Source organism: Heterodontus francisci, chromosome 31 (assembly GCF_036365525.1).
Source record: "Heterodontus francisci isolate sHetFra1 chromosome 31, sHetFra1.hap1, whole genome shotgun sequence".
NCBI classification, from domain to species: Eukaryota; Metazoa; Chordata; class Chondrichthyes; order Heterodontiformes; family Heterodontidae; genus Heterodontus; species Heterodontus francisci.
The window spans coordinates 31,135,373-31,278,019 of record NC_090401.1 but is presented as its reverse complement, the minus strand read 5'-3'; the positions used below and the strand labels follow the sequence as shown (position 1 = coordinate 31,278,019).

At 44.1% G+C, this 142,647-nt stretch overlaps 7 protein-coding genes and 1 pseudogene across 10 annotated transcripts; all 8 read left to right on the top strand.

Annotated features, from left to right (window-relative positions):
• The first annotated feature begins 9,134 nt into the window (after window positions 1-9,134).
• On the top strand, window positions 9,135-30,915 carry LOC137346956 (interferon alpha-inducible protein 6-like). The gene is made up of 5 exons (XM_068010911.1): window positions 9,135-9,238; window positions 17,011-17,142; window positions 19,159-19,227; window positions 26,465-26,626; window positions 29,254-30,915. Exons 2-5 carry the CDS (start codon window positions 17,076-17,078, stop codon window positions 29,361-29,363), a joined length of 408 nt encoding a protein of 135 aa, XP_067867012.1. The 5' UTR covers window positions 9,135-9,238; window positions 17,011-17,075; the 3' UTR covers window positions 29,364-30,915.
• Window positions 30,916-40,234: 9,319 nt separating this feature from the next.
• Window positions 40,235-40,628, top strand: LOC137346955 (protein transport protein Sec61 subunit gamma pseudogene; annotated as a pseudogene).
• Window positions 40,629-49,981: 9,353 nt separating this feature from the next.
• On the top strand, window positions 49,982-58,292 carry LOC137346954 (interferon alpha-inducible protein 27-like protein 2). The gene is made up of 3 exons (XM_068010910.1): window positions 49,982-50,056; window positions 57,539-57,700; window positions 58,109-58,292. Exons 1-3 carry the CDS (start codon window positions 50,020-50,022, stop codon window positions 58,192-58,194), a joined length of 285 nt encoding a protein of 94 aa, XP_067867011.1. The 5' UTR covers window positions 49,982-50,019; the 3' UTR covers window positions 58,195-58,292.
• Window positions 58,293-64,357: 6,065 nt separating this feature from the next.
• LOC137347120 (interferon alpha-inducible protein 27-like protein 2A) lies at window positions 64,358-74,021 on the top strand. Its single transcript, XM_068011231.1, has 6 exons — window positions 64,358-64,457; window positions 67,668-67,794; window positions 68,781-68,807; window positions 69,719-69,754; window positions 70,864-71,025; window positions 71,933-74,021. Exons 2-6 carry the CDS (start codon window positions 67,743-67,745, stop codon window positions 72,037-72,039), a joined length of 384 nt encoding a protein of 127 aa, XP_067867332.1. The 5' UTR covers window positions 64,358-64,457; window positions 67,668-67,742; the 3' UTR covers window positions 72,040-74,021.
• Window positions 74,022-81,017: 6,996 nt separating this feature from the next.
• Window positions 81,018-92,460, top strand: LOC137346953 (interferon alpha-inducible protein 27-like protein 2). Of its 2 annotated transcripts, none has more exons than XM_068010909.1 (4): window positions 81,018-81,364; window positions 84,173-84,237; window positions 91,707-91,868; window positions 92,277-92,460. In XM_068010909.1, exons 2-4 carry the CDS (start codon window positions 84,201-84,203, stop codon window positions 92,360-92,362), a joined length of 285 nt encoding a protein of 94 aa, XP_067867010.1. In that variant the 5' UTR covers window positions 81,018-81,364; window positions 84,173-84,200; the 3' UTR covers window positions 92,363-92,460. The 2 variants fall into 2 exon arrangements, with proteins under 2 accessions (XP_067867010.1, XP_067867008.1); XM_068010907.1 differs by having other exon boundaries at window positions 81,019-81,364; window positions 84,180-84,237.
• A 6,055-nt stretch (window positions 92,461-98,515) lies between these two features.
• Window positions 98,516-108,199, top strand: LOC137347119 (interferon alpha-inducible protein 27-like protein 2A). The gene is made up of 6 exons (XM_068011230.1): window positions 98,516-98,621; window positions 101,833-101,959; window positions 102,944-102,970; window positions 103,884-103,919; window positions 105,029-105,190; window positions 106,100-108,199. Exons 2-6 carry the CDS (start codon window positions 101,908-101,910, stop codon window positions 106,204-106,206), a joined length of 384 nt encoding a protein of 127 aa, XP_067867331.1. The 5' UTR covers window positions 98,516-98,621; window positions 101,833-101,907; the 3' UTR covers window positions 106,207-108,199.
• A 6,972-nt stretch (window positions 108,200-115,171) lies between these two features.
• On the top strand, window positions 115,172-126,646 carry LOC137346952 (interferon alpha-inducible protein 27-like protein 2). 2 transcript variants are annotated; one of them, XM_068010906.1, is made up of 4 exons: window positions 115,172-115,516; window positions 118,345-118,409; window positions 125,893-126,054; window positions 126,463-126,646. In XM_068010906.1, exons 2-4 carry the CDS (start codon window positions 118,373-118,375, stop codon window positions 126,546-126,548), a joined length of 285 nt encoding a protein of 94 aa, XP_067867007.1. In that variant the 5' UTR covers window positions 115,172-115,516; window positions 118,345-118,372; the 3' UTR covers window positions 126,549-126,646. The 2 variants fall into 2 exon arrangements, with proteins under 2 accessions (XP_067867007.1, XP_067867006.1); XM_068010905.1 differs by having other exon boundaries at window positions 115,173-115,516; window positions 118,352-118,409.
• A 5,850-nt stretch (window positions 126,647-132,496) lies between these two features.
• LOC137347118 (interferon alpha-inducible protein 27-like protein 2A) lies at window positions 132,497-142,378 on the top strand. Of its 2 annotated transcripts, none has more exons than XM_068011229.1 (6): window positions 132,497-132,576; window positions 136,020-136,146; window positions 137,131-137,157; window positions 138,071-138,106; window positions 139,216-139,377; window positions 140,287-142,378. In XM_068011229.1, the coding sequence occupies exons 2-6, from the start codon at window positions 136,095-136,097 to the stop codon at window positions 140,391-140,393; spliced, it is 384 nt and encodes a 127-aa protein (XP_067867330.1). In that variant the 5' UTR covers window positions 132,497-132,576; window positions 136,020-136,094; the 3' UTR covers window positions 140,394-142,378. The 2 variants fall into 2 exon arrangements, with proteins under 2 accessions (XP_067867330.1, XP_067867328.1); XM_068011227.1 differs by lacking the exon at window positions 132,497-132,576 and adding an exon at window positions 132,690-132,808.
• The last annotated feature ends 269 nt before the right edge of the window (window positions 142,379-142,647 follow it).

The window sequence follows — 142,647 nt, the reverse complement described above, 5'->3', positions numbered from 1 at the left end:
TTTGATATCCTGGCAGCAGTCATGAATCACAGAATTATAGAATGGTTACAGCATAGTAGAAGGCCATTCAGCCCATTGTGTCCATGCCAGCTTTCTGCAAGAGCAACTCAACTAGTCCCACTCCCCTACCCTTTCCCCATAGCCCTGCATTTTTTTCTCTTTGGGTGCTTATCCAATTCCCTTTTGAAAGCCATGATTGTGTCTGCCTCCACCATACTCTCAGGCAGTGTATTCCAGATCCAAACCATTAACTGTGTAAAAACATTTTCCACATGTCGCCATTGGTTCTGTTGCCAATCACCTTAAATCAGTGTCCTCTGGTTCTTGACCCTACACCAATGGGAACAGTTTCTCTCTATCTAGATTTTGAACACTTCTTCCAAATCTCCTCTCAACCTTCTCTTCTCTAAGGAGAACAACCCCAGCTTCTCCAATCTATCCTCATAATTGAAGTTCCTCATCCCTGGAAGCATTCTTGTAAATCTTTTCTGCACACTCTCTAAACCCTTCACATCCTTCCGAAAGTGTGGTGCCCTGCATGAGGCATAATACTCGAGTTGAGGCCAAACTAGTGTTTTATAAGGTTTAATCATAACTTCCTTCCTTTTGCCCTCCATGCCTCTATTTACAAAACCCAGGATCCTGTATGCCTTATTAACTGCTTTCTCTGCCTGCCCTGCCACCTTCAACGATTTGTACACATTTACCCCCAGGTCTCTCTGTTCCAGCACATCTTTACAATTGCATCTTTGTTTTATATTGCCTCTCCTCATTCTTCTTACCAAAATCTACCACTTCACACTTCTCTGCATTAAATTCCATCTGCCATGTGTCCACCCATTCCACCAGTCTGTCTCTGTCCTCTTGAAGTCTATCACTAGCATCCTCACAGTTCACAATAGTTCCATATTTTGTATCATCTGCAAATTTCGAAATTGTATGCTGCCCACCCAAACCTAGGTCATTTATATATATCAAGAAAAGCAGTGGTCCTAATACTGACCCCTGGGGAACCCCACTGTAAACCTTTCTCCAGTTTGAAAAACAACAGTTCACTGCTACTCTCTGCTTTCTGTCATTCAGCTGACTTCGTATCCATGCTGCCACTTTCCTTTTTATTCCGTGGGCTTCAACTTAGCTGGCAAGTCTATGATGTGGCACTTCATCAAATGCTTTTTGGAAATCCACGCACACCACATCAACTGCATTACTCTCATCAACCCTCTCTGTTACCTCATCAAAAACCTCAATCAAGTTAGTTGAACATGATTTGCCTTTAACAAATCCCTGCTAGCTTTCCCTAAGTAATCTGCACTTGTCTAAGTGACTGTTAATTTTGTTGCAGGTTATCATCTCTAAAAGCTTTTCCACCGCTGAGGTTAAACTGACTAGGTTTAGCTGCTGGGTTTATCTGTACATCCTTTTTTGAATCAGGGTGTAACATTTGCAATTCTCCAGTCCTCTGGCACCACCCCCTGTATCTAAGGAGGACTGGAAGATTATGGCCAGTATCTCTGCAATTTCCATCCTTACTTCCCTCAGTATCCTCAGATGCATCTTATCTGGTTCTGGTGACTTATCAACTTTAAATATAGTCAGCCTTTCTCTTTATCTATTTTAGCCCATCCAGTACCTCAACTATCTCCTCCTTCACTATGATTCAAGCAGCATCTTCTTCCTTGCTAAAGATCAAATGTGAAATACTAATTTGGTACCTGATCCAAGCACTCTCTCCAAGATCTTCTTTTTGGCCCCTAATTGGTCCCTTCCCTCCTCTCACTACCCTTTTAGGATTTATAAGTCTATAGAAGACTTCTGGATTCCCTTTTATGTTAGCTGCCAGTCTCTTCTCATACTCTCTCTTTGGCTCTCATTTCCTTTTCCACTTCCCCTCTGAATTTTCTATATTTAGCCTGGTTCTCACATGTATTATCAACCTGACATCTGTCATATACACCCTTTTTCAGCTTTATTTTACTCTCTATCTCTCTCACCATCCAGGGAGCTCTGGCTTTGTTTGACGTGCCTTTTCCCTTCATGGAATGTACCTTGACTGTACCCAAACCATTTTGTTTTTAAAAGCAGCCAATTGTTGCATTACAGTTTTGTCTGCCAATCTTTGATTCAAATTTACCTGGGCAGATCCGTTCTCAGCCCGCTGAAATTGGCCCTCCTCCAACCTGATATTTTTACTCTAGATTGCTGCTTGTCCTTCTCAGTAACTAACCTAACCCTTATGATATAATGATTATTGTTCCCTAAATGTCCCCCTACTGACACTTGATCCACTTGCCCCACATCATTCCCCAAAATCAGATCCTGCAATATCACCTTCCACATTGATCATAAAAGTACTGATCTAGAAAATTCTCCTGAACACACTTCAGAAGCTCTTCCTCCTCTCTACCCTTTAGGCTATTACTATTCCAGTCTATATGAGGATAATTACAGTCCACTATTATCATTACCCTATAGTTTTTGCACCTTTCTGTAATTTACCTGCAAATGCGTCCATCATTATTTTCCCCACTAGTTGGAACCCTATAGAATACAACCAGTAGTGAAGTGGTACCTTTATTGTTTCTTATCTCTAACAAAATAGCTTTAGTCCTTTCTCTCCAGGGCTGTAATATTCGCTTTAATGAATTCCGCCACCACTCCTCTTTTCTTTCTTTCCCTATCTTCCCTGAATACGTTGTATCCAGGAATATTTATTACCCAGTCATGCCCTTTTCTGAACCAGGTCTCCTTTTTCATCATAACATCACATTTCCATGAGGCTATTTGCACCTGCAGCTCACCAACCTTATTTACCACACTTCATGCATTTACATACTGTTATATATACATATTTACGACACGACTGCTCAAGACAAAGCCCTTAATCAAAATATATGATTCTGATTGCGGTGGGAGCAATGCTCTGTCAATTCAGTCCCATCACTCCACAGATCGCATAACATATTACTTAAACTTTCCAAATTAAAAGCCACAGCCGAGTTGGACAATCTATTAACTCCCCCAAATGAGGTGAACCAAACCAGGTGTCTTTAGATATCAACAAATTAACTGTTTATTAGAGATAACTAAAAATCTTAACCATTACTAAGATAAAACAATATTTAAAAATCTTATAACAATAATGTTCTTGCAGATTTATGCTTCTTGACGAACAGTCCTCTGATTCAAAGTCCACTTTGCAATCTTCCAGCTTCCGATGAGATAAAGAAAATAGTTCTTCATCGATAGGCCATCCAGTTCAATATTTGAAGCTTTAAACTCTTCTTCTTTCCAGCGATGACCACAGAAGATCAACAATTCGCAACCACTTTCAAAAGAATCAATTTGGCTTAACTTTTAGAATTTTGAGGGGCAAAAATAATCAGTTTAAATTCACTTCCTTCCATTCAAATTGATTGAAAGATCTCTCCTATTTCCTTCTGTACAGGCTGGCCCAGCTGTGTCTGTGTCTGTCTCTCAACTGTCTCTGCAAAAGCCAATTTTTCAATTAGTTTCAAAGTGAAACAGCAACATTGTATATCCTGTCCTTGTTCTCTGAATGGCTGTATCCGGGGCAATCAAGATGCACTTTCCTTGGTAACTTCTGAGGCTGGATATCTTAAAGCAGTACTGATCCTTTGCTGTCATAAAGACACTGCATATTTCCTTAAAATAAAACAGGATCATGACAATACATAGACTGTAAATCTAATTTAGACCTCATTGCATTGTCTCTTAGTCTAACCCCACCTAATAACTTAATGTTTCTTAATCTAATGCCATCTGTTTCCCCCAATCCTTTGTCATTGACCTGAAACATTAACTCTGTTTTTCTCTCCACAGATGCTGTCTGACCTGCTGAGTATTTCCAGCAATTACTGTTTTTGTTTCAGATTTCCAATATCCGCAGTATTTTACTTTTGGCAATGCTGCCAGCAGTCTGGGCTGCCTGGCTGACAGGAAACAGCAAGGGCACTAGTGGAGTGGCAGGGGTGGGAGGCCAAATGCTGTCATCTTGAGAGAGGGCTACAGATTCATACTCCACGAAGCCACTGCCTCTTTCTCAGGGTGACACCACAGCAATCCTCATAATCTGTTGGAGGATACATTGCTAAACAGCTGTGAGAGCCTGGAGGCCCCTTTGAACACTGGTATCCACACCCATGATGGATTGCTGTATGGCAGCGAGGCCTGGACAACGTATGTCAGCCAAGAGCGACGTCTCAATTCATTCCATCTTCGCTGCCTCCGGAGAATACTTGGCATCAGGTGGCAGGACCGTATCTCCAACACAGAAGTCCTCGAGGCGGCCAACATCCCCAGCTTGTACACACTACTGAGTCAGCGGCGCTTGAGATGGCTTGGCCATGTGAGCCGCATGGAAGATGGCAGGATCCCCAAAGACACATTGTACAGCGAGCTCGCCACTGGTATCAGACCCACCGGCCGTCCATGTCTCCGCTTTAAAGACGTCTGCAAAGGCAACATGAAATCCAGTGACATTGATCACAAGTCGTGGGAGTCAGTTGCCAGCGTTCGCCAGAGCTGGCGGGCAGCCATAAAGACGGGGCTAAAATGTGGCGAGTCGAAGAGACTTAGTAGTTGGCAGGAAAAAAGACAGAGGCGCAAGGGGAGAGCCAACTGTGCAACATCCCCGACAAACAAATTTCTCTGCAGCACCTGTGGAAGAGCCTGTCACTCTAGAATTGGCCTTTATAGCCACTCCAGGCACTGCTTCACAAACCACTGACCACCTCCAGGCACGTATCCATTGTCTCTCGAGATAAGGAGGCCAAAGAAGATGGCAGCATCTGAGTTTGCATGGTAGCAAGCTGAACTTACATGAATTCAGTCTAAGCTTCCACTGCAGCACCCAGTCATTGAGTGGCTTTAATTTGTGCTGCAGTGGAAGCTGAGACATTGGCATTCAGATGCTGCATCATGGTTGGGTCCACAAGTGTGCTAATAGAGTTGGCCACTACGTCCATTCTGGAAAGGATGGCCTCCAAGCTCTGCCCAATTTCCTGTGCCAATTTGGTGCGAGATTTATCCATGCTCCTGGACATTGACCACAGGCTTTCTGGCAAGCCTGCCAATGCACCAAGCATTTTGTTGTGCATATCCATCAGCCTTCTTCTGTAGCCCGCCCCATTGATGTGTTCATCTGAGTTCTCTGCAACAGAACGTGAGTGAACTTGCCCTCCAGGGAGCAGGCGCCTCTCCTACTCTTGTCCCCTGCCCTGACTGCAGGCCACTTGTGCATAGTGACTCTCCACGTGCATATCCTGCCTCTAAGCTGTGCTCTAATTTCTGCATTATGACAGTATCTGAGCTGGTGGTTGCGAGAGTGAGATCGAGTGATGGTGTTTCTTCATCATCACTGTCTGCTTGCTCTTCCACCTGTTTCTCTCCACCACTGCCTGGCTCGGTGACAGTTCTTAGATATCTGAAAGGGGAAAGGAAGAAAGGAGGGTTGAGGTGAGGGAAGGTGGGGTGGAGAAGTGAGAAGTCCATTCTTACACCATCTGCAGCTTCTAAATCAGAAGAAAGTGTGGGATGAGTGGTAAATGAGATGTGAGATGGAGGATAATGTACCAGGATGCAGTCAGTTTCTATGATTTCAGCCCTGGTGCTGACCATGGGCTCAGCAATGGGCACTCCACTGATGGCCAGCATGGACTCCTCCATGGGTCGAGGATCTGCAGTAGTGCCTGCTTCCACTGGTTAGAGCTTCTGCTTTCGGTTGTGCACCACCTTGTCCTGCTAGAGAGCGAAAAGTGCGTGTGAGTGTGGTGCAATGTGTTTGGGTGATGTGGCTGACATGGTTGAATAGCTGGCAGTGTTTGCAAGCTGTGAGACGTGCCTGTGTGACTTGCAGCAGTGTTAAGTTTGAGTGTGAGGGTGAGGCACAGCTATGAATATTAGGTATGAATCTTGATTGATAAGAGTATGATGGTAGGTGAGTGATGGGGATGTGGCGCGTGGAGCAGTGCGTGAGGCTAGTGGTGGAGTTGGTGGGATGTGGCATTTGAATAGGCATTCACTGATGTTGACCAGTTGTGAGGTCATTTGCATCACTGCATGCAGGTCCTTGGGGCTTGGCTCCTGGCATTGACCCCCACGGCTATCTGATCCCACTGCCTTCTGAGAGCTTTCCGAGAGGGCCGCCTGGCCCCATGTGGATAGACCACATCTCTCCTCCAATGATCCTCCTCAATTGAGGCTTCCAGTGGATTGTCTGAAGATTTTGAAGCCTGCTGTATCCCATGTTGTACTAGGTCAGAATCAGTTGCAGAATGACTTCCACACCTGCTCCAGCCACAATGCACCTCTCCTTTAAGTGGTGCAGGCTGGTTTGAAGTACTGCAAGCTAGCTATCACTGCTGCTAGTATGTCACTACTTTGGGCCACCTGCTGAGGTGTGCAGCCACTCAACAGCGTGTTTTGGCCGCATGCTGCAATCATGTTAATTAGCAGGCAGCACAAAGCTGGCTTACTATCTGCATCAGAAGTGACAGGTGGGGGTTACTTCCACACCGCGATCCCTATGCCCATTTGCGGGGCTATTGAATTTTGCCCACAAGTGCCCATATAGAAGGTAATGTAAGGTGCTGCTGAGCCTAATCAGCTGTTTCCAGAGAACGTGATGCTGAAAGATCTCTGCACTGAACTGATACTTTAACTACCTGACTAATCCTTGTCTCCAAAGAAACTGTCATCTAAACAGATACAGCAAAAGGATTCCTCCTTTGTTTGGAATGACTAAGAGAAAATCTCTATATGTTTGTAATGCTGCTGCTTCTTCAGTATAAACGTCAGGACAGGGCTGAAGAATGATTATGGCCTTATAATAGGGGTGATTCTGCACTTGTAGTAGAAGGCTATGCTCCACATTAGTGTGAGATCCCCACTGGGAGTGCAGGATCACCGAAACCCTCCCATTATTCCCATTTATCTTTATTGCTTTAGATGAAAAAAACCCCGACAAATTCTTGCTTACAAATTCAACTGAGGTTTTTTCTCACATTGTAAATGGCAATGATGTTTGCTAACCCATTTTATACGACAGATCTACTAATTGGGTTAACAGGTATTCCTATTTCTATCCCTCTCAATTTATACTATTTAGAGGAAGCTGAGGAATAATAGAGGCGCCTGAGATTTTTAAATTACACAAGAGGAGAACTGTAACTGCCCATTACTTTACCAACCTTCATATTTAGGCAAAGGTGAACATATCTTGACTCAGCTGAGAAACAGCATGTGTGTGGGCTGAGATTCACCATGGAGGCTGTGAACAAAGTTATACCACCTGCTGCGAGCTGATTTCCAGCCAAAATCCAGGGCAGGCCATTACTGTCAAAGACTATTTGAGTCACTTTTATTTTTTTTTATTTAGAGATATAGCACTGAAACAGGCCCGTCAGCCCACTGAGTCTATGCTGACCATCAACCACCCATTTATACTAATCCTACATTAATCCCAACTACATCCCCACAATTCCCCTACCACCTACCTATACTAGGAGCAATTTATAATCGCCAATTTACCTTTCAACCTGCAAGTCTTTGGCTATGGGAGGAAACCAGAGCACCCAGCGAAAACCCTCACAGTCACAGGGCGAACTTGCAAACTCCGCACAGGCAGTACCCAGAATTGAACCCGGGTCGCTGGAGCTGTGAGGCTGTGGTGCTAACCATTGCGCCACTACTTCAACCCTGAACTTCCATGCCACTCCAGGCTGCCATTAGTCAATTTGCAGAGGACAAATTAATGAGCAAACGTTGATAGCACAATAAAGTTAAAGTACCACAGTGAGTTAACCCCTGCTCTTTCACCCATGACCTGGATTTGAATCCCATCAAGACTGATGGGAAGGAAATCTCACCGCTGCTGTGACTGCCAGAGTCCAACATGAACTGAATTTAGATACCCTCAAACGAGATTCTAATAGGCTTGAATCTGTAGCATAAACTGCCCATATTTTCTCACTCAGACAAGTCCTAGGAAGCAAAGTTTTGTTGTGCACTTGGCTGTTATACCTGGCCTGATAGTAAATGGAACATTCCTATTGCCCAACCTCAACATCTCTCATGTTATTGAGCACAAGTATTTAGTAAATATGTCCTAAATATAGCAGCATTATCATCAAAACTTGACACCGAGACACTTAAGGTGATATTAGTAAAAATGAACCAAAGCTTAGTCAAAGATGCAGGTTTTAAGAAGTGTCTTAATGAGGAAAGAGAAGTAAAGAGATGGAGAGGTTTAGGGAGGGAATTCCAAAGCTGAGTGTCCTGGCAGCTGAAAGGATTGCCACCAATGGTAGAACAATTAAAATCGGGGATGCTGAAAGGGCCAGAACTGTAGGAGTGTAGATATCTCAGAGGGTTGTTGGGCTGGAAGAGATTACAGAAATAGAGAGGGGCGAGAAGTGATTTTAAAACAAAGGTGACAATTTTAAAATCGAGGCATTGCTTCTCCGGGAGCCAGTGATGGCTGAACGGAACTTGGTGCCAGGTAGGACAGGCAGCAGAGCTTTAGATTACCTCAAGTTCATGGAGGGTAGTAAATGTGAGTCTTGCCAGGAGTATGTTGGAACACTGAAGTCTGGAGGTAATAAAGGTATGGATGAGGGTTTCAGCAGCAGATGAATTGAGGCAAGAACAGAGTTGGGTGATGTTATGGAGGTGGAAATTGGAGATCTTAGTGATGGTTGGAAGCTTATCTTGGGGTCAAGTGTGACACCAAGGTTGCAAACAGTCAGTTTCAGCCTCAGAATTTGATCAATTGCTTAGATACTGATGGGAGCAATAATGGAGCTTTCTATACCTGTACAGTTCTTTGTTCCTACAATTGCAGGGACATACAGTATCTAAATGGAGGGATTTCCCCTGAAGCAAAACAAAAGGTGATTGATTTGGAAAACAAGCAGAAGATTTTATTGCATCACAATGGTTTCCAAATATCTGCCGGGCATCACTGTCAACAATTTAACATATTTTTCAGTTCAGCAGAAAAAAAAGCCTTTGGCATAGCCGGAATTTCAATTTTGGATTCGCTATCTCAAACACTAAAATCGAAACTGCAATTTGTTCTCCAGAATAGAAACTGGCGTGTCTCTCCTGGAATGTGGCCAGGTCTGCTGTTTATAAAAAGCCACAGTGCTGCCAGTTTAACATTTACTGTTCGTTTGTTTCTTTACTCGGATCCCAAACAGATCTTCAACAAACTGCGGTAAGGTATTCTAATACTTTTGATGAAGGATTTGCGATAATCTATGAATAATCAGTGATTCATAGTGCCACAGATCAATTTTTATATTTACTTCTAACTTTCTCACTTCAATCAGTGTCGGTAGGGGTGTCTGATGTTTGTGTCGTGGCGCTACGTGTTTTAATACTTACTTAAATATCTCTGCTTTTTCCTCTTTTCTCTGCCAATTTTTCTCCCCTTTTCTCTCTCGTGTACTGAAGCCTTTGCTAGAGTATGATCCGACAAGTATCAGCAGCGTTCCACTACGTGGACGTTTGTCATTTGTTAACTCAGATAGTGAATGTCACTATTTAAGCAAAGGGGACATCTAGCCCGATGTTACCCTTATCCAAGGTAAGATTTTCACTTTGTACTATTTGTAACAAAACCTTCAAATTTGCTGTACACATCAAGTTCATAGTTTTTCTGCCCAGAGGCAGTCTTCCCCATTTCCAGCTCCCCACCCCGCACCTGTTCCCTGACATCCAGGTATGTGTACTTCTGGGAGGAGTCACTGGATAGAAGTCTGGATTTGGAACCCTGCCTATTTTTGACCTCCCTAACTATGAAATACTAAGGCAAATTGTAGTACTCCTGCCATGCCTCAGCTGAGATAGTCTAACCAGGGATTAAACCCAGTAAGACCAGACACTGAATCCAGAACCTTCCTCATCTGTTTGAATTTGCTTGATGTATCTTTGACATGTCTCAATAAATGTTATTTTTAAAAATTATGCTAACTAACAAGGTCTTCACAATGAGTAATCTAGGCTGACTCTACAGTGCAGTACTTCAGAGGGAATTCTGCACTGTCGGAGGTGCCATTTTTCTGATAAGACCTTAAACCATCTTGAATGGATGCAAAAGGTTCAGTTCTGAAGAAGGGTCACTGACCTGAAATGTTAACTCTGCTTCTCTCTCCACTGGTGCTGCCAAACCTGCTGAGTATTTCCAGTGTTTCTTGTTTTTATTTCAGATCTCCAGCATCTGCAGTATTTTGCTTTTATAGTAATCTAGAGGCTTGGGCTAATGCCCTGGGGACATGGGTTCAAATCCCACCATGGCAGCTGGTGGAATTTTAAATTCAATAAATACAATTAATTAATAAAAAGTCTGGAATTGAATGCTAGTCTCAGTACTGGTGCCATAAAGCTATCATTGATTGTCATTTAAAAAAAATCACTAATGTCCTTTAGGGAAAGAAATCAACTGTCCTTACCTGGTCTGGCCTAGATGTGACTCCAGACCCACAACAATGTGGTTGACTCTTAATTGCCCATTGGAAGGGCCTAGCAAGTCACTCAGTTGTCAAGGGCAATTAGAGATGGGCAACAAATGCTGGCCTAGCCAGTGTCACCCACAACCTATGAAAGAATGAAAAAAAACTTGGTTCTCTCCAGCCATCTACATGTGTATTTTCCAGCAGTTGTTGCTGGATCTCAAAGAGGACTTTCCTGGTAAGTTAGCATCAAATGTCTTTGCCAATTGTCAAGTTCACATGATGTACAGCGATTGAAATACGGAATCCAAACTGAAGAGTTATAAAAAATTGACTTTTCCTTTAAAAAATGGACAGTGTGCTGAAAAATGGCCACCAAAGGTCAAATGACCAGGCCTGTATATTCAAACTGTCGTACTTTCTGATAAGGACTAAAGGATACATTCCAAGCTAAGAGGTGTCAATTCCACTCATCCTGAATCCATCTAAAGACATTTTTGAATTGAATGGGTTCTTCTGAAACAAAGAAGGGGTAAAGTAGCCACATCCTGGGCCATTATTGGTCATCACAGGGCAGGGACTCTGTGTCTCCCAACAGAGACAACATTTTGACCTTAAAAGGTAGCTCTCTGGAGAGAGAGAGAAAGAGAGAGAGAGAGAATCAGAGCAACATCCCCAAAAGCCTGTCCAGCCAAGAGCTGAGAGATCCAGCAAAAGCCAAAGAAGGTACCCTGTTGTAAATTCTACACTTCAACTTGTGCAGCAGAGAACTGAAAGTGATTCCCATCTCCAGATTGAAGTCTCAACTACCAGAGAAATCTACAAACAACCCAGGCCTACAACATTAGAGAAATTGACCTCTGAGAAGATTCAACAGGTTTACCCTGAACCCCCAAACCCTACCTCACTTCAAAACCCTATCTCTTTTCCTCTCTATCTATCGCTTCCTGTGTATATGTGTGCAAGTAACTGCGTGCGCAGGTATGGTTGCAACCATTTTGGGAATGAATATTGCTCAATAAACAGTTAATCTTCTGTTTTAAACGTACAATAAAAACTATTGCTGTCTGTTTATTTGACAAATAAAACAAAAGGGGTTAAAACCCTAGTAAGAAAAACACTTGCTGTGGTCAGCTGAGAGTTGAACAGTGGGAACCACCCACATCCCTTATCAGCTGGCTGTAACATAATTCTTCTGGCACCTGAGAGGCTGAGAACAACTAACTCTACACAATCTAGTAATCAAAACTGAGCCTTCTGGTATGTTTGGGCCAGTTAACCCTGTCTTTCTCAGCTGAGCCTTTGGGACAGCCAGCATTTCAATGTTGTATTTTTTAATTCAAGCTAAAAGAATATGCTTTCACCAAAATTCAAATCCTAGTTTGTTTTCTTGAAATAAAGGCCAGTAGGGCCCACCTTTAAAACTTAACTCTTTGACCACGCCTTCAGTTAACACCTATAACCTTCTTCCTGCAACTTCTGATTGGTGTCCTCTTTGCCCACCCAACCCTCAGTGATGCACATGGATACATTCCACTACATTAAGAATGCTACATAAGTCTAAGTTGTTGGCAGAATTTTTCATTGGGTGGGAGGCCCCGTCCACCAGCTGAAAAGTCAGTGGTGAGCCCGCCTCCACCAGGCCTAGGGAGCCAGATCGGGATTTTTCACTCCCTAAGCCTTTAATTGGTCTTGGGCAGGACATCCACCTCCTTGAGGCCTAATGGAGCTGCCGGCCAGCAGCTCTTAGTCCCAGCAGTGCCACCGGGAGTGGTGGCCACTGCTGGGACTACACCCAGCCATCGGAACCAACAGGAAGGACAGCCCCGGAAATAAGGCAGGTTTTACGGCCTCACCGGGGACAATCGGTCAGGCCCCGGTGAGGCAAGGGGGGTCGGTTATGAGGGCAGGCTAGTGTTGTGCTTTGGGGGCGGTTGGGGCTTCATGGGGGGGGCCCTGCATGGGGCACAAGGTGCCCGATCAGGAGGGCCCGCCACCAGCCCGCAAGAAGGCCACCTGGCCTCCCAAGGGGGGCTTTTTGAGGCCTCCGGCACCCACCAGCCAATGGTAAAATACCTGCGGTGGCAGGCAGTGGCCCTTAAATGCCAGTTAATTGGCACTTAAGGACCTTCATTGGCCTGGGGCGGACAGACCGTTTCTCACCGCTGCTGCCCCGCATAAAATTACAGTGGAGCTGGACGGGGTTGGGAAGGGCCCTCCCCCACCCCCCGCCCCCAGCCTCCCACTCAATTTTATGACCACCACCACCCCTGCCACCGGCCCGCTCGTTTGGGGGCCGTAAAATTCTGGCCATTGTATCACAACATTTTCATAGTTTTTGCTCCATTAGTCCATAAAGTTAATGAGTATTATTTTCTGCCCCCCAGCCCCCAACCAGGTGTGAATAGAGGTTGAGACTTAAGCAAAAATGCTTTTACAGACTAAAGGAAAATAACTCTCAAAAGAACAAAGATGGGTATCAAGCTCAGCTAAGGGCAACAAAAGCTGCGATCCGCAGGAGAAAGTCAATGGAGAAGTAGATAGCAGATAACTGGTAGCAATAATAAAATTGTTCTTAGCTATTTTAGGTGCAATAAATGACTGATGAAGGACAGCCATTACAGGATTGCTCAGAACAGATTCAGGTGAACTCACATCTAGGACATAGCAGAGTTTTCAAATGATGTGGGCCCACATCAGAGACGCCATCTATGAGTCAGCCATGACCACCTATGGCAAACGTGTGAAGCGAAATGCAGACTGGTTTCAACCTCATTTTGAACAGCTGGAACCTGTCATAGCCGCTAAGCGCACTGCACTGCTGAACTACAAAAAAGCTCCCAGCGAGTTAACATCCGTACCACTTAAAGCAGCCAGAAGCGCTGCACAAAAGACAGCCAGGCACTGCGCAAATGACTACTGGCAACACCTATGCAGTCATATTCAGCTGGCCTCAGACATCGGAAACATCAGAGGAATGTATGATGGCATTAAGAGAGCTTTTGGGCCAACCATCAAGAAGATCGCCCCCCTCAAATCTAAATCAGGGGACACAATCACTGACCAACGCAAGCAAATGGACCGCTGGGTTGAGCACTACCTCGAACTGTACTCCAGGGAGAATGTTGTCACTGAGACCGCCCTCATTGCAGCCCAGTCTCTGCCAGTCATGGATGAGCTGGACGTACAGCCAACAAAATCGGAACTCAGTGATGCCATTGATTCTCTAGCCAGCGGAAAAGCCCCTGGGAAGGACGGCATTACCCCTGAAATAATCAAGAGTGCTAAGCCTGCCATACTCTCAGCACTTCATGAACTGCTTTGCCTGTGCTGGGACAAGGGAGCAGTACCACAGGACATGCACGATGCCAATATCATCACCTTCTATAAAAACGAAGGTGACCGCGGTGACTGCAATAACTACCGTGGAATCTCCCTGCTCAGCATAGTGGGGAAAGTCTTCGCTCGAGTCACTTTAAACAGGCTCCAGAAGCTGGCCGAGCATGTCTACCCTGAGGCACAGTGTGGCATTCGAGCAAAGAGATCGACCATTGACATGCTGTTCTCCCTTCGTCAGCTACAGGAGAAATGCCACGAACAACAGATGCCCCTCTACGTTGCTTTCATTGATCTCACCAAAGCCTTTGACCTCATCAGCAGACGTGGTCTCTTCAGACTACTAAAAAAGATTGGATGTCCACCAAAGCTACTAAGTATCATTACTCATTCCATGACAATATGAAAGGCACAATTCAGCATAGCGGCACCTCATCAGACCACTTTCCTATCCTGAGTGGCGTGAAACAGGGCTGTGTTCTCGCACCGACACTGTTTGTGATTTTCTTCTCCCTGCTGCTCTCACATGCGTTCAAATCTTCAGAAGAAGGAATTTTCCTCCACACAAGATCAGGTGGCAGGTTGTTCAACCTTGCCCGCCTAAGAGCGAAGATCAAAGTAAGGAAAGTCCTCATCAGGGAACTCCTCTTTGCTGACGATGCTGCATCAACATCTCACACTGAAGAGTGTCTGCAGAGTCTCATCGACAGATTTGCGGCTGCCTGCAATGAATTTGGCCTAACCATCAGCCTCAAGAAAACGAACATCATGGGACAGGACGTCAGAAATGCTCCATCCATCAATATCGGCGACCACGCTCTGGAAGTGGTTCAAGAGCTCACCTACCTAGGCTCAACTATCACCAGTAACCCGTCTCTCGATGCAGAAATCAACAAGCGCATGGGAAAGGCTTCCACTGCTGTGTTCAGACTGGCCAAGAGAGTGTGGGAAAATGGCGCACTGACACGGAACACAAAAGTCCGAGTGTATCAAGCCTGTGTCCTTAGTACCTTGCTCTATGGCAGCGAGGCCTGGACAACGTATGTCAGCCAAGAGCAACGTCTCAATTCATTCCATCTTCGCTGCCTCCGGAGTATACTTGGCATCAGGTGGCAGGACCGCATCTCCAACACAGAAGTCCTCGAGGCGGCCAACACCCCCAGCTTATACACCCTACTGAGTCAGCGGCGCTTGAAATGGCTTGGCCATGTGAGCTGCATGGAAGATGGCAGGATCCCCAAGGACACATTGTACAGCGAGCTCGCCACTGGTATCAGACCCACCGGCCGTCCATGTCTCTGCTTTAAAGACGTCTGCAAATGTGACATGAAGTCCTGTAACATTGATCACAAGTCGTGGGAGTCAGTTGCCAGCGATCGCCCGAGCTGGCGGGCAGCCATAAAGGTGGGGCTAAAGCATGCCGAGTCGAAGAGACTTAGCAGTTGGCAGGAAAAAAGACAGAAGCACAAGGGGAGAGCCAACTGTGTAACATCCCCGACAACCAATTTTTTCTGCAGCACCATTGGAAGAGTCTGTCACTCTAGTATTGGCCATTATAGCCACTCCAGGTGCTGCTCCACAAACCACTGACCACCTCCAGGCGCTTACCCATTGTCTCCCGAGACAAGGAGGCCAAAGAAGAGAAGAAGACTTTCCAGCAGTCTTCACTCCTGTAGACTGTGCTCAGTTGCCATTAATACAATATTCAGTTAACACGAAAGTTACAAATGTCAATATGAATATAGATGTAAACTGAGGAAAAATAAGGGACCTTAAATAAGATCGGGTGGCTAGTCCTAACAGCCTTCACCCAAGAATGCTTAAAGTGATGGGAGCCATGCTAAATAAGTCCCTTGCTAACATATTTAATAATTCACTAGAGTCAAGAATTGTTCTCAAGCATTAGAGGGAGACTAATGTAGGAATATTCAAAAAGGGCAGCAAGTCAATACAGTGATTCGGAAATTGGGCACAATCCCAGTGCTGCACAGAATGCACACACCTGATAAGGCCGACACAGGACCAGGGCAAATTAGTCCACCAACCCCATTTGGATAGTACCAGCGACATACATGTGCTAGTTGGAACCCTAAAGACAGCTCACCGGGCACAGTGGGGATTATGATCAACCAGCTAGGTTGCCAGCCAAGGTTGGGAGGGTGAGGCAATTGGGCAGGTGGTGGCTGGGGAAAGTAGCGGACTTCAGTAGCCCAAAGTTTAAATGTGGTATTCAGAGTGCACTGATTTCTGGTTTGGGCTCTAAAACAAGAGCCTTTATTCGCAGGTTAGCCTGTTTTAGGTGGCTACAATGGATGACTCTACGGTACCTGAACCAATATAACAGAATCACAGAATTGTTACGGCACAGAAGCAGGCCATACAGCCCATCAAGTCTGTGCTGGCAAATGCCAGAGATGCATTGGCTGCTGGTCGGTGAGACCATTGAGTGTCATGATTAATGTGTTATACTGTGTCGATGAATCAGCTGGTCTTTTCCTGGACATCATTTTTGTTTGTGTGTAAGCCATTCACATTTGTAATATAATTTCTCTCATAAAAATGCAGAACTGCAGCAACTTTTCTCAGAGAGCATTATTTCTTAACAAAGCCTTTTGTAGCTGTTGACTGATCTCATTGCACACTTATTTTGTACCATGCCATCTGCTCCCTGACAATTGGTGTGACGTTATATGAGAAAATCTTGTATTACACAGAATGCATGTTAACAGAAAGATAAAACTCTTGACAAAGTAAAGGAAAAAGTGGATGAAATATTTTATTAAAAAATCTATTTACGTATACATCACATTAAAATGCTAACTGGAGGTTTTCCTAATGGCTCAGTGGTTAAATGCCACACAAATTATGAAGGTCCCAGATTTGAACTGTCCCAAATTGTCAGATCGCAGTCCAGACAATTTCTATAGTTGGGCTCAGTATCCATGGGCTAGGAGGGCCAATCAGCCAGAGCTCCTGCTCACTACCTCGTGGCTCTTGCTGGCAAGTGTGTGGGGTAAAAAACTACCCTTGTGCATCGGGACCACAGGGCAGGCTGCCTTGGCCCTTAACGTTCAATAGCCTTCCAACTTCAAATATTTTGACTAACACATGAAAAATAGACTATGGAACTGTGATTTAACTTGGGAGGAGGGAGAAACTTCAATGGGAAAAATATAATGCAGTTTACTGTGTTTTACAGATCGAAATTTGCTCTGTGAAGCTGGAACTATATTTGCTGTGATAATCTGTCACCTGATTTCAGTTATGTTTTGTGGGACACTCAGTTTCTTCATTACCTACCTGCTATTTTCAAGCACATTTGCAACCACAGGTGAGTAGACATATTGCCATGAAATGATATATTATTACAGTACAATTAACCAATGGAGACATTTATTTATCTGCCTATTAATATCATAAAAGGTTTATGATTGGACACACTGCCTGCCTATCACGCTTCCTCACAATTCCTATGTCAAACAACACAGGTGTTACATTGCTGCTATGCAAATTCTGTGTCACACTTGCATCTGATATTGGGTGATGTTACAACCAGGTGAAAGGGGGTCTACGGTTCCCTCTCAGCCTTCACCTGGTCTTAACCGTGACAGGGTTTTATTTTAAACACACCATTTTCTTTGCTCCCCCTTAGTGAATCCTTGTTCATTGCTTTCCAATTGTAAGGCAAAGAAACCAATCAAACAGGTTTTCTTAGGTTTAAAGCAGAAAGGTTGAACTTTATTAAACTTAGACTCTAATTCGGTTAATGCTTACGGATACGCGATGCACCCACACTAGTATGCATACACAATACACACAGGCAGATAGAGACAGAAAAAAGCAGAAGAAATAAAGTGGAAAAGTTTGAGGCAATATCTGAAGATAGTTTTGGTTGCTGTTCTTAGAGCTTGCTGTAGAGTCGTTGATTGTAGGTAGGTCTCGCTTTTCATTGGGGTCCAGTATTCTTCTTAAACCTTGTTTGATGTGGGAGACTTTTCTCTTTCAAGGTTCACGTGTCTTCGGTGGGTTTGGAGCTCCGTGAGAAATAGATGGGAGCAGACAGGAGAGGTCTTCTCAGTCCAGGAGCAAACAGTCTTTCTTTTTCTCTCAAGCTGTTTGTACAATTCAGAAAAGCCCAGGTTGCCCAGCAGGTTAGTCATGTGACTAGCTGGTTTGACCACTTTGGTGTTTGTGGATTCTCTTGTCTTAGCTGACCCTGGGATGTCTCTTCTTACACACAATACTTGGTGATCAATGTCCATTTTAGGATAAGTGGATAAGGGAAGTAACCTCTCTTGTCCCCATTGGTATGCAAATGTCTTTCAGCCAAGTGTCTGGCAGCCCTTGGAATAGACCTTCTTTTCTTCCCAGCAACAATTTGAAATTTAATGTCCATATGGCAAAATTAATATGCCTCATTCTTGGCAGGTGGGGGTCTGCATGACCGTGATGTACCTTGTACTTAAGTGACTGTTATGTCCTGAAGCTTCTTTTTGATTGCCCTTGGAAAGGAATTTCCCAGAATTTTATTTTCCCTGAATTGGCCAAGGTTTTTTTAAATCTATTTCTTTTTGACACTCCCAGGGGATGCCATGCCTGTTGGAGGGTATGGAGCACTGGGGGTCATGTTGCCTAATTGCAACACAGCTGAATGGAACAGAGGTGATAGCCTTCTTCTATCCATCTTTTTTGTATGTTCATAAGTAATTCCTTAATCCCACAATTCCAGTAGTGCTGCCATAAGAAATGTGCTAGCATGTACCCTCTATGCAAGAAAATAGCACTAATCACATTTACCTGACCTGTTCCCATATCCCTTTAACCCCTTTTACTTTATTCACCCATCCAGTCAAATTTTGAGTATTGGCACAGTTTCTGTCACAATCCACGAACCCTGGAACTGAATTCCACAAGCTTCATTGATCTGTACAACTAAGTTTCTCTTGCTCTCTCTTCTTAATCTCTTACATTTAGATAGTAGATAATGATAACCTTCTATCTATGGTCCCTTGTTATTGGTAGCACAGGGGTAGGAAAGGATTCGGCTCAGCTATGATGGCTCAATAATCAACTTTTCTGCTGACACTCACTGCCTGGGCTCAGGCACAAGATTAAGCAAATTGGGTAACATATGGAATCAGAGGGCAAATTATGTACTTCTATGCTGCTGGCACACATCAGGAATGCATATCATGAAATTGCGCAACGGTGACTTTCCACAGCAACAAGAATTTACCATCATATTCAATCATGGGTCAGCATCAACAGAAGAGAGGTAGGAAAGAGAATGGAGGACTAAGGGTAATATAGCCATTTATACTTTTTTTTAATCTTTCCTCTTCCTCAGATCATCTTTCAGATGAGGATGACTCCTGTGGATTAATGGACGCACTCCCATACATTGCTGTTGGTGGAGGTATGAACATCAGTTAATATTCCCAACTTAGAGCAGCTTTGTCTCAATAATATTGAGAAAACATATTGAGAATGCTTTGAATATATAAATCATCCAACAACGGGATTGGATAGAATAATGAACAGATATTGCAGCTACAGTGTGTTATGAACTAATGACAAGAAATCATGCTATGCAACTTCAGTACTTTACTCCTTCATATGCAATTCTAATGGACATATCTGTAATGCCTGTAAAAAAGGAACAATTGTGGTTGATGTATGCTTTTTTTTTAAGGGAGGAGTACATATCTTTTTGTGTATGCACACACCCTCTTACTTCATCAGTCACCCTATCTCAGAGAATACACCCACTATGCTCAAGTGGATGAGTAGCCTAGTTTCAGACAGCTGCCTATCATGTTCTTAGTTGACCATCAAGAGCCACATGAGAATGGTTTGGTATAGGCTTCCCACTCATTTTTTCTTGCTCTGTTCCCTATGGGAAATGCTTGGCTTTGTTAGTCTTTCTGTACAGAGCAAGGCTGTTGTCAAGAGCTCTGTGGAGTCGAGGATTGAACTGGCATCCTTTCCCACCCCTGGCTAATTTAAGTGAAAAACTGATTGGATCCATGCTTGCTCATTTTCAGGCTTGACTAGTGCAGGTGTTGTAGTAGATACCATGCAAGTCCACGTGGCTCACTACAATTGAGAGGATGGTTGCTCACATTTTTTGCGCATGTGTCCATTCCTTGTACGGAAAATGATAATCAAATACAAGCACACATGCATATTCCATACTAATATTAGTGTCTTACACTGGCCCAGACAGCTGTTTGCCAATAGGTGAAATTTGTCAGTAATGCAGCAGTTCTCAATTATTCCCCAGGATTTTCCCCAGACTTTTCTTCCTTTCCCTCCTGAAGGGTGTAGTTCTTACTGAGGTAGGTTTCACAGCTGCTGCCTGTCCTTCAATACCTCACCCAATGAAGCATTCTTCCTATACTCGTCCAGTGGGTCTTGGCATCTTATTCTATATTGTTGAGCACCACAGCTGAGACAGATTCTGGACTCTTACACATGTGTGCACTTTCCAGTGGCATCAATCAGGAACGAAGCCATCTCCATCCCGCGCCCCGCCCCCACTCCCGCCAGATGATTCTTTCCTCCACAGTTTGGAGCGCTCAATTATGATGCCCCAATAACTGCCCCATGTAACTGAGGACAAGATACAGCATTGAATCGGAGCACTGGGGTAATATTTTAACCCTCTAGTTGGCACAGACATTAAGAAGCTTGTGCATAGGTTTGTGGAGCAGATGGACTGGCTATCAATGAGACAGTTAGTGAATACAAGTAGCTTGCAGAATAGGTCAGGTGCTACTATCCCAATGTTCTGATAAAAGGTCACTGACCTGAAACATTAACTCTGCCTCTCTCTCCACAGATGCTGCCAGACCTGCTGAGTTTTTCCAGCACTTTCTGTTTTTATTTCAGATTTCCAGCATCTGCAGTATTTTGCTTTTATTATCCCAATGTGCTGCCTGGGAAGTAGGATAAGGCCAGTGGTGGGCAGAAATGTACAGCTGCAATTTGCTTAATTCATCTCTATTATAAATTCATATCTTGGCAAGACAGCAGAACTATTCATTTCAAATTATGTTTGGAAATGCATGTGTCCTATATTTGGGGCTCGGCAGTCGTGATTAGTGACCTGCCTGTGCCCATTCAGATCAAGATGAGCAACGCCCACCTCATCTGTGTGATTGTTGCGTCTGGCTGAGCAGGTTCCCCCCACTACTGTCTTCATCTTAATGCTGCTGGCGGCCTCTGCACTCAGCGAGGAGGGTGCAAACAGCATTGTTCGCAAAACATGTGGTGCAGCCAGCCTGCTGTTCTTAAAGGCAGGCTGTCCCTCTTAAATGGAAGCTGCACTGAAGAATATTGCTGCAATTCAAATGATGGCAAAGCGAACAGCAGGTCAGACAGAGGGTTCCAGGGCGACAGATGTGACACTGAAGGCATCAGTGCTGCAGGTGAGCAGGAGGAGAGACACCATGGTCCCATAGGGGGCCAGGTTACTCTCACAGACCGCCCTCAGAAGGGAGAGGGAGCAGGTGGCTGGACCCAAGGACCTGACAGCAGTGCCAAAATAGTCTAATAGCCTCACATGGGGGGCCAACATCAGCAAATGCATTTTCACATGACATCTCCTACTCACCACACCACCAACCTCTCATTCTACCAATGCACCACACCCCTATCACTCACCCAGCAGCACTCCCTACCACTCAAGACCCATGCCTAACATGCAGATATTCCAGCTCACCCTCACACACTTCGCAATGCTGCCAGCCACACACACACCTCTCACTGCCTCCACATACCTCCAGCTAGTCAGCTACAGCAGGCACATCACCCAAACACAGCACAACATAATCACCTACATTCTGCCCTCTCCCTTGCAGGACAAGGTTACACACAATAGAATGGAACAGAGCAGAACTGGTGATAGACAATGAAGTCCACTCCTCCCAAGCCCTACAGAGGAGATAGTTGTCCACATCACGGGGACTGGCTGTGAGAGGGCCCGTGGCATCTGGCATTGCTGTGTACATTGAGGGTGATGGCTTATGCCCCTTCTCAACTTCCAGCACACCCTTATCCTGCTATCTGGCATGATGAGCAAGCTGCTAATGGTGGGTGTTGTTACAACCCATCCCTTCCCTCCCACCAATCTTCCCTGCTTCCCATGAACTGCTGCCTGGCCTTGGAGGCTAAAAGACTTGGGATGAGCATGTGGTAAGTCATCCAGACACAAGTGGACTGCTGCTTAGCACTCAGACGAGGATCTCAGTGGGGTGGCATACAGCAGAGTGCTGATGGGCGATCACTCCAAGATGCTGGTGCATTGGCTGGCCTGCCAGACCGCCTCCTTTCACTGTCAAGGAGCATGGAGGAGTCTGGCTCCCAGAGGCCAGAGATGGCGCAGCATTTGCCCTATCCACAACCTCTGCTCAATATCCCTGTTGTGCTACAGACCCAGAAGCACTGCCATTGCTGACCCCCTACCTGTTGTAGTCTTTGTGTGCACAGGTCGCCTACTCCTCTGGCCACCTTGTGAGAATGCAGCAACACTCTCCAGCAAATCCAGGAACACAACACAAAAGCCTGCCAGAAACACTCCAGAGTACTTCCAGATATTTTGCAATGGAAAAAGATGCCAAAAATTACCTTACCTACAATTTGGGTGCCTGGCCCTTTAAGGAGCACTAATGCAGGGCCCAACTTGCAGGTGACTGCTGGACAAATGGTGCACCCCAAATTTAGGATCCTGGCATCGCATCAGCTGGTTAGACTGTGTCACGTTAGGATAATGCTGCTTCATTTGCTTCTGAGGCACACTGAGGACATCCATACAGGCGCTGTTTTGAGCATGCCTCATTGCACAGGTTGTGCCTAAAACCACTGGTGCCATGTCTGTCCCTGGAAAGCGGTGCTAGGCCTCTTTAGCACCACCTCGAGCTATGCTACGCTACTGAATTGCGCGTTCCTTGTGTTTTAAATATGGGCATTTCCATCTGGTACAGTTATCATTTAGCTAATCCACCACTAATAATAACAATAATAGTTAGTGCTTGCTGCTTCAAAAATGTTGTCTTCTGTTTAGGTAAAATATTTGACAGAAACTTGAGAATCATAGAATGATAAAATGGTTGCATCGGTTCTCTGCATGAGCAACTCACCTAGTTCCACTCCTCTGCCTTTTTCCTGTAGCCCTGCAAATTCTTTCTCTTCAGATAATTGTCCAATTCTCTTTTGAAAGCCACAATTGAATCTGCCTCCACCACACTCTCAGGCAGTGCATTCCAGATCCCAACCACACACTGCATAAAAACGTTTTTCCTCATGTCGCCCGTTGCTTCTTTTGTCAATCACCTTAAATCGGTGTCCTGTGGTTCTAGACCCTTCTGCCAATGGGAACAGTTTTTCCCTTTCAACTCTGTACATACCCTCATGATTTTGAAAACCTTCAGCAAATCTCTGCTTAATTGTCTCTTCTCTGAAGAGAGCAGCCCCAGTTTCTCCAATCTGAAGTTCCTCATCCCTGGAACCATTCTGTATCTAAGGAGGATTGGAAGATTATGGCCAGTGCCTTTGCAATTTCCACTCTTACTTCCCTCAGTATCCTTGGATGTATCTCGTCTGGTCCTGGTGACTGATCAACATTAATGACAACCAGCCTATCTAATACATCTTCTTTATCAATTTTTTAGCCTATCCAGTGTCTCAACTACCTCCTCTTTCACTATGACTTGGGCAGCATCTGCTTTCTTAGTAGAGACAGTTACAAAGCACTTATTTAGTACCTCAGCCACGCCCCTTGCTTCCATGGGTAAATTCCATTTTAGGTCCCTAATCGGCTGTACTTCTCCTTTTACCACAGTTTTACTATTTATATGCCTATAGAAGACTTTTGGATTCCCTTTAATGTTAGCTACCAGTCTCTTCTTATACTTTGTCTTTGCTTCTCTTATTTGTTTCTTCACTTCCCCTCTGACCCTCCTATACTTAGCCTGGTTCTCAGTTGTATTGCCCACCAGACATCTGTGAAATGCACCCTTTTTCTGCTTCATCTTACTCTCTATCTCTTTAATCACTCAGGGAGCTCTGGATTTGTTTGTCCTACTTTTCCCTCTTACGGAAATATACTTGGACTGTACCCGAACCATCTCCTCTTTAAAGGCAGCCATTGTTCCATTACAGTTTTCCCTGCCAATCTTTGATTCCAATTTACCTGGACTAGAGCCGTTCTCACCCCATTGAAGTTCGCCCTCCCCCAATTAATTATTTTTACCCTGGATTTCTCCTTGTCTTTTTCCATAGCCAACCTAAACCTTATGATACTATGATCACTGGCCCCAAATGTTGATTCACTTGACCCACCTCATTCCCCAGAACCAGATACAGCAATGTCTCCTTCCTCGTTGGACTGGAAACATACTGGGCTGAATATTTATAGCTCGCCGCCAACCTTGGCAGTGAGCTTCCAAGATGGTGCGGTGCATGCATGAGACGTGAGCCGTGGAGCTGCCGAAATATTTTGCATGGCGGCTCATTATCATGGAGGGGGCGGACTGCCCTCCCCCGATGATGTAAAGGGTGTGGACGCTCCATCCCTGGCAACAGTGTCTGGTCCCAACGCGTAGGCACCAGCACCATTTCACGCCCTTCTGTTACATTTTACTGTTTAAAGGGACAGGTTGGTAAAAAACTTAAAATAAAAAGTTATTCACACTTCCAGTCCCCTCTCCCACCCCCTCCAATGAATAATCAGTTTACTATTTGCCCTCTCCCCCCGAAAGGAAGTAAATTTTCGATCACGACCTTTCCCCCGAACTTTCTTTATTTTAACCTTCAACCCCTTGCCATCATTTCCTCAACCAATCACGTTCGTTTTTGCCATTTCCACCCCCCCCCCCCTCGCCCTGAAATCTTTACACCACCCCCTCCCCACCAGTGTTCCATTTTGAGATCCGAAGGCGCGGGAGCTCTGGCAGCCAACCGGAATATCGGCGTAGGGCGGCCATCGCAATGAGGTAAGTAATTATTCATTTATTAGCGTGGAGTTAAATATGTAAACAAAGTTTTTTGCCGAGTGGTCGGGGGTGGCGGTGGGGGGGGGGTGGTGGGGGTGGGGGGGGGTGCCGGCCCAAGGTTTCACCGCTGCCGGTAAAATGGGACGGGGCCTTCCCAGCATTGGGGCCCATGGCGGGCCTCTCCCAAAGGTATTTTCAGCCCCCCTTGCCGTCGGGGGGCTGGTAAAATTCAGCCCAATCATTAGAAAATTCTCCTGAACACTCTAGAAATGCTTGCCCCTTGCTGCCATTTTACACTATTACTTTCCCAGTCTATGTGAAGATAATTAAAGTTCCCCATTATAAGTACATTATATTTCTTGCATCACTTTATAATCTCCTTACAAATTTGTTCCTCTACATCTTTCCTGCCAGTTGGTGGCCTATGGACTACACCCAGAAATGTTATGGCACCTCTATTTAGCTCTAATCAAGTAGATTCTATGATAACTATAGTCACGCTCACGCAGTACGAACTTATGAACTATAAATATGAACTTATCAAGCATAAACCCGAAATGGACACTTACCTATAATACAAAATGGAGTTGAGAGGCCAGGTGACCTTTTCTTTCCTGCCAATACACATGGAACTGCAAGAACCCTGAGCTAATTTTCATGTCTGAACAAGGCTTGGTGAAGTCATTAAATGCAAATGACCTTTCTGGACATATCTTTGAGAAATCATTAAAATACAAATGACCCTTCCTGTGGTAACGGTGGCATTTCCCCATCTAATTAAAAAAAAACAGGGTTCTCAATACTGCTTCAGACTTTTCAACTCCAAACCTGAAATGCCGAGAATGGGTGTGAAAAGCGTTATTTTATCAAGATGGTATGTAGATGACTGGTACCCAAACTCCATTGTCTGACAATGGCCTAACCATCAGAAACTATTTATGAGGACAATGGAAAGAGATGCATTGCTCTCATGACAGAAACTAGGTTTCTGTTAAGTGTTTTAATAACACTGGGCAAACAATGGAAAGAAACATCTATGCCAACAAAGAGAAAGAACCCTGCCTAAAAAACCATCAACTACAAACCACATGTAGGCAGAGACTCGAGTTGGGCTTGAACTCTCCACCTGAGGAATTGTACCAGGGCTTCACCAGTGAACCTTGACTGGAGTATAACAAGAGAAATCTGCTACTGCAAATCCGTCCTCCTAAACCTCTAGAGTTTTTCTTCAGTAGACAAAAAAGGATTACAGCCCTTCAAGTCTTCACCCCAGGGAAAAGCAAGTCTAACAGAGAACTCTTGAAATCATAAGACCTAAACGCATGCTACTTTTATAATCACAATCTTTTCTTGAGTGTGTGTGTATCTGTATGAGTGTGAGAGTGGGTGTATTTGCGTATATTCGGGTGTTGAGTAATAAACATTTATCTTTTATTTAAAACTTACGAGAAAACCTGTTCATTTGTCTGTTGCTGACAATTAAAGCACTCAGGAGATAAAACACTTTTTGAAAAATCACGCTGTCTAGGGTCAGTCGAGAGGTGAAAATTTTTATCATCTCTCCCCTGTCCATAACATCATGCATAAAACTTACATATAGTTGAGGAATGGTTAAACACAATTTTATTGAATGCCATGTCACCTTTCTATTGGATATAGGAGCAGCTATTTTAGGAGGTCCTGCAGTGCTTGGAGTTCTTGGATTTACCACAAAGGGGATAGCAGCAAAATCCATTGCAGCTTTAATGATGAAAACCACTGCCTTCATAAACGGTGGAGGGGTGGCTTCAGGAAGTGTAGTTTCAATGTTTCAAAGTCTTGGTAAGTTATATAATTGTTTTACCTAATTAGTATTATACATTCTTTATGTTAATCTAGCAATTCTCAATTGTGTTACACATTGCAGATCTGTTTGCATTTCACATCTCAGCATCACATTACATTACTCCTGTGGCTGGGAGATTGGGAGAACTCCTACAGAAATGAGTGTCTTTTATATTTTGTAGATTTAGTAACATAGTAGTTATGTTACTGGACTAGTAATTTTAGAGGCCTGGATTATTGATCCAGAGATATCAGTTCAAATCCCACCATTGCAGCTAAGTCCAGTTAACAGTACAAAATGCTCCTGGAAGTGTAATCATTTTCCTCATTACAGACAAAAGTATATGATAATTAAAATGACCACAGCGCTTGCATTTAAGAGCTCTGAAATTATGAAACTTTATACTAAGACATTTACAAAACTAAAACTAATGGAAACAGACATTCCCTAATGTGACTATCAATGCTTTCCAGCAGTTTTCACATCTCAGCAATGGAATTTAAATTCAGTTAATTAAATAAATCTGGAATGAAAGGCTATTATCAATAAACGGTGACCATAAAATTACCAGATTGTTGTAAAAACCTGTTTGGTTCACTAGGTCCTTTAGGGAAGGAAATCGGCCATCCTTACCTGGTCTGGCCTCTATGTGACTCCAGATCTACAGTGAATGAGGTTGACTCTTAACTGCCCTCTTAAATGGCTTAGCAAGCCATTCAGTTATACCAAACCGCTAATCAGTGGTTCAAGAAAGTGGCTGAATGCCATCTTCTCAAGGGCAAATAGGGATGGGAAATAAATGCTGGCCATGTCAGCGACATCCATATCCCATAATGAATGAAAAGAAATCCTGCCTTAAGTTTATTTCAGAACTCAATAACAACTAGGAAAACAAAATGATTCCTATATAAACTATGACAAGTTTTGGAAAGACTGTACTATTGTCTAAGTTTGAAGTTTAAAGTCTGAATAAAAGTTTTCATTTAGCTATGTTTCTACAAACAGAATTTTTTGATAACACACTAGATTTTCCACCCATTGACTATAAATGAATGGAAATTGAGCACATAGAGTACTGCTGCAGGGATATTTGGTAAATTAGAAATGAAAGTTGGTTTAATCTTCTTTAGTTTTATACCTTTCATTAATGTAGTAAAACATCCCAACGTGCTTCTCAGGAGAATTAACGAACAAAATTTCACTACGTTAAAAGAAAACAGCCTAAACAAATGGACACTGGATATTTTTCTGAGTTGGTGCTATTGGCAGGGAGCCATGCTCCTGTCTGCTCGTATCAGGAAGTCATGATTTTCCACCCATTCATTTTAATTAGTATGAACTCAGAAATCAGCCATTAAAGCACTACTCTCCAATATTACATACAAAGATTGACTTATTTATATAAGTGCAATATGTGAGGGGACCGAGTTTATTTATACAGCAGCAACTACTCAATCTCTTGTGACCTTATGCACAAGGAGACAGACCAAGTGAAATCTTCAAGAGAAGTTGGGTTAAAAGGCAAGGAGTAATTAGACCAGAGCATACACACATACTTACATACTATTCTTATTTTTATATTGCTGCTATGAGTTACTACATCCACATTTATAATGGTAGCTACCTATTAAAACTTGACACAATATAAATATACCCTCCCACAGGTGGTGGCACTGTAACCTGGTGGAATGGTGCAATTACAGCATGACAAATTTTCATAGCCATTATAAATATGGATATAGGAATTTCCAACAGAAAAAGTTGACAGGAATTGCGTAAGGTCCCATTGCATTACATGTGCTGGAATTTCATCCCATAAAGAACTTGTCGATTTCAAACAGTTTGTTAACTCATTGTATAGATGGTGAGAAAGTAGGAGCTTAATTGTGTGCATACAGTCTGCCACTGCTGCTAATGGCTGTCTAATTTTACACAACATTTTTCATATATTATAAGAAGAATACTCTTTATTTAATTGCCAGAAACTGATCAAAAATCACTTACTTTACTGGCTGAAAACAGGTCTTACAAACTTCTTCCTAAATTCTTTCAGTGAGCCCAGCACTACTCCCCCTTCTAATTCCATTGCCCCTGATATATTATGAATGATACTCGGGAGGTCTTTTATAAATAAGGTGCAATGGAGCACATTTCAGACACTCACTGTATTATTTCTTAGTGGCTGGCTGCTTATTAGCATTCCTTAAAGATTGAAATAAGTAGATTATAACCACCAATCCCTTCAGAATGGGCGTTAGCACCATAATGAGACATCAACATTTCTGATGTTCACCACATCAGCAACAGAAAGAAAACAAATCAGCAGGATGAAACTTCATAGTGCATATTTTATATAACAGTGAAAAAATGATTGCATCTTACGATAATATCATGTGATTCCCTGCATTATAGTAACAATTTGAACAATTTATATTTCAACTAAACCTCTCTTTAGATCGAGTCCCTTATAATATCTATCAGGGACCCATAATTACTTTATACAATTGCACACAAAAAATGCCACAGCATAATAACCATCCCCTTTAATTATTGTTCCTAATTATTAATTAATTCTTTAAGGAAAATCCTAGTAGCAACTAAATGACTGTGTTTCTCTCAACAGCGGCAAAGGCTGGGATTTATTCTTGGGGTTTGTTTGGAGCTAAGGGTGGATATAATTTCCATCAATACTTTGTGTGTGGAAAAAATAAAAAATCAACGAAAAAGGATTAATGTCACTGAGCACTGAAAGCGGCATTGCATTATGTGTACATGATTTTATTACAATTAAAATAAATTGTAGATTTCAAACAGTTTATGTAGCTAAGAAAGTAAGAGTATAACTGTAACTGCATGTATGCGATCTTCTCCTGATCAATGGCTCTCCAATTTTACAGATTGTATTTGCTTAGCAAGAGATTACAATGAAATGTTAGCAACCATTTTCAGTTGCATCATTTCTTACTTTTGTCAACTGTATTCTAGGATTACATTGCAGGTGACTTGTTTTTGCTGATTTTACTTGGTGAGCAGTAACACAGTTAGTCAAACATGTGCCTGTGTACTGTGCAGACTGTAAATTTCAGCCCAAGCTCAAAAATAAATAATTGAATGTGAGTAAACAATAAAATGATTAAGAAAATGTAGGTTCAATAAGTGGAACAGACTGCACTTCCTGTCATATACAACCTGCAAAATCAATATTCTGTATTTCAAAGGTGGAACATTATAAAGACAACTATAGAGGGGAATTTTAACCCCAAAAAACAGCTAGGTTGGGGTTGGATATGGCGTAAACATTTTTAAAAATCTCAAACCCAACGCAACCCGCTGGGAACCTGCCTACCTCCGCTGTTAACAGAGACGGTACAGGGGGCAGGCAACCAACCCATTCCCACGAGTCAGGTTCCTCATTTAAATATTTTAATGAGGCTGTGTGCCTCAGATTTTATCTTTCTTCCAGGTTTAACACTGTTTAGGTGCACATTTACAGCACTGCTTCTGGGCTAGGAGCAGGAGTGCTTCCTCACAGCCCCCCAAGCTAGCGTGCTTCCCTATTCATGATCAAACCTCCCTGCATGATTAGACCCTTCCCCCAATTGGAACCCTCCCTCACAATCATCGACTACCCTGCCTCTGTCACTGAATCCTGACTACAATTGGAACCCCGCATGATCACTGACACCCCGACCCTCCATCTCTGCCCCCAATCTGTCTCAGAACCCCCGAAATCACCCCCCCCCCCCCACCCCCCAATTCTGCAAACCACGTTGTATCCACCCACCCACACCTCAGGATCTCTACCTCAGTTGCACAAGCTTACCTGGTCCTGGCCTATGCCTCTTCTGGAGCTTTCCCCATCTGACAGGGATCTAAGTCTGTTAATCAGGCTGGTTTCCTGACAGGGGTCCTGTTGATTCTGCCTGGAACCCCCACCCCAGTAAATATCAGGACCATATTAACCATATGAATTCAGGTTTAGATTTACATACTTTCATGACTTCTATTATGAATTTGTTTACTGTAAAAATACTGTTACCTGGTATTTTGTTCTGGGTCAAAAAGCTCAAATCTTTATAGGGTGCATGAGAACAAATACTTCGCTAGTCACCAAAGTGAATGTTGAAATTTAGTAAACTTGTTATGTTTTATTTCTGTTACTGATGTGTCATGACAGTTCTGAAAGCACTAATGCCATTTACTGTACCTGCAAGCAAAGATGGATTATGGAAAATATTCCACAATATTCCAAGTTATCAGAAATAAAGTTCTTCTTTTCTCTTAATGCTGTGAAAGTGTTGTAGATTTTGTTTTATTTGCCATTTGTTTTGGTGAAAGCTAAATGGCATCTAGGGATAGATGATGGAAGCAAGAACTGCCACATTGACAACTGCCAATCCAACCCACACAGTGCTCTTTCACATGTCACTAGATCTCAAGTACATCTCCTGACATCATGTTCTTGGATGCTGTTCTTCAATTTGTACCACTTACATGGTTTAAGAGGTGTTACACAGTCAATTTTCATTCCTGGTGTTTGGCGGGAACAGGGTGGTAACGCAAGGAAAATGGAGGCATGCAAGTTACTCTCTGTTACCGCTGCCATTCCATCTGCCACAATTTGATCTCTGGCTGGGCATAGGTGACCAAACTCCTGCCTGAAACAGGACGCCTCATAAAAGTATGGAAATAATTATTGTATGACGCTTATAGGACCCCAATGCCATTTGCATTCACTTCTTGTGGTGCACACTCAGTGCTGGGCCAGGGTGTAAACAACAACATCAACTTGCATTTATATGGTACTTTTAACATAGTAAACGTCCCAAGGTGCAGTGCAGGAGCATTATGGAACAATATTTGACACTGAGCCACACTGAAGATATAAGGCCAGATAACCAAAAGCTTTGTCAAAAAGGTAGATTTTAAAGAGCGTCTTAAAAGAGGAAAGAGAGGAAGAGAGGTGGAGAGATGGAGGGAATTCCAGAGCTTAGGACCTAGGCAGCTGACGGCATGGCCATCATTGGTGGAGTGATTAAAATCAGGAATGCTCAAGAGGTTAGAATTGGAGGAGGACAGAGATGTAGGACTGAATTTTATTAGTCCACTGCACATCACGGTGGTGCGCTTTGAAGTCAGCGGCCTTCAGAAACAAAAGTCCCCGTGATATTTTGCGCAGCGACTTATTTAAATGGAGGGGGCAGAAAGGCCGCCCCCGATAACACAGAGGGGGCGGCAGCTCCATCCCCAGCAATGCGCCGGCGACAATTTTTAAGCGCTTCAAGCCCTTAGCAAAAATTTGAATTTTTAAAGAAAAACTACTGTTCATTTATTTTAAAAAATAATTAAAAGCTGGAGGCCCTTTCCCAACCCCCCAATGGTTTTTTATAGGCCAATATGACAAATATTAACTTTATCCCCACCCCGAACTTTCCCCCCCAACCTTGTCACATTTGCCCTTCAACCCCTTCCCACCATCCCCACAGCCAATGAAAAAGGTTTTCCCCACTCCCCCACCCCGCCATGATAATTTCAGCTCCCCCCCACCCCCCTCCCCACCAGTGTCTCGCCTCGGAGTGGAGTTCCGAAGGCATGCGAGGTTGTCGCTGGCGGCCGTATAATCAGCGTTGGGCAGCTGCCGGGACAAGGTAAGTTGATTTGCATCTTTTCTTAATTAATTTTAATATTTAAATGAAGGCCCCGCCTCTTGGCATGGAGGGGGCCGCACCAAGGCCTCACCGCCGCTGGTAAAATGTGACAGGGCCTTCTCGGTGTTGGGGGTCATGGCGGGCCGCTCCCGCAGGTATTTCATGGGCCCCCCCTCCATGACCCCTGACGTCGAGGTGTTGGCAAAATTCAGCCTCTAGCTGGGTTGTAGGGCTGATGGAGATTATAGAGATAGTAAGGGGTGAGGCCAAGGAGGAACTTGAAAGTAAGGATGAGAATTTTAAAATTGAGTTGTTGCTTGATCTTTCCAATGCTATTTCAAGGGGCACTCATGGACAAATAGTCAGAACATTGCCATTTGTCTACACAGTTTAAGGAGCTTCACTGAGAAGATTTTTCTTTTTGCTGAAAATATGAGGCTACATGCCTTCATTTAACAGTAATTCTATTTTTAACCACAGGCGGCTGTGTTTCCCAGGCCTCGGAAGGCAAGTGCCTTTACAGCACTGCTTGTGGTCCAGGAGCAGCAGGAGTGCTTCCTCCAGGACCAACAAGCTACATAGTCAGCATCCCCACCATGATCTGCCCCCTGACCACCATCGGATGGAGTTGGTACTCAATTTGCCACTTGACGTATATCTAATGTTAAGGATTGGTGTGTTAAAGGCCAGCTCAGGTCTGCAAATGAAACCTGACCTGAGCTCGACAGAACCACATCCGACCCCAAGCCCCACCCAGCCCGACCCGACCATCAGTTAACCAACCTTCCGTTTTTCACTTTGTTGCTTATCTGAACATACTTAAAATAACTGTAACAGAACTAACTTTCAAGTCCAAAAGGTACATTAATATTGGAGTCATTTACCTGAGGTGGTGACAGAGCATGTCTGACCCAGCCCGACCCGACCCGACCCGACCCGAGCCCGAATGCCGGACCCGGAAGTGCGACCTGACCTCACCCGAACCCGACACATGTCGTCGGGTCCCGTAGGGTTCGGCCGGGTAACCGGCTTTACGGTGTGTATTGTAGAAACTGGCTGATGCTCATTTCTATTGAAGTGATTGATTCACAATTCCAGTTCCACATTAGTGCAGCAAATTAAAAACTGACCCCAATGCATTTTAAAGTTCAATAATATCTCCCAATTGTACTTGTAAAAATATTGCTTAATAAATTTGTAAGAGCTCTGAAATCTCACTCTTAGAACTAGAAAGGAAACTGATCTTTAGTGTATGTAATCCAAACTTTACAACAGAGTTGGAGGCTTGCTGTTAGCTGGATTTCTGAGGAAACAAAAAGGAAATTAATAATGCAACTGCAGCAGGGGTATCAAACTCATTTTCAATGGTGAACCTAATTCAATATCCTTGCTTGGGCCTCATACAACATAAATTATTAAAGTAGAAATAGATGAAAGTAAACCACATGGATACTTATATACATTTAAATTCAATTTACTGCATTTTTTATTCCTCAATATTTGACTTGGAACATTCCTCGACATTTGGAGCAAATCATAGGCCTGGGTGTTAATAGGGGCTGGTTCCATGAAGGTGATGTGGGGTTTCGGATGTGAAACCTGGAAGAGTGGGTGGGGAGATAAAAAGTCATCCATGCCATTTTTTTTGTGTGCGGGGTCAGGATTGGCGACCTTCTCGCGCCCATTGAGGTGGAGGTAAGCAGTGCACAAATTTTGTGCTGCCACCGCTTTTATCCGATTGTGGCAAAGGGCCGAGCACCTGGCATACTGTTAGCTGCCTCTGTGCTCAGCAGGAGGCCATGCAGCATGTACTTATATATGGTGCAGCCAGCCTTCTGTATCTCTTAAATGGAAGCTGTGCTGAATTACAGGAGCCTGCTGCTCAAAACACTTGCTGCAATTCTGAACATAGAAAACGGAGCAACAGGACAGAGACAGGGATCCAGGGCCACGGATGCAGAAGAGAAAAGCCATGGTTCTGCAGGGGGCTGTCAAGGATCATCCTCAGAAGGGATTGGGAGCAGGTGGCCAGAGAGGTCAATTCCCTGCATTTGGCATGGAGGACCTGGCAGCAGTGCCACAATAAGTTTAATGACCTCATGCAGGTCAACGTCAGAGAACGCATCTTCACATGACATTTTTTTACCTATTGCTCCACCAGCCTCTCATGCTGCTCAGTGCACTACACCCCCATCACTCACCCATCAGTAGCCCCTGGCACTCAGGACTCAAGCCCAGCAACCAGATACTCCAACTCACACACCTACCAATGCTGCCTGCCTCACACCCATCTTTCACTACTGTTACAAGCTCACAGAACACCCAGTCTGGTGTGTACTGAGTCATTAATGAAACTGACTGTAATGGCTGCCCACAGTCAGAGTACCACATGGTAGATGTCCCATGACTATGGCAAGCCAGGAGGCACATTGGTACAGTATTGCATTTCTATCCCCAAAAACCCCCTTTTCATACAAAAAAAGAAAAAAGAATTGTATGCATTATCGTTGACACTGTGAGTTGCCCAAGTTACCCACTTTGCACACAAATATTCTCATGCATCAGTAGTTCGTCCTTCCTGTCAGTCTCTGCACATGCATTGCAGACATGGTCATTAAATCATACCAGTCTCTTCATGGTGCATGTGCGCGTTGTCCTTGGTTGCTCATCTGGTTGATTTTCCTTCTCCGGCGAGTGTCACTTGTTACCGCGGTAACCGTTGTTCCATTTCCATTGTTGGGGTGCTGTGGACCTCTGGGGCTGATGGTTGTTCTGTGGTCTGTGCAGTTGGTGAGTTCACATCTTCCTAATTGGCTGCCTGCTGTAAAGGAACAGCTTCTCCAGTTGTGCGTGTGTGCCGGTGGTTGTGACGGTATCTCTGGTCCTTCACTGCCACTGCATACGATTGAGCTGACAACAGCTCTATGCAGGTCCCAAGTTGCCACTTGGTCTGACTCTTGTTGAACACGTTGAAGGTTTGTACCCTGACTGGCTCTCCAATGTTCAATTCTGGCAACAGTTCACCAATTTTATCAAAATGAAATTTGGCTTTCTGCCATTTCACCTTGATTTCACCTGCCTGCGCTGCGGAATCTGAGCACTCCTTCCCCACAGCCTCCACCTTGGGCGCCTGAGCAGACGACTGCCAGATCTTCCTGGGCATCTGAGCAGATGACTGCCAGATCTTCCTGGGCATCTGAGCAGACGACTGCCAGATCTTCCTGGGCATCTGAGCAGATGACTGCCAGATCTTCCTGGGCATCTGAGCAGATGACTGCCAGATCTTCCCCTTCCTCGCCAGCTCTATGACTCGCGTCACCTTGCGATTGGCAAAGGCATTCTCATTCCAGCGCCGGCACCCGCTCCTGAAGGCCATCTCCTGGGTTTTCTCATTTTGCATGTTGAGGGTTATCAGTCCAAGCTTTAGACCTGCTTTTGCTGAGATGAGAGGTCTTTGTTTTCCATCTCTGATTTGGAACTCCAGATCTACGTTCTTGTCATTGCAATGGGCTCTCAGAGTAACTTGTCTTAGCACGAATATGGTGCCATCATATAGTCTCAACCTTACTTTTGAAGTCTTCATTTTTGGATCGCCATGTTGAGCCACTTTGCACAGGTCTGTGAAGGTCATGATGTTGCATGACGCACCGGTGTCTATCTGGCACTTTATGTTGACTTGATAGTCTCCTTCTGCAGTCATCGTTCCAACCGTCACAAACCATTTATCACTGATTGACCTGCCTGAACCAACCTGTTGTATGGTGTATAGCGATTCGTCAGAATCTTCAGCTGATATCTGTCCAGTGGCCATCTCTACCTGCTTGTTGTGCTTCCTTCTGGCCAAACACTTGTGTGCAAACTAATTCAGCTTCTTGCAGTGAGAATACTGCTTTCCCCACACTGGACATGCTTTCTTCTCCTGTGTATGATGTCCTCCAGAGTATTTGCATCCTGCCCTTTGTCCATGATCTTTCTGCCCTTTCGGCCTGGAATATCTATCAGCATAATGCAAGGTCCAGTCTGTTCTGCCATGAATATGCTCTAGCTGCTGATTTACAACCTTAGCACTTCTGCACACATCGATTGCTTTCCTGAGAGTCAGTTTCTCCTCTCTCAGTAGATGTGCACTCACTGCAAGATCTCTTATGCCTAATACAATCTTGTCTTTAATTAGATCATCTTTTAGTTGTGCAAATTCACAGGATTCTGCAAGCTGTTCTAATGCAGTCACATATTGATCAATGGACTCTTTTTTACCTTGGGCCCTAATATTGAACACATACCTTTGATAGGTTATGTTCACTTGGGGTTCAACGTGTGACTTCAAGGCTTTCAAAATTTCGGCTGTCTGTTTTTTTTTGTTCTTCAAAGAGATTTAGGATGGAATACACTTTGTAACAGTCTCTCCCCAACAGTGATAAAAGTGTAGCTACTCACGGCTGCACTGGTTTGTTAATTAAATCTGTTGCATTGTTGCAATTTTGCCATTGCGAGTGGATAAACTGCCAGTTCTGTTTCATATCACCTTTCATTTCGACTGGCGCAGGCAGAGGCAAATTTGCAGCCTTGTCTTACCCTGTGCTTTCAGCTGTTTCTTTATTCATTTTCTGTGGCTTCCAGTGGCTTTCAGCAGCTTTTAGCAGTTGTGACCAGTCCTGTGGCCTTTGTTCCATAGCTGTGCTTCTCCACTGCTTTTCATCACTCAGTCTCAGCTCCACTCTGACACCATGTTACGAGCTCACAGGACACCAGTCTGGTGTGTACTGACTCTTTAATGAAACTGGCTGTAATGGCTGCCCCCAGTCAGAGTACCACATGGTAGAGGTCCCATGATTACAGCAAGCCAGGAAGCACATTGGTACAGTATTGCATTTCTATTCCCAAAGAGCTACCTTCACATATCTTCAGCTATTCAGCTATGTCAGGTACATCATCCAAACACAGAATCACTGTCATTCTTCCCTCTTTCATGCAAGATAAGGTGGCATACAAAAGGAGGGAGCAGAACAGAACTGACGGGTGACAAGGACCCCCGCATCTCCTGAGCCCTATCGAGGACTTGGTTCTCCACATTATGGGGCCAGCTGACCAGAGGCCGTGGCATCCAGCATTGCTGATAGCATTGATAATAATGGTTTGTTCCTGCCTTATGCCCTTCTCAACTTCCAGCTCACCCTAATAGTTGTAGTAAAGAGCACTCCCTTTGCCTTTTGTTCTGTGGCATCTCTGTTGTTATCTCTCCTGACCTCTGCCCTATCACACAACTTCCCTTTTATTCTTCCCCCCACCGCCCTTTCACTTGCTCAAAGTCTAATACATTTCTAACTTTTGCCAGTTCTGATGAAAGGTCACAGACCTGAAACGTTAACTCTGCTTCTCTCTCCATAGACGCTGCCAGACCTGCTGAGTATTTCCAGCACTTTCTGTTTTTATTACCCTGCAATATTAAGTGTGGAATATGAGAAGGGTAAGTCTTAACAGTAAGGGCACAATGTTAGAATTTGCCTGAGACTGAGTCACCTACTATTCTGATCAGAATGCAACTGTCCCATTTGACTTCCTGTACTAATCTGTTCTGCAACCACAAATGGCTGTCCTGGTGATTATTAACTATAAAATACAAGCACATGATGCTTGCTTCTGCACATACGATGTAACTATTACTTCTGAGCACTCAACAGCAGGGAGGAAATCTGCAAGAAGAGGGGAAAAGAAGAGCCCTTCTTCCCCAAGGCAATCTGCCTGCTTTTGTCTCGAATCTTTCCTGTTCAAATAAAGTAACTCACTTCGGGCTATTTTATTAAAAAGTTCTCTGGATGACCATCTCCCCCTTGCCTCCCCCTGGCCTCGGACTGACTATTGACAACATGGCCGACCTGCATCATCAGTGATATCAGTGACAGCACTGCCCAGCATTGCACTACTCATGGGCATGGTGCAGGGCTAGTGGTTATTAAGGGTGAGTGGTTAGGATTGGTGTTTGTGGATTGAGCTAGCGGTTGAGGTGTTACGCACTTAGGTTGTTAGGCTTAGTGATTAGGGAAGGAAATAATTATTGACAATGCCATTGTCACTCGATACATCCTTTCTCATTTCATTTTTTGTTTTCCCTCAAGCAGATGAGTCAGATAACAGCTTCATGAATTGTCCACCCAAGGAACCTTCTTTCTGGCTCAAGCTCGATTCCTTCCCTTCGTTCACATTTCTCGACATTTCTCCTGGAAAAAGATGCAGGGATGTTAGATTTTGGGATTCGACACACAAACAGGCGGATCAAGATGTTGGGCTAGTGACATTTAGTCATCAGCTTTCCTGAAAAGGGCTTCTGGCAACAGCATATGATCAGCATCATCGGCTTCCACAGCAAAATCTTTACAAATTAGCCCCTTTCGCCTTTACTGGAGTTGATATAATCAACATCACCATTCACCAGAATGAAGCACTCAGATTTCCATTTATAGTCACAGTGTAAGCAATCCCTAGATTTGGTCGTTTTTTAAAAAAAACAATAAATGGGACATTGGGTTCCCCCATTGTCATCATCCCTAAATCAAAGGGCCCCCTTAAAGCTGCACAACTAATAAGGAATATAAACATAAGAAGAAAGGAAAATTGTAAACTAAATAATAACCTTATACCTAGTGTTGACTATGTGCTCCAGTCCTTGCAGTGTCAACTGGTTGCAAAAGGCCTCACACATACCATATGCATGTTCCTTCGCCAGGGCCAGTTGGAGGATGAGCGGCAGGCAGCCAGAGTGAACTCCCCCTGTCACCGCCCCCCACCCCTCGGCGGCAACGTCCAACCTGGACCGATAAATGGTCACCTAGGCCAGGGCCAGAGGGAGACCCATGAGGAGGTCCTCCAACTTACCTGCCCTCTGTACACTGGGTGGCCACAGATCAGGAGCATGGAACTGGCATGCACCAAAATTTGAGAAACAGCCCCTTTAAATAATGGAAGAGTAGCAGCAACCTCTCAAACTCAACATATACACAAAACATGGACGCATCCAAGTCACTAAAATCACATGCAGCCTGGGAGTCGGTAAAATTGCTTAAAAGGTCTCACAGTGCCAGTGTCTCTGGATTTGATCTCATGGTACAAATGGTCCCTGCATTTGGTATCTCAGGGTAAATGGTCCCTGCATTTGGTCTCAGAGAGGAAACTTGATTGTCAACACTTCCTCACTGCAGTCTGCTGCTTTGTTCCTTTTAACGAGAGGCACAGCAGGACCTTTCCTTGTCAAACGCCTTCTTTTTTCCCATTCCATTCTCCACCTTTTTATTACCTGATACATTTAATTGAAAACAGTATTTAACAGCAGAGTGCAGGGCCCCACTGCAAAGTGTGTGAAAGTCGGGTGCAAACTGAGCACTCAAACCCCAATGAAAACGACAAGTGGCTGGAGAGAGCCGGAAGAAGTGGTTGGGAGATCAGTGAGCACGCAGCAAGAAGCACAGGAGGAGGCCAGAAAACTCCTCAGAGCCCTGGGAAAGAGTGGCATTAGAAAGTTAGAGTGCTGCAAATTCAGCTGTCAGCGTTTCGAGGGACACTTGGGAAAATTTCCTGGTAGGCAGTCTGTCTCTGAGTGGAAGTTCGGATCCCGATTCTTGCAACAAAACAACTGTCTGTGCCAGGTATTGCCTTCATAAACCTCTGCCTCTCGGGCTCTCTTTCCTCCTTTAAAACACTCCTTAAAACCCACCTGCCACCTGTCCTAATATCTCCTTATGTGGCTGGGTGTCAAATTTTGGTTGGTAATGTTCCTATGGAGCACCTTGTGAAGTTTAACACCATTAAAGGTGCTACATAAATGCACGTTGTCATTGTTGTTGGAAATTGCATTGGAACTTGAATGAATTGAACCCATTGAGCATTAGGGCCCAGCGGACTTCTTTCAGTTTACATATAATCTGCACAGCCGCTTCTGTTGCCATTCGAGAACAGCTGCTGATCAGCATTGGATAAAGTGTAAATTATAACAGGTATATACTGTGCAACGTCAGCGGCTAAAGAGTTTTGTCTTCCCAGTAGGAGAGATAGAGAAAACAGGACGCAATGGATCAAGTAATGCAGTTTGTGGAGCCCAGCCGCCAGTTTGTGAAGGATTCGATCAGACTTGTGAAAAGATGTACAAAGCCAGGAAAGAATTTCAAAAGATTGCCATGGCAACAGCTATTGGATTTGCTATTATGGGATTCATCGGTTTCTTTGTGAAGCTCATCCACATTAATAACATTATTGTTGGTGGTTAAGACGTTTAACATGATGAAATGAAGATGGGAGGATACCAAGGAACGTTTATTCTATACTTTATGCTGTAATGAATCAATAAATCATTTTGAATTGTGGAAAAAAAATTATAATAGGTATATTTCATATGTAAGATAAGATTTAATATTTAAAATTGAAGGTAGATATAAATATTTAAGATAAATTTGATATAGTGATTCAATAGTTCGGCAGATTGATTTTTTAAAAAGTGATTATTATGAAAATGATAGTGTAAGTACACACCAGTTTATTATAAAACACCAGTGTATTTCCATTTGTATTTTTGTTAATTGGGTCGTGACTTGTGCGACGTTGGAGGCGATGGCTGGCGCTGTCCTCTCTGGGACCAGGGAGTGAGGGCCCGACTGTGTTCCTTTTCAGCGATGAGGCCGCACCCAAGGTTTACTGCAACTTCTTCTTCTTCGTCTTTGGCCTCCTTGTCTCGGGTGACAATGGGTAAGCACCCGGAGGTGGTTTGTGGAGCAGTGCCTAGAGTGGCTATAAAGGCCAAAAAAAAACCCGTAACTGCTGCCTTCCGTGTTGTGGTCGCTGTGAGGCGACTATGGAGTGACCTCTCCATGGCGCATGCTTGGGCGAATGTATGGAGGTTGTCAGTTGCCCAAGTGTCAAAAACTCCCCCCTCTCGGCCTTTCTGGTGGGGTCCAAAGGAGTGCAGAGCATGACGTTTGGCACCGGTATGGCTGCAGGAACTGCCGGAAACGTGCCAAAGGTGACACATGACTGCCTACGGGGTTCCGCTCCGGATTTTCTGTTAGGGTTTACTCCCTTAGCCTTGGACTCTCCCGAGACGCCTACAAGGCAGTGGGGATGTTACGGCCACTGCTCAGGGATAGGTGGATGCCGGTGGGAGGAGGGGGTGCAAGGGGGAGGGGTGGAGGGAAGGGGGTGCGAGGGGGAGCTGGGAAGGGGGCTGTAGAGGGGTGGGGGGGTGCAGGGGAAGGGGGTGCAGGGGGAAGATGGTGCGAGGGGGGAGCTGGGAAGGGATTGCGAGGGGGGGAGTGGGTGGGGGAGAGGGTGCGGGGGGGTTGAGCTGGGAGGGGGGAGCTGGGAAGGGGAAGTGGGGGGGGGGGGGGGAAGAAGGGGATGCAGATAATAAAACATTTCATCAGTTCCCTTAGGTTCCTGGAATTTATCAAGATGGCTCCTGGAAGATGGCTCCCTCGGAAGCTCCCTTGCTGTGCAACTCTATCCATGGCCATCTGCTCCCATTCTTAGTGCTCTCTCCCCCAATCTACCCTCTTAAACTGTTTAAATTCTCCTGGCTCTTTAATCAGTACATTTTAGCCCTAACTACAAGTTAACAGCTAGTTTAATGTTACCTGGGCCCGCTGCCCTCTCCCAGCCATACCTGCTCTTTGCTTTCTTCATTGAGCACTGAATTTTGCTGAAATTGACATCCAGTTTCCTGGACGCCTGGGCTACCCTTCTCTACCGGATAACATTGCAAAGTACAGCCGGTGATACTCTGATCTTCTATCCTGTTGTCTTCATCGTCCAGAGCGGCCACGGTGTGCGGTAAGTCCAGTGCAGAGAGGAAGGAGCAGCGGAACCCTAGAGTAATAAGACCAAGTACAGAGGGGAAGCAACTACAACAACATTTATAAGCAAAGAAAGGCTCCAAGACCATTACTGGAGATACTAGAGGATGAAACCCCCCTCTCCGCAATTTTAACAGAAGCGATAACCCATTAAATTCAAAGTCAGAATTTTATGTGGTGGCGGAGGCCTAAATGTTGGGGGCTGGAGTTTTACATCACCCCACAGGAGCAGGCTGTGGGGTGAGGGTGTAAAATTGAGTGGGGGTGCGGGTGTGCTACTGTTTCCGTTGCCTACTCGCTCACATTTTTCGAGTGCTGGCGGGAAACAGCCCGCCCCAGGCCAATTAACTGCTATTTAAGGGCCTCCTCCCTCCGCCGCTCATAGATTACAAGCAGTGGGACCTCAAGTGGCTGCTCAGTAAAGCCTGGTAGCCTCTTGCAGGCTGCGCAGGGGGGGTGGGAGGGGTCCTCCTGATCGGACAACCTTGTGCCCCGCTATTTCGTCTTTACGTTGTTTCTGGTTCCCAAATGTTGGAAAGAATCACACTTTAAAACTTGGAAAAGGCTGGAGTCAGTCTTGTTTATTGCACCACCATGCCTTCCGCTGTAGAGCCTGATTCTTGTGTTACATATAACATGATTCCCCAGTGCAGCCATGAATGAGGCCCCCCACTGGAACACTTACACATATCAACTAGTTCCTAGCTAATTAGTTCCGAACCCTTTACAGATAGTATAACAGTATATACATATATAACATTCCTCTTTCTTTAAAACATAATGCCCCTATATCGATATAACTGTCAATATAAACAAAGGTTATCATCCGACTTGTGGAAATAATCTGAACCCCGTTTTAGAGTCTTTTATAGCATGTATTTTTTAAAATATTATTCACGGTATTGCAGATGTTGTGCCTCCAACTTGTAGGTTTGGCATCAGTGGTGAGTTGGCACGCTGTACAGGCGATGTTGTGTCACTTGCTGGTGATGTTGTTAATATTGTCTCACCGGATAGTGATGTTTCCGGTGTTGTTGATGGTCTATTTTGTTGTTCCAGCTCAGGTGTAGGTCAAATATGGATTCTGTTCCTTCGCATTTGGTTACTGGTTTCGGTTTCAATGATATATGACCTTGGAGTCTCAGCTTCACTAACAACTTTTGCTGGGCTCCAGGTTTTCATGATTGGATCCTGTACGTGTACAGTTTGCCCTTTCAACAGCTCGGGTAGGGATTTAGCGTACTTGTTGAAGTGTTGCTCTCCTCTTACCTGTGCTACAGTGAGTTGTTGTCTGACTTCCTCCTGATCACTTGAAGGATGTATTTTGCTCGGCAGAGTTGTCTTATATTTTGTTCCATTTAACAGCTCTGCAGGTGATTTCATCTCAGCCTTGAGAGGTGTGGATCGGAGTGACAATAAGGCCAGGTTTGGGTCTTCCTTCGTCTCTTGGCATTTCACAAGTGTTCTTTTGACCATCTGGACGTGTCTTTCTATAAATCCGTGTCCCCGTGGGTAGTGTGGTGATGAGGTGATGGTGTTGAACCCATACTGGTCATCAAATTCCTTAAATTCTCTGGATGTAAATTGGGTGCCATTGTCATATATTAACCTTTCAGGAATCCCTTGCTCAGCGAACAGAACTCCTACTGCTGAGATTATTGTTGTGGCTCTCCAGTCTTTCATCTTCTGGATAAAAGGGAATTTTGAGTAGTAGTCTGTGACTGAGATACCAGTCTTGATCATGTGTGAATAAATCGACTCCTACAGTATGCCATGGTCTGGGTGGTACTTCGGTAGCTATCATCTCCTCTTTCTGTTGTGAGTTTCTGTACTTCTGGCATATATTGCATGTAGACACCATATTTTTGATATTTTTGTATATGCCTATCCAGTACACAGCTGATTTGGCTCTGAGCTTACACTTCTCCATTCCCATATGGCCTTCATGTATCTTCTGGAGAAGTTCTTCCTGCATTGTTTTAGTTATGATTATTCTGGATCCGGCCAGCAGAACACCATCTTCTAGTGAGATGTCATCTCTGGTAGACCAGTACTGTTGTATTGCTGGCTGTGCGTGCAGTATCCTATCAGACCATCCCTGGATCACTTGCTGAGATACCATCTGTAAGTCCTTGTCTTTTTCTCTAATTTGACTCAGTTTCGGTGGTGTTACGTTCACAAGGTGATGAATCTTTATGCCTAGATCTTCTATCTCATGTTTCTCTTGTGGTGACAAACGAGATAGGGTGTCTGCCAGCACCATTTCTCTTCCTGGATGATATTTCAGACTGAAATTATAACTCTGAAGCCTCAAGAGTAACCTCTGCAGTCTTGCTGGTGCTTTACATAGATTTTTCTTGTAGATCTGCTCCAGTGGACGATGATCACTCTCCACTGTGATCTTCCTCCCATAGAGATATGTGTGGAACTTCTCTCATCCATACACGACTGCCAAAAGCTCTCTTTCTATGTGAGCATATCTTGTCTCAGCTGAGGTTAGAGCTTTGGACGCAAATGCTATTGGCTTTTCCTCTTGTACCAGGGCTGCTCCCAATCCTTTTGTGGAAGCATCTACTTATAGAGTGTCAGGTTTGTTTCTGTCATACTACGATTGTCTCCTTCCATACTACCTTTTTGAGTTTGTTGAAACTCCTGTCATGTGACTCTGACCACTGTTACATCTTTCATCAGCTCCCGCAGGTTTGCTATGTGTTCCGACGTGTGCGGAATAAAGGAGCTCATGTATTGTATGAAACCAAGGAAACTTCTCAACTCTTTTTTTTTTTTTCTTGAGGCTTCCATCCACGAGATGGCTGAGATTCTTTCAGGGCTCAGCTTAACTCCGTCAGGTGTGTACATCATTCTGAAAAACTGGTATTCTGTCACTTTCACAATGCATTTGTCTGCATTTAACTTAATCCCAGCTTTCCTGATTCTCTCCATGGCTTCATGTAGATAGTTGTCATGATCTTTTCCATGTACACCATATATCTGAATATCATCAGCTAAGCCGACTGCTCCTTTGCATCCCCTGTATGGCTTGTCTACTTTCTGTTGGAACACATCCTGGCTCACTTTGAGGCCAAAGGGTAGACGCAGGAATTTGTACCGTCCAAAGAGTGTGTTGAATGTTGTCTACAGTGAAGATTCTGCATCTAGCTTCACATTCCAGAAGCCATTTCTGGCATCAAGCTTGCTGAAAACTTTTCTCCTGCCAGTGCTGGTGTGGTTTCCTCCAATGTTGGAATAGGGTAGTGATCCCTCTTTATTGCTTGGTTAGGATCTTTGGGATCTAGACAAATTCTTAGCCATCCATTTGGCTTCTCTCTCATCATGATGGAATTTACCCAATCTGTAAGCTCTGTGACTCTGGCGGTCACCTTCTTTTCTTCCATTTCTTGGAGCTCTCTTTCGAGCTTTCCTTTTAGTTCTACTGGTACTTTACGTGAGGGATGAATCACTGGTTTCATCGCTGGGTCAATACTGATGTAATACTCAAAATCTTCAAAGCATCCGACCGGCTCATCAAAACACTCTGGGTACATTTGTAGCAGATCTTCCTTGCTTCTGATCAGAGGGCGGTTTTCAACAGGTGTACTGTCTTCAACCCTCAATGTCACCTCCTTCACCTCATGGTTTACTGAGATAATCTGCAGCTCTTCACAACTGCTCAACCCCAGGACAGCTGGACCATCTGTTTCTGTGACGTAGAACATATAGTTAACATCTTTTCCTTTGTGTATCCTTCTGATTTTGGGTTGTTCCTAGCTGTCGAATCTCATTTCCCCTGTATGCTGTTAGCATGACGTTGTTTGGTTTCAGAGCAACTTCCCTTGGATAACAATTTTTCTCCCAAATTTTCGGGAAAGATCTGCTGGTATAGTCTGAGTGGGATGATGTTACTCTGCGCTCCAGTATCAATGTTCACCTTCAGATTTATGGTTGTGGGCTTATTTCTCAGCCTCTTCCTGATCTGAATGGTTGTGTGAATTTCTTTTCTCTGGGAACTGTCATATCCAGACATTTCGTGCAATTCTGTGGTTCCTATGTCTATCATGTTCTCAAACCCATCGACATCTTCCAGGGTATGGATGTTTTGGGGTTTTTTTTCACTATTCCTTTGCCCTATTACTCTGGCTCTGATGTCTCATCTACCACCTTCTTGCTTTGTTCTGCACATCTTTTCCCAGTGATTGGTCTTTCTGCAAGCTGTGCAGATTGATCCATATGCAGGACATTTCCTTCTATCTATGTGTCGTCCACAGCTCCGGCACGTCTTTCTCTCTGTTTGGTGTACATTCTTCAGTTGTTTCACTGCATCGACCCTGCTGCCTGTCTCTTGGCTTAACTGAAGGCTAGCCGTTTGGGAGGTCAGAGTCTTCATCTGTCTGCTTGTGGCTTCATGTGCTCTGGCAGTGTCTACAGCCTGCGATATTGTGAGCTTGACCTGTTCGAATAGAGCTTTCTGTACTTCAGGATGTGCCGAACCCCAAGTGAGCTGATCTATCAGCCTTTCATCTGTCCTTAAATTTACATTTTCTGGCTGCATTTTTCAATCTTGCTACAAAATTGTCAATAGGCTCACCTAATTCTTGTCTGAGGCCTTGAAATTCATATCGGTATATCCAATGATTTGATTGGATATTTGGCTGAATCTTTCAAAAATTTTGTCTGGGTTTCTTCTGTCCTCTTTGCTTGGGTCCTAGCTGTTAAATGTAATCCTTTTATCTCCAGCCCACAGAAGGATATAGCTGACCCTCCCCTCTGCACTAGTGCCTTTTAGGAAACTACCAAATGCCAAATTGCACTTTTGTTTTAACTTCTCAATGCCTCTACGATACCATCAGCTTCCCAATTCATGATGGGCTGGAGCAGTGCATTCTTTCCTGTCCCGGCTGACATTTTGTGTTTTTTTTTAAAAGAGTTTTCACAGGTGTCACTCAGTTTTTCTTTCTCTCTCTCTCTGGTACTAATTTGAGTCACTTTTCTCAATCTGATGTTTTTAAAAATGTTCTAGCTTTACTCACAGACACTCACTGCCACCATGTTTCGTCTTTATGTTGTTTCTGGTTCCCGGATGTTGGTAAGTATCACACTTTGATCTTGGAAAAGGCTGGAGTCAGTCTTGTTTAATTCAGCACAATGCTGTGTGCTGTAGAGCCTGATTGTTGTGTTACATATAACATGACTCCACAGTGCAGCTGTGAATGAGACCACCCACTGGAACACTTACACATAGGAACTAATTCGCTAGGAACTAGTTGTTAACACTTTACAGATAGTATAACAATATATAATATATAACACCCTTGTATTCCCCCCCCCCCCATGGCACAAACCACCCCCACTGCACTACATTTCCACCCCCACCCCCACAACTGACTCTCACTTTGCCTCGTTGGGGCCCAGACAAATGTCCCCGGCAAGGCCCCACACACTTGCCTTCAATCTGGGTTTGGCGCGCACTTCTGGCTGGGTGTAATCCTAGCAGTGGCCACTTCTCTTGGTGGCGCTACTGGGACTGAGAGCTGCCAGCTTGCTGATTGGTTGGCAGCTTCTGGAGGAGGGACTTACTGCCTCAGAGGGACAGAAGTCCCGCCCAAGGCCAATTAAGGGCCTGGGCCACGTAAAATCATAACGAGGCTTCCAGGCTCGGCGGAGGTAGGCTCTCCCTTGAAATTATGGCCAGTGGGCGGGGCTTCCAGCCCAATGTAAAATTCCGGCAGGTGGGGGGGGGGGAGAGGGGTGTGAGACCAGCTCCGCCGGGTCTGGAAACCACACAACGATTTTTGGGTGGCTCATGCCCTTAATTGGCATTGGCTTGGTCTTCCACCCTTTTGAGGCAGGAAGTCCCACCTCCAGGAGCTGCTGGCCAATCACCAATCAGCAGGCTGGCAGCTCCTCAGTCCCAGCAACTTTAATCTTAAAAAATTACTAACTTACAACCTTGTGTCATATTAGGATTTAGGATTAGGTGTCGGCTGCATTTGGTTGGTAACATTCTCTCCTCTGAGTCAGAAGGTTGTGGGTTGAAGTTCCACTCCAAGCACAAAACTCAAAGCTGACACTCCAGTGGAGTGTTGAACTGTCTTGAGGTGCTGGCTGGAATTTTATGGTGGGCATGGGGAAGCCGTCCGCCAACCCAAGAGTTGGTGGTGATCCCGCCTCCACCAGGCATGGGATCCAGACCGGACTTTCAGGTCCCCAGGCCTTTAATTGGTCTTGGGCGAAACTTCCACCTCATTGAGGCAGGAAGTGCTGCCTAATGGAGCTGCCGGCCAATCAGTGGGAGCGATGGCCACTGTTGGCACTGCAACCCAGCTGAAGATTGCGGGGGCAATCGGTCGGGCCCTGGTGAGGCAAGGGAGGACGGATAGGCGACAAGGGGTGGAGGGTGGGGGTGGTGCGTGTTGGGCGATGGGGGTAGTTGGGGCTTCAGGGGTGGCCCTCCATCGGGCTCAGGTTGACCGATCAGGAGGACCCCCCAGCTGTCAGAAGGCTGCCTCCTTTTATCAGACCCACCAAAGGTTTCTATTCGGTTCGCCAATCTGAACTAATATTGGAGTTGCAGTGCCTAAGTAGTGGCTGATGGACTAATAATGGCAGACACGCAATGCTTTGCTGGACATGTTAAAGTCTGAAGAGAGCTGGGGAGAGGAGTGGAGCAGCGCCAGGCTGTTGAAGTTTCTAGCCACCAGGGAAGGTTGAAGACGCTCACTACCTCCTTTTTGCCCGCCCCTGCCGTCTGGCAGAGTGAAATTGCCAGGGCCCCAGGCGATAACCCAACAAGCTGGCAGTGCCCATTTAACCAAGAGAGAGAGCCGAGCCCATTTAACCGGGAGCCCCTTCAACCAGGAGCGAGAGCAGGAGCCCTGATATCTATCTCAAACAGTGTTTACCCAAAATACTTATCGAAAGAAAGATGGCGGCTCATGAATACAGCAAGGAAAGGAAAATTGATCCTGAATGTCGAGCATTCAAACACTCTTGGACAACGAGGGCCATATTGTGTCTGATGTGACAAGAAGGTAGCTGTTTTCAAGGAATACAATATCAAGCGACATTATTCTTGTAAGATACGTTTCTAATGCCTTTAACTTTCCGAAATTTGTTCACCCCTACGTAGGACAAAAATTGTAATGTGGCCCCTCATGCAAAAAGTTTGGACACCGATGCTCTATCCTCTGTCCATGTGTAATATATTAGTGCCAATATTGGGCTGGATTTTATAGTTCACCACCCGCCTGTCACTAGGCCCTTAAGTGGCCTATTAATGGGGTCAGGGGGTGTTGCCTTGTAAAACGAGGAACCTACCTGTGGCTTGGGGGTGGGGCCCTCCTCTATGGGCAATCTGTGGTTCATGGAGGGCCCTGGCTGGAAAACAATGCACCTCCCAGGGCTCCACTCCTCCTGGGCTTTATGACCACCACCGCACCCACCCCCACCCCCCCCCCCCCCCTGCAACCCCACTCGCTGCGGCCTTCCGGACTGGCCTCAGCAACCCCTCCTCTCTTACCTGAGGTCTGGGGTTCCAGCGCTGGGCCTGGGTCCCAGGCTTCTGCAATACCGGCAGTGGCCACTGCTCCCAGTGATTGGCCGGCAGCTCTTGGAGGCAGGATCCTCCAAGGGACAGGGATGCTGGCGCGGGACACTCGGACAGGAAAACAACAGAGGGTGGGGGGGGCGGGGTGGGACATGAAAAGGCTGAGGCAGGAAGCCCCGCCTCCTCCACAAAATCCAGCCCATCATGAGCTCTTATCTTGTGTAATAACCTTTTTATGTGGCACCTTATCAATTCCCTTTTGGAAATTCAAATACATCTACTGGTTTTTATTATTTATTTATTTATTCCCCTCTAATGAAAGACTTTTTTTAAGTTTACAGTGTGCAAATTAGCAGATTATCATGTTGTGGATAGCTGGAGCTGCAGCTATAGGTGCAGGTAAGCACTATTTGACTGCAAAATATATATATTTTTAAATAATAGACAAAAACATCCTAGGAAGGGGACTACTGAAGTGGATCTAACAGCAGTATTGCACATTACACAAAGTGTGACAATGCTCTCAAAAATTTACAAAAGAAATTAGTAGATCTCCCATTGCATTGCTCATTGTTAGTCGGAGGATATCGACTCGGAGTCAGAAGGTCGTATGTTCAATTTCCACTCCAGAGACTTGAGCAAATAACCTCGGCTGATACATCTTTGCAGTACTGAGGGAGTGCGGAATTGTCGGAGGTGTCATCTTTCAGATGAGCTGTTAAACCGAGTTTGATCACCAATAACCTGCTCACTGATACTGAATTGAGGTTTCACCAGGACCCTCAGCTCCAGAACTCATTACAGCCTTGATTCAAATACGGACAAAAAAGCTGAATTTTAGACATGAAATGAGAGTGACTGCCCTTGACATCGGGGCAACATTTGATCGAGTGCAGTATCAAGGAGCCCTAGTAAAATTGAAATCATTGGGAATTCAGAGAGAAATCTCCACTGGCTTCAGTGTTACCTAGTACAAATTAAGATGTTTGTGGCTGTTCGAGACAAATCATCTGAGCCTCCAGACATCACTCAGGGTAGTGGCTTAGGCCCAACCGTCTTCAGCTGCTCCATCAATGATCTTCACTCCATTGTAAGGTCAGAAGTCGGGATGTTTGTTAGTGATTGCATAATGTTAATTGCATTCTCAATCTCTCAGATATTGAAGCAAATTATAACCAAATGCAGCAAGACCTGGACAACATCCAGACTTGTGCTGATAATTGGCAAGTAACTTTCATGCCACACAAGTGCCAAACAATGACCATTTCCAACAAGAGACAGTCTAACCAACTCCCCTTGTTATTCAATGTTATTACCATCAATGAATCCCCTACCATCAATATTCTGTGGTTATCATTGACAAGGAACTTAACAGAACCAGCCATACAAATACTGTGACTGCAAGAGCAGGTCGGAGGCTGGAAATTCTGTGGTGAGTAACTCTCCCCTCGTGACTCCCCAAAGCCTGTCCACCATCTAAAAGGCACAAGTCAGGAGTGTGTTGGAGTACTCTCCACTTGCCTGGATGAGTGCAGCTCTAACAACACTCATACAGCTCAACAACGTTTATGACAAAGCAGCCCATTTGATCTGTACCCCATCCACCACCTTAAACATTTACTCCCTCCACCACCAGAACAACTTGGTCGCCGTGTGTACCATCTACAAGATGCACTGCAGCAACTCACCAAGGCTCCTTAGACAGCACCTTCCAAACACCCAGCCTCTACCACCTTGTAGTGCAAGGGCAGCAGGCTCATGGGAACACCAACAGCTCCAAGTTCCCCTCCCAAATCACACACCATCCTAACTTGGAACTGTATCACTTTTCCTTCATGGTCACTGGGTCAAAATCTTGGAACTTCCTGTCTAATTGCACTGTGGGAGTACCTTCAGCACATGGACTGCAGTGGTTCAAGAGGACAGCTCACCACCACCTTCTCAGGAACAGTTAAGGATGGCCAATAAATGCTGGCCATTCCAGCCATGTCCACATCCTTGAATTAATAAATTTCAAAAAATGTATAAAATCCCATGGTTCAATTAAAAGAAGTACAGGGCAGTTCTCCCAGTGTCCTGGACAACATTTATCCTTTAGCATCACTAAAACAGATTGTCTGGTCATTACCTCATTGATATTAGTGGGACCTTGCTGTGTGAAAATTAACTGCTGCATTTTTTACATTATGACACTGACTGCATCTCAGAAAAGTACCTCATTTGTTGTTAACCACTTTTGGAAGTACTGCGGTCATGCAAGGTGTTATATAAATGCAAGTTCTTTTTATATTACAGTCCTCCAAACAGCCAGGGAGAGATAGAGGAGCAGATATATGGGCAAATTTCTGAGAGGTGTAAAAATAATAGGGTAATAATAGGGGATTTCAACTTCCCCGATATCAACTGGGATAGTCTTAGTGCAAAAGGCTAAAAGGGGGTGGAATTTTTAAAATGCATACGGGCGAACTTTTTGAGCCAGCACGTAGAAAGTCCTACAAGAGAAGGGGCAGTACTGGACCTAGTCCTAGGGAATGAAGCCGGACAAGTGGTAGAAGTATCAGTGGGGGAGCATTTCGGGGATAGTGACCGTAACGCTAAGATTTAAGGCAGTTATGGAAAAGGACAAAAAGGGACTGGTAATAAAGGTACTGTATTGGGGGAAGGCCAATTTCAATATGATAAAACTGGCCAAAGTGGGCTGGGAGCAGCTACTTGTAGGAAAGTCTACATCAGACCAGTGGGAGTCATTCAAAGAAGAAATAGTGAGAGTTCAGAGCCAACATGTAACCATTAAGGTGAAGGATAGGACCAACAAGTCCAGGGAACCCTGGATGTCAAGGGATATAGAGGATTGGATAAGGAAGAAAAAAAGGAGGCTTATGGCAGATTCAGAGTGCTAGAAACAGTGGAGGTCTTAGAGGAGTATAGAAAGTGTAGGGGGGTACTTAAAAAAAGTAATTAGGAGAGCGAAGAGGGGACATGAAAAAACCAATGGCGAGCAAGATAAAGGAAAATCCCAAGGCGTTTTATAACTATATTCAGGGCAAGAGGATAATCAGGGAAAGCGTAGAGCCCATTAGGGACCAAAGTGGCAATCTGTGTGCGGAGCCGGAGGACATTGGTGAGGCTTTAAATGATTACTTTTCATCTGTGTTCATTATGGAGAAGGACAATGTAGGTGCAGAGATCAGGGAGGGGGATTGTGATATACTTGAACATATTAGCATTGAAAGTCATAGAGTCGTACAGCATAGAAACAGGCCCTTCGGCCCACCACGTCCATGCCGACCATAATGCCTATCTATACTAATCCCACCTGCCTGCATTAATTCCATATCCCTCTATGCCTTGCTCATTCAAGTACCTGTCCAGATGCCTCTTAAATGTTGCTACTGTTCTTGCCTCCTCCACCTCCTCAGGCAGCTCATTCCAAATACCCACTATTCTTTGTGTGAAAAATGTACCCCTTTGATCCCTTTTAAACCTCCTCCCTTTCACCTTAAATCTATGCCCTCTAGTTTTAGTCACCCCTACCATGGGAAACAGACTCTGGCTGTCTACCCTATTTATGCCTCTCATAATTTTATATACCTCTAGCATGACCCTTCTCAGCCTTCTTTGCTCCAGGGAAAACAGACACAGCCTATCCAATTTCTCTTTATAACTCAAGCCCTCCAAACCAGGCAACATCCTTGTGAATCTTTTCTGCAGTTTTAGCAGGCTTAACAGTGGATAAATCCCCAGGCCCAAATGAGATGTATCCCAGGCTGTTATGTGAGGCAAGGGAGGAGATGGCAGGGGCTCTGACACAAATTTTCAAATCCTCTCAGTAGGTTCGCAGATGACATGAAAATTGGTGGTGTCGTAAATAGTGAGGAGGAAAGCCTTAGATTACAGGACGATATAGATGGGCGGAGCAGTGGTAAATGGAATTTAATCCTGAGGAGTGTGAGGTGATGCATTTTGGGAGGACTAACAAGGCAAGGGCATATACAATGGATGGTAGGATCCTAGGAAGTACAGAGGGTCAGAGGGACCTGGGTGTACTTGTCCATATATCACTGAAGGCAGCAACACAGGTAGATAAGGTGGTTAGGAAGGCATATGGGATACTTGCCTTTATTAGCTAAGGCATAGAATATAAGAGCAGGGAGGTTATCTGTATAAAACACTAGTTAGGCCACAGCTGAAGTACTGTATACAGTTCTGGGCACCACACTATGGAAGGATGTGATTGCACTGGAGAGGGTGCAGAGGAGATTCACCAGGATGTTGTCTGGGCTGGAGCATTTCAGCTATGAAGAGAGACTGAAAAGGCTCGGGTTGTTTTCCTTAGAGCAGAGAAGGCTGAGGGCGCAGCTGATTGAGGTATATAAAATTGAGGGGCATTGATAGGTTAGATAGGAAGAAACTTTGTCCGTTAGCAGAGGGGTCGATAACCAGGGGGTGTTGATTTAGGGTAAGGGGCAGGTGGTTTAGAGGGGATTTGAGGAAAAACTTTTCACCCAGAGGGTGGTTGGAATCTGGAACGCACTGCCTGAAGAGGTGGTAGAGGCAGGAACCCTTACAACATTTAAGAAGTATTTAGATGAGCACTTGAAACGCCATAGCATACAAGGCTACGGGCCAAGTGCAGGAAAATGGGATTAGAATAGTTAGGTGCTTGATGGCCGGGAGAGACACGGTGGACTGAAGGGCCTGTTTCTGTGCTGTATAACTCTATGACTCTATATAGTCTTGCATCTATCCATGTCATATTTGTGTTGCTATTTCACTCTCTATCGCTCTCACATTCTACTTTTTTACTCCATCTCTTGCCAGAACTTGATTTTCTTTTTTTGCTTGTTTCTCTATGTTCTTCTGCTCCCATATGTTTTTATTTTCAGATGCGGTGGGTAGTGGAAGCCATAGCCATTTATTTCTTATCCCTTTCGCCAGCTACTTCTGTTCCTATTCCCCAGCTCCCGACCCTCACACCACCAAAGCATGATCCAGAACCCAATTTCTTAGAAGGAAACTGGAAAACTAGCAGTCCATAGCTCGATTGGCGGTTTAGAGACCACCCAACAGACAACTAGACAGGATCAACTTCGAGGGCAGTCTCCCAGGGGTCTCGTTTTGGGGAAAGAATTTTGGTAGGAGTCTGCGGCAACTGAGGCCCAAAATATTTCCTTGCGGTGTCTGGAAAAGCACTCCTGCACCTCTAGGCCTCACAAGAAAAGCAAAAACGCTTTATTTCTATGGGCCTCTTCTGCCTGGAGCTCCTTCTTCAAATCGCAGAAAATCTACAACGGTATCGCTGCTCATGACAGCAGTTAAAGTTGCAGTTGGATCCTGATGTCATCAGGACCTGACACGCATATGTAAAGAAGGCCTGAGCTGGCTTTGGACTTGTGTTCTTGACACCTATTCAGTAGAGCAGGTTAAAATTCAAATCAGTGAATCCCTGATGGATTTCTGTTGGGTAAGTTACCTGGTCAATTTTAACTCCCACCCACCTAGTTTCTGCTGGGTGGGCCGGTTTAGATCACCCCTGATATGTTTAAAGTAGACAACAGTGATGTAATATATTATTTTCAAGTAATTCAGCAGCTGTATCAACTAAAGAAGGAAGGACACGGTAGGAAGTTATGGTGTACAATGGGACTATCACAGTTTAGGAACATAGGAGCAGGAGTAGGCCATTCAGCCCATCGAGCCTGCCCCGCCATTCAGTATGATCATGGCTGATCATCCACTTTAATGCCTTTTTCCCACAATATCCTCATATCCCCTTATGTCATTTGTATTTACAAATTTGTCAATCTCTGCTTTAAACATACTCAATGACTGAGTTTTCACAGCCCTCTGGGGTTGTGAATTCCAAAGATTCACAACCCTCTGAGTAAAGAAATTTTTCCTCATCTCTGACCTAAGCTTCCCCCTTATTTTGAAATTGTGTCCCCTGGTACGAGACTCCCCAACCAGGGGAAACATCTTAGCTGCATCTACCCTGTCTATCCCTTTAAGTATTTTGTAGGTTTCAATGAGATTACTCTCATTCTTCGAAACTCAAGAGAATACAGGCCCAGTTTCCCCAATCTCTCTTCATAGGACAGTCCTGCCATCCCGGGAACAAGTCTGGTGTTGCACTCCCTCTATGGCAATAATACCCTTCCTAAGGTAAGGGGACCAAAACTGCACGCAGTACTCCAAGTGCAGTCTAACCAATGTTCTATACAATTGAAGCAAGATTTTACTACTCCTGTACTCAAATCCTCTTGCGATAAAGGCTAACATACCATTAGCCTTCCTAATTGCTTGCTGCACCTGCGTGTTAGCTTTCAGTGACTTATTGACAAGGACACCGAGGTCCCTTTGTACGTCTACACCTTCTAATCTCTTAGCATTTAAGAAATACTCTGCACATCTATTCCTCCTACCCAAGTGGATAACCTCACATTTTTCCACATTATATTCCATCTGCCATGTTCTTGCCCACTCATTAAGTCTGTCCAAATCCCCTTGAAGCTACTTGGCATCTTCCTCACAACACACATTCCCACCTAGTTTTGTGTTATCCGTGAACTTGGAAATATTACATTTGGTTCCCACATCCAAATCAATGTTAGATATTGTGCAGAGCTGGGGCTCAAACACTGATCCCCGCGTATCCCACTAGTCACAGCCTGCCAACGTGAGAATGAGCCAGTTATTCCCACTCTCTGCTTTCTGCCTGTTAACCAATCCTTAATCAATGCCAGTATAGTACCTCCTATCCCATGTGCTTTAATTTTGCAAACCAATCTCCTGTGGGGGACTTTATCAAAAGCCTTCTGAAAATCCAGGTATACCACATCCACCGACTCCCCTTTATCAATTCTGTTCGTAACATCCTCAATAAAAATCCCAACGGGTTCATCAAACATGATTTCCCAATCAGATCATTATTATCCAAGTGTCCATTTATCACATCCTTTAGAATGGATTCGAGCATTTTCCCAATGACTAATGTAAGGCTAACAGGTTTGTTATTCCCTGTTTTCTCTCTCCTTTCCTTCTTAAATAGTCAGGTGACATTTGCAACCTTCCAATCTGCAGGAACTGCTCCAGAATCTATAGAATTTTGGAAGATGATCACCAATGCATCCACTATTTCCATAGCTTCCTCTTTTAACACTCTGGGATATAGAATATCAGGTCCTGGGGACTTATCAACCTTCAGCCCCATTAATTTCTCCTATACAACTTTCTTACGTATACTAATTTCTAATAAGTAATATTAGTTCAGTCACAGTGCACGTAATGTGACAACTTACAGCACTACCTTTACATACAGTATGATTAGATTGCTGCAAGCAGTCAATATTTTACTATTTGATAGATGTTCCTCTATAATTTTCAGTCCAAGCATCACAAAATGAATCATGAGATACATTTGTTGGTAGCTGTTATTCTTGAACTGCTGTTTAATTCTGCTACCTCTATTCGGCTTCAGTGCTGTTCAAGGTTGAGCGATAGAATTTTGATGGGAGTTCTCCAGATTATCTGCAATAACTTTTGAATATAAGCAAAAACCTTGAAGAAAAGGCACAAGTGGCCATTTGTATCATTTCTGTAGGTTTTCTGCTAAAATTACAGCAAATAATCTGGAGCACCCCTGTGGAAATTCCAGATAGGGGATCTTGAGGAAAATTGTGAAGCATATCTTGGATCTGGATTATTATAAATATAATTGATATTGCAAAATACTGGATTGAAATGTTGTAAAGGAAATAAACCATCATTGCAGACAGGAAGAATTCTGATATGCTACAATTGTATGTATCAGGCTTTAGGCAATATTGTTAAGCTCCTGTGTGTATATGTGTTGTGTTTAAATGTGGATGTTTCATCCTTCAGTTACAACCATTGTTGCTGCTCCAGTGGTTCTGGGAGCAGTGGGATTTACCAGCGCTGGAATAGCAGGCAGTTCTATTGCATCAAGTATGATGTCTACAGCAGCTGTCGCCAATGGAGGAGGTGTAGCAGCTGGAAGTCTGGTGGCTGTCCTTCAGTCTGCTGGTAAGCTTCAGTGATAAGTAATGAACATTTCTCAATCTTTCTTGTTTAAAGCCTCCCTGATAGTATTTGAATTCCTGGGCATCTATGATAGTGCTGAATAAATTTTTATATTACCCAATTGTCTCGGAAACTTATCAGTACAGTTTTAATAGAAGCGAGAAGGCACTTTTGCAATAAATGTTAATACTATTATGTTTTAACCTCAACAACATGCTAATGATAAATGAGTTGGCTTTATTGTAAATACAAATAAAGAAATTAACGGTAAAATCAGTTATAATAGGGTTTTGATCTTTCCTCTGGATACTGTTTAGATCTGGATTATAAGAATTGTTGATTATTAACAAATTGTTGACATGTCATATTGTGTGCAATTAATTCACATTTATATTTTTCTTTTCTTTAAAGGGGCCGCTGGACTCTCTGCAGGTGCCAACATTGCGTTGGGAACTGCAGGTGCTTTCCTAGGTTCGATCCTACGCTACGTAAAGTAAAAGTGCCTTAAGACAACTGAAAATAATGAACATCTTTCCTTTACATGCTGTATATGAAGAAGAATCTGACTGAAAATAAATAAAGGCTCTGAATATTATGTCTTTTCTCTGTGACTGTTTTGCCTTTCAGAATATAGCAGTGTGAAAGATATTATGCAGCAGTTAAGCTCTGGCAGTAGGTTTTAATCTCCCATCATCGTCAACTACACCCCGTTTCAAGCCAAAATTCTAGCCATGAAACATTCACTATCTCTATTCTGGATTAATGAGCAATTGTATCAGTTTTTCTTTTACATTTACTTCTGACTTTTTTTTTTGCCTTTAACTAAATTGTGTGTTACAGGAGTACACCCTGTTATGTACAATTTTGAAAATCTCATGGTTGCTTTAATGGCCAGGTAAACTTCTTTCAAACCGATGGATTGTTTTAAGATCCTAGTTGAAGAGGTTTCATGTTTGAGATGTATTTGTACTTGTGTTTATTTTTTTAAGACACAGAAGTTCCTTTGCTTGTTTCTAAAGACTGGAATCCTCTTCACATTATATTTGGGTTACTGCCAATCAGTAAGTTTTTTTTTTAACATCCAAGCTTTTAAAAAAAAACTTCCATTTTATTATCTCCTTATCTCATGTAGAATGGGCAGATAACTGAATGATGGAATGTCAAGACTTGGGAAGCGAGTAGATTAATCATTTCAGCACTTGCATGCCTCAAACACCCATTCTATTGGCTCCGTGCCTGTGTTAACTTTTCCAATCAATTCTCTTCTTCTCTCTCATACTTACGGGGGAAGTCAGAGTGACTGGGAGAGCAATTTGTGCTAATGAGATGCTGGTTTAAGCCAAATGTTTGGCAAGAAAGAGGTTCTAGATCCATACTGTTAGACCAAGGCGAATTTCACCCCATCAAATGTCATTTGCTGAGGTCATCAAAATGCATTCTTAGGTTTACAGGCAGACGTTAGCACAACTTTGAACACATCTCCGGAACCTATCCTTTAGTCTTGAATGTGTGCCCTGCTGACGTATGGGTATGGTATGGAGATGGTGGCAGACAGGTTCAACACTGCACAATATCTTAAACACCCCAGAATAACATAGAGAAGGCTCAATAGTTGAAGGAATCTTCAAGGTAAAACCACAGTACCATGAACCAAGTTGATGGCAAAATACTGCATGTAACAAGGTGCTGCAAGCTGACCTATTCCACCTTCACTATGCATCCGTGCCACACCTTCAGGCAAGCTTGCAACTCTCATTGCCTCACATCACTATATTCCAATGGGGCATACATTCAAGCCACGGCTTGCAATAATGCACTGACATGGAATCATTGAAACACAACACAGCTGCAATGACTGTCACCATGGGCAGAATTTAATGCGGCCCTTTAAAGTGGGAGTGGTGGCATGGGGGAACAGAGAATCGCATCAGAACCATCCATCCGGAAATCCAGTGTTGTGACAACGGTCCCAGATTTTGCCAGCGGCAGGAAAGGACCAAGGCAGCATTACTGCCCTGATATGACAGGAATCTATTTTAAATTGCTGAGCAGTTGTTTGTAATGCATTTACATCTAATTAACCTCGATTTTAAAGATTGGCTCTTGATTTAGTGGACAGCGGGCGGCTTCGGTTTCACGACAGTTAAAACACCGGCCACAACGATGCGAGAGGCCTCAGTGCCATGACAGGGAGGCAGCTATGAACAATGCTGCAGCGGGAAAGAGGGGGGTTCGGAGGACATTGTCAGTCTATGTTGCTGTATGCTCAGCAAGGGGGGCGGAGTTGGGGTCTCGGGGGCTCTGCAAGAGGGATGCGCTTGGGCTTGGGTTTGCGGGGGCTGTATTGGGTAACCAAACTGCTGTGAGAGATGTTTGGTCGCCCTTGCTGCTTGATGAGAGGGTCGACTATCAGCAGGGTGGGTACTGAGGACTATCACGGAGTCCACCAGGAGAATTGTCAAAAGCTCAGTTGCCAAGGCAGGGTTGTCTCTGCATCAACAGTGCTCTGGTGGCCCACAGGTTACCTGGCATGAGTCTCATACACCCTGTCAATTTTGGACCACCATGGCATGACACAGCACCTCGGATGGAGGGAGGGCCAAGAGTCAGCTGTGCCTGCCCGTGAAGCTCCTCGATGGGAGCATCAGAAGCTGGCCATGCCAAGAAGGGCCCACCTGCACAAGAGAGTGTACCAGTCTCGAATCAGCCACCTCCAAATTTCCGTGCGGTATTCTCAGTGAAGACTACGGCTCTTCAGGGAGTCCATCACAGACTAATGCACAGCTGTAGGTTGAGTTGTGATCTATGGGATTTGCGGGGGGGTCACCCTATGCCAATGGCCCTGATGATCACTATGGCACTAAAACTTTCTGCAGCTGGATCTTTCCAGGTTCCATCGGGAACATGTGTGGGGTCTCCCAGGCAGAAGCCCATTGGCTTAATCAAGGAGGTGACAAATGCCCTGTTCAAGAGAGCCGGTGACTATATGAACTACCAGACCAACACTGACAGTCAGGACAAGAGGGCCATCAGGTTCGGGGCCAACACTGGATTTATGTCGGTGTAAGTTGTGATAGACGGCTCGCGTATGGGCATCAATGTTCCCACGGACCATCCAGCTGCCTTAATCAACAGGAAAGCATTTCCTGCTGGTGTGTGCCCACTTCCTGGGAAGCAGCCATGATGCTTACACACGTCTACAGTCCCGGTGCCACAGCTTTTCAGGACACCGCTTGCCTCAGGGATGGATTATCGGTGACAAGGGCTACCCATCAAAGACATGGCTACTGATGCCTTTGAACAGCCTCCGCACTGCAGCAGAGGAGAGGTACAACACTTGCCATAGCTCCACCTGAGTGATCATTGAGTAGGCCATTGGGCTGCTGAAGATGAGATTCTGGTACCTGGATCGATGCAGTGGAGCCTTGCAGTATGTCCCAGTGAGAGTATCGCGTATCATGGTGGTCTGCTGTGCTCGGCACAATCTGGCACTGCAGAGGCGGGAGGCCATATATGATGATGAGATGCAAAGGAGGGAAAGGAGCAAGCAGTGCTGGATGTTGAAGCCCTTGCACCAGAGGCCAGGCAGATTGAGCTGTGTGCCAAGGAGGCAAGAGACAACCTCACAATCAGCCGCTTCCAGCATTCCTGATGCCCAGTCACAGAGAAACCAAGAAAGACTCACCTCGATGCACGTAGTCTGTCACCTCCTTTCCATTTGTGTTCCCTGATTTGCGCCCAGCTGCAAACCACAATTGTGCCCATGGGAGAACATATGTTAATGAGGACTGTAGTTAAATAGGCATTTCAGTAATGGGGAAGGGGAATGTCAGCAGATCACAATTAAGGCCTAATGGAAAATGGCTTTCACATAATAATCATTAATGATTTGAGCAAATGAACTTTTAATTAATCAATACGTAAAATTTCTGACAGACATGAATCCTCAAGTGTAGCTATGTGGTTTTATTAACGTGTTTGTGGGTGCTCCAATGAGGTGTGAACCCTGCGCTAGCTGCTGGGCTGGAGGCAGGCTGCTGATCAAGCTGCCCCATGGCCTGTGATGACTTTGGTGGCTGTCCTCTGGCTGCCTGAGGCCTGGAGGGCCCCTGCTGCCAGGAGGTTTCCTGCACTGGTGCAGAACCCTCCTCACGCCTCAAGGCTGCTGGAGCTGGTCTCACTGGCAGAGGGGCTGAGGAGCCGGTGTCCACAATCAGAGCGCCCTGAGGGGAGCCCCCAGCTGCGGATGTCAGCCTCTCCTTCTCCCTTTCAAGGTTAACTTGAACCTCCCTGCTCACTAGAGAAGGAGCAGGAGATGGAGAAGACTCCAGGCGCCTTGTCCTTCTCTTGCCTTGCCCCTGCTGCATCAAGTTCATGGCCAACGCGGTGGTGTGAAAGTCTGCACGCATCTGTAGGATCTGGCCCTCCATGAGGGTCGCCAACCTCTCGATGGAGAAGCCATGTGCTCATACGCCTGAGACATGGCAGCAGTCATAGCACGGATGGACTCCTCCATCGTCCACTCATAGCCTCTGGCATCGCCGCCAGATGTTGCCTTACTCTCTCTGGAACTCAAGTATGCCCTGTGCTGACAATACCATAGGCTCATCATCAGACTGGGGCTCAGCATGGGCCTGGCCAGATCCGACTATCAGTGTCCTCGGTTGTCTCAGCCTCAGCTAGCTGCTCAGGTACGTATGCTGTGCTCTCACCAATTAGTGACCCTGATTCTACAGCCAAGCAGAAACCCACTGAGGTGTTGGTTTCTGCTCTGGTGGAAGGTGCAGGAAAGTCATGGGACAGTTCATCCTCGGAGTGCTCCTCCTCCTCAGAGGTGGATGGCTGTCCCCCTTCTGGTTGAATCTCCTGCGACCGCCGACTTGCCTGAGAGAACATAAACATGTGGATTATTCTATGCAGATCTCGTCATGTCCACCATAAGTGATGTGTGTCTCCAGAAGTGATCCGTATGTTGATGGAAGCCAAGCCTCACTCTCTTGTGTAGAGACTGTAGTCTCTCGATCTGATATGGTGTGTCTGCCCTTGGTCCCTAACAATTCCAAGGCCTCTTCCTCGGCTGGGGTGAGAGGCCGTAGATCTGGAAGGTCTCTGCCAGACTGAGCCATCTCTCTCCTGTTGTGGGACCTCTTGTCCTGCAAGTGGAAAGAGAGAGATAGTAAGAATTCGCAGAGTGATCAACATGACAGTTCTGCTAGTGTCAGCCCCTTGTCTCCTATTGGGGCATCACATATAGCTCATGCTCCCATCCGCTCTCAGGGGAGTTAATGGGGGGTGAGCTGTGAAAGAAGGTGGCCTGTGGCCAACATGCAGCCATGCATCTGTCAGGATGTAGTGATGCCTTACCCCCTCTGCCATCACTGTGGTTGTGCCACCCTCATCATGCCCCACATCCTCCTGCATAGCCACTTACACTCAGTAATAGAGAGTTATGGAGCAGACACCTTGGCCAAACGCAGGAGGTCATTGACCCTCTTTCGGCACTGCACCCAGTTGTGTTGGGTGACCCCACAGCTGCTGACCTCCTCTGTGATTTCGGTCCAGGCTTGCTTGGTCAGGGGAGAGGACCTCTTCTTGCCATCGCTGGGGAAGAGGACCTCCCTCCTTTCCCGTGCAGCCTGGAGGAGAATCTGCAGGGAGGCACCACTAAACCCTGGGTCCATCCTGTGTCTTGGCTCAGCCATCTTGTGTGTCCTCCTCGGGAGTTTGGGGGGTGGTGGTCATCCAGGAGTCAATCCAACACCATTTTCAGCAGCACACTGAAAGCTGCAAACAACTCCAAAACAGGTGTGAATGCAGGGCTGGCAGGCCTTTAAATATGGCAACAGTACCTGCTCCAGAGTCATCTGATGGTGTAACTGACTGCTCGCATCCCGCCCCGCCATGTGATTTGGAGGGGGGGTGGTGGGGGGCTCTGCCTCTACTATGTAAAATGGTCGCCCGCCACACGTGATCCGCAGTGGGGTTGCCAACCATGTGGCAGAAGGGAACGGCACCCATTTCCGGGCCACTGCCACTGGGCAGCCCTCCATCCCCATTGCGACAATCTACTGGGATTAACTTGCTGCAGGCCCAGCGGTCTCCAGTGGCCAACGTTGGGCCAGCCTGAATCCAGTGAGCTGTCGGCCTCCTTGCTGTCAGAACAACTGGTTTCCAACATCCCGTTCACACACAATGGGGTTGATTCTCAATTTGCCACTTGGGTGTAAATCTAACACTGCCGATCTGCCAGTGTTATTGAAACTGCCTGGTTTTCATTTCTATTGACATCATTGATCCACAACTTTAGTTTCAGATCAGTGCGGCAAATTAAAAACTGTCTCCAACATACATACACCTTCTAAAGTTTTAAATCTCTAAACGTTGTTGCATTTATAAAAGCTTCTGCTGAAGAGCTGTCAGTGACATCATGTGGATTTCCGAGGAAACGAAACTGATAATGGAGTTTCCATTTCTTGAATCTACAGACTCTTCAGCGCCTTGGTTAAAAATTAATAGTGAAAAAAAAAGGTGACGTCCCTCGGCTTTCTGTTCTAAACTACAGTTATAAAATACTGGGGGAGACTGTTCTTGCTGCAAAAAAAATAGATCGAGGTGGATTGAAAATTGAACATGTTGAACTTATTGAGCATTAGGACCCAGGAGACTCCTCTCAGTTTGCTATATATTCTGCAATGCGCTGTGTGTCAGGTTGTTCCGAGTGAAGTTCTGTTTGGTTTTAGGCAACTCCAACATATATCAGGTAATATAGAGGATAGTTCAAAGAAATTTGATGCAGTGTAGCTATTCTACAGTTTGCATTTTTAGCGATATTACTTTTCTATAATAAGCATTTAAAATTATTGCACATATACACCAATATATTCATAAATTACCATTGTATTTCTGTTACTTGTGTGATATTGATGGCTGGTGCAGTAACACTCTTCCAGGTGCATTTCTTTTTCAGCTATGAGACAAGCCACTGTCCCTTTCCTGAAATGAGTCTCTCCGCACTTTTTGCAGAAGTGTTAACCCATTCATTTCATGTTCTGCGGATACTGTGCAGGTCAGACATTGGCTTAAATCGGATAACAAAATATGTTGATGGATAGTAACAAGTTTCAGAATAAGATGAAAACCGTCTACAGATTAAATTGGTTGAAACTAGTTAATGGACGAGGTTTCTTTTTATGAATTGTTCAAATATATTTGAGAATCTAGTGAACAAAGGAAAGAATAGGGAGCTGTGGATTGTGGCATCGGTCCTGTCATTGAGTGGGGAGTTAGCTCGAGTATCTATGAATGTTTGCAAGTCATGGAGATGAAGGAAAGGATAGTAGAATTGGGGACCATTGAAATGCTTGTAAAGATTAGTAAATGCCACAGGTTATGAAGTGTTCAGTCTCCGAGGTGAGCATTGGGCACAACAGGGGAAATAGTTCACCATTGGGACCAGCTGTAAGTGAAATAAAAAAACTTGTTTGGAATTGGTAATGGATCAAGATACTGACAGGTGATAAGGAGTGACTGCAGTTGGGCAGGGTGGTTAAAAAGGAATCTTGTAAAACAGGAATAAAATTAAAATCGGCAAGTAGGTTTCGGGTAGCTATTCACACCAGGAGATATATACAGAAAAGGAGATGAGAAAGAATCTCAGCAACATAATAGGCCATAATTTGCTATCAAAATGTGACGCTAATAGTACTCCCCATTGTTTATACATAAATGATACAGCAATGTCAGGCATGGAGCAGATGTGCAGTTAAACTCCTGAGGGGTCTTGACAGGGTGGTTGTGGAAAGGATGTTTCCTCTTGTGGAAGAATCTAGAACTAGGGGTCACTGTCTTAAAAATAAGTGGTTGCCCATTTCAGACAGAGATGAGGAGAAATCTTTCCTCTGAGGGTTGTGAGTCTTTGGAACTCTCTTCCTCAAAAGGCGATGAAAGCAGAGTCCTTAAATATTTTTAAGGTAGAGGTGGATAGATTCTTGAGCAAGGGGTGAAAGGTTATCGGGGGTAGGTGGGAATGTGGTGCTGAGGTTATATTTGAAACTGAGAAAGAGGCTCATGTTGTTGGAGGCCAATCATTGCAGCCCCAGGGCTTTCTCAGTGAAGTGTCCTCAGCCCAACCATCTTCAGCTACTTCCCTTTATCAGGTCAGGAATGGGGCTGTCGATTGTACGATTTTAAGCTTCATTCACAACTCAAAGAGCAGGTCATGCCAGCTTGCAACAGGACCTGGATAATATCCAGACGGGCTAATATTCACACCACTATGTGCCAAGTAATGACCATCTCCAGTAAGACATTTAATGTTATCAACATTGTCCAGAAACCTAACTGGCCCCACCATACCAATGCCATGGCTGCAGGAATAGAACAGAAGATGGGTACACTGATAATTGGCTCACCTGCTGGCCCCCCAGTGCTTCTTCACTACAAAGTCAATTGTGATGGATACATCTGCACTATCACTCAAAGCTTAACCTATCCAATACAGAGTGGTCTGCTTGATCGGTCCTTGGGCATTGAATTCAATATCCACCCTTTTAATCACCAGAACCCTGTGACTGCAATATGTATGATTTAAAGGTTGCATTGTATCAACTTGCAAGCTTACTTCAACAGCACTTTTACCAAAGTTAAGAGCAGCAAGAGTATGGGAACACCTTCCCCCTCCAAGTCAATACCATCTTGACTTGGATGTACATCCACCATTTCTTTATGGTTGCTGGATCAAAATCCTGAAATTCCCTACACCATTTTGGAAAAACTCACCAAAAGGACTGCAATGATTCAAGGAGAAGAATCTTGGGGCAACTAGCGATGGGTATTAAAAATTCAGCTTTTCCAGCATTTCCCATATCTCAGGAATGCATAAGGAAACACCACCTCTGACAGCAGCTACATGACTACATGTTTATTAGAACTAGCCACTGATGTAACCTACTAAGAATAAAGTTTTTATCTACAATCATTTATCAGGCAAACCCCCCACCTGCCAAGACTGAGGCACACATTATTTCACCACTTGAACAATAACTTAAAATTGCAAGCCCTGACTGGAAGGACATTTGCATAGTAGCAGACAGTGTTGAAACAAAGGAACCAGTCCCTGCCCCAATGCACGGAAGAGACCTGGTCAAACCAATCGGTCACGTGACCACCTGCTGGCCAACCAGGGGAGCTTTAAACTGGAAACGCAAAACTTTGAAAAGACAAAGCTCTGTGCTCATGAAGTGAAGATCTCTTCTGGAACTGAAGCAAGAATTACTTCCTCTCCTGTCTGCCTGCCTCAATCTCTTTTTCCCACAGAACTGAATCTTGTGAAGATACGTAAACTCAGAATCTCCTATGTGAATAAGGTTTACGAAGAATACTGGGCCCCAATGAAACACAAGACCATATATTCAATCAAGGACTACAGCGAGCTCGAGAAACTGTAACAAGATATTGTCTCAAACTGTTCTACTTATCTTTTCTTCTGCTCTTTTCTGTCTCTATTTGCATATGTGTATTGCGTGGGTATTTGTATATCCGTAGGTGTTAACTGTATTAGAGTTCAAGTTTAAGGTTTAATAAATTTCATCTTTCTTCGTTAAACCACAGAAAGCCTGTTTGTGCTCATTTCTTTGCCTTATAGTTGGAAAGTTGTGAACACGGATTCACAAAGGGGAGATCAAAACCGTGTTTAAAATTAAACCCTGTTGCAATAAGACCAGATGAAGATAGTAACAGACCCCTGGACACATTTCTCACTTGGTTGTAACACATTTTAAGAGTGAAGAATTATAATTTCACTGAAGATTACTGTAGACAAAACATGAAACCGAGCTTTTCCGATAACAATTTGAACCATCTCTACCTGTAATTTATAAATCTGCTACCAGATGAGATTATTACACAGCACTGTCAGTACTTCCCTCGTAACCTTTTTAATTGAAATTGCTTCTTGTGTTGATCTGTGCAGGAAGGTCCTATTGTGTTCCAGCTATTACTGAAATCTACAATACTTGTATCAGTCTTCCTTGAAAATATTGGAAAAATGCGAGAGCTGGTCTATATTGCGTTGATCTTGTCTGCTTCTTTCAACACAGGTGAGAAGTAGATTTATGTGGTAATGTTGATTCATTTCAAATACTTGCAAATTTATGCCTGGCCTTTCTCTACAATCTTGCTGAATCTTCTCCCTTTTTTGTAAAAAAGTTAGTTTTTATTGGAAACAAGTAAGCAATAAAGTCTCAATACATTGATAAGTATAGAATGGGCAAATAAGTCTGTGAACTCTGAGTAGGTAACTTTAAACTTTGGATCGCAAAGACTGAACACTAAAGCTGGAAGGAAAGACCCAGCTGGTGAAAAGGAGAATTCACAAATTATTGGCAAGTGACTAGAAGGAAACCGCTGAAGTCAAGAAATGAACAGTTGAAGCTGCTTTACCATTTAAAAAGAAACAGTACATTTAGCAATTCTACCAGTTGACTGAGATTATGAGCACAGTTCAAAAGCTTAGGATTCTTGATGGAACAGTGTTAAGCATAATGTTTGAGGGGCAGACAGCAGTCAGGCATGATTGAATCAAGATGGAGGGGAAAAGTGAGATATCAAACTTTTCATGTTACCTGGAATAACATAGAATCATCGAACATCAATTACTTCTCTGGCACAGATAGTCCAGAAGAAATCACCAAATATCCCAGTTGGGATTTATAGTGATTAAAAATATGGGATGGTGTACTAAACTATTTTGAAGCACATTTTGTTTGAATATTTAACTATTCTTGAGCATATGCAAAGGGCATAGTGGAGATACGTCCATCTAGCTATGTAAATTATATTGAACGTTTTCCATTTTCTATACACTTTTCTCTAAATACCCGTGCAATTCCAAAGTAATTCATTGATCATAAAATGCTTTTGGTCATTTTGAGGTTGATAAGATGATATATAAATGCAAGTTGGTATCCTCTGACGTTGTGAGCAATGATACGTGAGATGATTTTGTGTGTATAGAAGAAATATATTTTTAAAAGACAAAAATAAAATAAAATGTTCTCATTCTGTTATCTTCCCTGTTTTGCAGGTTCAAGCCTACCTTCATGTGATATAGGTAACCCCCATTCTCCTCTACTCATCCTCTTCCTCATATCTCTTCCCTCTTTTCCATACTGTGTGTCCATAGAATCCATAGTGATTGTAAACTACCATTAATTGTGTTGCTAAGAGAAACTATTTTTCTTGAATGGTTTTTCATTTTCGTGTGTTCTGTCAGGTTTGAGATCGCAGGGCTGGGGGAATGCAACACTTAACCACTTTTTTCCTTCTAAACCAGTATTGTTCACTGCATTGGGAAAGTGTCAGATGGACACTCCCAGTTATTTTTGCATCCACGAACTTGATAGAAAATGACCCAGTGCAGGCATTTTTCTTAAAACCAGGTCCTCCCAATCACCAGCCTTTGCAACTCCGGCAAGGCTACACTGTTGCCTTCAGCTGCCTGAGAACTGGTGCCAATAGCCTAGAAGTAAGTAATATAAAAATAGCTTAATCAGAGACCAATTAAGAATTCTTAGGGCTCTTTAGGGTCCTTCAGCAACCCTGAACAACTCCCTCCCCCCTCATCCCCATTCATTAAAACCTACCTGAAAGGAGAAAACTGGACTGCAGCTCTCCAGCACTGAGACTCATGGGCGTGGCCAGGAGATTTCTTGTCCAATGGGATTGTGGACAGGGAGATGCTTATTGGACATAGTTTGCTAACCCTGGAGGGACCCCCATATTTAGCAGGGACCCTTGAGCTTGGGATCTGTAGGATTGTATATGAATGTGCCCCTGACATTATTAGTGCTCATGCTGAGAGGAAACAATTACACAAGTAGTCTGCAAACTAATAAAATGCTGGTTGTAACTTGACTGCTTTCCTACATTACTGACTTAGCAGTCAAGAAAGTTATCAAATGAGTGGCTTGTCTCACCGTTGAATACTTGTCTAATATTTCTGTTTTGCCCATGTATTTATAGATTGGTCGACAGTTGCCTGGGTTGCAGGAGGAGCAGGTAAAAGAAATTGCATTGATATACACCTTCTCAGGATGTCCCGATATTGCTTCACAATTGCTTGATTATGTGCAGTCACTGCTGCTCTGTCAGGAAATGTGGCAACCAATTTGCGCACAGGATGGTCCAACAAACAGCAAATGGAAAAAATAACTAGATGATCTATTTTCAGTGGTATTTACTGATTGAGGAATGTTGCCCAGAACACCAGAAGAACTCCTGCTATTCTTCAAAAAGTGCCATGGCATCTTTTGCTGCATCCACCTGAATAAGCAGATGGCAGCTTGGTTTTACATCTCCTTGGAAAAATGGCATCTCTGACAATTCATCCGTCCTTTAGCACTGCACTAAATTGCCAGCCTAGATTGAGTGAGTGTAGATGAACAGAGAGACTTTGTTGTTCATATACACAAATTCATAAAGGTGGCAGGGCAAGTTAATAAGGTGGTTAAAGAAGCAAATAAAGTAGAAAAAAATATTGGGTTAATAACCAGATGTCATTGATTTCAAATCATTGGCCAAAGATCTAGTGGGAAGATGAGGAGAGATTTTTTTTTTCACTGAGTTGTGGGAATCTGGAATGCTCTGTCTGAAAAGGTGGTGGAAGCTAATTCCATAAATAGTTTTAAAAGGGAGATGGACAGATAGTTGAGGATGAGGAACTTGCAGGTTATGGACAATAAGTGGAGGTGTGGAACTAAGCATGACTTTTCTTTCAAAGAGGCAGCACAGGCATGATGGCCTGAATGGCCTCCTGTGCTGTACGTTTTTTATGGTCCATTCTGAGTATCAGGGTTGAGTATTTCATTGCAAAGTCACCTTTCTTTTTCAAATTTGCAACTTTAAAATGCAAACATGTGACATGATGATGTGCTCTTTTAAAACAAAGACATCATGGTGTAATTTATACTCTTGCTAACTGAAGGTCATGCTCCTTTCTTTTTGAAAGGCTGCCAGGGTCATGGCAAACCCCTTTGCTCCATTTCTTCCCATGCCATTTTTGGATTTGTTGGAGCTGTGATCTCTACAGCCAAGAGCCTAAACGGGGTGCTGTATCACCAAGCAAATTTTTAGTTCCCTTATCAACTGACTTTATTCTATTTTTGCAGCTGCTGCAGTAGTTGCTGCCCCAGTTGTTGTTGGTGCAGCTGGCTTCACTGGTGCTGGAATAGCAGCTGGATCCTTGGGAGCAAAAATGATGTCTGTGGCTGCAGTCGCTAATGGAGGGGGTGTAGCAGCTGGTGGTGTTGTCGCAACCCTCCAGTCTATTGGTAAGATTCCATGTTTTCTTTTAAATCAAATTGAGGAAAAGTTATGAAGATTGATCTTAATGTAATCACTTGTCCAACACCTTTAAGTCATCCTTCCATGTATAAACATAGAAAGTGGTGAAGTTTGTGTGGGGGCAGGGCTCTGTGGTTTCTCAGACAGGAAGTTATCAGTCTTGGCTGTGGGTGAGATAGTGATTGCTTAAATGGCTAATATTGGTGAACGAGTGTCATAATAAAACTCTGGTGCTGCTATGTTTGTTTAATATAGAGTGAAACTGATCAGCAAAGTCACTACAAAAAGCTCTATTCTGTAGTTTGTATTTTGAAATAACTTTTTAATGCACAAATTAGGGAAAAACTGGATGGCCATTCAGGAGAGAAGACTTACTCAGCAGCCTTTATATTAGCAAGGGCAGCACAGTGGCGCAGTGGTTTGCACTGCAGCTCCAGGGACCCGGGTTCGATTCTGGGTACTGCCTGTGTGGAGTTTGCAAGTTCTCCCTGTGACCGCGTGGGTTTTTGCTGGGTGTTTCCTCCTACATCCAAAGACTTGCAGGTTGATGGGTAAATTGGCCATTGTAAATTGCCCCTAGTGTAGGTAGGTGGTAGGGAATATGGAATTACTGTAGGGTTAGTATAAATGGGTGGTTGTTGGTCGGCACAGACTCGGTGGGCCGAATGGCCTGTTTCAGTGCTGTATCTCTAAATCAATAAATAAAATAAATAAGATCAAAGGCCTGAATAGTTTCTTGGCTGTGCATTTTATTTTTTTTGAAGAATGGTTCATAGCACAGGATAAACAGATTCTCAGAGTGGGAATGGAGGCAGTTTTATAAAGTTTAACGAATGTGTTCTAAATATTGCTACATATTTGTAAGGATTAATATATTTTCTTTTCTTCATGAAGGAGCTGCTGGACTCTCTACTGCTGGTGCTGCTATAGTAGGAAGTGCTGGTGCTGCCACTGGCTGTGCTGCTAAAGAGCTTATTCAGAGTTCTGAAGATGAGCCCTAAATTCAGCATGCTGCTTTAAAGTAGATTCTCCGCAGTTAGGCAGCTCCTGAGGATTTACTTGGGCCGGAGATGAAGTAGCATTCTGTTAGTACCTGTTGAATATTCTCTAGGTTGGGGTTTCAAAATAAATCCAGTAATTGAAAATACTTTTAATTTTAGTATAGGTGGTTCTATCCTTTTGCTAATACCCAGATGCCCTGTTAGCAATCTTCTTAATTGGTTTTGGGTGAAACATTCTACACTGTTTCAGCCCCAGATTTTGTCATTCTATAACTGACCACAGGGTGAATGGAGGCATTCAGTTCTGTGACTACATTTCATAGAAATGGCAAGTGTTCTGTGGATCCTGTAAGTGCACCATTGAATTTAATACCAATTGTCATGCAGCCACCCCCCCCAAACTGGCAACAATGTGGCTTATTATTTTTGCCACATGGACATTAAATTTCAAATTGTTGCTGAGAAAAAGAGAAGACCTGTGACAAGGGGTTGCCAGGCCCCTGGCTGGAAAGATACATTTACAGATTAACAGACAGTGCTCGTAGACAAAGGAGCTATTCCCTGCTTCAATTCAATCCACAAACTGACATGGCCAGGCCAGTTAGTCACATAACTAACTGGCTGTTGCAGTGTTTGAACTGGCAAAAGCAGAATGCTCCTGGACTGAAGCAGACCTCCTCTCCTGCCTGTCTGCTCCCATCTCTTTCTCGCGGAACTCCAAAACCCACTGAAGACACATGAACCCCAAGAGAGAAAGGTCACCTACAGTGAACTAGGTTTAAGAAGAATACTGGAGCCCAACGAAAAGCAAGATCTACCTATAATCAAGGACTCGACAGTGAGCTGGAAGAACTATAACAACAACTCTTCAGATATTGCCTCAAACCTATCCATTTTATTTTTCTTCTGCTCTTCTCTGTCTCTATTTGCATGTATGCATGCTAGCGTGGGCACGTCGTGTATTCATAGGCGTTAACCGAATTAGTGTTTGTGTTTTAAAACCTCCAAGTTTAATAAAATTTCACCTTTTTTTCTTTAAACCTAAGAAAGCCTGTTTGCGCTGGTTTCTTTGCCTTATAATTGGAAAGGGGTGAACAAGGATTCACCAAGGGGTAGCTCAAACACTGTGTGTTTAAAATTAAACCCTGTTACAGTAAGACCAGGTGAAGACTGAGAGGGACCCCTCGTCACCTTTCTCACCGAGTTGTTACAATAGCTTCAACTGTTCCCTTTCTGGGCTGGAGAGGTTAAGTGGTATTGCAGGAACATAAATCATTAAAAGGGTCCTTGCATAGTTAAGTACTAACCCTAACTTTTAGTGCTGACTTTAATTAGTTTTTAACAGTGCAAATGCAGAAAATACTTGAAGCTCATGGGGAGATTGACAGCAATCTCCAGTTTCTCTTTCTCACCTGGTCGTAACACCAATACTTATTGTGGTCCACTCCAAGAATGAATCTTATCTGCTGGGGGTTGGGCTGAAGTATATATCCCATTTGTAAAGTGCTCCTTAAAATGTACCTCCTTGATCCCCAAGCTGTCCTTTTATGTGGTTGTGTCAAATGGTGTCTGATAATGCTCTTGTAAAAGCACACGGGAACATTTGTTACATTAAAAGTGTTCTATAAATGCAAGTTGCTGTTGTTTTGCCATAAAACCCCTCTCCCCTGTAACTTTGGCATAAAGCATGGAAATATAACTGGAGTTGCAAGGTTCTCAACTGTATCGCATGAGATTTTTGTCAGGAGTGGGGCTACTTCATAAATACAGTACACTGCTCAAAAACTACAAGTCTCATGGCTGACATGTGGGTCTTGGGAAACCCTGCATCTGCAATATCTTATGTCAGAATGATTTGAGGTGATAAAAGTACACATTGCATCTACAAATGAATATCTGAGAAGATGTCATACTTTAAATCACAATAACCAAATCTTAATACTTTTATGTAACAAACCTTGATTAAATTACACCTTAAATAACATTTGTTTTGGTGTTTTCTTTTCCCTTAAAACCCAACTCTTTGACCAAGCTTTTGGTCTGCTCTTAATCTTTCCTTCTTTGGCTGTGATTATATCTCAGTAAAGCTCCTTGGAATATTTTTCAACATTGAAGGCACTGTACAAATGCAAGCTGCTGTTATTTCATCTGTCTTGGAGAGTGACTATTCTTCTTGACTTACAATTTAATATTATGGGTTCTGAAAAGTTAGAGTATTTGTCTCTAAAGTTCTGCATTTATATTGGGTTACTGTATATTTAAATTATCACTTAATCTGTGCACTTTAATGTTCAGCACCTTATGAAAGACACTTGCACTTTTTCAGTAATTCTGTACTGGCTGTCAACCCATTACAAACACTAACAGCTGCTAATTTGGGAGATTCACTAGGTGGTGAATTGGCTCAGAGTAATGTCACTGAGCAATAATGACCCAACTTTGAATCCAGAACAGACTGAAGAGACAAAACCACCAGACTCAAACATATGCGGGAGGAAAGTGTTTCCTATGCACTGGTGATGGCAAACCATCCCCCTTGGTTAACTGGTAGCCCCTCTCATGCCCAAGTCAGACAGCTGTAGGTGAAAGCACCACCCCCCCCCACGCCCCCCCCCCCCCCCCCCCCACCGACCCCCTACAGCACTTGAGAGCCTAATTTAGGCTGAAATTTCTGCATGGTGGCGGAGGTGCTTCCCTCTTGGATGAGACATTTTAACCGAGGTCTCATCTTGTTATTCAGGTGTAAGAAAATGATGGCACTATTTGAAAAATAGCAGGGGAGTTCTCCTGGTGTCCTGGTCAACACATTCCTAAACCAACAACATTGAAACAAAATAGCTGGTCATTTATCTCACTGCTGTTTTTGTGATCTTGCTGTGCATTAATTTGTTGTCATTTGCCAGCAGAACTGTGACTCTGCTTCAAAATAGTAATTAATTGGCTGAGAAGTGTTTTAGGACATACTGAAGACATGAAAGATATATAAATGCAAGGTCTTTATTTACACAGGAAATTACCATTATTAATGATTCAATGTGCAATGGGTTGGGAAATGGGAAATACTTGGAATTGTGCCTTACAATTGAAACAATTCCTATGAATAGTCCTATAATTGTTAGTTTAATACCATACTCCTAATTACAGTTCATGGAGAAAGACACATTGGGCTGAATTTTTCTGGCCCCTCGATGCTGTGGGTCGCGGCGCGGGGACCCGTAAAATTCTGTGGGGAGAGGCCCGCCTTGACCTGCAATGTTGAGAAGGGCCCGCTGCATATTACCAGCAACGGGTGAACCGCGGTGTGGCTCCCCCCACTGCCTGGCAGCGGGCCCTGAATCTTCATATGCAGATAAATGTATGCAAAATAACTTACCTGCCGTCCCACGCTGATTTTACAGCCTCCGTTAGGCCTTCGCGCGGAGTTCCGAGGTGAGAACCTGGTGGGGAGGAGGGAGGAATAACATTTTCAAGGCAAGAGGTGTGGAGGAGTGGGGAAATCAATTTTTATTGGACGTGAGGATGGTGGGATCCAGTTGAAGGGCAAAAGATTGAAGGTTGGGGGGGAAACGTTGGGTATTTGACAAAATCAATTGATTGTCATTTCAGGCAATGAAACCCCCCATTGTGGGGGGTTGGGGAAAGGCCTCCATCACTTATTTTTATATTTAATAAAAATCAATTATATTTTCCCTTTAAAAATTATAATTATTTGGAAGGGCTTAAGGCCCTTTAAAAATGGTGCTGGTGCTGCCCAAATACAATTCAGCCCATTGTACCATGAAATCAACTTATTACTTTAAAATATTAACTGCGGGCTCCCTGGTTATTATTTTACTAATTAGAGTTAATATTCATCCATATAGATGAGTAAAATATATCAATATTCAGGATCGAACCTCCCAAATCAGCAGGAAGCAAAAATGGGGCAACAACTCAGCGATACCTTTGAACAGAACACCCACATTTCATCTCTGTGCTGTGGATCTAGATGCGGCCTAAACTGAAGGGATGAAAGACTCCTCTGCTGGTTCTGAAGTCTTTGTGTGAAATGGGTTTAAACAGGCTGAGTGGGCAGAATTTATAGCACCTATTTGACGCTAATTTGAAAAGGATATGCTACCAAATTATCAACTTCAACTGTGAGGGTGGAGTAAGAATCAAACTTTTAACACTGGTTCCTTGGGGGTGGGCGGCGGGGGAGGGTGTTGTCACTGGGGGTTCTTCTGATGTTGGGACCAAGCTGAGGAAGATCTTCCTCCTGTCCTTTTCTGGTTGTGCACAAACCTGATAACATTTACTATATTGCTCACGTTATTTCTTTGTTCCTAACAATCACTTTTGGTGCACATCCAGACTCATGAATTAGCAGCTGCATTTTAAAGTGGCAACAAGTTCATGAAAAATGTTTGGCAAACTTTTGGGAAAGAAGAAAAACGGTGCCACTTTGTCACACACAAGTAATGCAGCATAATGTTTTAACACAGTATGTTTCATCACGTTTTGTGTCCAGAAGCATTGCATAGCATGCTATCAACATCTGAAAAGCCTGGAGGCCAAAAACCACAGGTATTTTGGATTTTGTAACATGAGGTTGAGCCTCACAAACCTATTCTAACTTTTTGAAGGAAGTAACTGAGTTGTTGGGATGTCAGTCCCATGGATATCAGGACTGATTCTCCAATTGAGCTCTCCTGGCAAGAATTGGCACTTATAGGGCATGCTGTTCGGGAAATCACAGGCTTACAGACCCTGGTATATTAATTTAAATATTTAAATGGATGGAAAATCAGGGGCTGCAGACCCACGATTTTCTGACCCGTGCTGCTTCTCACCAGGAGTTGCCAATCATGGAATCAACCATATAATCTGCTTGAATTTTCAGAGGGACTTGATAAAGTTCACATTGTAAGATTAAGCTTCATAGAATAAATGCTAAATAGGCATTGAAAGTTGGACTGAAATCTGGCTAAACAACAGGAAGCAGAAAATGATAATAAATAGGAAAAGCTCTGGTAAGGGATTGTTAGTAGTGGAGATCCATAGGGCTCTTGAGTTCTGAAGAAAGGTCACAGACTTGAAACATTACCTCTGCTTCTCTCTCCACAGATGCACTTTCTGTTTTTATTTCAGATTTCCAGCATCCGCAGTATTTTGCTTTTATTTGATCCATAGGGCACTATTGGGTGGCAGATGGTCGGCACAGACTCGGTGGGCCGAATGGCCTGTTTTAGTCCTGTATCTCTAAACTAAACTAAACTAAACTAAGCTATCAGAAAATATTTATTATTCTTCAATTGCAGAAAGTAACAGGAACAATCCTGTGCTAAAAATAATGCTTTGGCAATAACTTTATATGGGAATTGTGACCCCACTGTCCCTGAAGCCTCCTGCAACTCTGTGTCAGAAGATTTGGAAAAGTCCTTTGAAGTTAAACCAGGAACAAATAAAGTCCAAAATATGCAACTCATCAACAGCAAGTTGTATTTATATATCTCCCTCAACAAAATAAAACCTCCCAAGGGATTTCACAGAAGTGTCATCAAATAAAATTTGACATCACTGAGCCACATAAAGAGATATTAGGGCAGATGACTAAAAGCTTGGTCGAACAAGTAGGTTTGAAGGAAGAAAGAGCGATAAAGAGTCAGAGAGATATAGGGAACGAATTCCAGAGTTTAAGGCCTAGGCAGCTGAAGGCACGGCCACGAGTGGTGGGGGTGATTAAAATCAGGAATGCACAAAAAGCCAGAATTGGAGGAGCAGAGATGTCTCAGAGGATTTTAGAGCTGGAGATGATTACAAAGCTAGGGAGGGGCAAGGTCATGGAGGCTTTTGATAATAAGGATGAGAATTTTAAAATCGAGGCGTTGCTTAACCAGGAACCAATTTAGGTCAGTGAGCATGGGGATGATGAGCAAACGGAACTTGGTGTGAGTTAGGACCTCAGCAGAAGAGCTTTGGATGATCTTAATCAGTTCTTAATCAGAAAAGGTAAGTGTGTGGGGCCTCGCTGGGTCAATTGGCTGGGCCCAAGTATGGCGGGGGGGGGGGGTTGGGGGGGGGGTGGCGGGTGGGGACCATCGAGAGGGTGGGGGGGAGGTCATCCAGCCCTGTGGAAATTCTCTCCCTCCATTTTAAAGCTGGAAATAGACTAGTGCTTTGCCCTATTACCAGTAACAATTGAATGGTTGATAAGAGCTAACTATCTGAACTATTGAATCATTAACAGTCACACCATTAGTGTCTATCAATGATATCAATATTGCATGGCATGAAAATGGACTCTGTACTACAGCATTCGGTGCAGTGTGAAGATGACTGTTTATCTCCTTTTCTTTTCTATCTTTCTTGTTTTGTTCCCCTTTCTTGTTTCTTTTTCTCTCCTCTGCAGCTCACTCTCCAGCAAAGGGAAGAAATCGTTGAAGTGTTAAATCAGGAATTGTTGTTTTCAACAAGCTGGAATCAGGCCAGCTCCTTAAACACTGCAACCACAGAGCAAATTTAGAGAGTAAACATGGCGGTAAAAATGAACTTTACTTCATTGTGTGATCTCCACTGTTTGAACAGGACATTGAAACTACATGGATTCAGTTTCGTTTCTTCAGAAATCGGATTGCATCACTAACAGCTTGAAGGGATCAGATTTTACACTGAAGATCAGTTTCACTTCCCCGTTCCAGGTTGACAGCGTCACTTTAAATTTAGTAAATAGTGTAAATACACAAGTTGCCAACTATCCGGTAGTTTGTTTTTTCTGTATATTTTCTAGGATCCCCGCAGGTCTGGGTTCACCGGAAAGTTTCAGTACTTTGTAACTAGTGGATCTCCTGCGGTATTGCCCAGAAGTCCTCTGCCACCTGATCTTTGCATCTCTCTCATTTTTCCAGACCCATTGGACTTTTTTCTTTCCCGCTGTATTTCTTACTCTTTCCCCGGTCTGTTTCTCTTTCTCTTAGTTTTTATTTGGCCTACACAGACTTGTCATATAACGAGACATTTGAGAGCATCACGAGCAGGCAAAGTGCAAATGCCACCAGATAGTTTTGTTGAGGGATATAACTCAATGACATAGGACATGGTTTGTATTCTTCCCCCAAGGACATTTGTCATCATAACGGAGTAGGTAAAGATGTGATGAGATGATTTATATAAGCACCTGCTGCCCACTCTTTGGGCTGAATTTTACAGCACCATCGATATCGGGGGTCATGGCGGGGGATACTGGAAATTGCCTCCGGGAGAAGCCCGCCAGGGGCCTCGACGTCGGGAAGGTCTGGCCTCATATTGCCAGCAGTGGCGAGGTCTTGTGGTGGCCCCCCACCGCTTGGCAAGGGTTCAAAATTTCAATATTTAAATTTTTGTAATCAACAATTTAATTACTTACCTGCTCCTGCCGTCCCTGCTCTGTAGCAATATTGCTGCCAGTGGCTGGCACTCCAGCACCTTCAGATCCCCATCTGGGGATACGAGGTGTAACACTGGTGGGGAGTGGGGGAGCAGGTAAGGGTTTCAGTGCGGGGGGAGTTGGTGGAAAAGGGTCACACTTCTCTAATTGGTGTAGGGGCTTCTGGGAAGGGGTAAAGTTCACAGTTTATGAAAAGTGGAGGGGGAAGATCAGGTACGCCAGGTAAGTATTCTGTAGGGGGAGAGGGCAAGGAATGAATTGTATGGTTATTGGGGGTGGGAGAGGGGCCAGAAACATTTATTTCATGTTTTATGTACAGGGGCAGAGAGGAACAAAGTAAAGTAATGCTAAACTTTTGGAAGATACTGCTTAGACCACGGTACCATCCTGGGTACCCACACTGGTGGGAAGGAATCAAGAAAAGTGCAGCAATTTATTTGATCCAAGGTAAATGATCCGCATTATACAAAGGAATCAAAAAAGATAGAAACTTATGTGATGCAAAGTAAATGCATACAGGAAAATCTCCGAAAAATATAAGAAAAAGAAAGCACAGAATATAAGGAGTGACAAGATCTTTGCTATTCTTTAGCACTCATGGGGCTGAGTTTTATGGGCCCCCTCGGGATGGGAATGGAGATGGGAGGGGGTCAATAAAATTGCATGGGTAGGCGGGGAGTGGAGTACCCGTCGCCTTCCCAACACCTTGGACTTTAGTCCAAGGGCGAGGAAGGCCAAGGAGAGCCTTCCCGCCCAGGGGCCAATTGATGCCTTGAAGTGGCCAATTAACTTAAGGGCCTCTTCCTGCTGTCCTGGCGAGCCCACCACACTCACCTGTGGTCCGGGGCTCCAGCGCTGGTCCTGGTCCTGGTCTTCCTGTAGTAACAGCAGTGGCCACTGTTTCCAGTGGCATTGCCATTACTACTGAGCTGTCAGCCCTCTGATTAACCAGCAGCTCTTGTGGAAGAGATCACCATCCTTAAAGGGTCTTTAAAGGGACCCTGACTACAGGCAGTTAAATGGCTGCCTGGACTAAATGCCAAGGGGTCAGGAAGGCGACGGGCACTCCACCGCCTACGTTCCCATCCAGAGGGAGCCCATAAAACTCAGTCTCAAGAGTGCTAAAGAATCGCAAGGATTTTGTCACACTTTATATTTTGTGCTTCTTTCTTCTTGTATTTTTCTGGTGATTTTCCTGTATGTATTTTCTTTGGGTCATATAAGTTTCTATCTTTTGTGATTTCTTTGTATAATGCAGATCATTTACCTCCGATCAAACACAATTCACGCCCGTTGTGGAATTTGGATGGGGGTTCAAAACAGGGCCAAGGTGGGGTTGTCCCCTTCCAGCCTGTCACCGGGACCCCTGTCGTCCAGGTTAAATTCAGGCCTTGGTTTTGAATTTCTTTTTAACTCTGACTTTTTTTCTCACTTTCTCTTGCCACTTTCTGAAATTGTGTCCAGGGACCTTCAGTGAAGTTGTAACTTTCACGCCTGAGTCATGCATACATAAGCAACAAGTTCCCTATTTATATGAGAGTCTGCCACTGTAAATAGTAGTCAGAAGTGTTGTGCAATACCAAAATAAATGGTTTCCCCTGATCCTCCAACACAAATACCAAGTAGAGTGCCCCGCCATTCAGCCCATTGAGCCTGCCCCGCCATTCAGTACGATCTTGGCTGATCATCCACTTCAATGTGTTTTTCCCACACTATCCTCATATACCCTTATGTCATTGATATTTAGAAATCTGTCAATCTCTTCTTTAAACATACTCAATGACTGAGTATCCACACCACGAGCATTAGGGCCCAGCGGACTTCTTTCAGTTTACTATATTTTCTGCACAGCCGCTTCTGCTGCCAATAGAGAACAGCTGACGTTCAAGTTTGACATTGGACAACTACAAAATACAACAGGTATATTTAATATTTAAGATAAGATTTAATATTTAAAATTGAAGCTAGATATAAATATTTAAGATAAATTTGATATAGTGATTCAATAGTTGTTCAGCAGATTGCATTTTTAGTGATGTTTTTAAGTGATTGTTATGAAAATGATAGTGCAAGTACACACCAGTTTATTATAAAACACCAGTGTATTTCCATTTGTATTTTTGTTAATTGGGTCGTGACTTGCGCGATGTTGAAGGCGATGGCTGGCGCTGTCCTCTCTGGGACCAGGGAGCGATGGCCCGACTGTATTCCATTACAGCGATGAGGCCGCACCCAAGGTTTACTGCAACTACAACAACATTTATGATGTTGACGACTCAGCAAAGAAAGGCGCAGAGACCATTACTGGAGATACTAGAGGATGAAATCCCCCTCTCCACTAATTTCAACAGAAGTGTTAACCCACTAATTTCAAATCTGGCCTAATTGTTGGGGGCTGGCGTTTTACACCACCCCGCAGGAGCAGGCTGTCGGGCGAGGACATAAAATTGAGTGAGAGGTGGGGGAATGGGGGCGGGTGCTGCTGTTCCCATCTCGTACCCTTGGCTTCCAGGTCCAGCAGAGGGAGGCTCACCCCTGACTTTTTGGCCAGTGGGCGGGGCTTCCAGCCCAATGTAAAATTCTGGCCGGTGGTGGGGGGAGGGGTGAGACCAGCTCCGCCGGGTCTGGAAACCACACAACAATTTTTGGGTGGCTCATGCCCTTAATTGGCATTGGCTTGGTCTGCCACCCTTCTGGGGCAGGAAGTCCTGCCTCCAGGAGCTGCTGGCCAATCGCCAATCAGCAGGCTGGCAGCTCCTCAGTACCAGCAGCTTTCATCTTAAAGAATTACTAACTTACAACCTTGTGTCATATTAGGATTTAGGATTAGGTGTCGGCTGCATTTGGTTGGTAACATTCTCTCCTCTGAGTCAGAAGGTTGTGGGTTGAAGTTCCACTCCAAGCACAAAACTCAAAGCTGACACTCCAGTGGAGTGTTGAACTGTCTTGAGGTGCTGGCTGGAATTTTATGGTGGGCATGGGGAAGCCGTCCGCCAACCCAAGAGTTGGTGGTGATCCCGCCTCCACCAGGCATGGGATCCAGACCGGACTTTCAGGTCCCCAGGCCTTTAATTGGTCTTGGGCAAGACTTCCACCTCATTGAGGCAGGAAGTGCTGCCTAATGGAGCTGCCAGCCAATCAGTGGGAGCGATGGCCACTGTTGGCACTGCAACCCAGCTGATGATTGCGGGGGCAATCAGTCGGGCCCCGGTGAGGCAAGGGAGGTCGGATAGGCGACAAGGGGTGGAGGGTGGGGGTGGTGCGTGTTGGGCGTTGGGGGTAGTTGGGGCTTCAGGGGTGGCCCTCCATCGGGCTCAGGTTGACCGATCAGGAGGACCCCCCAGCTGTCAGAAGGCCGCCTCCTTTTATCAGACCCACCAAAGGTTTCTATTTGGTTCGCCAATCTGAACTAATATTGGAGTTGCAGTGCCTAAGTAGTGGCTGATGGACTAATAATGGCAGACACGCAATGCTTTGCTGGACATGTTAAAGTCTGAAGAGAGCTGGGGAGAGCAGTGGAGCAGCGCCAGGCTGTTGAAGTTTCTAGCCACCAGGGAAGGTTGAAGACGCTCACTACCTCCTTTTTGCCCGCCCCTGCCGTCTGGCAGAGTGAAATTGCCAGGGCCCCAGGCGATAACCCAACAAGCTGGCAGTGCCCATTTAACCAAGAGAGAGAGCCGAGCCCATTTAACCGGGAGCCCCTTCAACCAGGAGCGAGAGCAGGAGCCCTGATATCTATCTCAAACAGTGTTTACCCAAAATACTTATCGAAAGAAAGATGGCGGCTCATGAATACAGCAAGGAAAGGAAAATTGATCCTGAATGTTGAGCATTCAAACACTCTTGGACAACGAGGGCCATATTGTGTCTGATGTGACAAGAAGGTAGCTGTTTTCAAGGAATACAATATCAAGCGACATTATTCTTGTAAGATACGTTTCTAATGCCTTTAACTTTCCGAAATTTGTTCACCCCTACGTAGGACAAAAATTGTAATGTGGCCCCTCATGCAAAAAGTTTGGACACCGATGCTCTATCCTCTGTCCATGTGTAATATATTAGTGCCAATATTGGGCTGGATTTTATAGTTCACCACCCGCCTGTCACTAGGCCCTTAAGTGGCCTATTAATGGGGTCAGGGGGTGTTGCCTTGTAAAACGAGGAACCTACCTGTGGCTTGGGGGTGGGGCCCTCCTCTATGGGCAATCTGTGGTTCATGGAGGGCCCTGGCTGGAAAACAATGCACCTCCCAGGGCTCCACTCCTCCTGGGCTTTATGACCACCACCGCACCCACCCCCACCCCCCCCCCCGCAACCCCACTCGCTGCGGCCTTCCGGACTGGCCTCAGCAACCCCTCCTCTCTTACCTGAGGTCTGGGGTTCCAGCGCTGGGCCTGGGTCCCAGGCTTCTGCAATACCGGCAGTGGCCACTGCTCCCAGTGATTGGCCGGCAGCTCTTGGAGGCAGGACCCTCCAAGGGACAGGGATGCTGGCGCGGGACACTCGGACAGGAAAACAACAGAGGGTGGGGGGGGCGGGGTGGGACATGAAAAGGCTGAGGCAGGAAGCCCCGCCTCCTCCACAAAATCCAGCCCATCATGAGCTCTTATCTTGTGTAATAACCTTTTTATGTGGCACCTTATCAATTCCCTTTTGGAAATTCAAATACATCTACTGGTTTTTATTATTTATTTATTTATTCCCCTCTAATGAAAGACTTTTTTTAAGTTTACAGTGTGCAAATTAGCAGATTATCATGTTGTGGATAGCTGGAGCTGCAGCTATAGGTGCAGGTAAGCACTATTTGACTGCAAAATATATATATTTTTAAATAATAGACAAAAACATCCTAGGAAGGGGACTACTGAAGTGGATCTAACAGCAGTATTGCACATTACACAAAGTGTGACAATGCTCTCAAAAATTTACAAAGGAAATTAGTAGATCTCCCATTGCATTGCTCATTGTTAGTCGGAGGATATCGACTCGGAGTCAGAAGGTCGTATGTTCAATTTCCACTCCAGAGACTTGAGCAAATAACCTCGGCTGATACATCTTTGCAGTACTGAGGGAGTGCGGAATTGTCGGAGGTGTCATCTTTCAGATGAGCTGTTAAACCAAGTTTGATCACCAATAACCTGTTCACTGATACTGAGTTGAGGTTTCACCAGGACCCTCAGCTCCAGAACTCATTACAGCCTTGATTCAAATACGGACAAAAAAGCTGAATTTTAGACATGAAATGAGAGTGACTGCCCTTGACATCGGGGCAACATTTGATCGAGTGCAGTATCAAGGAGCCCTAGTAAAATTGAAATCATTGGGAATTCAGAGAGAAATCTCCACTGGCTTCAGTGTTACCTAGTACAAATTAAGATGTTTGTGGCTGTTCGAGACAAATCATCTGAGCCTCCAGACATCACTCAGGGTAGTGGCTTAGGCCCAACCGTCTTCAGCTGCTCCATCAATGATCTTCACTCCATTGTAAGGTCAGAAGTCGGGATGTTTGTTAGTGATTGCATAATGTTAATTGCATTCTCAATCTCTCAGATATTGAAGCAAATTATAACCAAATGCAGCAAGACCTGGACAACATCCAGACTTGTGCTGATAATTGGCAAGTAACTTTCATGCCACACAAGTGCCAAACAATGACCATTTCCAACAAGAGACAGTCTAACCAACTCCCCTTGTTATTCAATATTATTACCATCAATGAATCCCCTACCATCAATATTCTGTGGTTATCATTGACAAGGAACTTAACAGAACCAGCCATACAAATACTGTGACTGCAAGAGCAGGTCGGAAGCTGGAAATTCTGTGGTGAGTAACTCTCCCCTCGTGACTCCCCAAAGCCTGTCCACCATCTAAAAGGCACAAGTCAGGAGTGTGTTGGAGTACTCTCCACTTGCCTGGATGAGTGCAGCTCTAACAACACTCATACAGCTCAACAACATTTATGACAAAGCAGCCCATTTGATCTGTACCCCATCCACCACCTTAAACATTTACTCCCTCCACCACCAGAACAACTTGGTCGCCCTGTGTACCATCTACAAGATGCACTGCAGCAACTCACCAAGGCTCCTTAGACAGCACCTTCCAAACACCCAGCCTCTACCACCTTGTAGGGCAAGGGCAGCAGGCTCATGGGAACACCAACAGCTCCAAGTTCCTCTCCCAAATCACACACCATCCTAACTTGGAACTGTATCACTTTTCCTTCATGGTCACTGGGTCAAAATCTTGGAACTTCCTGTCTAATTGCACTGTGGGAGTACCTTCAGCACATGGACTGCAGTGGTTCAAGAGGACAGCTCACCACCACCTTCTCAGGAACAGTTAAGGATGGCCAATAAATGCTGGCCATTCCAGCCATGTCCACATCCTTGAATTAATAAATTTCAAAAAATGTATAAAATCCCATGGTTCAATTAAAAGAAGTACAGGGCAGTTCTCCCAGTGTCCTGGACAACATTTATCCTTTAGCATCACTAAAACAGATTGTCTGGTCATTACCTCATTGATATTAGTGGGACCTTGCTGTGTGAAAATTAACTGCTGCATTTTTTTACATTATGACACTGACTGCATCTCAGAAAAGTACCTCATTTGTTGTTAACCACTTTTGGAAGTACTGCGGTCATGCAAGGTGTTATATAAATGCAAGTTCTTTTTATATTACAGTCCTCCAAACAGCCAGGGAGAGATAGAGGAGCAGATATATGGGCAAATTTCTGAGAGGTGTAAAAATAATAGGGTAATAATAGGGGATTTCAACTTCCCCGATATCAACTGGGATAGTCTTAGTGCAAAAGGCTAAAAGGGGGTGGAATTCTTAAAATGCATACGGGCGAACTTTTTGAGCCAGCACGTAGAAAGTCCTACAAGAGAAGGGGCAGTACTGGACCTAGTCCTAGGGAATGAAGCCGGACAAGTGGTAGAAGTATCAGTGGGGGAGCATTTCGGGGATAGTGACCGTAACGCTAAGATTTAAGGCAGTTATGGAAAAGGACAAAAATGGACCGGTAATAAAGGTACTGTATTGGGGGAAGGCCAATTTCAATATGATAAAACTGGCCAAAGTGGGCTGGGAGCAGCTACTTGTAGGAAAGTCTACATCAGACCAGTGGGAGTCATTCAAAGAAGAAATAGTGAGAGTTCAGAGCCAACATGTAACCATTAAGGTGAGGGATAGGAGCAACAAGTCCAGGGAACCCTGGATGTCAAGGGATATAGAGGATTGGATAAGGAAGAAAAAAAGGAGGCTTATGGCAGATTCAGAGTGCTAGAAACAGTGGAGGTCTTAGAGGAGTATAGAAAGTGTAGGGGGGTACTTAAAAAAAGTAATTAGGAGAGCGAAGAGGGGACATGAAAAAACCAATGGCGAGCAAGATAAAGGAAAATCCCAAGGCGTTTTATAACTATATTCAGGGCAAGAGGATAATCAGGGAAAGCGTAGAGCCCATTAGGGACCAAAGTGGCAATCTGTGTGCGGAGCCGGAGGACATTGGTGAGGCTTTAAATGATTACTTTTCATCTGTGTTCATTATGGAGAAGGACAATGTAGGTGTAGAGATCAGGGAGGGGGATTGTGATATACTTGAACATATTAGCATTGAAAGTCATAGAGTCGTACAGCATAGAAACAGGCCCTTCGGCCCACCACGTCCATGCCGACCATAATGCCTATCTATACTAATCCCACCTGCCTGCATTAATTCCATATCCCTCTATGCCTTGCTCATTCAAGTACCTGTCCAGATGCCTCTTAAATGTTGCTACTGTTCTTGCCTCCTCCACCTCCTCAGGCAGCTCATTCCAAATACCCACTATTCTTTGTGTGAAAAATGTACCCCTTTGATCCCTTTTAAACCTCCTCCCTTTCACCTTAAATCTATGCCCTCTAGTTTTAGTCACCCCTACCATGGGAAACAGACTCTGGCTGTCTACCCTATTTATGCCTCTCATAATTTTATATACCTCTAGCATGACCCTTCTCAGCCTTCTTTGCTCCAGGGAAAACAGACACAGCCTATCCAATTTCTCTTTATAACTCAAGCCCTCCAAACCAGGCAACATCCTTGTGAATCTTTTCTGCAGTTTTAGCAGGCTTAAAAGTGGATAAATCCCCAGGCCCAGATGAGATGTATCCCAGGCTGTTATGTGAGGCAAGGGAGGAGATGGCAGGGGCTCTGACACAAATTTTCAAATCCTCTCAGTAGGTTCGCAGATGACATGAAAATTGGTGGTGTCGTAAATAGTGAGGAGGAAAGCCTTAGATTACAGGACGATATAGATGGGCGGAGCAGTGGTAAATGGAATTTAATCCCGATGCATTTTGGGAGGACTAACAGGGCAAGGGCATATACAATGGATGGTAGGATCCTAGGAAGTACAGAGGGTCAGAGGGACCTGGGTGTACTTGTCCATATATCACTGAAGGCAGCAACACAGGTAGATAAGGTGGTTCGGAAGGCATATGGGATACTTGCCTTTATTAGCTAAGGCATAGAATATAAGAGCAGGGAGGTTATCTGTATAAAACACTAGTTAGGCCACAGCTGAAGTACTGTATACAGTTCTGGGCACCACACTATGGAAGGATGTGATTGCACTGGAGAGGGTGCAGAGGAGATTCACCAGGATGTTGTCTGGGCTGGAGCATTTCAGCTATGAAGAGAGACTGAAAAGGCTCGGGTTGTTTTCCTTAGAGCAGAGAAGGCTGAGGGCGCAGCTGATTGAGGTATATAAAATTGAGGGGCATTGATAGGTTAGATAGGAAGAAACTTTGTCCGTTAGCGGAGGGGTCGATAACCAGGGGGTGTAGATTTAGGGTAAGGGGCAGGTGGTTTAGAGGGGATTTGAGGAAAAACTTTTCACCCAGAGGGTGGTTGGAATCTGGAACGCACTGCCTGAAGAGGTGGTAGAGGCAGGAACCCTTACAACATTTAAGAAGTATTTAGATGAGCACTTGAAACGCCATAGCATACAAGGCTACGGGCCAAGTGCAGGAAAATGGGATTAGAATAGTTAGGTGCTTGATGGCCGGGAGAGACACGGTGGACTGAAGGGCCTGTTTCTGTGCTGTATAACTCTATGACTCTATATAGTCTTGCATCTATCCATGTCATATTTGTGTTGCTATTTCACTCTCTATCGCTCTCACATTCTACTTTTTTACTCCATCTCTTGCCAGAACTTGATTTTCTTTTTTTGCTTGTTTCTCTATGTTCTTCTGCTCCCATATGTTTTTATTTTCAGATGCGGTGGGTAGTGGAAGCCATAGCCATTTATTTCTTATCCCTTTCGCCAGCTACTTCTGTTCCTATTCCCCAGCTCCCTACCCTCACACCACCAAAGCATGATCCAGAACCCAATTTCTTAGAAGGAAACTGGAAAACTAGCAGTCCATAGCTCGATTGGCGGTTTAGAGACCACCCAACAGACAACTAGACAGGATCAACTTCGAGGGCAGTCTCCCAGGGGTCTCGTTTTGGGGAAAGAATTTTGGTAGGAGTCTGCGGCAACTGAGGCCCAAAATATTTCCTTGCGATGTCTGGAAAAGCACTCCTGCACCTCTAGGCCTCACAAGAAAAGCAAAAACGCTTTATTTCTATGGGCCTCTTCTGCCTGGAGCTCCTTCTTCAAATCGCAGAAAATCTACAACGGTATCGCTGCTCATGACAGCAGTTAAAGTTGCAGTTGGATCCTGATGTCATCAGGACCTGACACGTATATGTAAAGAAGGCCTGAGCTGGCTTTGGACTTGTGTTCTTGACACCTATTCTGTAGAGCAGGTTAAAATTCAAATCAGTGAATCCCTGATGGATTTCTGTTGGGTAAGTTACCTGGTCAATTTTAACTCCCACCCACCTAGTTTCTGCTGGGTGGGCCGGTTTAGATCACCCCTGATATGTTTAAAGTAGACAACAGTAATGTAATATATTATTTTCAAGTAATTCAGCAGCTGTATCAACTAAAGAAGGAAGGACACGGTAGGAAGTTATGGTGTACAATGGGACTATCACAGTTTAGGAACATAGGAGCAGGAGTAGGCCATTCAGCCCATCGAGCCTGCCCCGCCATTCAGTATGATCATGGCTGATCATCCACTTTAATGCCTTTTTCCCACAATATCCTCATATCCCCTTATGTCATTTGTATTTACAAATTTGTCAATCACTACTTTAAACATACTCAATGACTGAGTTTTCACAGCCCTCTGGGGTAGTGAATTCCAAAGATTCACAACCCTCTGAGTAAAGAAATTTCTCCTCATCTCTGACCTAAGCTTCCCCCTTATTTTGAAATTGTGTCCCCTGGTACGAGACTCCCCAACCAGGGGAAACATCTTAGCTGCATCTACCCTGTCTATCCCTTTAAGTATTTTGTAGGTTTCAATGAGATTACTCTCATTCTTCGAAACTCTAGAGAATACAGGCCCAGTTTCCCCAATCTCTCTTCAGAGGACAGTCCTGCCATCCCGGGAACAAGTCTGGTGTTGCACTCCCTCTATGGCAATAATACCCTTCCTAAGGTAAGGGGACCAAAACTGCACGCAGTACTCCAAGTGCAGTCTAACCAATGTTCTATACAATTGAAGCAAGATTTTACTACTCCTGTACTCAAATCCTCTTGCGATAAAGGCTAACATACCATTAGCCTTCCTAATTGCTTGCTGCACCTGCGTGTTAGCTTTCAGTGACTTATTGACAAGGACACCGAGGTCCCTTTGTACGTCTACACCTTCTAATCTCTTAGCATTTAAGAAATACTCTGCACATCTATTCCTCCTACCCAAGTGGATAACCTCACATTTTTCCACATTATATTCCATCTGCCATGTTCTTGCCCACTCATTAAGTCTGTCCAAATCCCCTTGAAGCTACTTGGCATCTTCCTCACAACACACATTCCCACCTAGTTTTGTGTTATCCGTGAACTTGGAAATATTACATTTGGTTCCCACATCCAAATCAATGTTAGATATTGTGCAGAGCTGGGGCTCAAACACTGATCCCCGCGTATCCCACTAGTCACAGCCTGCCAACGTGAGAATGAGCCAGTTATTCCCACTCTCTGTTTTCTGCCTGTTAACCAATCCTTAATCCATGCCAGTATAGTACCTCCTATCCCATGTGCTTTAATTTTGCAAACCAATCTCCTGTGGGGGACTTTATCAAAAGCCTTCTGAAAATCCAGGTATACCACATCCACCGACTCCCCTTTATCAATTCTGTTCATAACATCCTCAAAAAAACTCCCAACGGGTTCATCAAACATGATTTCCCAATCAGATCATTATTATCCAAGTGTCCATTTATCACATCCTTTAGAATGGATTCGAGCATTTTCCCAATGACTAATGTAAGGCTAACAGGTTTGTTATTCCCTGTTTTCTCTCTCCTTTCCTTCTTAAATAGTCAGGTGACATTTGCAACCTTCCAATCTGCAGGAACTGCTCCAGAATCTATAGAATTTTGGAAGATGATCACCAATGCATCCACTATTTCCATAGCTACCTCTTTTAACACTCTGGGATATAGAATATCAGGTCCTGGGGACTTATCAACCTTCAGCCCCATTAATTTCTCCTGTACAACTTTCTTACGTATACTAATTTCTAATAAGTAATATTAGTTCAGTCACAGTGCACGTAATGTGACAACTTACAGCATTACCTTTACATACAGTATGATTAGATTGCTGCAAGCAGTCAATATTTTACTATTTGATAGATGTTCCTCTATAATTTTCAGTCCAAGCATCACAAAATGAACCATGAGATACATTTGTTGGTAGCTGTTATTCTTGAACTGCTGTTTAATTCTGCGACCTCTATTCGGCTTCAGTGCTGTTCAAGGTTGAGCGATAGAATTTTGATGGGAGTTCTCCAGATTATCTGCAATAACTTTTGAATATAAGCAAAAACCTTGAAGAAAAGGCACAAGTGGCCATTTGTATCATTTCTGTAGGTTTTCTGCTAAAATTACAGCAAATAATCTGGAGCACCCCTGTGGAAATTCCAGATAGGGGATCTTGAGGAAAATTGTGAAGCATATCTTGGATCTGGATTATTATAAATATAATTGATATTGCAAAATACTGGATTGAAATGTTGTAAAGGAAATAAACCATCATTGCAGACAGGAAGAATTCTGATATGCTACAATTGTATGTATCAGGCTTTAGGCAATATTGTTAAGCTCCTGTGTGTATATGTGTTGTGTTTAAATGTGGATGTTTCATCCTTCAGTTACAACCATTGTTGCTGCGCCAGTGGTTCTGGGAGCAGTGGGATTTACCAGCGCTGGAATAGCAGGCAGTTCTATTGCATCAAGTATGATGTCTACAGCAGCTGTCGCCAATGGAGGAGGTGTAGCAGCTGGAAGTCTGGTGGCTGTCCTTCAGTCTGCTGGTAAGCTTCAGTGATAAGTAATGAACATTTCTCAATCTTTCTTGTTTAAAGCCTCCCTGATAGTATTTGAATTCCTGGGCATCTATGATAGTGCTGAATACATTTTTATATTACCCAATTGTCTCGGAAACTTATCAGTACAGTTTTAATAGAAGCGAGAAGGCACTTTTGCAATAAATGTTAATACTATTATGTTTTAACCTCAACAACATGCTAATGATAAATGAGTTGGCTTTATTGTAAATACAAATAAAGAAATTAACGGTAAAATCAGTTATAATAGGGTTTTGATCTTTCCTCTGGATACTGTTTAGACCTGGATTATAAGAATTGTTGATTATTAACAAATTGTTGACATGTCATATTGTGTGCAATTAATTCACATTTATATTTTTCTTTTCTTTAAAGGGGCCGCTGGACTCTCTGCAGGTGCCAACATTGTGTTGGGAACTGCAGGTGCTTTCCTAGGTTCGATCCTACGCTACGTAAAGTAAAAGTGCCTTAAGACAACTGAAAATAATGAACATCTTTCCTTTACATGCTGTATATGAAGAAGAATCTGACTGAAAATAAATAAAGGCTCTGAATATTATGTCTTTTCTCTGTGACTGTTTTGCCTTTCAGAATATAGCAGTGTGAAAGATATTATGCAGCAGTTAAGCTCTGGCAGTAGGCTTTAATCTCCCATCATCGTCAACTACACCCCGTTTCAAGCCAAAATTCTAGCCATGAAACATTCACTATCTCTATTCTGGATTAATGAGCAATTGTATCAGTTTTTCTTTTACATTTACTTCTGACTATTTTTTTTGCCTTTAACTAAATTGTGTGTTACAGGAGTATACCCTGTTATGTACAATTTTGAAAATCTCATGGTTGCTTTAATGGCCAGGTAAACTTCTTTCAAACCGATGGATTGTTTTAAGATCCTAGTTGAAGAGTTTTCATGTTTGAGATGTATTTGTACTTGTGTTTATTTTTTTAAGACACAGAAGTTCCTTTGCTTGTTTCTAAAGACTGGAATCCTCTTCACATTATATTTGGGTTACTGCCAATCAGTAAGTTTTTTTTTAACATCCAAGCTTTTTTAAAAAAACTTCCATTTTATTATCTCCTTATCTCATGTAGAATGGGCAGATAACTGAATGATGGAATGCCAAGACTTGGGAAGCGAGTAGATTAATCATTTCAGCACTTGCATGCCTCAAACACCCATTCTATTGGCTCCGTGCCTGTGTTAACTTTTCCAATCAATTCTCTTCTTCTCTCTCATACTTAGGGGGAAGTCAGAGTGACTGGGAGAGCAATTTGTGCTAATGAGATACTGGTTTAAGCCAAATGTTTGGCAAGAAAGAGGTTCTAGATCCATACTGTTAGACCAAGGCGAATTTCACCCCATCAAATGTCATTTGCTGAGGTCATCAAAATGCATTCTTAGGTTTACAGGCAGACGTTAGCACAACTTTGAACACATCTCTGGAACCTATCCTTTAGTCTTGAATGTGTGCCCTGCTGATGTATGGGTATGGTATGGAGATGGTGGCAGACAGGTTCAACACTGCACAATATCTTAAACACCCCAGAATAACATAGAGAAGGCTCAATAGTTGAAGGAATCTTCAAGGTAAAACCACAGTACCATGAACCAAGTTGATGGCAAAATACTGCATGTAACAAGGTGCTGCAAGCTGACCTATTCCACCTTCACTATGCATCCGTGCCACACCTTCAGGCAAGCTTGCAACTCTCATTGCCTCACATCACTATATTCCAATGGGGCATACATTCAAGCCACGGCTTGCAATAATGCACTGACATGGAATCATTGAAACACAACACAGCTGCAATGACTGTCACCATGGGCAGAATTTAATGCGGCCCTTTAAAGTGGGAGTGGTGGCATAGGGGAACAGAGAATCGCATCAGAACCATCCATCCGGAAATCCAGTGTTGTGACAACGGTCCCAGATTTTGCCAGCGGCAGGAAAGGACCAAGGCAGCATTACTGCCCTGATATGACAGGAATCTATTTTAAATTGCTGAGCAGTTGTTTGTAATGCATTTACATCTAATTAACCTCGATTTTAAAGGTTGGCTCTTGATTTAGTGGACAGCGGGCGGCTTCGGTTTCACGACAGTTAAACACCGGCCACAACGATGCGAGAGGCCTCAGTGCCATGACAGGGAGGCAGCTATGAACAATGCTGCAGCGGGAAAGAGGGGGGTTCGGAGGACATTGTCAGTCTATGTTGCTGTATGCTCAGCAAGGGGGCGGAGTTGTGGTCTCGGGGGCTCTGCAAGAGGGATGCGCTTGGGCTTGGGTTTGCGGGGGCTGTATTGGGTAACCAAACTGCTGTGAGAGATGTTTGGTCGCCCTTGCTGCTTGATGAGAGGGTCGACTATCAGCAGGGTGGGTACTGAGGACTATCACGGAGTCCACCAGGAGAATTGTCAAAAGCTCAGTTGCCAAGGCAGGGTTATCTCTGCATCAACAGTGCTCTGGTGGCCCACAGGTTACCTGGCATGAGTCTCATACACCCTGTCAATTTTGGACCACCATGGCATGACACAGCACCTCGGATGGAGGGAGGACCAAGAGTCAGCTGTGCCTGCCCGTGAAGCTCCTCGATGGGAGCATCAGAAGCTGGCCATGCCAAGAAGGGCCCACCTGCACAAGAGAGTGTACCAGTCTCGAATCAGCCACCTCCAAATGTCCGTGCGGTATTCTCAGTGAAGACTACGGCTCTTCAGGGAGTCCATCACAGACTAATGCACAGCTGTAGGTTGAGTTGTGATCTATGGGATTTGCGGGGGGGTCACCCTATGCCAATGGCCCTGATGATCACTATGGCACTAAAACTTTCTGCAGCTGGATCTTTCCAGGTTCCATCGGGAACATGTGTGGGGTCTCCCAGGCAGAAGCCCATTGGCTTAATCAAGGAGGTGACAAATGCCCTGTTCAAGAGAGCCGGTGACTATATGAACTACCAGACCAACACTGACAGTCAGGACAAGAGGGCCATCAGGTTCGGGGCCAACACTGGATTTATGTCGGTGTAAGTTGTGATAGACGACTCGCGTATGGGCATCAATGTTCCCACGGACCATCCAGCTGCCTTAATCAACAGGAAAGCATTTCCTGCTGGTGTGTGCCCACTTCCTGGGAAGCAGCCATGATGCTTCCACACGTCTGCAGTCCCGGTGCCACAGCTTTTCAGGACCCCGCTCGCCTCAGGGATGGATTATCGGGGACAAGGGCTACCCATCAAAGACATGGCTACTGATGCCTTTGAACAGCCTCCGCACTGCAGCAGAGGAGAGGTACAACACTTGCCATAGCTCCACCTGAGTGATCATTGAGTAGGCCATTGGGCTGCTGAAGATGAGATTCTGGTACCTGGATCGATGCAGTGGAGCCTTGCAGTATGTCCCAGTGAGAGTATCGCATATCATGGTGGTCTGCTGTGCTCGGCACAATCTGGCACTGCAGAGGCGGGAGGCCATATATGATGATGAGATGCAAAGGAGGGAAAGGAGCAAGCAGTGCTGGATGTTGAAGCCCTTGCACCAGAGGCCAGGCAGATTGAGTTGTGTGCCAAGGAGGCAAGAGACAACCTCACAATCAGCCGCTTCCAGCATTCCTGATGCCCAGTCACAGAGAACCAAGAAAGACCTCACCTCGATGCACGTAGTCTGTCACCTCCTTTCCATTTGTGTTCCCTGATTTGCGCCCAGCTGCAAATCACAATTGTGCCCATGGGAGAACATATGTTAATGAGGACTGTAGTTAAATAGGCATTTCAGTAATGGGGAAGGGGAATGTCAGCAGATCACAATTAAGGCCTAATGGAAAATGGCTTTCACATAATGATCATTAATGATTTGAGCAAATGAACTTTTAATTAATCAATACGTAAAATTTCTGACAGTCATGAATCCTCAAGTGTAGCTATGTGGTTTTCTTAACGTGTTTGTGGGTGCTCCAATGAGGTGTGATCCCTGCGCTAGCTGCTGGGCTGGAGGCAGGCTGCTGATCAAGCTGCCCCATGGCCTGTGATGACTTTGGTGGCTGTCCTCTGGCTGCCTGAGGCCTGGAGGGCCCCTGCTGCCAGGAGGTTTCCTGCACTGGTGCAGAACCCTCCTCACGCCTCAAGGCTGCTGGAGCTGGTCTCACTGGCAGAGGGGCTGAGGAGCCGGTGTCCACAATCAGAGCGCCCTGAGGGGAGCCCCCAGCTGCGGATGTCAGCCTCTCCTTCTCCCTTTCAAGGTTCACTTGAACCTCCCTGCTCACTAGAGAAGGAGCAGGAGATGGAGAAGACTCCAGGCGCCTTGTCCTTCTCTTGCCTTGCCCCTGCTGCATCAAGTTCATGGCCAACGCGGTGGTGTGAAAGTCTGCACGCATCTGTAGGATCTGGCCCTCCATGAGGGTCGCCAACCTCTCGATGGAGAAGCCATGTGCTCATACGCCTGAGACATGGCAGCAGTCATAGCACGGATGGACTCCTCCATCGTCCACTCATAGCCTCTGGCATCGCCGCCAGATGTTGCCTTACTCTCTCTGGAACTCAAGTATGCCCTGTGCTGACAATACCATAGGCTCATCATCAGACTGGGGCTCAGCATGGGCCTGGCCAGATCCGACTATCAGTGTCCTCGGTTGTCTCAGCCTCAGCTAGCTGCTCAGGTACGTATGCTGTGCTCTCACCAATTAGTGACCCTGATTCTACAGCCAAGCAGAAACCCACTGAGGTGTTGGTTTCTGCTCTGGTGGAAGGTGCAGGAAAGTCATGGGACAGTTCATCTGCGGAGTGCTCCTCCTCCTCAGAGGTGGATGGCTGTCCCCCTTCTGGTTGAATCTCCTGCGACCGCCGACTTGCCTGAGAGAACATAAACATGTGGATTATTCTATGCAGATCTCGTCATGTCCACCATAAGTGATGTGTGTCTCCAGAAGTGATCCGTATGTTGATGGAAGCCAAGCCTCACTCTCTTGTGTAGAGACTGTAGTCTCTCGATCTGATATGGTGTGTCTGCCCTTGGTCCCTAACAATTCCAAGGCCTCTTCCTCGGCTGGGGTGAGAGGCCGTAGATCTGGAAGGTCTCTGCCAGACTGAGCCATCTCTCTCCTGTTGTGGGACCTCTTGTCCTGCAAGTGGAAAGAGAGAGATAGTAAGAATTCGCAGAGTGATCAACATGACAGTTCTGCTAGTGTCAGCCCCTTGTCTCCTATTGGGGCATCACATATAGCTCATGCTCCCATCCGCTCTCAGGGGAGTTAATGGGGGGTGAGCTGTGAAAGAAGGTGGCCTGTGGCCAACATGCAGCCATGCATCTGTCAGGATGTAGTGATGCCTTACCCCCTCTGCCATCACTGTGGTTGTGCCACCCTCATCATGCCCCACATCCTCCTGCATAGCCACTTACACTCAGTAATAGAGAGTTATGGAGCAGACACCTTGGCCAAACGCAGGAGGTCATTGACCCTCTTTCGGCACTGCACCCAGTTGTGTTGGGTGACCCCACAGCTGCTGACCTCCTCTGTGATTTCGGTCCAGGCTTGCTTGGTCAGGGGAGAGGACCTCTTCTTGCCATCGCTGGGGAAGAGGACCTCCCTCCTTTCCCGTGCAGCCTGGAGGAGAATCTGCAGGGAGGCACCACTAAACCCTGGGTCCATCCTGTGTCTTGGCTCAGCCATCTTGTGTGTCCTCCTCGGGAGTTTGGGGGGTGGTGGTCATCCAGGAGTCAATCCAACACCATTTTCAGCAGCACACTGAAAGCTGCAAACAACTCCAAAACAGGTGTGAATGCAGGGCTGGCAGGCCTTTAAATATGGCAACAGTACCTGCTCCAGAGTCATCTGATGGTGTAACTGACTGCTCGCATCCCGCCCCGCCATGTGATTTGGAGGGGGGGTGGTGGGGGGCTCTGCCTCTACTATGTAAAATGGTCGCCCGCTACACGTGATCCGCAGTGGGGTTGCCAACCATGTGGCAGAAGGGAACGGCACCCATTTCCGGGCCACTGCCACTGGGCAGCCCTCCATCCTCATTGCGACAATCTACTGGGATTAACTTGCTGCAGGCCCAGCGGTCTCCAGTGGCCAACGTTGGGCCAGCCTGAATCCAGTGAGCTGTCGGCCTCCTTGCTGTCAGAACAACTGGTTTCCAACATCCCGTTCATACACAATGGGGTTGATTCTCAATTTGCCACTTGGGTGTAAATCTAACACTGCCGATCTGCCAGTGTTATTGAAACTGCCTGGTTTTCATTTCTATTGACATCATTGATCCACAACTTTAGTTTCAGATCAGTGCGGCAAATTAAAAACTGTCTCCAACAGACATACACCTTCTAAAGTTTTAAATCTCTAAACGTTGTTGCATTTATAAAAGCTTCTGCTGAAGAGCTGTCAGTGACATCATGTGGATTTCCGAGGAAACGAAACTGATAATGGAGTTTCCATTTCTTGAATCTACAGACTCTTCAGCGCCTTGGTTAAAAATTAATAGTGAAAAAAAAAGGTGACGTCCCTCGGCTTTCTGTTCTAAACTACAGTTATAAAATACTGGGGGAGACTTTTCTTGCTGCAAAAAAAATAGATCGAGGTGGATTGAAAATTGAACATGTTGAACTTATTGAGCATTAGGACCCAGGAGACTCCTCTCAGTTTGCTATATATTCTGCAATGCGCTGTGTGTCAGGTTGTTCCGAGTGAAGTTCTGTTTGGTTTTAGGCAACTCCAACATATATCAGGTAATATAGAGGATAGTTCAAAGAAATTTGATGCAGTGTAGCTATTCTACAGTTTGCATTTTTAGCGATATTACTTTTCTATAATAAGCATTTAAAATTATTGCACATATACACCAATATATTCATAAATTACCATTGTATTTCTGTTACTTGTGTGATATTGATGGCTGGTGCAGTAACACTCTTCCAGGTGCATTTCTTTTTCAGCTATGAGACAAGCCACTGTCCCTTTCCTGAAATGAGTCTCTCCGCACTTTTTGCAGAAGTGTTAACCCATTCATTTCATGTTCTGCGGATACTGTGCAGGTCAGACATTGGCTTAAATCGGATAACAAAATATGTTGATGGATAGTAACAAGTTTCAGAATAAGATGAAAACCGTCTACAGATTAAATTGGTTGAAACTAGTTAATGGACGAGGTTTCTTTTTATGAATTGTTCAAATATATTTGAGAATCTAGTGAACAAAGGAAAGAATAGGGAGCTGTGGATTGTGGCATCGGTCCTGTCATTGAGTGGGGAGTTAGCTCGAGTATCTATGAATGTTTGCAAGTCATGGAGATGAAGGAAAGGATAGTAGAATTGGGGACCATTGAAATGCTTGTAAAGATTAGTAAATGCCACAGGTTATGAAGTGTTCAGTCTCCGAGGTGAGCATTGGGCACAACAGGGGAAATAGTTCACCATTGGGACCAGCTGTAAGTGAAATAAAAAAACTTGTTTGGAATTGGTAATGGATCAAGATACTGACAGGTGATAAGGAGTGACTGCAGTTGGGCAGGGTGGTTAAAAAGGAATCTTGTAAAACAGGAATAAAATTAAAATCGGCAAGTAGGTTTCGGGTAGCTATTCACACCAGGAGATATATACAGAAAAGGAGATGAGAAAGAATCTCAGCAACATAATAGGCCATAATTTGCTATCAAAATGTGACGCTAATAGTACTCCCCATTGTTTATACATAAATGATACTGCAATGTCAGGCATGGAGCAGATGTGCGGTTAAACTCCTGAGGGGTCTTGACAGGGTGGTTGTGGAAAGGATGTTTCCTCTTGTGGAAGAATCTAGAACTAGGGGTCACTGTCTTAAAAATAAGTGGTTGCCCATTTCAGACAGAGATGAGGAGAAATCTTTCCTCTGAGGGTTGTGAGTCTTTGGAACTCTCTTCCTCAAAAGGCGATGAAAGCAGAGTCCTTAAATATTTTTAAGGTAGAGGTGGATAGATTCTTGAGCAAGGGGTGAAAGGTTATCGGGGGTAGGTGGGAATGTGGTGCTGAGGTTATATTTGAAACTGAGAAAGAGGCTCATGTTGTTGGAGGCCAATCATTGCAGCCCCAGGGCTTTCTCAGTGAAGTGTCCTCAGCCCAACCATCTTCAGCTACTTCCCTTTATCAGGTCAGGAATGGGGCTGTCGATTGTACGATTTTAAGCTTCATTCACAACTCAAAGAGCAGGTCATGCCAGCTTGCAACAGGACCTGGATAATATCCAGACGGGCTAATATTCACACCACTATGTGCCAAGTAATGACCATCTCCAGTAAGACATTTAATGTTATCAACATTGTCCAGAAACCTAACTGGCCCCACCATACCAATGCCATGGCTGCAGGAATAGAACAGAAGATGGGTACACTGATAATTGGCTCACCTGCTGGCCCCCCAGTGCTTCTTCACTACAAAGTCAATTGTGATGGATACATCTGCACTATCACTCAAAGCTTAACCTATCCAATACAGAGTGGTCTGCTTGATCGGTCCTTGGGCATTGAATTCAATATCCACCCTTTTAATCACCAGAACCCTGTGACTGCAATATGTATGATTTAAAGGTTGCATTGTATCAACTTGCAAGCTTACTTCAACAGCACTTTTACCAAAGTTAAGAGCAGCAAGAGTATGGGAACACCTTCCCCCTCCAAGTCAAATACCATCTTGACTTGGATGTACATCCACCATTTCTTTATGGTTGCTGGATCAAAATCCTGAAATTCCCTACACCATTTTGGAAAAACTCACCAAAAGGACTGCAATGATTCAAGGAGAAGAATCTTGGGGCAACTAGCGATGGGTATTAAAAATTCAGCTTTTCCAGCATTTCCCATATCTCAGGAATGCATAAGGAAACACCACCTCTGACAGCAGCTACATGACTACATGTTTATTAGAACTAGCCACTGATGTAACCTACTAAGAATAAAGTTTTTATCTACAATCATTTATCAGGCAAACCCCCCACCTGCCAAGACTGAGGCACACATTATTTCACCACTTGAACAATAACTTAAAATTGCAAGCCCTGACTGGAAGGACATTTGCATAGTAGCAGACAGTGTTGAAACAAAGGAACCAGTCCCTGCCCCAATGCACGGAAGAGACCTGGTCAAACCAATCGGTCACGTGACCACCTGCTGGCCAACCAGGGGAGCTTTAAACTGGAAACGCAAAACTTTGAAAAGACAAAGCTCTGTGCTCATGAAGTGAAGATCTCTTCTGGAACTGAAGCAAGAATTACTTCCTCTCCTGTCTGCCTGCCTCAATCTCTTTTTCCCACAGAACTGAATCTTGTGAAGATACGTAAACTCAGAATCTCCTATGTGAATAAGGTTTACGAAGAATACTGGGCCCCAATGAAACACAAGACCATATATTCAATCAAGGACTACAGCGAGCTCGAGAAACTGTAACAAGATATTGTCTCAAACTGTTCTACTTATCTTTTCTTCTGCTCTTTTCTGTCTCTATTTGCATATGTGTATTGCGTGGGTATTTGTATATCCGTAGGTGTTAACTGTATTAGAGTTCAAGTTTAAGGTTTAATAAATTTCATCTTTCTTCGTTAAACCACAGAAAGCCTGTTTGTGCTCATTTCTTTGCCTTATAGTTGGAAAGTTGTGAACACGGATTCACAAAGGGGAGATCAAAACCGTGTTTAAAATTAAACCCTGTTGCAATAAGACCAGATGAAGATAGTAACAGACCCCTGGACACATTTCTCACTTGGTTGTAACACATTTTAAGAGTGAAGAATTATAATTTCACTGAAGATTACTGTAGACAAAACATGAAACCGAGCTTTTCCGATAACAATTTGAACCATCTCTACCTGTAATTTATAAATCTGCTACCAGATGAGGTTATTACACAGCACTGTCAGTACTTCCCTTGTAACCTTTTTAATTGAAATTGCTTCTTGTGTTGATCTGTGCAGGAAGGTCCTATTGTGTTCCAGCTATTACTGAAATCTACAATACTTGTATCAGTCTTCCTTGAAAATATTGGAAAAATGCGAGAGCTGGTCTATATTGCATTGATCTTGTCTGCTTCTTTCAACACAGGTGAGAAGTAGATTTATGTGGTAATGTTGATTCATTTCAAATACTTGCAAATTTATGCCTGGCCTTTCTCTACAATCTTGCTGAATCTTCTCCCTTTTTTGTAAAAAAGTTAGTTTTTATTGGAAACAAGTAAGCAATAAAGTCTCAATACATTGATAAGTATAGAATGGGCAAATAAGTCTGTGAACTCTGAGTAGGTAACTTTAAACTTTGGATCGCAAAGACTGAACACTAAAGCTGGAAGGAAAGACCCAGCTGGTGAAAAGGAGAATTCACAAATTATTGGCAAGTGACTAGAAGGAAACCGCTGAAGTCAAGAAATGAACAGTTGAAGCTGCTTTACCATTTAAAAAGAAACAGTACATTTAGCAATTCTACCAGTTGACTGAGATTATGAGCACAGTTCAAAAGCTTAGGATTCTTGATGGAACAGTGTTAAGCATAATGTTTGAGGGGCAGACAGCAGTCAGGCATGATTGAATCAAGATGGAGGGGAAAAGTGAGATATCAAACTTTTCATGTTACCTGGAATAACATAGAATCATCGAACATCAATTACATCTGGCACAGATAGTGCAGAAGAAATCACCAAATATCCCAGTTGGGATTTATAGTGATTAAAAATATGGGATGGTGTGCTAAACTATTTTGAAGCACATTTTGTTTGAATATTTAACTATTCTTGAGCATATGCAAAGGGCATAGTGGAGATACGTCCATCTAGCTATGTAAATTATATTGAAAGTTTTCAATTTTCTATACACTTTTCTCTAAATACCCGTGCAATTCCAAAGTAATTCATTGATCATAAAATGCTTTTGGTCATTTTGAAGTTGATAAGATGATATATAAATGCAAGTTGGTATCCTCTGACGTTGTGAGCAATGATACGTGAGATGATTTTGGGTGTATAGAAGAAATATATTTTTAAAAGACAAAAATAAAATAAAATGTTCTCATTCTGTTATCTTCCCTGTTTTGCAGGTTCAAGCCTACCTTCATGTGATATAGGTAACCCCCATTCTCCTCTACTCATCCTCTTCCTCATATCTCTTCCCTCTTTTCCATACTGTGTGTCCATAGAATCCATAGTGATTGTAAACTACCATTAATTGTGTTGCTAAGAGAAACTATTTTTCTTGAATGGTTTTTCATTTTCGTGTGTTCTGTCAGGTTTGAGATCGCAGGGCTGGGGGAATGCAACACTTAACCACTTTTTTTTCCTTCTAAACCAGTATTGTTCACTGCATTGGGAAAGTGTCAGATGGACACTCCCAGTTATTTTTGCATCCACGAACTTGATAGAAAATGACCCAGTGCAGGCATTTTTCTTAAAACCAGGTCCTCCCAATCACCAGCCTTTGCAACTCCGGCAAGGCTACACTGTTGCCTTCAGCTGCCTGAGAACTGGTGCCAATAGCCTAGAAGTAAGTAATATAAAAATAGCTTAATCAGAGACCAATTAAGAATTCTTAGGGCTCTTTAGGGTCCTTCAGCAACCCTGAACAACTCCCTCCCCCCTCATCCCCATTCATTAAAACCTACCTGAAAGGAGAAAACTGGACTGCAGCTCTCCAGCACTGAGACTCATGGGCGTGGCCAGGAGATTTCTTGTCCAATGGGATTGTGGACAGGGAGATGCTTATTGGACATAGTTTGCTAACCCTGGAGGGACCCCCATATTTAGCAGGGACCCTTGAGCTTGGGATCTGTAGGATTGTATATGAATGTGCCCCTGACATTATTAGTGCTCATGCTGAGAGGAAACAATTACACAAGTAGTCTGCAAACTAATAAAATGCTGGTTGTAACTTGACTGCTTTCCTACATTACTGACTTAGCAGTCAAGAAAGTTATCAAATGAGTGGCTTGTCTCACCGTTGAATACTTGTCTAATATTTCTGTTTTGCCCATGTATTTATAGATTGGTCGACAGTTGCCTGGGTTGCAGGAGGAGCAGGTAAAAGAAATTGCATTGATATACACCTTCTCAGGATGTCCCGATATTGCTTCACAATTGCTTGATTATGTGCAGTCACTGCTGCTCTGTCAGGAAATGTGGCAACCAATTTGTGCACAGGATGGTCCAACAAACAGCAAATGGAAAAAATAACTAGATGATCTATTTTCAGTGGTATTTACTGATTGAGGAATGTTGCCCAGAACACCAGAAGAACTCCTGCTATTCTTCAAAAAGTGCCATGGCATCTTTTGCTGCATCCACCTGAATAAGCAGATGGCAGCTTGGTTTTACATCTCCTTGGAAAAATGGCATCTCTGACAATTCATCCGTCCTTTAGCACTGCACTAAATTGCCAGCCTAGATTGAGTGAGTGTAGATGAACAGAGAGACTTTGTTGTTCATATACACAAATTCATAAAGGTGGCAGGGCAAGTTAATAAGGTGGTTAAAGAAGCAAATAAAGTAGAAAAAAATATTGGGTTAATAACCAGATGTCATTGATTTCAAATCATTGGCCAAAGATCTAGTGGGAAGATGAGGAGAGATTTTTTTTTTCACTGAGTTGTGGGAATCTGGAATGCTCTGTCTGAAAAGGCGGTGGAAGCTAATTCCATAAATAGTTTTAAAAGGGAGATGGACAGATAGTTGAGGATGAGGAACTTGCAGGTTATGGACAATAAGTGGAGGTGTGGAACTAAGCATGACTTTTCTTTCAAAGAGGCAGCACAGGCATGATGGCCTGAATGGCCTCCTGTGCTGTACGTTTTTTATGGTCCATTCTGAGTATCAGGGTTGAGTATTTCATTGCAAAGTCACCTTTCTTTTTCAAATTTGCAACTTTAAAATGCAAACATGTGACATGATGATGTGCTCTTTTAAAACAAAGACATCATGGTGTAATTTATACTCTTGCTAACTGAAGGTCATGCTCCTTTCTTTTTGAAAGGCTGCCAGGGTCATGGCAAACCCCTTTGCTCCATTTCTTCCCATGCCATTTTTGGATTTGTTGGAGCTGTGATCTCTACAGCCAAGAGCCTAAACGGGGTGCTGTATCACCAAGCAAATTTTTAGTTCCCTTATCAACTGACTTTATTCTACTTTTGCAGCTGCTGCAGTAGTTGCTGCCCCAGTTGTTGTTGGTGCAGCTGGCTTCACTGGTGCTGGAATAGCAGCTGGATCCTTGGGAGCAAAAATGATGTCTGTGGCTGCAGTCGCTAATGGAGGGGGTGTAGCAGCTGGTGGTGTTGTCGCAACCCTCCAGTCTATTGGTAAGATTCCATGTTTTCTTTTAAATCAAATTGAGGAAAAGTTATGAAGATTGATCTTAATGTAATCACTTGTCCAACACCTTTAAGTCATCCTTCCATGTATAAACATAGAAAGTGGTGAAGTTTGTGTGGGGGCAGGGCTCCGTGGTTTCTCAGACAGGAAGTTATCAGTCTTGGCTGTGGGTGAGATAGTGATTGCTTAAATGGCTAATATTGGTGAACTAGTGTCATAATAAAACTCTGGTGCTGCTATGTTTGTTTAATATAGAGTGAAACTGATCAGCAAAGTCACTACAAAAAGCTCTATTCTGTAGTTTGTATTTTGAAATAACTTTTTAATGCACAAATTAGGGGAAAACTGGATGGCCATTCAGGAGAGAAGACTTACTCAGCAGCCTTTATATTAGCAAGGGCAGCACAGTGGCGCAGTGGTTTGCACTGCAGCTCCAGGGACCCGGGTTCGATTCTGGGTACTGCCTGTGCGGAGTTTGCAAGTTCTCCCTGTGACCGCGTGGGTTTTTGCTGGGTGTTTCCTCCTACATCCAAAGACTTGCAGGTTGATGGGTAAATTGGCCATTGTAAATTGCCCCTAGTGTAGGTAGGTGGTAGGGAATATGGAATTACTGTAGGGTTAGTATAAATGGGTGGTTGTTGGTCGGCACAGACTCGGTGGGCCGAATGGCCTGTTTCAGTGCTGTATCTCTAAATCAATAAATAAAATAAATAAGATCAAAGGCCTGAATAGTTTCTTGGCTGTGCATTTTATTTTTTTTGAAGAATGGTTCATAGCACAGGATAAACAGATTCTCTCAGAGTGGGAATGGAGGCAGTTTTATAAAGTTTAACGAATGTGTTCTAAATATTGCTACATATTTGTAAGGATTAATATATGTTCTTTTCTTCATGAAGGAGCTGCTGGACTCTCTACTGCTGGTGCTGCTATAGTAGGAAGTGCTGGTGCTGCCACTGGCTGTGCTGCTAAAGAGCTTATTCAGAGTTCTGAAGATGAGCCCTAAATTCAGCATGCTGCTTTAAAGTAGATTCTCCGCAGTTAGGCAGCTCCTGAGGATTTACTTGGGCCGGAAATGAAGTAGCATTCTGTTAGTACCTGTTGAATATTCTCTAGGTTGGGGTTTCAAAATAAATCCAGTAATTGAAAATACTTTTAATTTTAGTATAGGTGGTTCTATCCTTTTGCTAATACCCAGATGCCCTGTTAGCAATCTTCTTAATTAGTTTTGGGTGAAACATTCTACACTGTTTCAGCCCCAGATTTTGTCATTCTATAACTGACCACAGGGTGAATGGAGGCATTCAGTTCTGTGACTACATTTCATAGAAATGGCAAGTGTTCTGTGGATCCTGTAAGTGCACCATTGAATTTAATACCAATTGTCATGCAGCCCCCCCCCCCCCCCCCCCCCCAAACTGGCAACAATGTGGCTTATTATTTTTGCCACATGGACATTAAATTTCAAATTGTTGCTGAGAAAAAGAGAAGACCTGTGACAAGGGGTTGCCAGGCCCCTGGCTGGAAAGATACATTTACAGATTAACAGACAGTGCTCGTAGACAAAGGAGCTATTCCCTGCTTCAATTCGATCCACAAACTGACATGGCCAGGCCAGTTAGTCACATAACTAACTGGCTGTTGCAGTGTTTGAACTGGCAAAAGCAGAATGCTCCTGGACTGAAGCAGACCTCCTCTCCTGCCTGTCTGCTCCCATCTCTTTCTCGCGGAACTCCAAAACCCACTGAAGACACATGAACCCCAAGAGAGAAAGGTCACCTACAGTGAACTAGGTTTAAGAAGAATACTGGAGCCCAACGAAAAGCAAGATCTACCTATAATCAAGGACTCGACAGTGAGCTGGAAGAACTATAACAACAACTCTTCAGATATTGCCTCAAACCTATCCATTTTATTTTTCTTCTGCTCTTCTCTGTCTCTATTTGCATGTATGCATGCTAGCGTGGGCACGTCGTGTATTCATAGGCGTTAACCGAATTAGTGTTTGTGTTTTAAAACCTCCAAGTTTAATAAAATTTCACCTTTTTTTCTTTAAACCTAAGAAAGCCTGTTTGCGCTGGTTTCTTTGCCTTATAATTGGAAAGGGGTGAACAAGGATTCACCAAGGGGTAGCTCAAACACTGTGTATTTAAAATTAAACCCTGTTACAGTAAGACCAGGTGAAGACTGAGAGGGACCCCTCGTCACCTTTCTCACCGAGTTGTTACAATAGCTTCAACTGTTCCCTTTCTGGGCTGGAGAGGTTAAGTGGTATTGCAGGAACATAAATCATTAAAAGGGTCCTTGCATAGTTAAGTACTAACCCTAACTTTTAGTGCTGACTTTAATTAGTTTTTAACAGTGCAAATGCAGAAAATACTTGAAGCTCATGGGGAGATTGACAGCAATCTCCAGTTTCTCTTTCTCACCTGGTCGTAACACCAATACTTATTGTGGTCCACTCCAAGAATGAATCTTATCTGCTGGGGGTTGGGCTGAAGTATATATCCCATTTGTAAAGTGCTCCTTAAAATGTACCTCCTTGATCCCCAAGCTGTCCTTTTATGTGGTTGTGTCAAATGGTGTCTGATAATGCTCTTGTAAAAGCACACGGGAACATTTGTTACATTAAAAGTGTTCTATAAATGCAAGTTGCTGTTGTTTTGCCATAAAACCCCTCTCCCCTGTAACTTTGGCATAAAGCATGGAAATATAACTGGAGTTGCAAGGTTCTCAACTGTATCGCATGAGATTTTTGTCAGGAGTGGGGCTACTTCATAAATACAGTACACTGCTCAAAAACTACAAGTCTCATGGCTGACATGTGGGTCTTGGGAAACCCTGCATCTGCAATATCTTATGTCAGAATGATTTGAGGTGATAAAAGTACACATTGCATCTACAAATGAATATCTGAGAAGATGTCATACTTTAAATCACAATAACTAAATCTTAATACTTTTATGTAACAAACCTTGATTAAATTACACCTTAAATAACATTTGTTTTGGTGTTTTATTTTCCCTTAAAACCCAACTCTTTGACCAAGCTTTTGGTCTGCTCTTAATCTTTCCTTCTTTGGCTGTGATTATATCTCAGTAAAGCTCCTTGGAATATTTTTCAACATTGAAGGCACTGTACAAATGCAAGCTGCTGTTATTTCATCTGTCTTGGAGAGTGACTATTCTTCTTGACTTACAATTTAATATTATGGGTTCTGAAAAGTTAGAGTATTTGTCTCTAAAGTTCTGCATTTATATTCGGTTACTGTATATTTAAATTATCACTTAATCTATGCACTTTAATGTTCAGCACCTTATGAAAGACACTTGCACTTTTTCAGTAATTCTGTACTGGCTGTCAACCCATTACAAACACTAACAGCTGCTAATTTGGGAGATTCACTAGGTGGTGAATTGGCTCAGAGTAATGTCACTGAACAATAATGACCCAACTTTGAATCCAGAACAGACTGAAGAGACAAAACCACCAGACTCAAACATATGCGGGAGGAAAGTGTTTCCTATGCACTGGTGATGGCAAACCAGCCCCCTTGGTTAACTGGTAGCCCCTCTCATGCCCAAGTCAGACAGCTGTAGGTGAAAGCACCACCCCCCCCCCCCACCGACCCCCTACAGCACTTGAGAGCCTAATTTAGGCTGAAATTTCTGCATGGTGGCGGAGGTGCTTCCCTCTTGGATGAGACATTTTAACCGAGGTCTCATCTTGTTATTCAGGTGTAAGAAAATGATGGCACTATTTGAAAAATAGCAGGGGAGTTCTCCTGGTGTCCTGGTCAACACATTCCTAAACCAACAACATTGAAACAAAATAGCTGGTCATTTATCTCACTGCTGTTTTTGTGATCTTGCTGTGCATTAATTTGTTGTCATTTGCCAGCAGAACTGTGACTCTGCTTCAAAATAGTAATTAATTGGCTGAGAAGTGTTTTAGGACATACTGAAGACATGAAAGATATTTAAATGCAAGGTCTTTATTTACACAGGAAATTACCATTATTAATGATTCAATGTGCAATGGGTTGGGAAATGGGAAATACTTGGAATTGTGCCTTACAATTGAAACAATTCCTATGAATAGTCCTATAATTGTTAGTTTAATACCATACTCCTAATTACAGTTCATGGAGAAAGACACATTGGGCTGAATTTTTCTGGCCCCTCGATGCTGTGGGTCGCGGCGCGGGGACCCGTAAAATTCTGTGGGGAGAGGCCCGCCTTGACCTGCAATGTTGAGAAGGGCCCGCTGCATATTACCAGCAACGGGTGAACCGCGGTGTGGCTCCCCCCACTGCCTGGCAGCGGGCCCTGAATCTTCATATGCAGATAAATGTATGCGAAATAACTTACCTGCCGTCCCACGCTGATTTTACAGCCTCCGTTAGGATTTCGCGCGGAGTTCCGAGGTGAGAACCTGGTGGGGAGGAGGGAGGAATAAAATTTTCAAGGCAAGAGGTGTGGAGGAGTGGGGAAATCAATTTTTATTGGACGTGAGGATGGTGGGATGCAGTTGAAGGGCAAAAGATTGAAGGTTGGGGGGGAAACGTTGGGTATTTGACAAAATCAATTGATTGTCATTTCAGGCAATGAAACCCCCCATTGTGGGGGGTTGGGGAAAGGCCTCCATCACTTATTTTTATATTTAATAAAAATCAATTATATTTTCCCTTTAAAAATTATAATTATTTGGAAGGGCTTAAGGCCCTTTAAAAATGGTGCTGGTGCTGCCCAAATCCAATTCAGCCCATTGTACCATGAAATCAACTTATTACTTTAAAATATTAACTGCGGGCTCCCTGGTTATTATTTTACTAATTAGAGTTAATATTCATCCATATAGATGAGTAAAATATATCAATATTCAGGATCGAACCTCCCAAATCAGCAGGAAGCAAAAATGGGGCAACAACTCAGCGATACCTTTGAACAGAACACCCACATTTCATCTCTGTGCTGTGGATCTAGATGCGGCCTAAACTGAAGGGATGAAAGACTCCTCTGCTGGTTCTGAAGTCTTTGTGTGAAATGGGTTTAAACAGGCTGAGTGGGCAGAATTTATAGCACCTATTTGACGCTAATTTGAAAAGGATATGCTACCAAATTATCAACTTCAACTGTGAGGGTGGAGTAAGAATCAAACTTTTAACACTGGTTCCTTGGGGGTGGGCGGCGGGGGAGGGTGTTGTCACTGGGGGTTCTTCTGATGTTGGGACCAAGCTGAGGAAGATCTTCCTCCTGTCCTTTTCTGGTTGTGCACAAACCTGATAACATTTACTATATTGCTCACGTTATTTCTTTGCTCCTAACAATCACTTTTGGTGCACATCCAGACTCATGAATTAGCAGCTGCATTTTAAAGTGGCAACAAGTTCATGAAAAATGTTTGGCAAACTTTTGGGAAAGAAGAAAAACGGTGCCACTTTGTCACACACAAGTAATGCAGCATAATGTTTTAACACAGTATGTTTCATCACGTTTTGTGTCCAGAAGCATTGCATAGCATGCTATCAACATCTGAAAAGCCTGGAGGCCAAAAACCACAGGTATTTTGGATTTTGTAACATGAGGTTGAGCCTCACAAACCTATTCTAACTTTTTGAAGGAAGTAACTGAGTTGTTGGGATGTCAGTCCCATGGATATCAGGACTGATTCTCCAATTGAGCTCTCCTGGCAAGAATTGGCACTTATAGGGCATGCTGTTCGGGAAATCACAGGCTTACAGACCCTGGTATATTAATTTAAATATTTAAATGGATGGAAAATCAGGGGCTGCAGACCCACGATTTTCTGACCCGTGCTGCTTCTCACCAGGAGTTGCCAATCATGGAATCAACCATATAATCTGCTTGAATTTTCAGAGGGACTTGATAAAATTCACATTGTAAGATTAAGCTTCATAGAATAAATGCTAAATAGGCATTGAAAGTTGGACTGAAATCTGGCTAAACAACAGGAAGCAGAAAATGATAATAAATAGGAAAAGCTCTGGTAAGGGATTGTTAGTAGTGGAGATCCATAGGGCTCTTGAGTTCTGAAGAAAGGTCACAGACTTGAAACATTACCTCTGCTTCTCTCTCCACAGATGCACTTTCTGTTTTTATTTCAGATTTCCAGCATCCGCAGTATTTTGCTTTTATTTGATCCATAGGGCACTATTGGGTGGCAGATGGTCGGCACAGACTCGGTGGGCCGAATGGCCTGTTTCAGTCCTGTATCTCTAAACTAAACTAAACTAAACTAAGCTATCAGAAAATATTTATTATTCTTCAATTGCAGAAAGTAACAGGAACAATCCTGTGCTAAAAATAATGCTTTGGCAATAACTTTATATGGGAATTGTGACCCCACTGTCCCTGAAGCCTCCTGCAACTCTGTGTCAGAAGATTTGGAAAAGTCCTTTGAAGTTAAACCAGGAACAAATAAAGTCCAAAATATGCAACTCATCAACAGCAAGTTGTATTTATATATCTCCCTCAACAAAATAAAACCTCCCAAGGGATTTCACAGAAGTGTCATCAAATAAAATTTGACATCACTGAGCCACATAAAGAGATATTAGGGCAGATGACTAAAAGCTTGGTCGAACAAGTAGGTTTGAAGGAAGAAAGAGCGATAAAGAGTCAGAGAGATATAGGGAACGAATTCCAGAGTTTAGGGCCTAGGCAGCTGAAGGCACGGCCACGAGTGGTGGGGGTGATTAAAATCAGGAATGCACAAAAAGCCAGAATTGGAGGAGCAGAGATGTCTCAGAGGATTTTAGGGATGGAGATGATTACAAAGCTAGGGAGGGGCAAGGTCATGGAGGCTTTTGATAATAAGGATGAGATTTTAAAATCGAGGCGTTGCTTAACCAGGAACCAATTTAGGTCAGTGAGCATGGGGATGATGAGCAAACGGAACTTGGTGTGAGTTAGGACCTCAGCAGAAGAGCTTTGGATGATCTTAATCAGTTCTTAATCAGAAAAGGTAAGTGTGTGGGGCCTCGCTGGGTCAATTGGCTGGGCCCCAGTATGGCGGGTGGTGGGGGGGGGGGGTGGCGGGTGGGGTCCATCGAGAGGGTGGGGGGGAGGTCATCCAGCCCTGTGGAAATTCTCTCCCTCCATTTTAAAGCTGGAAATAGACTAGTGCTTTGCCCTATTACCAGTAACAATTGAATGGTTGATAAGAGCTAACTATCTGAACTATTGAATCATTAACAGTCACACCATTAGTGTCTATCAATGATATCAAATATTGCATGGCATGAAAATGGACTCTGTACTACAGCATTCAGTGCAGTGTGAAGATGACTGTTTATCTCCTTTTCTTTTCTATCTTTCTTGTTTTGTTCCCCTTTCTTGTTTCTTTTTCTCTCCTCTGCAGCTCACTCTCCAGCAAAGGGAAGAAATCGTTGAAGAGTTAAATCAGGAATTGTTGATTTCAACAAGCTGGAATCAGGCCAGCTCCTTAAACACTGCAACCACAGAGCAAATTTAGAGAGTAAACATGGCGGTAAAAATGAACTTTACTTCATTGTGTGATCTCCACTGTTTGAACAGGACATTGAAACTACATGGATTCAGTTTCGTTTCTTCAGAAATCGGATTGCATCACTAACAGCTTGAAGGGATCAGATTTTACACTGAAGATCAGTTTCACTTCCCCGTTCCAGGTTGACAGCGTCACTTTAAATTTAGTAAATAGTGTAAATACACAAGTTGCCAACTATCCGGTAGTTTGTTTTTTCTGTATATTTTCTAGGATCCCCGCAGGTCTGGGTTCACCGGAAAGTTTCAGTACTTTGTAACTAGTGGATCTCCTGCGGTATTGCCCAGAAGTCCTCTGCCACCTGATCTTTGCTTCTCTCTCATTTTTCCAGACCCATTGGACTTTTTTCTTTCCCGCTGTATTTCTTACTCTTTCCCCGGTCTGTTTCTCTTTCTCTTAGTTTTTATTTGGCCTACACAGACTTGTCATATAACGAGACATTTGAGAGCATCACGAGCAGGCAAAGTGCAAATGCCACCAGATAGTTTTGTTGAGGGATATAACTCAATGACATAGGACATGGTTTGTATTCTTCCCCCAAGGACATTTGTCATCATAACGGAGTAGGTAAAGATGTGATGAGATGATTTATATAAGCACCTGCTGCCCACTCTTTGGGCTGAATTTTACAGCACCATCGATATCGGGGGTCATGGCGGGGGATACTGGAAATTGCCTCCGGGAGAAGCCCGCCAGGGGCCTCGACGTCGGGAAGGTCTGGCCTCATATTGCCAGCAGTGGCGAGGTCTTGTGGTGGCCCCCCACCGCTTGGCAAGGGTTCAAAATTTCAATATTTAAATTTTTGTAATCAACAATTTAATTACTTACCTGCTCCTGCCGTCCCTGCTCTGTAGCAATATTGCTGCCAGTGGCTGGCACTCCAGCACCTTCAGATCCCCATCTGGGGATACGAGGTGTAACACTGGTGGGGAGTGGGGGAGCAGGTAAGGGTTTCAGTGCGGGGGGAGTTGGTGGAAAAGGGTCACACTTCTCTAATTGGTGTAGGGGCTTCTGGGAAGGGGTAAAGTTCACAGTTTATGAAAAGTGGAGGGGGAAGATCAGGTACGCCAGGTAAGTATTCTGTAGGGGGAGAGGGCAAGGAATGAATTGTATGGTTATTGGGGGTGGGAGAGGGGCCAGAAACATTTATTTCATGTTTTATGTACAGGGGCAGAGAGGAACAAAGTAAAGTAATGCTAAACTTTTGGAAGATACTGCTTAGACCACGGTACCATCCTGGGTACCCACACTGGTGGGAAGGAATCAAGAAAAGTGCAGCAATTTATTTGATCCAAGGTAAATGATCCGCATTATACAAAGGAATCAAAAAAGATAGAAACTTATGTGATGCAAAGTAAATGCATACAGGAAAATCTCCGAAAAATATAAGAAAAAGAAAGCACAGAATATAAGGAGTGACAAGATCTTTGCTATTCTTTAGCACTCATGGGGCTGAGTTTTATGGGCCCCCTCGGGATGGGAATGGAGATGGGAGGGGGTCAATAAAATTGCATGGGTAGGCGGGGAGTGGAGTACCCGTCGCCTTCCCAACACCTTGGACTTTAGTCCAAGGGCGAGGAAGGCCAATGAGAGCCTTCCCGCCCAGGGGCCAATTGATGCCTTGAAGTGGCCAATTAACTTAAGGGCCTCTTCCTGCTGTCCTGGCGAGCCCACTACACTCACCTGTGGTCCGGGGCTCCAGCGCTGGTCCTGGTCCTGGTCTTCCTGTAGTAACAGCAGTGGCCACTGTTTCCAGTGGCATTGCCATTACTACTGAGCTGTCAGCCCTCTGATTAGCCAGCAGCTCTTGTGGAAGAGATCACCATCCTTAAAGGGTCTTTAAAGGGACCCTGACTACAGGCAGTTAAATGGCTGCCTGGACTAAATGCCAAGGGGTCAGGAAGGCGACGGGCACTCCACCGCCTACGTTCCCATCCAGAGGGAGCCCATAAAACTCAGTCTCAAGAGTGCTAAAGAATCGCAAGGATCTTGTCACACTTTATATTTTCTGCTTCTTTCTTCTTGTATTTTTCTGGTGATTTTCCTGTATGTATTTTCTTTGGGTCATATAAGTTTCTATCTTTTGTGATTTCTTTGTATAATGCAGATCATTTACCTCCGATCAAACACAATTCACGCCCGTTGTGGAATTTGGATGGGGGTTCAAAACAGGGCCAAGGTGGGGTTGTCCCCTTCCAGCCTGTCACCGGGACCCCTGTCGTCCAGGTTAAATTCAGGCCTTGGTTTTGAATTTCTTTTTAACTCTGACTTTTTTTCTCACTTTCTCTTGCCACTTTCTGAAATTGTGTCCAGGGACCTTCAGTGAAGTTGTAACTTTCACGCCTGAGTCATGCATACATAAGCAACAAGTTCCCTATTTATATGAGAGTCTGCCACTGTAAATAGTAGTCAGAAGTGTTGTGCAATACCAAAATAAATGGTTTCCCCTGATCCTCCAACACAAATACCAAGTAGAGTGCCCCGCCATTCAGCCCATTGAGCCTGCCCCGCCATTCAGTACGATCTTGGCTGATCATCCACTTCAATGTGTTTTTCCCACACTATCCTCATATACCCTTATGTCATTGATATTTAGAAATCTGTCAATCTCTTCTTTAAACATACTCAATGACTGAGTTCCACACCACGAGCATTAGGGCCCAGCGGACTTCTTTCAGTTTACTATATTTTCTGCACAGCCGCTTCTGCTGCCAATAGAGAACAGCTGACGTTCAAGTTTGACATTGGACAACTACAAAATACAACAGGTATATTTAATATTTAAGATAAGATTTAATATTTAAAATTGAAGCTAGATATAAATATTTAAGATAAATTTGATATAGTGATTCAATAGTTGTTCAGCAGATTGCATTTTTAGTGATGTTTTTAAGTGATTGTTATGAAAATGATAGTGCAAGTACACACCAGTTTATTATAAAACACCAGTGTATTTCCATTTGTATTTTTGTTAATTGGGTCGTGACTTGCGCGATGTTGAAGGCGATGGCTGGCGCTGTCCTCTCTGGGACCAGGGAGCGATGGCCCGACTGTATTCCATTACAGCGATGAGGCCGCACCCAAGGTTTACTGCAACTACAACAACATTTATGATGTTGACGACTCAGCAAAGAAAGGCGCAGAGACCATGACTGGAGATACTAGAGGATGAAATCCCCCTCTCCACTAATTTCAACAGAAGTGTTAACCCACTAATTTCAAATCTGGCCTAATTGTTGGGGGCTGGCGTTTTACACCACCCCGCAGGAGCAGGCTGTCGGGCGAGGACATAAAATTGAGTGAGAGGTGGGGGAATGGGGGCGGGTGCTGCTGTTCCCATCTCGTACCCTTGGCTTCCAGGTCCGGCAGAGGGAGGCTCACCCCTGACTTTTTGGCCAGTGGGCGGGGCTTCCAGCCCAATGTAAAATTCTGGCCGGTGGGGGGGGGAGGGGTGAGACCAGCTCCGCCGGGTCTGGAAACCACACAACAATTTTTGGGTGGCTCATGCCCTTAATTGGCATTGGCTTGGTCTGCCACCCTTCTGGGGCAGGAAGTCCCGCCTCCAGGAGCTGCTGGCCAATCGCCAATCAGCAGGCTGGCATCTCCTCAGTACCAGCAGCTTTCATCTTAAACAATTACTAACTTACAACCTTGTGTCATATTAGGATTTAGGATTAGGTGTCGGCTGCATTTGGTTGGTAACATTCTCTCCTCTGAGTCAGAAGGTTGTGGGTTGAAGTTCCACTCCAAGCACAAAACTCAAAGCTGACACTCCAGTGGAGTGTTGAACTGTCTTGAGGTGCTGGCTGGAATTTTATGGTGGGCATGGGGAAGCCGTCCGCCAATGCAAGAGTTGGTGGTGATCCCGCCTCCACCAGGCATGGGATCCAGACCGGACTTTCAGGTCCCCAGGCCTTTAATTGGTCTTGGGCAAGACTTCCACCTCATTGAGGCAGGAAGTGCTGCCTAATGGAGCTGCCGGCCAATCAGTGGGAGCGATGGCCACTGTTGGCACTGCAACCCAGCTGAAGATTGCAGGGGCAATCAGTCGGGCCCCGGTGAGGCAAGGGAGGTCGGATAGGCGACAAGGGGTGGAGGGTGGGGGTGGTGCGTGTTGGGCGATGGGGGTAGTTGGGGCTTCAGGGGTGGCCCTCCATCGGGCTCAGGTTGACCGATCAGGAGGACCCCCCAGCTGTCAGAAGGCTGCCTCCTTTTATCAGACCCACCAAAGGTTTCTATTCGGTTCGCCAATCTGAACTAATATTGGAGTTGCAGTGCCTAAGTAGTGGCTGATGGACTAATAATGGCAGACACGCAATGCTTTGCTGGACATGATAAAGTCTGAAGAGAGCTGGGGAGAGGAGTGGAGCAGCGCCAGGCTGTTGAAGTTTCTAGCCACCAGGGAAGGTTGAAGACGCTCACTACCTCCTTTTTGCCCGCCCCTGCCGTCTGGCAGAGTGAAATTGCCAGGGCCCCAGGCGATAACCCAACAAGCTGGCAGTGCCCATTTAACCAAGAGAGAGAGCCGAGCCCATTTAACCGGGAGCCCCTTCAACCAGGAGCGAGAGCAGGAGCCCTGATATCTATCTCAAACAGTGTTTACCCAAAATACTTATCGAAAGAAAGATGGCGGCTCATGAATACAGCAAGGAAAGGAAAATTGATCCTGAATGTCGAGCATTCAAACACTCTTGGACAACGAGGGCCATATTGTGTCTGATGTGACAAGAAGGTAGCTGTTTTCAAGGAATACAATATCAAGCGACATTATTCTTGTAAGATACGTTTCTAATGCCTTTAACTTTCCGAAATTTGTTCACCCCTACGGAGGACAAAAATTGTAATGTGGCCCCTCATGCAAAAAGTTTGGACACCGATGCTCTATCCTCTATCCATGTGTCATATATTAGTGCCAATATTGGGCTGGATTTTATAGTTCACCACCCGCCTGTCACTAGGCCCTTAAGTGGCCTATTAATGGAGTCAGGGGGTGTTGCCTTGTAAAACGAGGAACCTACCTGTGGCTTGGGGGTGGGGCCCTCCTCTATGGGCAATCTGTGGTTCATGGAGGGCCCTGGCTGGAAAACAATGCACCTCCCAGGGCTCCACTCCTCCTGGGCTTTATGACCACCACCGCACCCACCCCCCCCCCCCCCCCCCCCGCAACCCCACTCGCTGCGGCCTTCCGGACTGGCCTCAGCAACCCCTCCTCTCTTACCTGAGGTCTGGGGTTCCAGCGCTGGGCCTGGGTCCCAGGCTTCTGCAATACCGGCAGTGGCCACTGCTCCCAGTGATTGGCCGGCAGCTCTTGGAGGCAGGATCCTCCAAGGGACAGGGATGCTGGCGCGGGACACTCGGACAGGAAAACAACAGAGGATCTCTCTGAGGCTTGGGGGTGGGGGGCGGGGTGGGACATGAAAAGGCTGAGGCAGGAAGCCCCGTCTCCTCCACAAAATCCAGCCCATCATGAGCTCTTATCTTGTGTAATAACCTTTTTATGTGGCACTTTATCAATTCCCTTTTGGAAATTCAAATACATCTACTGGTTTTTATTATTTATTTATTTATTCCCCTCTAATGAAAGACTTTTTTTAAGTTTACAGTGTGCAAATTAGCAGATTATCATGTTGTGGATAGCTGGAGCTGCAGCTATAGGTGCAGGTAAGCACTATTTGACTGCAAAATATATATATTTTTAAATAATAGACAAAAACATCCTAGGAAGGGGACTACTGAAGTGGATCTAGCAGCAGTATTGCACATTACACAAAGTGTGACAATGCTCTCAAAAATTTACAAAGGAAATTAGTAGATCTCCCATTGCATTGCTCATTGTTAGTCGGAGGATATCGACTCGGAGTCAGAAGGTCGTATGTTCAATTTCCACTCCAGAGACTTGAGCAAATAACCTCGGCTGATACATCTTTGCAGTACTGAGGGAGTGCGGAATTGTCGGAGGTGTCATCTTTCAGATGAGCTGTTAAACCGAGTTTGATCACCAATAACCTGCTCACTGATACTGAATTGAGGTTTCACCAGGACCCTCAGCTCCAGAACTCATTACAGCCTTGATTCAAATACGGACAAAAAAGCTGAATTTTAGACATGAGATGAGAGTGACTGCCCTTGACATCGGGGCAACATTTGATCGAGTGCAGCATCAAGGAGCCCTAGTAAAATTGAAATCAATGGGAATTCAGAGAGAAATCTCCACTGGCTTCAGTGTTACCTAGTACAAATTAAGATGTTTGTGGCTGTTCGAGACAAATCATCTGAGCCTCCAGACATCACTCAGGGTAATGGCTTAGGCCCAACCGTCTTCAGCTGCTCCATCAATGATCTTCACTCCATTGTAAGGTCAGAAGTCGGGATGTTTGTTAGTGATTGCATAATGTTAATTGCATTCTCAATCTCTCAGATATTGAAGCAAATTATAACCAAATGCAGCAAGACCTGGACAACATCCAGACTTGTGCTGATAATTGGCAAGTAACTTTCATGCCACACAAGTGCCAAACAATGACCATTTCCAACAAGAGACAGTCTAACCAACTCCCCTTGTTATTCAATATTATTACCATCAATGAATCCCCTACCATCAATATTCTGTGGTTATCATTGACAAGGAACTTAACAGAACCAGCCATACAAATACTGTGACTGCAAGAGCAGGTCGGAGGCTGGAAATTCTGTGGTGAGTAACTCTCCCCTCGTGACTCCCCAAAGCCTGTCCACCATCTAAAAGGCACAAGTCAGGAGTGTGTTGGAGTACTCTCCACTTGCCTGGATGAGTGCAGCTCTAACAACACTCATACAGCTCAACAACGTTTATGACAAAGCAGCCCATTTGATCTGTACCCCATCCACCACCTTAAACATTTACTCCCTCCACCACCAGAACAACTTGGTCGCCGTGTGTACCATCTACAAGATGCACTGCAGCAACTCACCAAGGCTCCTTAGACAGCACCTTCCAAACACCCAGCCTCTACCACCTTGTAGTGCAAGGGCAGCAGGCTCATGGGAACACCAACAGCTCCAAGTTCCCCTCCCAAATCACACACCATCCTAACTTGGAACTGTATCACTTTTCCTTCATGGTCACTGGGTCAAAATCTTGGAACTTCCTGTCTAATTGCACTGTGGGAGTACCTTCAGCACATGGACTGCAGTGGTTCAAGAGGACAGCTCACCACCACCTTCTCAGGAACAGTTAAGGATGGCCAATAAATGCTGGCCATTCCAGCCATGTCCACATCCTTGAATTAATAAATTTCAAAAAATGTATAAAATCCCATGGTTCAATTAAAAGAAGTACAGGGCAGTTCTCCCAGTGTCCTGGACAACATTTATCCTTTAGCATCACTAAAACAGATTGTCTGGTCATTACCTCATTGATATTAGTGGGACCTTGCTGTGTGAAAATTAACTGCTGCATTTTTTACATTATGACACTGACTGCATCTCAGAAAAGTACCTCATTTGTTGTTAACCACTTTTGGAAGTACTGCGGTCATGCAAGGTGTTATATAAATGCAAGTTCTTTTTATATTACAGTCCTCCAAACAGCCAGGGAGAGATAGAGGAGCAGATATATGGGCAAATTTCTGAGAGGTGTAAAAATAATAGGGTAATAATAGGGGATTTCAACTTCCCCGATATCAACTGGGATAGTCTTAGTGCAAAAGGCTAAAAGGGGGTGGAATTTTTAAAATGCATACGGGCGAACTTTTTGAGCCAGCACGTAGAAAGTCCTACAAGAGAAGGGGCAGTACTGGACCTAGTCCTAGGGAATGAAGCCGGACAAGTGGTAGAAGTATCAGTGGGGGAGCATTTCGGGGATAGTGACCGTAACGCTAAGATTTAAGGCAGTTATGGAAAAGGACAAAAAGGGACTGGTAATAAAGGTACTGTATTGGGGGAAGGCCAATTTCAATATGATAAAACTGGCCAAAGTGGGCTGGGAGCAGCTACTTGTAGGAAAGTCTACATCAGACCAGTGGGAGTCATTCAAAGAAGAAATAGTGAGAGTTCAGAGCCAACATGTAACCATTAAGGTGAAGGATAGGACCAACAAGTCCAGGGAACCCTGGATGTCAAGGGATATAGAGGATTGGATAAGGAAGAAAAAAAGGAGGCTTATGGCAGATTCAGAGTGCTAGAAACAGTGGAGGTCTTAGAGGAGTATAGAAAGTGTAGGGGGGTACTTAAAAAAAGTAATTAGGAGAGCGAAGAGGGGACATGAAAAAACCAATGGCGAGCAAGATAAAGGAAAATCCCAAGGCGTTTTATAACTATATTCAGGGCAAGAGGATAATCAGGGAAAGCGTAGAGCCCATTAGGGACCAAAGTGGCAATCTGTGTGCGGAGCCGGAGGACATTGGTGAGGCTTTAAATGATTACTTTTCATCTGTGTTCATTATGGAGAAGGACAATGTAGGTGCAGAGATCAGGGAGGGGGATTGTGATATACTTGAACATATTAGCATTGAAAGTCATAGAGTCGTACTGCATAGAAACAGGCCCTTCGGCCCACCACGTCCATGCCGACCATAATGCCTATCTATACTAATCCCACCTGCCTGCATTAATTCCATATCCCTCTATGCCTTGCTCATTCAAGTACCTGTCCAGATGCCTCTTAAATGTTGCTACTGTTCTTGCCTCCTCCACCTCCTCAGGCAGCTCATTCCAAATACCCACTATTCTTTGTGTGAAAAATGTACCCCTTTGATCCCTTTTAAACCTCCTCCCTTTCACCTTAAATCTATGCCCTCTAGTTTTAGTCACCCCTACCATGGGAAACAGACTCTGGCTGTCTACCCTATTTATGCCTCTCATAATTTTATATACCTCTAGCATGACCCTTCTCAGCCTTCTTTGCTCCAGGGAAAACAGACACAGCCTATCCAATTTCTCTTTATAACTCAAGCCCTCCAAACCAGGCAACATCCTTGTGAATCTTTTCTGCAGTTTTAGCAGGCTTAACAGTGGATAAATCCCCAGGCCCAAATGAGATGTATCCCAGGCTGTTATGTGAGGCAAGGGAGGAGATGGCAGGGGCTCTGACACAAATTTTCAAATCCTCTCAGTAGGTTCGCAGATGACATGAAAATTGGTGGTGTCGTAAATAGTGAGGAGGAAAGCCTTAGATTACAGGACGATATAGATGGGCGGAGCAGTGGTAAATGGAATTTAATCCTGAGGAGTGTGAGGTGATGCATTTTGGGAGGACTAACAAGGCAAGGGCATATACAATGGATGGTAGGATCCTAGGAAGTACAGAGGGTCAGAGGGACCTGGGTGTACTTGTCCATATATCACTGAAGGCAGCAACACAGGTAGATAAGGTGGTTAGGAAGGCATATGGGATACTTGCCTTTATTAGCTAAGGCATAGAATATAAGAGCAGGGAGGTTATCTGTATAAAACACTAGTTAGGCCACAGCTGAAGTACTGTATACAGTTCTGGGCACCACACTATGGAAGGATGTGATTGCACTGGAGAGGGTGCAGAGGAGATTCACCAGGATGTTGTCTGGGCTGGAGCATTTCAGCTATGAAGAGAGACTGAAAAGGCTTGGGTTGTTTTCCTTAGAGCAGAGAAGGCTGAGGGCGCAGCTGATTGAGGTATATAAAATTGAGGGGCATTGATAGGTTAGATAGGAAGAAACTTTGTCCGTTAGCAGAGGGGTCGATAACCAGGGGGTGTTGATTTAGGGTAAGGGGCAGGTGGTTTAGAGGGGATTTGAGGAAAAACTTTTCACCCAGGGGGTGGTTGGAATCTGGAACGCACTGCCTGAAGAGGTGGTAGAGGCAGGAACCCTTACAACATTTAAGAAGTATTTAGATGAGCACTTGAAACGCCATAGCATACAAGGCTACGGGCCAAGTGCAGGAAAATGGGATTAGAATAGTTAGGTGCTTGATGGCCGGGAGAGACACGGTGGACTGAAGGGCCTGTTTCTGTGCTGTATAACTCTATGACTCTATATAGTCTTGCATCTATCCATGTCATATTTGTGTTGCTATTTCACTCTCTATCGCTCTCACATTCTACTTTTTTACTCCATCTCTTGCCAGAACTTGATTTTCTTTTTTTGCTTGTTTCTCTATGTTCTTCTGCTCCCATATGTTTTTATTTTCAGATGCGGTGGGTAGTGGAAGCCATAGCCATTTATTTCTTATCCCTTTCGCCAGCTACTTCTGTTCCTATTCCCCAGCTCCCTACCCTCACACCACCAAAGCATGATCCAGAACCCAATTTCTTAGAAGGAAACTGAAAAACTAGCAGTCCATAGCTCGATTGGCGGTTTAGAGACCACCCAACAGACAACTAGACAGGATCAACTTCGAGGGCAGTCTCCCAGGGGTCTCGTTTTGGGGAAAGAATTTTGGTAGGAGTCTGCGTCAACTGAGGCCCAAACTATTTCCTTGCGGTGTCTGGAAAAGCACTCCTGCACCTCTAGGCCTCACAAGAAAAGCAAAAACGCTTTATTTCTATGGGCCTCTTCTGCCTGGAGCTCCTTCTTCACCCCGCAGAAAATCTACAACGGTATCGCTGCTCATGACAGCAGTTAAAGTTGCAGTTGGATCCTGATGTCATCAGGACCTGACACGCATATGTAAAGAAGGCCTGAGCTGGCTTTGGACTTGTGTTCTTGACACCTATTCAGTAGAGCAGGTTAAAATTCAAATCAGTGAATCCCTGATGAATTTCTGTTGGGTAAGTTTCCTGGTCAATTTTAACTCCCACCCACCTAGTTTCTGCTGGGTGGGCCGGTTTAGATCACCCCTGATATGTTTAAAGTAGACAACAGTGATGTAATATATTATTTTCAAGTAATTCAGCAGCTGTATCAACTAAAGAAGGAAGGACACGGTAGGAAGTTATGGTGTACAATGGGACTATCACAGTATAGGAACATAGGAGCAGGAGTAGGCCATTCAGCCCATCGAGCCTGCCCCGCCATTCAGTATGATCATGGCTGATCATCCACTTTAATGCCATTTTCCCACAATATCCTCATATCCCCTTATGTCACTTGTATTTACAAATTTGTCAATCTCTGCTTTAAACATACTCAATGACTGAGTTTTCACAGCCCTCTGGGGTAGTGAATTCCAAAGATTCACAACCCTCTGAGTAAAGAAATTTCTCCTCATCTCTGACCTAAGCTTCCCCCTTATTTTGAAATTGTGTCCCCTGGTACGAGACTCCCCAACCAGGGGAAACATCTTAGCTGCATCTACCCTGTCTATCCCTTTAAGTATTTTGTAGGTTTCAATGAGATTACTCTCATTCTTCGAAACTCTAGAGAATACAGGCCCAGTTTCCCCAATCTCTCTTCAGAGGACAGTCCTGCCATCCCGGGAACAAGTCTGGTGTTGCACTCCCTCTATGGCAATAATACCCTTCCTAAGGTAAGGGGACCAAAACTGCACGCAGTACTCCAAGTGCAGTCTAACCAATGTTCTATACAATTGAAGCAAGATTTTACTACTCCTGTACTCAAATCCTCTTGCGATAAAGGCTAACATACCATTAGCCTTCCTAATTGCTTGCTGCACCTGCGTGTTAGCTTTCAGTGACTTATTGACAAGGACACCGAGGTCCCTTTGTACGTCTACACCTTCTAATCTCTTAGCATTTAAGAAATACTCTGCACATCTATTCCTCCTACCCAAGTGGATAACCTCACATTTTTCCACATTATATTCCATCTGCCACGTTCTTGCCCACTCATTAAGTCTGTCCAAATCCCCTTGAAGCTACTTGGCATCTTCCTCACAACACACATTCCCACCTAGTTTTGTGTTATCCGTGAACTTGGAAATATTACATTTGGTTCCCACATCCAAATCAATGTTAGATATTGTGCAGAGCTGGGGCTCAAACACTGATCCCCGCGTATCCCACTAGTCACAGCCTGCCAACGTGAGAATGAGCCAGTTATTCCCACTCTCTGCTTTCTGCCTGTTAACCAATCCTTAATCCATGCCAGTATAGTACCTCCTATCCCATGTGCTTTAATTTTGCAAACCAATCTCCTGTGGGGGACTTTATCAAAAGCCTTCTGAAAATCCAGGTATACCACATCCACCGACTCCCCTTTATCAATTCTGTTCGTAACATCCTCAAAAAAAACTCCCAACGGGTTCATCAAACATGATTTCCCAATCAGATCATTATTATCCAAGTGTCCATTTATCACATCCTTTAGAATGGATTCGAGCATTTTCCCAATGACTAATGTAAGGCTAACAGGTTTGTTATTCCCTGTTTTCTCTCTCCTTTCCTTCTTAAATAGTCAGGTGACATTTGCAACCTTCCAATCTGCAGGAACTGCTCCAGAATCTATAGAATTTTGGAAGATGATCACCAATGCATCCACTATTTCCATAGCTACCTCTTTTAACACTCTGGGATATAGAATATCAGGTCCTGGGGACTTATCAACCTTCAGCCCCATTAATTTCTCCTATACAACTTTCTTACGTATACTAATTTCTAATAAGTAATATTAGTTCAGTCACAGTGCACGTAATGTGACAACTTACAGCACTACCTTTACATACAGTATGATTAGATTGCTGCAAGCAGTCAATATTTTACTATTTGATAGATGTTCCTCTATAATTTTCAGTCCAAGCATCACAAAATGAATCATGAGATACATTTGTTGGTAGCTGTTATTCTTGAACTGCTGTTTAATTCTGCTACCTCTATTCGGCTTCAGTGCTGTTCAAGGTTGAGCGATAGAATTTTGATGGGAGTTCTCCAGATTATCTGCAATAACTTTTGAATATAAGCAAAAACCTTGAAGAAAAGGCACAAGTGGCCATTTGTATCATTTCTGTAGGTTTTCTGCTAAAATTACAGCAAATAATCCGGAGCACCCCTGTGGAAATTCCAGATAGGGGATCTTGAGGAAAATTGTGAAGCATATCTTGGATCTGGATTATTATAAATATAATTGATATTGCAAAATACTGGATTGAAATGTTGTAAAGGAAATAAACCATCATTGCAGACAGGAAGAATTCTGATATGCTACAATTGTATGTATCAGGCTTTAGGCAATATTGTTAAGCTCCTGTGTGTATATGTGTTGTGTTTAAATGTGGATGTTTCATCCTTCAGTTACAACCATTGTTGCTGCGCCAGTGGTTCTGGGAGCAGTGGGATTTACCAGCGCTGGAATAGCAGGCAGTTCTATTGCATCAAGTATGATGTCTACAGCAGCTGTCGCCAATGGAGGAGGTGTAGCAGCTGGAAGTCTGGTGGCTGTCCTTCAGTCTGCTGGTAAGCTTCAGTGATAAGTAATGAACATTTCTCAGTCTTTCTTGTTTAAAGCCTCCCTGATAGTATTTGAATTCCTGGGCATCTATGATAGTGCTGAATAAATTTTTATATTACCCAATTGTCTCGGAAACTTATCAGTACAGTTTTAATAGAAGCGAGAAGGCACTTTTGCAATAAATGTTAATACTATTATGTTTTAACCTCAACAACATGCTAATGATAAATGAGTTGGCTTTATTGTAAATACAAATAAAGAAATTAACAGTAAAATCAGTTATAATAGGGTTTTGATCTTTCCTCTGGATACTGTTTAGATCTGGATTATAAGAATTGTTGATTATTAACAAATTGTTGACATGTCATATTGTGTGCAATTAATTCACATTTATATTTTTCTTTTCTTTAAAGGGGCCGCTGGACTCTCTGCAGGTGCCAACATTGTGTTGGGAACTGCAGGTGCTTTCCTAGGTTCGATCCTACGCTACGGAAAGTAAAAGTGCCTTAAGACAACTGAAAATAATGAACATCTTTCCTTTACATGCTGTATATGAAGAAGAATCTGACTGAAAATAAATAAAGGCTCTGAATATTATGTCTTTTCTCTGTGACTGTTTTGCCTTTCAGAATATAGCAGTGTGAAAGATATTATGCAGCAGTTAAGCTCTGGCAGTAGGTTTTAATCTCCCATCATCGTCAACTACACCCCGTTTCAAGCCAAAATTCTAGCCATGAAACATTCACTATCTCTATTCTGGATTAATGAGCAATTGTATCAGTTTTTCTTTTACATTTACTTCTGACTATTTTTTTTGCCTTTAACTAAATTGTGTGTTACAGGAGTATACCCTGTTATGTACAATTTTGAAAATCTCATGGTTGCTTTAATGGCCAGGTAAACTTCTTTCAAACCGATGGATTGTTTTAAGATCCTAGTTGAAGAGTTTTCATGTTTGAGATGTATTTGTACTTGTGTTTATTTTTTTAAGACACAGAAGTTCCTTTGCTTGTTTCTAAAGACTGGAATCCTCTTCACATTATATTTGGGTTACTGCCAATCAGTAAGTTTTTTTTTAACATCCAAGCTTTTTAAAAAAAACTTCCATTTTATTATCTCCTTATCTCATGTAGAATGGGCAGATAACTGAATGATGGAATGCCAAGACTTGGGAAGCGAGTAGATTAATCATTTCAGCACTTGCATGCCTCAAACACCCATTCTATTGGCTCCGTGCCTGTGTTAACTTTTCCAATCAATTCTCTTCTTCTCTCTCACACTTAGGGGGAAGTCAGAGTGACTGGGAGAGCAATTTGTGCTAATGAGATACTGGTTTAAGCCAAATGTTTGGCAAGAAAGAGGTTCTAGATCGATACTGTTAGACCAAGGCGAATTTCACCCCATCAAATGTCATTTGCTGAGGTCATCAAAATGCATTCTTAGGTTTACAGGCAGACGTTAGCACAACTTTGAACACATCTCCGGAACCTATCCTTTAGTCTTGAATGTGTGCCCTGCTGACGTATGGGTATGGTATGGAGATGGTGGCAGACAGGTTCAACACTGCACAATATCTTAAACACCCCAGAATAACATAGAGAAGGCTCAATAGTCGAAGGAATCTTCAAGGTAATACAACAGTACCATGAACCAAGTTGATGGCAAAATACTGCATGTAACAAGGTGCTGCAAGCTGACCTATTCCACCTTCACTATGCACCCGTGCCACACCTTCAGGCAAGCTTGCAACTCTCATTGCTTCACATCACTATATTCCAAAAGGGCATACATTCAAGCCACGGCTTGCAATAATGCACTGACATTGAATCATTGAAACACAACACAGCTGCAATGAATGTCACCATGGGCAGAATTTAATGCGGCCCTTTAAAGTGGGAGTGGTGGCATGGGGGAACAGAGAATCGCATCAGAACCATCCATCCGGAAATCCAGTGTTGTGACAACGGTCCCAGATTTTGCCAGCGGCAGGAAAGGACCAAGGCAGCATTACTGCCCTGATATGACAGGAATCTATTTTAAATTGCTGAGCAGTTGTTTGTAATGCATTTACATCTAATTAACCTCGATTTTAAAGGTTGGCTCTTGATTTAGTGGACAGCGGGCGGCTTCGGGTTCACGACAGTTAAACACCGGCCACAACGATGCGAGAGGCCTCAGTGCCATGACAGGGAGGCAGCTATGAACAATGCTGCAGCGGGAAAGAGGGGGGTTCGGAGGACATTGTCAGTCTATGTTGCTGTATGCTCAGCAAGGGGGGCGGAGTTGGGGTCTCGGGGGCTCTGCAAGAGGGATGCGCTTGGGCTTGGGTTTGCGGGGGCTGTATTGGGTAACCAAACTGCTGTGAGAGATGTTTGGTCGCCCTTGCTGCTTGATGAGAGGGTTGACTATCAGCAGGGTGGGTACTGAGGACTATCACGGAGTCCACCAGGAGAATTGTCAAAAGCTCAGTTGCCAAGGCAGGGTTGTCTCTGCATCAACAGTGCGCTGGTGGCCCACAGGTTACCTGGCATGAGTCTCATACACCCTGTCAATTTTGGACCACCATGGCATGACACAGCACCTCGGACGGAGGGAGGGCCAAGAGTCAGCTGTGCCTGCCCGTGAAGCTCCTCGATGGGAGCATCAGAAGCTGGCCATGCCAAGAAGGGCCCACCTGCACAAGAGAGTGTACCAGTCTCGAATCAGCCACTTCCAAATGTCCGTGCGGTATTCTCAGTGAAGACTACGGCTCTTCAGGGAGTCCATCACAGACTAATGCACAGCTGTAGGTTGAGTTGTGATCTATGGGATTTGCGGGGGGGTCACCCTATGCCAATGGCCCTGATGATCACTTTGGCACTAAAACTTTCTGCAGCAGGATCTTTCCAGGTTCCATCGGGAACATGTGTGGGGTCTCCCAGGCAGAAGCCCATTGGCTTAATCAAGGAGGTGACAAATGCCCTGTTCAAGAGAGCCGGTGACTATATGAACTACCAGACCAACACTGACAGTCAGGACAAGAGGGCCATCAGGTTCGGGGCCAACACTGGATTTATGTCGGTGTAAGTTGTGATAGACGGCTCGCGTATGGGCATCAATGTTCCCACGGACCATCCAGCTGCCTTAATCAACAGGAAAGCATTTCCTGCTGGTGTGTGCCCACTTCCTGGGAAGCAGCCATGATGCTTACACACGTCTACAGTCCCGGTGCCACAGCTTTTCAGGACACCGCTTGCCTCAGGGATGGATTATCGGTGACAAGGGCTACCCATCAAAGACATGGCTACTGATGCCTTTGAACAGCTTCCGCACTGCAGCAGAGGAGAGGTACAACACTTGCCATGGCTCCACCTGAGTGATCATTGAGTAGGCCATTGGGCTGCTGAAGATGAGATTCTGGTACCTGGATCGTTCCAGTGGAGCCTTGCAGTATGTCCCAGTGAGAGTATCGCGTATCATGGTGGTCTGCTGTGCTCGGCACAATCTGGCACTGCAGAGGCGGGAGGCCATATATGATGATGAGATGCAAAGGAGGGAAAGGAGCAAGCAGTGCTGGATGTTGAAGCCCTTGCACCAGAGGCCAGGCAGATTGAGCTGTGTGCCAAGGAGACAAGAGACAACCTCACAATCAGCCGCTTCCAGCATTCCTGATGCCCAGTCACAGAGAAACCAAGAAAGACTCACCTCGATGCACGTAGTCTGTCACCTCCTTTCCATTTGTGTTCCCTGATTTGCGCCCAGCTGCAAACCACAATTGTGCCCATGGGAGAACATATGTTAATGAGGACTGTAGTTAAATAGGCATTTCAGTAATGGGGAAGGGGAATGTCAGCAGATCACAATTAAGGCCTATTGGAAAATGGCTTTCACACAATGATCATTAATGATTTGAGCAAATGAACTTTTAATTAATCAATACGTAAAATTTCTGACAGTCATGAATCCTCAAGTGTAGCTATGTGGTTTTATTAACGTGTTTGTGGGTGCTCCAATGAGGTGTGAACCCTGCGCTAGCTGCTGGGCTGGAGGCAGGCTGCTGATCAAGCTGCCCCATGGCCTGTGATGACTTTGGTGGCTGTCCTCTGGCTGCCTGAGGCCTGGAGGGCCCCTGCTGCCAGGAGGTTTCCTGCACTGGTGCAGAACCCTCCTCACGCCTCAAGGCTGCTGGAGGTGGTCTCACTGGCAGAGGGGCTGAGGAGCCGGTGTCCACAATCAGAGCGCCCTGAGGGGAGCCCCCAGCTGCGGATGTAAGCCTCTCCTTCTCCCTTTCAAGGTTCACTTGAACCTCCCTGCTCACTAGAGAAGGAGCAGGAGATGGAGAAGACTCCAGGCGCCTTGTCCTTCTCTTGCCTTGACCCTGCTGCATCAAGTTCATGGCCAACGCGGTGGTGTGAAAGTCTGCACGCATCTGTAGGATCTGGCCCTCCATGAGGGTCGCCAACCTCTCGATGGAGAAGCCATGTGCTCATACGCCTGAGACATGGCAGCAGTCATGGCACGGATGGACTCCTCCATCGTCCGCTCATAGCCTCTGGCATCGTCGCCAGATGTTGCCTTACTCTCTCTGGAACTCAAGTATGCCCTGTGCTGACAATACCATAGGCTCATCATCAGACTGGGGCTCAGCATGGGCCTGGCCAGATCCGACTATCAGTGTCCTCGGTTGTCTCAGCCTCAGCTAGCTGCTCCGGAATGTATGCTGTGCTCTCACCAATTAGTGACCCTGATTCTACAGCCAAGCAGAAACCCACTGAGGTGTTGGTTTCTGCTCTGGTGGAAGGTGCAGGAAAGTCATGGGACAGTTCATCCTCGGAGTGCTCCTCCTCCTCAGAGGTGGATGGCTGTCCCCCTTCTGGTTGAATCTCCTGCGACCGCCGACTTGCCTGAGAGAACATAAACATGTGGATTATTCTGTGCAGATCTCGTCATGTCCACCATAAGTGATGTGTGTCTCCAGAAGTGATCCGTATGTTGATGGAAGCCAAGCCTCACTCTCTTGTGTAGAGACTGTAGTCTCTCGATCTGATATGGTGTGTCTGCCCTTGGTCCCTAACAATTCCAAGGCCTCTTCCTCGGCTGGGGTGAGAGGCCGTAGATCTGGAAGGTCTCTGCCAGACTGAGCCATCTTTCTCCTGTTGTGGGACCTCTTGTCCTGCAAGTGGAAAGAGAGAGATAGTAAGAATTCGCAGAGTGATCAACATGACAGTTCTGCTAGTGTCAGCCCCTTGTCTCCTATTGGGGCATCACATATAGCTCATGCTCCCATCCGCTCTCAGGGGAGTTAATGGGGGGTGAGCTGTGAAAGAAGGTGGCCTGTGGCCAACATGCAGCCATGCATCTGTCAGGATGTAGTGATGCCTTACCCCCTCTGCCATCACTGTGGTTGTGCCACCCTCATCATGCCCCACATCCTCCTGCATAGCCACTTACACTCAGTAATAGAGAGTTATGGAGCAGACACCTTGGCCAAACGCAGGAGGTCATTGACCCTCTTTCGGCACTGCACCCAGTTGTGTTGGGTGACCCCACAGCTGCTGACCTCCTCTGTTATTTCGGTCCAGGCTTGCTTGGTCAGGGGAGAGGACCTCTTCTTGCCATCGCTGGGCAAGAGGACCTCCCTCCTTTCCCATGCAGCCTGGAGGAGAATCTGCAGGGAGGCACCACTAAACCCTGGGTCCATCCTGTGTCTTGGCTCAGCCATCTTGTGTGTCCTCCTCGGGAGTTTGGGGGGTGGTGGTCATCCAGGAGTCAATCCAACACCATTTTCAGCAGCACACTGAAAGCTGCAAACAACTCCAAAACAGGTGTGAATGCAGGGCTGGCAGGCCTTTAAATATGGCAGCAGTACCTGCTCCAGAGTCATCTGATGGTGTAACTGACTGCTCGCATCCCGCCCCGCCATGTGATTTGGAGGGGGGGTGGTGGGGGGCTCTGCCTCTACTATGTAAAATGGTCGCCCGCCACACGTGATCCACAGTGGGGTTGCCAACCATGTAGCAGAAGGGAACGGCACCCATTTCCGGGCCACTGCCACTGGGCAGCCCTCCATCCCCATTGCGACAATCTACTGGGATTAACTTGCTGCAGGCCCAGCGGTCTCCAGTGGCCAACGTTGGGCCAGCCTGAATCCAGTGAGCTGTCGGCCTCCTTGCTGTCAGAACAACTGGTTTCCAACATCCCGTTCACACACAATGGGGTTGATTCTCAATTTGCCACTTGGGTGTAAATCTAACACTGCCGATCTGCCAGTGTTATTGAAACTGCCTGGTTTTCATTTCTATTGACATCATTGATCCACAACTTTAGTTTCAGATCAGTGCGGCAAATTAAAAACTGTCTCCAACATACATACACCTTCTAAAGTTTTAAATCTCTAAACGTTGTTGCATTTATAAAAGCTTCTGCTGAAGAGCTGTCAGTGACATCATGTGGATTTCCGAGGAAACGAAACTGATAATGGAGTTTCCATTTCTTGAATCTACAGACTCTTCAGCGCCTTGGTTAAAAATTAATAGTGAAAAAAAAAGGTGACGTCCCTCGGCTTTCTGTTCTAAACTACAGTTATAAAATACTGGGGGAGACTGTTCTTGCTGCAAAAAAAATAGATCGAGGTGGATTGAAAATTGAACATGTTGAACTTATTGAGCATTAGGACCCAGGAGACTCCTCTCAGTTTGCTATATATTCTGCAATGCGCTGTGTGTCAGGTTGTTCCGAGTGAAGTTCTGTTTGGTTTTAGGCAACTCCAACATATATCAGGTAATATAGAGGATAGTTCAAAGAAATTTGATGCAGTGTAGCTATTCTACAGTTTGCATTTTTAGCGATATTACTTTTCTATAATAAGCATTTAAAATTATTGCACATATACACCAATATATTCATAAATTACCATTGTATTTCTGTTACTTGTGTGATATTGATGGCTGGTGCAGTAACACTCTTCCAGGTGCATTTCTTTTTCAGCTATGAGACAAGCCACTGTCCCTTTCCTGAAATGAGTCTCTCCGCACTTTTTGCAGAAGTGTTAACCCATTCATTTCATGTTCTGCGGATACTGTGCAGGTCAGACATTGGCTTAAATCGGATAACAAAATATGTTGATGGATAGTAACAAGTTTCAGAATAAGATGAAAACCGTCTACAGATTAAATTGGTTGAAACTAGTTAATGGACGAGGTTTCTTTTTATGAATTGTTCAAATATATTTGAGAATCTAGTGAACAAAGGAAAGAATAGGGAGCTGTGGATTGTGGCATCGGTCCTGTCATTGAGTGGGGAGTTAGCTCGAGTATCTATGAATGTTTGCAAGTCATGGAGATGAAGGAAAGGATAGTAGAATTGGGGACCATTGAAATGCTTGTAAAGATTAGTAAATGCCACAGGTTATGAAGTGTTCAGTCTCCGAGGTGAGCATTGGGCACAACAGGGGAAATAGTTCACTATTGGGACCAGCTGTAAGTGAAATAAAAAAACTTGTTTGGAATTGGTAATGGATCAAGATACTGACAGGTGATAAGGAGTGACTGCAGTTGGGCAGGGTGGTTAAAAAGGAATCTTGTAAAACAGGAATAAAATTAAAATCGGCAAGTAGGTTTCGGGTAGCTATTCACACCAGGAGATATATACAGAAAAGGAGATGAGAAAGAATCTCAGCAACATAATAGGCCATAATTTGCTATCAAAATGTGACGCTAATAGTACTCCCCATTGTTTATACATAAATGATACAGCAATGTCAGGCATGGAGCAGATGTGCGGTTAAACTCCTGAGGGGTCTTGACAGGGTGGTTGTGGAAAGGATGTTTCCTCTTGTGGAAGAATCTAGAACTAGGGGTCACTGTCTTAAAAATAAGTGGTTGCCCATTTCAGACAGAGATGAGGAGAAATCTTTCCTCTGAGGGTTGTGAGTCTTTGGAACTCTCTTCCTCAAAAGGCGATGAAAGCAGAGTCCTTAAATATTTTTAAGGTAGAGGTGGATAGATTCTTGAGCAAGGGGTGAAAGGTTATCGGGGGTAGGTGGGAATGTGGTGCTGAGGTTATATTTGAAACTGAGAAAGAGGCTCATGTTGTTGGAGGCCAATCATTGCAGCCCCAGGGCTTTCTCAGTGAAGTGTCCTCAGCCCAACCATCTTCAGCTACTTCCCTTTATCAGGTCAGGAATGGGGCTGTCGATTGTACGATTTTAAGCTTCATTCACAACTCAAAGAGCAAGTCATGCCAGCTTGCAACAGGACCTGGATAATATCCAGACGGGCTAATATTCACACCACTATGTGCCAAGTAATGACCATCTCCAGTAAGACATTTAATGTTATCAACATTGTCCAGAAACCTAACTGGCCCCACCATACCAATGCCATGGCTGCAGGAATAGAACAGAAGATGGGTACACTGATAATTGGCTCACCTGCTGGCCCCCCAGTGCTTCTTCACTACAAAGTCAATTGTGATGGATACATCTGCACTATCACTCAAAGCTTAACCTATCCAATACAGAGTGGTCTGCTTGATCGGTCCTTGGGCATTGAATTCAATATCCACCCTTTTAATCACCAGAACCCTGTGACTGCAATATGTATGATTTAAAGGTTGCATTGTATCAACTTGCAAGCTTACTTCAACAGCACTTTTACCAAAGTTAAGAGCAGCAAGAGTATGGGAACACCTTCCCCCTCCAAGTCAAATACCATCTTGACTTGGATGTACATCCACCATTTCTTTATGGTTGCTGGATCAAAATCCTGAAATTCCCTACACCATTTTGGAAAAACTCACCAAAAGGACTGCAATGATTCAAGGAGAAGAATCTTGGGGCAACTAGCGATGGGTATTAAAAATTCAGCTTTTCCAGCATTTCCCATATCTCAGGAATGCATAAGGAAACACCACCTCTGACAGCAGCTACATGACTACATGTTTATTAGAACTAGCCACTGATGTAACCTACTAAGAATAAAGTTTTTATCTACAATCATTTATCAGGCAAACCCCCCACCTGCCAAGACTGAGGCACACATTATTTCACCACTTGAACAATAACTTAAAATTGCAAGCCCTGACTGGAAGGACATTTGCATAGTAGCAGACAGTGTTGAAACAAAGGAACCAGTCCCTGCCCCAATGCACGGAAGAGACCTGGTCAAACCAATCGGTCACGTGACCACCTGCTGGCCAACCAGGGGAGCTTTAAACTGGAAACGCAAAACTTTGAAAAGACAAAGCTCTGTGCTCATGAAGTGAAGATCTCTTCTGGAACTGAAGCAAGAATTACTTCCTCTCCTGTCTGCCTGCCTCAATCTCTTTTTCCCACAGAACTGAATCTTGTGAAGATACGTAAACTCAGAATCTCCTATGTGAATAAGGTTTACGAAGAATACTGGGCCCCAATGAAACACAAGACCATATATTCAATCAAGGACTACAGCGAGCTCGAGAAACTGTAACAAGATATTGTCTCAAACTGTTCTACTTATCTTTTCTTCTGCTCTTTTCTGTCTCTATTTGCATATGTGTATTGCGTGGGTATTTGTATATCCGTAGGTGTTAACTGTATTAGAGTTCAAGTTTAAGGTTTAATAAATTTCATCTTTCTTCGTTAAACCACAGAAAGCCTGTTTGTGCTCATTTCTTTGCCTTATAGTTGGAAAGTTGTGAACACGGATTCACAAAGGGGAGATCAAAACCGTGTTTAAAATTAAACCCTGTTGCAATAAGACCAGATGAAGATAGTAACAGACCCCTGGACACATTTCTCACTTGGTTGTAACACATTTTAAGAGTGAAGAATTATAATTTCACTGAAGATTACTGTAGACAAAACATGAAACCGAGCTTTTCCGATAACAATTTGAACCATCTCTACCTGTAATTTATAAATCTGCTACCAGATGAGGTTATTACACAGCACTGTCAGTACTTCCCTTGTAACCTTTTTAATTGAAATTGCTTCTTGTGTTGATCTGTGCAGGAAGGTCCTATTGTGTTCCAGCTATTACTGAAATCTACAATACTTGTATCAGTCTTCCTTGAAAATATTGGAAAAATGCGAGAGCTGGTCTATATTGCATTGATCTTGTCTGCTTCTTTCAACACAGGTGAGAAGTAGATTTATGTGGTAATGTTGATTCATTTCAAATACTTGCAAATTTATGCCTGGCCTTTCTCTACAATCTTGCTGAATCTTCTCCCTTTTTTGTAAAAAAGTTAGTTTTGATTGGAAACAAGTAAGCAATAAAGTCTCAATACATTGATAAGTATAGAATGGGCAAATAAGTCTGTGAACTCTGAGTAGGTAACTTTAAACTTTGGATCGCAAAGACTGAACACTAAAGCTGGAAGGAAAGACCCAGCTGGTGAAAAGGAGAATTCACAAATTATTGGCAAGTGACTAGAAGGAAACCGCTGAAGTCAAGAAATGAACAGTTGAAGCTGCTTTACCATTTAAAAAGAAACAGTACATTTAGCAATTCTACCAGTTGACTGAGATTATGAGCACAGTTCAAAAGCTTAGGATTCTTGATGGAACAGTGTTAAGCATAATGTTTGAGGGGCAGACAGCAGTCAGGCATGATTGAATCAAGATGGAGGGGAAAAGTGAGATATCAAACTTTTCATGTTACCTGGAATAACATAGAATCATCGAACATCAATTACATCTGGCACAGATAGTGCAGAAGAAATCACCAAATATCCCAGTTGGGATTTATAGTGATTAAAAATATGGGATGGTGTGCTAAACTATTTTGAAGCACATTTTGTTTGAATATTTAACTATTCTTGAGCATATGCAAAGGGCATAGTGGAGATACGTCCATCTAGCTATGTAAATTATATTGAAAGTTTTCAATTTTCTATACACTTTTCTCTAAATACCCGTGCAATTCCAAAGTAATTCATTGATCATAAAATGCTTTTGGTCATTTTGAAGTTGATAAGATGATATATAAATGCAAGTTGGTATCCTCTGACGTTGTGAGCAATGATACGTGAGATGATTTTGGGTGTATAGAAGAAATATATTTTTAAAAGACAAAAATAAAATAAAATGTTCTCATTCTGTTATCTTCCCTGTTTTGCAGGTTCAAGCCTACCTTCATGTGATATAGGTAACCCCCATTCTCCTCTACTCATCCTCTTCCTCATATCTCTTCCCTCTTTTCCATACTGTGTGTCCATAGAATCCATAGTGATTGTAAACTACCATTAATTGTGTTGCTAAGAGAAACTATTTTTCTTGAATGGTTTTTCATTTTCGTGTGTTCTGTCAGGTTTGAGATCGCAGGGCTGGGGGAATGCAACACTTAACCACTTTTTTTTCCTTCTAAACCAGTATTGTTCACTGCATTGGGAAAGTGTCAGATGGACACTCCCAGTTATTTTTGCATCCACGAACTTGATAGAAAATGACCCAGTGCAGGCATTTTTCTTAAAACCAGGTCCTCCCAATCACCAGCCTTTGCAACTCCGGCAAGGCTACACTGTTGCCTTCAGCTGCCTGAGAACTGGTGCCAATAGCCTAGAAGTAAGTAATATAAAAATAGCTTAATCAGAGACCAATTAAGAATTCTTAGGGCTCTTTAGGGTCCTTCAGCAACCCTGAACAACTCCCTCCCCCCTCATCCCCATTCATTAAAACCTACCTGAAAGGAGAAAACTGGACTGCAGCTCTCCAGCACTGAGACTCATGGGCGTGGCCAGGAGATTTCTTGTCCAATGGGATTGTGGACAGGGAGATGCTTATTGGACATAGTTTGCTAACCCTGGAGGGACCCCCATATTTAGCAGGGACCCTTGAGCTTGGGATCTGTAGGATTGTATATGAATGTGCCCCTGACATTATTAGTGCTCATGCTGAGAGGAAACAATTACACAAGTAGTCTGCAAACTAATAAAATGCTGGTTGTAACTTGACTGCTTTCCTACATTACTGACTTAGCAGTCAAGAAAGTTATCAAATGAGTGGCTTGTCTCACCGTTGAATACTTGTCTAATATTTCTGTTTTGCCCATGTATTTATAGATTGGTCGACAGTTGCCTGGGTTGCAGGAGGAGCAGGTAAAAGAAATTGCATTGATATACACCTTCTCAGGATGTCCCGATATTGCTTCACAATTGCTTGATTATGTGCAGTCACTGCTGCTCTGTCAGGAAATGTGGCAACCAATTTGTGCACAGGATGGTCCAACAAACAGCAAATGGAAAAAATAACTAGATGATCTATTTTCAGTGGTATTTACTGATTGAGGAATGTTGCCCAGAACACCAGAAGAACTCCTGCTATTCTTCAAAAAGTGCCATGGCATCTTTTGCTGCATCCACCTGAATAAGCAGATGGCAGCTTGGTTTTACATCTCCTTGGAAAAATGGCATCTCTGACAATTCATCCGTCCTTTAGCACTGCACTAAATTGCCAGCCTAGATTGAGTGAGTGTAGATGAACAGAGAGACTTTGTTGTTCATATACACAAATTCATAAAGGTGGCAGGGCAAGTTAATAAGGTGGTTAAAGAAGCAAATAAAGTAGAAAAAAATATTGGGTTAATAACCAGATGTCATTGATTTCAAATCATTGGCCAAAGATCTAGTGGGAAGATGAGGAGAGATTTTTTTTTTCACTGAGTTGTGGGAATCTGGAATGCTCTGTCTGAAAAGGCGGTGGAAGCTAATTCCATAAATAGTTTTAAAAGGGAGATGGACAGATAGTTGAGGATGAGGAACTTGCAGGTTATGGACAATAAGTGGAGGTGTGGAACTAAGCATGACTTTTCTTTCAAAGAGGCAGCACAGGCATGATGGCCTGAATGGCCTCCTGTGCTGTACGTTTTTTATGGTCCATTCTGAGTATCAGGGTTGAGTATTTCATTGCAAAGTCACCTTTCTTTTTCAAATTTGCAACTTTAAAATGCAAACATGTGACATGATGATGTGCTCTTTTAAAACAAAGACATCATGGTGTAATTTATACTCTTGCTAACTGAAGGTCATGCTCCTTTCTTTTTGAAAGGCTGCCAGGGTCATGGCAAACCCCTTTGCTCCATTTCTTCCCATGCCATTTTTGGATTTGTTGGAGCTGTGATCTCTACAGCCAAGAGCCTAAACGGGGTGCTGTATCACCAAGCAAATTTTTAGTTCCCTTATCAACTGACTTTATTCTATTTTTGCAGCTGCTGCAGTAGTTGCTGCCCCAGTTGTTGTTGGTGCAGCTGGCTTCACTGGTGCTGGAATAGCAGCTGGATCCTTGGGAGCAAAAATGATGTCTGTGGCTGCAGTCGCTAATGGAGGGGGTGTAGCAGCTGGTGGTGTTGTCGCAACCCTCCAGTCTATTGGTAAGATTCCATGTTTTCTTTTAAATCAAATTGAGGAAAAGTTATGAAGATTGATCTTAATGTAATCACTTGTCCAACACCTTTAAGTCATCCTTCCATGTATAAACATAGAAAGTGGTGAAGTTTGTGTGGGGGCAGGGCTCCGTGGTTTCTCAGACAGGAAGTTATCAGTCTTGGCTGTGGGTGAGATAGTGATTGCTTAAATGGCTAATATTGGTGAACTAGTGTCATAATAAAACTCTGGTGCTGCTATGTTTGTTTAATATAGAGTGAAACTGATCAGCAAAGTCACTACAAAAAGCTCTATTCTGTAGTTTGTATTTTGAAATAACTTTTTAATGCACAAATTAGGGGAAAACTGGATGGCCATTCAGGAGAGAAGACTTACTCAGCAGCCTTTATATTAGCAAGGGCAGCACAGTGGCGCAGTGGTTTGCACTGCAGCTCCAGGGACCCGGGTTCGATTCTGGGTACTGCCTGTGCGGAGTTTGCAAGTTCTCCCTGTGACCGCGTGGGTTTTTGCTGGGTGTTTCCTCCTACATCCAAAGACTTGCAGGTTGATGGGTAAATTGGCCATTGTAAATTGCCCCTAGTGTAGGTAGGTGGTAGGGAATATGGAATTACTGTAGGGTTAGTATAAATGGGTGGTTGTTGGTCGGCACAGACTCGGTGGGCCGAATGGCCTGTTTCAGTGCTGTATCTCTAAATCAATAAATAAAATAAATAAGATCAAAGGCCTGAATAGTTTCTTGGCTGTGCATTTTATTTTTTTTGAAGAATGGTTCATAGCACAGGATAAACAGATTCTCTCAGAGTGGGAATGGAGGCAGTTTTATAAAGTTTAACGAATGTGTTCTAAATATTGCTACATATTTGTAAGGATTAATATATGTTCTTTTCTTCATGAAGGAGCTGCTGGACTCTCTACTGCTGGTGCTGCTATAGTAGGAAGTGCTGGTGCTGCCACTGGCTGTGCTGCTAAAGAGCTTATTCAGAGTTCTGAAGATGAGCCCTAAATTCAGCATGCTGCTTTAAAGTAGATTCTCCGCAGTTAGGCAGCTCCTGAGGATTTACTTGGGCCGGAAATGAAGTAGCATTCTGTTAGTACCTGTTGAATATTCTCTAGGTTGGGGTTTCAAAATAAATCCAGTAATTGAAAATACTTTTAATTTTAGTATAGGTGGTTCTATCCTTTTGCTAATACCCAGATGCCCTGTTAGCAATCTTCTTAATTAGTTTTGGGTGAAACATTCTACACTGTTTCAGCCCCAGATTTTGTCATTCTATAACTGACCACAGGGTGAATGGAGGCATTCAGTTCTGTGACTACATTTCATAGAAATGGCAAGTGTTCTGTGGATCCTGTAAGTGCACCATTGAATTTAATACCAATTGTCATGCAGCCCCCCCCCCCCCCAAACTGGCAACAATGTGGCTTATTATTTTTGCCACATGGACATTAAATTTCAAATTGTTGCTGAGAAAAAGAGAAGACCTGTGACAAGGGGTTGCCAGGCCCCTGGCTGGAAAGATACATTTACAGATTAACAGACAGTGCTCGTAGACAAAGGAGCTATTCCCTGCTTCAATTCGATCCACAAACTGACATGGCCAGGCCAGTTAGTCACATAACTAACTGGCTGTTGCAGTGTTTGAACTGGCAAAAGCAGAATGCTCCTGGACTGAAGCAGACCTCCTCTCCTGCCTGTCTGCTCCCATCTCTTTCTCGCGGAACTCCAAAACCCACTGAAGACACATGAACCCCAAGAGAGAAAGGTCACCTACAGTGAACTAGGTTTAAGAAGAATACTGGAGCCCAACGAAAAGCAAGATCTACCTATAATCAAGGACTCGACAGTGAGCTGGAAGAACTATAACAACAACTCTTCAGATATTGCCTCAAACCTATCCATTTTATTTTTCTTCTGCTCTTCTCTGTCTCTATTTGCATGTATGCATGCTAGCGTGGGCACGTCGTGTATTCATAGGCGTTAACCGAATTAGTGTTTGTGTTTTAAAACCTCCAAGTTTAATAAAATTTCACCTTTTTTTCTTTAAACCTAAGAAAGCCTGTTTGCGCTGGTTTCTTTGCCTTATAATTGGAAAGGGGTGAACAAGGATTCACCAAGGGGTAGCTCAAACACTGTGTATTTAAAATTAAACCCTGTTACAGTAAGACCAGGTGAAGACTGAGAGGGACCCCTCGTCACCTTTCTCACCGAGTTGTTACAATAGCTTCAACTGTTCCCTTTCTGGGCTGGAGAGGTTAAGTGGTATTGCAGGAACATAAATCATTAAAAGGGTCCTTGCATAGTTAAGTACTAACCCTAACTTTTAGTGCTGACTTTAATTAGTTTTTAACAGTGCAAATGCAGAAAATACTTGAAGCTCATGGGGAGATTGACAGCAATCTCCAGTTTCTCTTTCTCACCTGGTCGTAACACCAATACTTATTGTGGTCCACTCCAAGAATGAATCTTATCTGCTGGGGGTTGGGCTGAAGTATATATCCCATTTGTAAAGTGCTCCTTAAAATGTACCTCCTTGATCCCCAAGCTGTCCTTTTATGTGGTTGTGTCAAATGGTGTCTGATAATGCTCTTGTAAAAGCACACGGGAACATTTGTTACATTAAAAGTGTTCTATAAATGCAAGTTGCTGTTGTTTTGCCATAAAACCCCTCTCCCCTGTAACTTTGGCATAAAGCATGGAAATATAACTGGAGTTGCAAGGTTCTCAACTGTATCGCATGAGATTTTTGTCAGGAGTGGGGCTACTTCATAAATACAGTACACTGCTCAAAAACTACAAGTCTCATGGCTGACATGTGGGTCTTGGGAAACCCTGCATCTGCAATATCTTATGTCAGAATGATTTGAGGTGATAAAAGTACACATTGCATCTACAAATGAATATCTGAGAAGATGTCATACTTTAAATCACAATAACCAAATCTTAATACTTTTATGTAACAAACCTTGATTAAATTACACCTTAAATAACATTTGTTTTGGTGTTTTCTTTTCCCTTAAAACCCAACTCTTTGACCAAGCTTTTGGTCTGCTCTTAATCTTTCCTTCTTTGGCTGTGATTATATCTCAGTAAAGCTCCTTGGAATATTTTTCAACATTGAAGGCACTGTACAAATGCAAGCTGCTGTTATTTCATCTGTCTTGGAGAGTGACTATTCTTCTTGACTTACAATTTAATATTATGGGTTCTGAAAAGTTAGAGTATTTGTCTCTAAAGTTCTGCATTTATATTCGGTTAC

Bases quoted from the DNA above. Each gene is read 5' to 3' on its own strand.
- LOC137346956 (XM_068010911.1), top strand. From the start codon at position 17,076: ATGTTTTGTGGGACACTCAGTTTCTTCATTACCTACCTGCTATTTTCA. The intron at 19,228-26,464 runs GTATGAACATCA...TATTGGATATAG, and splicing joins ATACATTGCTGTTGGTGGAG to GAGCAGCTATTTTAGGAGGT. The intron at 26,627-29,253 runs GTAAGTTATATA...TTCTCTCAACAG, and splicing joins TTCAATGTTTCAAAGTCTTG to CGGCAAAGGCTGGGATTTAT.
- LOC137347118 (XM_068011229.1), top strand. From the start codon at position 136,095: ATGCGAGAGCTGGTCTATATTGCATTGATCTTGTCTGCTTCTTTCAAC. The intron at 136,147-137,130 runs GTGAGAAGTAGA...CCTGTTTTGCAG, and splicing joins GTCTGCTTCTTTCAACACAG to GTTCAAGCCTACCTTCATGT. The intron at 137,158-138,070 runs GTAACCCCCATT...ATGTATTTATAG, and splicing joins CCTACCTTCATGTGATATAG to ATTGGTCGACAGTTGCCTGG.
- LOC137346954 (XM_068010910.1), top strand. From the start codon at position 50,020: ATGTTGTGGATAGCTGGAGCTGCAGCTATAGGTGCAG. The intron at 50,057-57,538 runs GTAAGCACTATT...TTCATCCTTCAG, and splicing joins AGCTGCAGCTATAGGTGCAG to TTACAACCATTGTTGCTGCT. The intron at 57,701-58,108 runs GTAAGCTTCAGT...TTTTCTTTAAAG, and splicing joins GGCTGTCCTTCAGTCTGCTG to GGGCCGCTGGACTCTCTGCA.
- LOC137346952 (XM_068010906.1), top strand. From the start codon at position 118,373: ATGTTGTGGATAGCTGGAGCTGCAGCTATAGGTGCAG. The intron at 118,410-125,892 runs GTAAGCACTATT...TTCATCCTTCAG, and splicing joins AGCTGCAGCTATAGGTGCAG to TTACAACCATTGTTGCTGCG. The intron at 126,055-126,462 runs GTAAGCTTCAGT...TTTTCTTTAAAG, and splicing joins GGCTGTCCTTCAGTCTGCTG to GGGCCGCTGGACTCTCTGCA.
- LOC137347119 (XM_068011230.1), top strand. From the start codon at position 101,908: ATGCGAGAGCTGGTCTATATTGCATTGATCTTGTCTGCTTCTTTCAAC. The intron at 101,960-102,943 runs GTGAGAAGTAGA...CCTGTTTTGCAG, and splicing joins GTCTGCTTCTTTCAACACAG to GTTCAAGCCTACCTTCATGT. The intron at 105,191-106,099 runs GTAAGATTCCAT...TTCTTCATGAAG, and splicing joins CGCAACCCTCCAGTCTATTG to GAGCTGCTGGACTCTCTACT.
- LOC137347120 (XM_068011231.1), top strand. From the start codon at position 67,743: ATGCGAGAGCTGGTCTATATTGCGTTGATCTTGTCTGCTTCTTTCAAC. The intron at 69,755-70,863 runs GTAAAAGAAATT...CTATTTTTGCAG, and splicing joins CTGGGTTGCAGGAGGAGCAG to CTGCTGCAGTAGTTGCTGCC. The intron at 71,026-71,932 runs GTAAGATTCCAT...TTCTTCATGAAG, and splicing joins CGCAACCCTCCAGTCTATTG to GAGCTGCTGGACTCTCTACT.
- LOC137346953 (XM_068010909.1), top strand. From the start codon at position 84,201: ATGTTGTGGATAGCTGGAGCTGCAGCTATAGGTGCAG. The intron at 84,238-91,706 runs GTAAGCACTATT...TTCATCCTTCAG, and splicing joins AGCTGCAGCTATAGGTGCAG to TTACAACCATTGTTGCTGCG. The intron at 91,869-92,276 runs GTAAGCTTCAGT...TTTTCTTTAAAG, and splicing joins GGCTGTCCTTCAGTCTGCTG to GGGCCGCTGGACTCTCTGCA.